Genomic DNA, 144,179 nt, shown 5'->3' on the forward strand with positions numbered 1-144,179 from the left:
CAACTCTCCTCACTTGTCCCATCAAACCCAAGAGGAAAACCATGAAGATAAAAACATTTGGTGGATATTTGGGGATTGTTTTTACTTTCTGTTGGCTTCAAATAATGTTACAATGAACATCCATTCATGACAAGTGCCTGTACTATGTATTATGTTGGGTTTTACTTCCACCTGTGCTTGCTAGATCATCTAGCTTTATAAATGACTTCATTTTCTTTTGTATGAAGATATATTTCTTATAAATCTAAATTTCTGACCCACAATTCGGAATATGTCTCCCTTGGATAATGGAAAGTATTTCTTCAAGATATGCCGTGGTTGAGAAATACAGTATTGTCTGATTTCAGAACTTGATCGTTCCAGGAGTGTTGCATGCCTTTAAACCCTTAAGGATCTAAGGCTGTAATTTAGTTTGCTCTACCCTATTTCAAAATACTAAGAAGGCTCAAGTGTATCAAATAAATCACAAAACAGAAATGATGCCAGAAACAGGAAATGTGTTAACTAACTAAATATTTTGATTTTGTCTCTCCTGTCTCTATGAAAGCACTTCATTGCAGGCCTTGATCTCTGTAAGTGACGGAAGGGCATGAGATGAAGCCAGCTTGCTAGAGTGCTTCTCTCATCTTCAAAGCATTGAGTTTGATTCCAAGCACTGAATAAACCAGGCATGGTGTTACATCATGTAACCCCCCCCCCCCACACACACACAGGATGGGAGAAAGCGAGATCAGGAGTTCATCTCCAAAGTCATCGTTGGTTATATGATTTCAGCCTGAGATATATGAGACCCTATCTAAAAAAGAGCAGCTATAGAAAACACTCTCACTTTCTTTAGGTCTCTATCACACAGAACTGTATTTAGAGGGCACGTGATTGACCACCAGCTTGAAACACAGTTCCTTTGTGACCTATTTTCTTGCCCAGTCTCTTGATTATCTCCTTTGCTATTTATTATGCATTTATTTACTTATGCTTGTCATTTCCTGGGACACTAAGAGGAATATCTTTGCTATATGAATGGAGGTGTTTCCAGTACCTAGAACAGATCCTAAAGGCTCAAAATCTTTGTTAAAGGAATGAGCAAATGGAAGAAGAATCCTCAGTTTCTGTACTGTGCTGGGAACTGTTGAGAAAATTTAAAAACTAAAATGTAATTGGATTGATTCCCACTTCTGTCCTCCCACCAACTCCTCCCATGTGTCTCCTTACTCCATCTCATATTAATAACTTCTCTCCTGCGTGCGCGTGCGCGCGTGTGTGTGTGTGTCATGGTGTGTATCTTAGTTACTTTTCTATTGCTGTGATAAAACACCATAATCAAGGCAAATTATGAAAGAAAGTATTTAATTAAGGGCTTTGATTTCAGAGAGTCAGAGTCCATGATGTAGAGCAAAGGCATGGTGGAAGAAAGAGCTGAAAGTTTACATCTAGATTTGTATGGGAATGGCACCGGTGTTTGAAAACTCAAAGGCCACCTCCAGTAGCACATTCCTCTAACAGAGTCAGACCTCCTACCCAAACAGTTCCATCAAATGGGGAGCCTGTATTCAAACATATGAGCCTAGAGGGGCATTTTATCCAAGCCACCACAATATATATGCATAAATGTTGGGATAATCTTTTTGTATACTGTGAAGATATATCTTTGCTAAGACACTTTCTGATTGGTTTAATAAAGAGCTGAATGGCCCATAAACAGGCATGAGAGGATAGGCAGAACTTACAAAAAGAGATAGGAACTCTGGAAGGAATCTGAGGCTTGGGATTCAACAGCAAGAGGTAGAGTAAGTGAGACATACGGTATGGAAGAGAGGTAGCGAGCCACGTGGAGGAACATAGATTAATATAAAAGGGTTAATTTAAGTTCTTAGACCTAGTTGGGAACAAACCTAAGCTAAAGCTAGGCTTTCATATTTAACAAGAAGTATCCATGTCATTATCTGTGAGCTGGCAGTCTAAAAAAGTCCAACTACATTTGGCACCCAATGTGGAATTTGAATATCCACATAGGGCCTGTGAAAGCTAAAAAAAAGAAATCCAAATATGGAGTTAGTTTCTTAGCAACCAATTTCTCAACAGACCTTATGCTCTTGACTTAAAAAAGCTTGGCTCCTTTAAGAGGTCCTGTTGTGGAGGCAAAATTTCATAGAAACACCTGCCTCAGTGCAGGCTCACCAACTTCTCAGTGCTGGGGTGGATAAATGCAGCTCCTTGTTGATGCCTGTAGGCATGAGGCTATGCTCTCATGGAAAGGTAAACAGCACTGCAGCCAAGAGCCAGTGTGGTAGCCTGCTGGACTGACTTTAGTGGGGATGGAGCCAGGCACCCATGCCATGTACCAAGCAGAACCATGCAATGGGTAGCCTGATCCTTTAAGGCTTAGTAACATGGTCAGAGAAGGCTACAGGCATGCAAAAAGCCAGGTTCAGACTGAGAAAACCTCTGAACAGACAAAGTATTCTTGAAATGTTCTTACATGCTGAGAAAAGGAAAGAAAATGGGTATAGACAGTCATAGAAAAAATAGTTTAAAAATAATAACGTGAAGTCTTTAAAGAAAAAGTAAAGTAATATAAAAAATAAGTCACATAAGGATGGGAAATGAACAAGGTGTCTGAAATCTTTATAGTGCTTTATGAACTTTAAATATTTTAATGCTAATGAGAAAAAACAAACACTGCTGGTAGACATTGGATTGTAGAAAAAACTGCTGAATTAAACCAGCATATATATTTTAAGGATGTCTTAACTTCAGAATTTAAGTCAGGAAGTGTGCTATGTTGGGGGATATGCCTTTGTTTCCACAGGAAACAAAAAGATATGGATTCTTTTAATATTAATAAAGGTTAGATTTGACCAGGGAAGAACTCCTGAAAGTCTTGACTACAGACATGAAGGAAGAAACCAAGAAAGTCTACAAAACATGTGATGTATGTGTTGAACCCTCTAATATGGAGACAGCTCTAAGGATGGATGAGACATGATAGATCTCGTTGGCTACAAGTCCTCATGACTTATTATTACATGCCATCCTTTTATATGGCAAGGATGGAGATTTATACTACAGTTTGGCTATGTAATCCAAACAGACTTATAAAGTTGACAGATGCCTTTTACCTGCTCAAACACAGAACAGAGAATCCTCTTTATCTGATTTATGAACACCACATATTCCATAGTGTTAATGCAGATACAAATGCTACCTTTAAAAGTTTATGTGTTTCCAGGGAAAAAAGACCAGATACCAATAAAGACAAGTAGCCCAGGTTATCAAGCCTCTCAGAATACCTCAGTTGCAACTTCCTCAAAAATCTATATCCAAAATTTCCAAGCTGCTAGTTGAGATGGTCCAGCCTCAAAGACTACTGCAGCCAGGACTTGAGATAAGTCCTGCACTTTCTCATCACACAGAGATGGGGCAACAAATGATACAGCTAGCTCTCCCAGGGCTTGACCATTATCCCCTAAAGATGACATTGCCCTCAGACATCAGAAAGTAATTTTAAGAACATGATGCCTATATTCCTGAGAGGTGGGGTGGGTGTTTTTGGTCATTCAGTGGTTTATGAATATCTGTAATAAGATGATTCCCTGTTCAGTGTTTGAGAAGATAAAAGATAATCTGTCAGCTTTAAACGTTTGTTTGGACTGACTAACCAAACTGTAATATAAATCTTCATCCTTATCATAGGAAAGGATGGCATGTAATGTTAGGGAGGTGGTGGCTGCAAGTTGTTATTGGTAACTGTCTGGGAGGAAACTGAACAAAGGAGGTTAGATTCAGGGATCTCTTTCTGAAAAAAAAAGAGGTAATACAGGAATGATATGATTAAAGGTTTGATTATTAACTCTACTTTTAGACTAAAAAGCAACTACTAGTCTGAAATAGTTTTACATTGGTGTGGATTTTTGCATATTGATAGAAATTTAAGGTTAGTTTTTGTTTAGAATGTACTCTACAAATGTTTCTACTCTTATTTAAGGGATTGTACCTATGTAGCTCATGTAAAAACGTGATATAAAGTTCTAGTCCTTGAAAGCTACCATTACAAACTATTTAGGATGATTAAGAAATGCAGGTTAGTAGATAGTCCTCTATAACAATCAAACTTGTAGTCATGTTGGGTATATTTTCAAGGTTAATCAGATATATTTTAGGAAGATAGCTGGACTTCAAACACTTCAGAGATCTGAAAAATATGGCATTTAAGATGTTTTAATAATACATAGCTTTCATGACAGTGAGATATGTTTGCTCCGGACAGCACCAAGCTATTTCAAAGAAGATGATGGGCATCAATGAACCTATGGAGTTGTCTTTCATTATGGCAAAGCTAGCCACTGGGCAAGAAACTGCCCTTGTTTCAAGTGCTGACAGTATGCTGTTCAAATTGGGCAATCAGGACACAAAGGAAATGACTGCTGAACTTTGACAAGACAAGGTAGGCCAATCCTTCAAAACTCCTGCTTCACAGAAAAGCCTGTCAGATAGTCTAGGTCTGTAGGGCAAAGATGGTTGCCATTTCTAGGAGACACAAGCAAACTTCTTGGTGGTGTAGACAAGTACCTGATCATTTTTTTTTTTTTTTTTTTGGTTTTTCGAGACAGGGTTTCCCTGTAGTTTCTAGAGCCTGTCCTGGAACTAGCTCTTGTAGACCAGGCTGGCCTCGAACTCAGAGATCCGCCTGCCTCTGCCTCCCAAGTGCTGGGATTAAAGGCGTGCGCCACCACCGCCCGGCTGTACCTGATCATTTGTGCAGGAGTGTTTTAAAAACTGAATCTTGGAGAGTCGGGAGGTGGCTCAGTGGATAAAAGTATTTGCTGTGAAAGTGTGAGGACTTGCATTAAAATTCCAAGCACCCCTGTAAGGAGCTGAGTATGGTCACATGTCTATAACTCCAGCACTGTAGATAGAAATAGGAAGATTATTGGGGCTTGTTAGTTAACCAGTCTAGCTCCAGATTCAGTGAGAATGAGGAAGAAAGTTCTCAAACAAAAAACAAGGTAGAGATTGATGTACCTGATATATTCATCTGAAAAACTCACATGTGTACAGACATGCCTATACCATACATCTATACCCCTATGCACACACATGCATGCACGTACCACACACATACACTTCCATGTCACACACAGATGCACGCATGCACACACCACGCATAACGCACACACCACTCATATACATGTGTGCACTCACACAAACCCTAATTTCCCTTTGGCAGACCCCATTTTTTTTAATCTCAACACTGTTCTTGATTTGTTTTCAAAATCTTAATTTCTCTTTTTTTCTCATTTGCCTCATTATTCTCTGGTTACTATTTAAATACAAAGGTTGATTTTGAATAGCATTAAGCAGAAAATGTATTTTTGTGTTATTTTTTATTTTCTCTCACATGATTTTCTTCATTTAGTTATCATGAGTAAAAATTAGTAAAGTCACTGCTATGCTAGACATTTCCAAGGCTATGAAAACACTGAAACTTTAGAAACAATTTCTGCTTCCAATATTTCACCATGTTAGTAGTCTCTATCCACACTGCAAACTTCTGATTTCAAACTTCTTAAAGTTTCCCTGTGGGATAAAACAGTTTGCATGTTGTTCATTGTATGAGAATTAAACTGACTTGAAAATTCACCTGAGATCTTTGTTTTCTCTCCTGCCTTTGTCTATATCCTGAGTTTTGGGGACACATGTTCCATTTTTGATATTTAATCTCTCCAAGAACTAAATTATAATTAAAAATATCTTAATTGCCATGAACTTCAATTTTTATAAACAGGTGATGCTTTGTTTCACAATATAGAGTAAGTGTTCAGTGAACCAAACAGAAGAGGATGTTATGTAGACAGATAAGGGCTGAAAAAAAGCAGAAACAAAGAACAAAGAGCTAATTGATAAAAGTTACTGCCCTTAAAAAGAGGGACGGAACAGTAGACAAATGACTGAGGTTACTTCAGGTTGTCTTGTAAGGATTAAGTCAGACAGCACTTCATTATCGTGCTGACCAAAACTGACTTCCTTGCGAAAATTGTTTTCTCTCTCCTGGTTCTGATAACACGTTAATATAAACTTGATGATATGTTCCAGTAGCCTAGGTGATATATTTTGATATTTAGACTTTTAAACTCCAAACAATGGCATAATAACAAAGCTAGGTTAAGATAGAATTTGCTCAACAAAATTGAGTTGGTTTTCTATATTCTGTGTTCTCCATCTGTGAATAGAAAATATTTAGAAAAAGTATCTGTTCTGAAGATGTAGATGTGTTCTTTTTTTGGATCATCATTGCTGATTTAATACAGTGTAATATCAATTTTCATAGCATTTACATGGTATTTGGTGTTATAAATAATTGAGGCGGTTTATAGTATAAGAAAAACACATAAAGGTTATTGGCTAGCACTGTGCTAATTATATACATTCAAAGATTTAAGTATCTCTGGGGTGATACTGTCTTTGTAAATCATATTTGTGCTAAGGGACTTGTATTTGTAATATATATAAAAAACTTTCTCAACTGAACAATTAAACCCCCAGTAATCCAACTTAGAAATGAATCAAGGGGCCTGCTAGAGCCAGGGGAGTTTTAGATCTTCCAGTTTCAACTCAGCACAAGCTGTGGCAGTAAATCACCCCATAAATATTTTTATATCTTATTTTTATATTATTTAATTCCCACTCTTCTATGTTTGTCTCATGAGGCTTTTGCATTTGGGTGTATATTACTTAGTTATATCTTAGAGTTACTGTGCATGTTCCTACATCTAAATTACTGTTAAAACATTCTTTTAAAAAGTATTTTATGTGTATGCATGTCTTTGTGTCTGTATGTCTGTGTATGTGTGTACAGGTGCTAAATGAGACCAGAAGAGACAGACCCATGGTACTGGACTTACAGGTGGTTATGAGTGACCTGATGTGGGAGCTGGAAACTGAACTCTGGCTCTGTGCAGGAGCAGAAAGGGCTCTTCATTGCTGAGCTATCTCTCTAACCCTCAAGAGTATTTTTACTAGACTTTTCCACCATACTTCATACAATTTTCATCTTATTCCTACATCTTTCTCTCATCCTTATGCCCTCCTCTTTTTATCTTGAAGAAGATATCAGAAAATGGAAAGCTCTCCCATGCTCCCGGATTAGTAAGATTAACACAGTAAAACTGGCCATCCTACAAAAATCAATCTGTAGATTCAACACAATCTCCATCAAAATCCCAACCCTTTTTTTCTACAGACCTTGAAAGAACAATTCTTAACTTCATATGGAACAACAACAAATCCCAGATAACTAAAGCAATCTTGAACAATAAAAGAACTGCTGGTCGTCTCATGCTATACTACAAAGCTGTAGTAATAAAAACAGCATGACATTGGCATAAAAAGACACATTGATTAATGGAACTGAGTTTAAGACTCAGAAATAAGCTCACACACCTATAGACAGGTGATTTTTGATAAAGCAGTCAGAACTACACACTGGAAAAAAAAGACAGCATCTTCAACAAATGGTGCTGGTCAAACTGGATGGCTGCATATAGAAAAATGCAAATAGATCCACACTTATCACCCTGTACAGAACTCAAGCCCAGGTGGATCAAAGACCTCAGTATAAAACCAGACACACTGAACATGGTAGAAGAGAAAGTAGGTAATAGCCTTGAATACATTGGCATAGGAGACAACTTTCTGAACAGAACACCAATAGCACAGACACTAAGATCAACTATTATCAAATGGGACTTCATGAAACTGAAAGCTGCTATAAGGCAAAAGACACTGCCAATCTGACAAAAAGGCACCGTATGGAATGGGAAATTATTTTCACCAATTCCACATTCAACTGAAGCTTAATATCCAAAATAAATAAGAATTTAATAAATAAATAAATGTCAAAAATACCCTAATAACTTGGTATCCTCACTGATAAAAGATACCAAGCTATGTGGCTAATACAGACAAGAATTATGGGCTAATATAAGTTATAAGAGTTAATAGGAAGCCTGAGATAATAGGCCAACCAGTTTATAGTTAATGTAGACCTCTGTGTGTTTCTTTGGGACTGAATGGCTGTGGGACTGGTCAGGACAGAAACCTCTGTCAACCTCTTATCATAAAGCATGATATTATTTCCTCTATTATACAAATATCACTAATGTCAGTTTTGTTTGCTTTAATGTTAGATGTTTACTATGTAAATTTGTTGTAATTTCATGGTTATGTTAGAGCCACCTAGTAAAAAGTCTACCTGAAAAAAAAATACCCTAATAAATCATTTAAAAATGGGGTATAGATATAAATGGAGAATTTTTTAGTAGAGGAAAATCAAATGGTTGAGGAGAACTTAAATTAATGTTCAATGTTCTTAGCCATCAGGAAAACATATATCAAAGCTACTTTGAAATTCCATCTTACACCTGCCAGCATGGCTAAGATCAATATCGCAAGTGACAGCTCATGTTGTCAAGGATTTGAAACAAGGGGAAGAGTCCCCCATTGCTTGTAGGAGTACAAACTTGTGTAGCCACTATGGAAATAAATATGGTTATTCCTCAAAAAATTGAGAATTGATCTACCTCAAGACCCTGCTATATCATTGCTAGGCATATACCCAAAGGACACTTTATTTTACCACAAGGACACTTGCTCAATCATGTCCATTGCAAGTATATTTATAATAGCCATAAACAGGAAACAATCTAGATGTCCTTCAACAAAAGAATGAATAAAGAGAATGTTTACATTTATAGAACGGAGTATTATTGAGATGTTAAAAACAATCACATCATAAAATTTTCAGGCAAATTGATGGAACTAGAAAAGATCATCCTGAGTGAGGTAACCCAGAGCCAGAAAGACAAATGTGGTATGTATTCACTTATAAGTGGATACTAGCTGTTATGCAAATGATAGCTACAATTCATAGAGTTACAGGGGTTAGGTAAAGAAGAAGGCTCTGGGGGATGCATGAGCCTCCCTGGGAAAGGGAAATAGAATAGATTTTGTGGGTGGACTGAAAGCAGGTGGGAATGGGAGCAGAAGGGACAGAGGGAGAAAGTACTGGAAGAGACAATTAGAATTGGGGATATTTGGGAGTCAATATAGAAACCCACTGCAGTGGAAACTTACCTATAATCTATGAGGGTGGCCCTTGGGAGGACTCCTAATAGCAGAGGATACAGAGTGTGAACTGGCTATCTTTTGTAGACAAGCAAGGTTTCCAGTGGTGGGACTGGATTCATTTGTTTAAGCTGTCAACCAAGGGGGTCCCATAGAGATCCCTAAGTAACCCAGTCCAATGCTAGGACAGAAGTCACTCTCTGAAAACTGATGAGAGGGCTTTACCAAGAACAACATCCATACAGTTCATTGAACATAGAGCGGTTGACCAGTGCCTTCATCGAACCTTCACCCCCATGTACTAGTCTCTCTGGTGCAAGAAGGTACTCTGCTGGCTACTGAAAGAGAAACCTGGACACCAACACAGCCACAAAACCATGACCTGTCCTGCCTGCAAGATGCGCTGGGGCAACGGTGACGCAGAACTTGTGGGAGTAGCCAACCAATGTTTGGTTTAACTTGAGAGGAAGCCCATGTCCTATATCACCTGAATGGGCAGAGTATAGTCAACCAGAGACTGTATAGCTCAGAGACCTAGGGTAGAGTCAAATACAACTGGAAAAAAAAGAAAAGGAAAGAAAAATCAATGTAATTGTCCTTGATATTCTGCTATACTCATAGATTGGTGTCTTGTCCAGTTGTCTTCATAGAGGCTTCCTAAAGCAGTGGATGGAAGAGGATACAGAAACCCACAGCTGGACATTATGTGCAGAGAGAGTCTAAATTGGAGGTCCCTATCGAGTCCCTCCCCTCAGAGCTAAGGGAAACTCACAGAAGTGGTGAGGGGGAGATTGTAGGAGTCAGAGGTGATGGAGGACACCAGGAGAACATGGACCACTGAATCAACTAAGCACGGCTAACATGGGTTTGAAAAAACTGAGTCAGTTAGTTCCAGGACAGGCTCTAGAAATTACAGGGAAACCCTGTCTCGAAAAACAAAAACAAAACAAACAAACAAAAAACCTGAGTCAGCAAGCATGGGGCCTGCATGGGTCTGCACCCTATCCTCTATGTATGTGTTATGGGTGTCAGTATTTTTGTGGGACACTTAACAGCGGGTGTCTCTGACTCTTTTGCCTGCTCTCAGGACTCTTTTCCTCCTGTTGAGCTGCCGTGTCCAGCCTCGATAAGAGGGTTGATTGTTGTTTTTTGGAAGCATTCTCTTTCTCTGAAGAGAAAGCAGGAGGAGTGGATCTGGAGAAGAGAGGAGGTGGAGGGAGCTGGGAGAAATGGAGGGAGGGAAAACTGTGGGCAGGACGTATTATGTGAGAGAAGAATCTATTTTCAAGAAAAACAAACAAATAAATAAAAGTATCATAGTTTAAACAGTTTCTAAAATCTGTGAACTCTAACAATGTTCTAACTACCCTGCTTCCGGCTACTTTACTCCATTTTTCTTCCTTTAAAAGACAATCTGTCAAAAAAAAAGACAATCTGTCATTCATGCTTATACTTACTCCCCAGTTTTCCCCAGAGCAAGCTACTTTATTCCATTTATTTTCTTTTAAAAGATAATCTGTCACTCATTTTTATCCTCCCTTACACTATTTCTCACCCAATGCTAATCTTATTAACTTAAATCTGTATATACTTCATACTGTCCTTGATGGTTTATCTTTGAGCAGTTATTGAAGTGAAAGAAGTCATTAATTGACTAGTATGACACATTTGCATAGTAGAAATATCTAGCAACTATATTGCTCTCATAATTAGAATTCTACTTGAGGAAAATATAAAGTTTGTACTTTTTATGTGCTTTATATGTGCTCCTGAATTATTTTCTGAACTGTGTACCTCAAATGTATCATTTTCAATAGAAAGATTATGATTGATTATTAAACAGAGAAATAACACCCAGATACATCAATCCCATTGAAGAAACACAAAAATCCAAAGCAATAACTCCTCCCAAAATTACTGATCCTATAGTAATGGAATCTAGCTACAGTGAAAAACCAGACTGATAATTCAAAGAATGATTATGAGTATTTTCAAATAAATGAAAGAAAAAAATAAATTCCCAATTATAACACAAACAGCTGAAGGAAATGAGGAAGGTAGGTGAGATATGAAAGAGAAATTCAGCAAACACACAGAAATCTGAAGAAAAACAAATCTTAACTGCTTGAAGTAAAAACAACGGCAAGTCAAATAAAGAAGCTCTGTGGAAAGTCTCTCCAGCAGAATGGATCAAGGAAAGTACCAAAGATCTGAAGATAAATTAGAGCAGCTGGAACTACCAAATAAGAACAGACGTAAGAAGGTCCTTTGGGCATTTCAAAATTTACATAGTACTCTGTAAGCAGCAAATGTTGAGAAAGTAGGCACAGAAGGATTATAATCTTGTTCTACAATAGTAGAAATCATTTTTAAAAAGAGTCGCAACAAAAAATTCCCCAGAGTTACAAAAACAGAAAGAGATTCACATGCAGGGAGCATTAAGACACCAAACAGGCAAAGCCAGGAAAGAACCTCCCACCACCACACTATAATTAAACATTAAACACACAGAACAAAGAAAATATATTGAAAGTGACAAAGAATAAATACCAAGTTATATAAAGACACGTCATCAGAATGACAGCAGACTTGTCAATAGAAACTTTAAAAGACTGCTATATATGCAAAACCATCAGTCATGATTAAATAAGAAATCAAAACTTTTCACCATGAAAATAGACTAAAGAAATTTCTGACCACCAAGCCATTATTACAGTTCTTCACAGGGAATCTTCAGACTGAAGAGAAAGACAAATTCAATCAAAACTTCAGACTGAAAAGAAAGCAAATACACCAGGAAGACATAAGAAAGAATAAACCACAATAGAATAATAGTCTATCAAGAGAGGAAGAGGGGAAACACCACAGAACTGACAAAATGACAGAAATAGATTCACATTTTCCAATAAAAATTATGAATATTAGTTTTCTCAATTTTACTAAAAGACACACATACTAGATTGGATCAATAACAATCTAGTGAATGTCTAATTGTTGCCTCCAATAAATGTACCTCAACATAAAAAATAAACACTACCTTAGGGTAAAAAGATGGAAATATGTATTCTAAGCAAACTGACCTAACAAACAAGCAGACTCTGTTCTAATATATTAAAAAAACAGATTTCAAATAAAATCTGGTTAGGAAGGATAGAGAAGGTCACTCTATACTGATCAAGACAATAATTCATCAAAAGGACATAGAATTCTAATAATATATACCAAGAACATAGGTGCACTGAACATTATAACACAGTTATTACTAGTTGTAAAGTCACAGATTAGCCAGAAAAATGTCAGTGGGTTCCTTCAGTATTCTGCTCTTACTAATTAATTGACCATCCCAACAAAAACTAAACAGAAATATCAAATCACATTATAGACCAAATGAACTTAACATCTACAGATAAGTCTATCCAAACATCACAGGATATACATTCCTCTCAGAAACCCATGTGACTTTCTATAAAATAGATGATATATTAGGACATAAAGCAATTCTCAGTAAATATATGAAAATTTAAATAATTTATTGAATTTTTTTTTATCACATGGAGTAAGACTAAAATCAACAGAAGGAGAAACCTGAGAAGATAGGCAAACCCAAAACAACTCACTGTTGGATTAGGAATGGGTCCTTGAAGCAATAAAGAAGGATTTTTGAAAAATTCTTAGAAACAAATGAAAGCACGACATACCAAAAATCTATACTATACAATGAAAACATTTCAAATAGGAAGGTTTATAGGTCCCTCTTTTAGGACATCAGAGCAATATCAGATAAATAATAATATACCTTGGTGCCATGGTAAAAGAAGTATAAGTAAAACCAAAATTCAGAGAATGAAAAGAAACCATTAAGATTAGGGCAAAAATCTGTACAATGAAAAAAAAAAGAGCAAAAATTAGTACAATGGAAACCATAGCAACTGAAACAAAATACAAAGATCTGTGAAACAGAGTTGGTTTTTTGACAAGAAAAGAAATGGTCGACAAACCCTTAACCAAAACAACCAAAAGAAAGAAAAAAGTGAAGACAAAAATTAATTTAATTAGGAATGAAAATGAAACCATTACAACACATACCAATGAAATTCAGAAAATCACTGGGTTCTGCCTTTGAAAATGTATATTCTTCTAAATTAGAACATCTAGGAGAAATGGATGGATTTCTAAATGACTAGGGCCTGTCAAAATTAAACCAAAATGAGATGAATACTTTAATCAGGTCTGTAATGAGCAGTGAACTTGAAGCAGTATTCAAAAATCTCACCACCACCACAATAAAAGAAAAAAATATTCAGGTCCAGAAGTATTCACTGATGGGAGTGGGAGTTTACCAGACTTCAAGAACTGATGCAGAACACATTAAATGGGGTGAACACAAATCAAATAATCCCAAGCTAACTCCGAACAGAGTATTCTAACGTTTTTCTTTATTAAAAGAAATATCACAGCAAGGAAATAGGAATGGGGTCCGACATCCAGGTGTGGCTCCCAGGAAGAAGAGTTCAAGTGTGGTAGGACCTCAGCTTTTTGGTATCCTAAGTCACACCCCAACCTGGTCCAGCCTGTTAAAGGCCACTGGCTGAAGGAGATTCTCTGTCACCTTCCCCTTTTGTCTAAATAAGAGAGTTCCAAACCCAATACAAAACTATTTACACTAAGAACAGATGTCAAGTATAAAAATTAGAATTACAACCCCTATAAACAATAGTAAGCAAGGAGCATATGCTAAATGTGTTAATAATCATTTTATCCTAAGAAGTCTAAGCCTTGTATTAGAAATGGCTTGGTTATATCATAACAGGAAAGTAACTATGACTATCTAATCTTCAACCTCATCAAAGGCCTGAGAATGGAGATAATATTACTTGAGTAGGTAGGAGGTGTAAGCAAGCAACTTCCAAAATGTGCAGTAGATGACAGAGACTATTGGCTACCTGGGTAATCAACCAAAGTCTCATTTGCAATGTTGAAGCAACCAACTTTGGCTAAGGCCTAGAGTAACTGACAGACTATTTTCAGAGACAGGAAAAATTTTCAAAATTGTCTTACCCTGTCTTGGCAAGGTTTGGTAGTCTTTTTTCTTGTATCCTCCTTGGACAGTCCAGACACCATGCACTTTGTCAGTGGTTGAGGTATTGGCAGTTCCTTGCCCAAAGGCCAGTTGTGCCACGAAGAAAACAAGCTCCAAGTAGAGTGTCTTTGGTGCTCAACATTCTCTCGGGAATAGATTGGTGCTGACAGGAGCAACTGTGTCTCATGTCAACAGATGGTGACACATTATTTAAATTTTTATTTAAATGTCATGTTCAACAGATCTTTGAAGTGGTTGAAGATTACCTATCTATGCAAAATACAATCTTTATGTACCTAAAGAACCTAATTAGTCTGACTATATGTATGACAAACATGAATGACTATTGACTATAATTTTTAATACCTATATAACTTAAAGACTAAGACTTTAATGTTCAGTTTCATATCAGAATATTAAGCAATTTCTAAACAACTGTGCAGCAAATGGAGACAATTACTTCAAAGTGTAAACCATGTATAAACATCTTGATTAGAGGTAGAAATATATAATGCAATATGATAAATATATTCTAAAATTGTATCAATATACAAGATGTCTTAAACAGATGTAGAAACATGCATGAATACAATCTGACAAAATAACTTTGCATTGGTGTACAACTATTGTAAACAGATATAGGAGCATATTCAATATAACAAAAATAATTTGAACTTGTATCAATATATAAGAATCTATACCAATATAAATTATCTATAAGCAATAACTCATAAGTATTTACTCTGTTACTCACTATAATTAGTAGTAGTATGAGTAAGCTCACACTAATCTACCTATTATCCCACCCAATTTTCCTTTTTTCCCAAGGAACTCTCCAGGCCTACATAATTTCCACTCCACACCTAACCCTGTACGAGTAATAACCAAGCCATAAATATGTCCCTAACCCTGAAGACAAACTTTGTTAGGAGAGGGGGGCACCATGTTCTAGAATTGCTTTCAGCTGTCATGGGGGTGATTTTCTTTCTATGGGATCCAGTAAAAGTAAAATGATAGTTAAGTTTCAAAACTATTGTCTGGTATAATTGCAAATGTTCTCTGAGTAGTTGATAGGGTTTTTCTGAAGTTCTTATTTGGAGTTTTGGACAGAATGTTGTAAGAAGTTGCACCATTTCAGCTAACCAAGTTGAAACCATCTTGAGCAGCTGGTATCCAAAACCAGTCTTATATCAGTGCTATCAGCATCATGATGTCATATCAACCAGGTGGAGTCATTGTTGTGGGCCCCATCTTCTTCCTGGAAACTTCAAAGATTACTGTATGAAAATCTATTGTTCATTGTAGAAAACTTAAGCATTATTCATATAGACACATATTCAACTAAAGATACAATATAGACAAAATAGGTTTGAAGAAAAGTAAAATTTTTGCTAAATTCTTTCTTCTTTCTGTCCCATACCAGATGGCTCCTGACATGAGACAGAAACTCTGAATTTTTCTTTTTTTTTTTTAAATGTTATAAGGAAACTTTATGTGATGCCTTTAAAAACTAAAACCATTATTTTGTGAACTTAAGTAACTTCATATTTACTTAATTTTTTTTTTTACTTTTTTTCTACTTTTTTTTCTCATGGTTTATTTTTTTTTATATTTAAAAATTTCCATCTCCTTCCCTCCTCCTCCCCCCTCCCTCCGCTCCTCCTCCCCCTTCCCTCCCCTCCTTCTCCTCCTTCCCTCCCCTTCCCTCCACCCAGGAGCAGAAGGAGAGAGAACATGAGAAAGAAAGTCAGGACTGTGAGGGAACCTCCAGCTGGCGACAGATGGGGAAGGTGACTGAGCCCCACATTGGAGCACTGGACTGAGCTCCCAAGGTCCTGATGAGGAGCAGAAGGAGCGAGAACATGAGGGAGAAAGTCAGGAACGTGAGGGGTGCGTTCACTCATGGAGACGGTGGGACAGAACTAAAGGGAGATCACCAACTCCAGTTGGAATGGGACTGATGGATCATGCGACCAAACCCGTCTCTCTGAGTGTGGCCAACAGCGGGGGCTGACTGAGAAGCAAAGGACAGTGGCGCTGGGCTCTGATTCTTCTGCATGGACGGGCTCTGTGTGAGCCTTCTCAGCTTGGTCGATCACCTTCCTGGACCTGGGGGGAGTTGGGAGGACCTTGGACTTAGCATAGAGTGGGGAACCCTGATGGCTCCTTGGACTTTTTTTTTTGTTTTGTTTTGTTTTTTGTTTTTTGTTTTTTCGAGACAGGGTTTCTCTGTAGCTTTGGAGCCTGTCCTGGAACTAGCTCTTGTAGACCAGGCTGGCCTTGAACTCACAGAGATCCGCCCACCTCTGCCTCCCAAGTGCTGGGATTAAAGGTGTGCGCCACCGCCGCCCGGCTGAATTTTTCTTTTAACAGCATGATTGGATTTAGAGGAGGACAGAGCCATTGTCCAACTCCAAGGCCAGCTTTGATTTTTAAGTGATTTTGTAACTCTATAGGAAGTTAGATATAAATATATAAATATTTAGAGAATGAATTTTTTACCCTCATATGGCCTGCCCTCATGAGTCATATTCCTCTTTTCTGGGTAGTTAATTTTTTCCCCTTTAGGCATCCGAATGTCCAAGGTCTCTTGACATTTTGAAGATGAATATTTTCCTGCAAAGACAAGAACAGAACCCTGCCCCAACCCTTATGAGGTTTCCTTACCACCTGTATGGTTGTTGCCTCTGTGGATGAGCCATCTTTCCTCTATCTCAAGAGGTTTCTCTTTTTCAAACTGAATCTTTATTAATTTCGATGGTATCCATATCCTTTCTTCTCTTGTGGAAACAGGAATGAAACTCCTTCCCCAACGTAGCACATCTTCTGGATTCCATTATGTGGTCAACACATCCTTGAAATACACCAATTTATTTAATTCAGAAGTTTTTTCTATTATTCAATGTCTTTCTGCTGGCGTTGTTCCTTTCTCCTTAGTGTTAAGAAAATTCAAGGTTAATAAAGTATTATGCAATCATTTCTGGGGGAATAATCCCTTTCTGTTTGTTTAGCATATCCTTTATAGTTCAAATTGATGTTTCTATAACTGCCTGACCTATAGGGTTATGTGGTATACCAGTAATATGGTTTATATTATAATAAGCAAAAAACCTTTCATTTTCTTAGAGACATATGCTGGAGCATTGTTTGTCTTTATTTGTTCAGGTATACCCATGATGGCTATAACTTCTAATAAATGTGTGATTACTGAATTAGCCTTTCCTGAGCTCAAGGCAGTTGCCCATTAAAAACCTGAATAAGTGTCAATGGAGTGGTGTACATATTTTAACTTTCCAAAATGTGCAAAGTGGAACACATCCATCTGCCAGATTTCATTCCTTTGAGTACCTTTTGGGTTACTCCCTGCAGGTAACAGTATTTGGTTATAGAAAGAGCAAGTAGAACATCTCCTTATAATCTCCTTAGCTTGTTGCCATGCATTTTTTAATAAAATTCTGAGGCCTTCAGCACATTTTCAATCAATAATCAGTCAATTTCTGCATTACCTTGTGCTAGAGGACCTGCCAGACCCATATGGGATCTGATGTGTGTTATGTATATGGGACAAAGCCTATTCCTGATTATATCTTGAACCTGAATGAATAATGAAGTCAATTCCATAACATCTGGTATAAATTCAGCAGTTTCAATATACAAGGCAACTCTTTCTGCATATTGCAAACCAATAACTATATTGAGAGTTATTTAAAATCCTTTAGTACCATGAAAATAGTATACAATTCTGCCTTTGGACAGAATTGTAAGGGCTTTGTTCCACCTTACTTAAATATTCTGATTTGTAACCCGCCTTTCCTGATTTATTTGCATCAGCATAGGATGTCCAGTTTCGTTCTGGTTCTGTGCTGTCTCCTACTTAAGATACTGATAAACATGTTTTGTTTAACAAATTAAGAGCAGTTATTAAGGACAATCAAAGTGATTCCGAGAGTTGGTGTTCAAAATAAGAAGAAAGCCCAAAGCTTTTAATCTCGAGACACAAAGTGTGTGCTTCGTGCTGAGGGAAGAAACACCGCAGGGATCCCTGGCTAGAGAAGCAGCCAGGAGGGAACATCAGGTTCCTTATCAGCAGCCGACGGGCTGCTAACAGGCAAGAAAACCTGCCCGGGCTGGAGAACTGGGAGGTTCCTGATAAGCGTGGACTTGTTCTCACGTAGGGTGCCCGATGATGCAAAGTGCATCAAATGGGGGAAACGCAAGTCAAATAATCCCAAAACACTTCGAATAGAGTATTCTAAGGTTTTTCTTTATTAAAAGAAAGCTCACAGATCACAGCGAGGAAATAAGAACTGGGTTCGACATCCAGGTGTGGCTCACAGGAAGAAGCGGCCGAGCGGGGCGGGAACATAACTTTTTGGTACCCTGAGTCATGCTCCAACCTGGTCCAGCCTGTTAAAGGCCATTTGCTGAAGGAGGTTCCTCTTTCAAGAACTACCACCAGTGCTTCTCAAAGTACTCCATAAAACCCAAAAGAAACATCACTAGATTCCGTGAAGCTAGTATTACACTAATATAAAAACTGATAATGTGTAATATAACTTAAATACAAAATTAGGAATCTTTCTATATATCAATGACAAATATATTGAGAAAGAAATCAAGGTAAGAATTTGGTGTGCTTTTGACTATCTTGACACAAGCCAGGGTCATCTGGGAATATAGAGGGTCAGTTTAGAAACTGACTTCATTAGATTAGTTTGGGGACAAGTCTGTGGGGGCATTTTCTTGATCAATGAGCAGAGGGCCTAGTATATTATAAGTGGATGGTATCCCCAGGCAAGTTGTCCTCTCAATTGTATAAGAAAGGTAGCCTGAGCAGTCCCAGAAGGAGAAAGCGATCAATCAATGTTCTCCTAAGACCTCTGCTTTCAGTTCCTGACCTGAGTTCTTGCTTTGGTTTCCCTCAGTTACATGGAAATCATTTGCTCCTCAAGTTTCTTTTGGTCATGATATTTTATTACAACAATAGAAACCCTAACTAAAATCATGAAGAAAGAAATTGAGGAGAACATAGAACTTTCTATGATCCTAGATTGGAAGAATCAATATTGTGAATATATCCATTCTATCAATGCAATACAAGTCTCATCAAAAATTCTAGGGATATTCAAAAATAGAAATACCAATCAAAAGTCCCCAGAAAGCCAATGCAATGTTGAGCATAAAAGAATATTGCTGGATTTACCACCATACCTGATTTTAAGTTGTCCTATAGAGCCATAGTAATAAAATCAGCATGGTGCTGGCACAACAATAAATGTGTTAATTAATATTAAAAGAACCAGATGCAAAGCCATGCAATTACAACTCCCTGATTTGGTAAAGATATCAACACATTGGAAAAAAAGACAGTAATTTCAACAAATGATGTGGGGAAATCGGTTATCTACATGTACAACAATTGAATTTGATCCTTATCTGTAACCCCGCACAAAAATCAACTCCAAATGGATCAAGAACTTCAGCATAAGACCTAAAATTCATTGTCAACTGTTAGAGGGGAAAAAAAGGAAGTACACTTTAAGATATAGACACAGGTAAGGCTTTTCTGAACAAGACTCTTATTACTCAGGAAATAAATTCAATAATCAACAAAGAGAACCTTGGAAAATTGGACTGCTTCTTTACAGCAAAGGAAATTGTCAATCGAGAGAGAAGGACATCTACAGAAAGGTAGAAAATTTGCTGGGAATCCAACAGAGGGTTAGAGCATACACAGAACTCAAAGAGCAAGCATCATGAAAGCAATACAATTAAAAAGAGGGGCCATGGGATTGAGCAGAGTTGTCAAAATAAATAAAGATACCTAGCAAACAATGTCCAAAGTGTTCAACATCATTAGCCATTTAGGAAATACAAATTAAAACTATTTTGAGATTCTACTCACCTTAATCAAAATGGTTATAGTCAAGAAAACAAATGTCAATAAATACTGGTAAGAATGTAAGGAATGAGCAAATCTTATCCATTGTTAGGAGAAGTGTAAATTGGTACAATTATCTTGGAAATCAGTATGTGCAGTGACATTTCAGTTGTATTTTAATAAATAAAGCTAACCTGAAGATCAGAGAGTAAAACAGCCCTACTGGTCAGTCGAATAGATCAGGCAGTGGTAACACACACCTTTAATCCCAACAGCTACACTGTTGCCATAGAAACTGGGCAGTGCATACCTTTAATATCAGTGGTGTATGCCTTTAATCCAAGAAGATTATAAAACGGGAGGAGACAGCTCTCAGTCACAGTCTCATTCTGAGACTCCTGGAGGCAGGATGGCCATTTTCAGACTGAGGTCAAGGTAAGAGCAAGTGGCTGGCTGCTTTGCTTTTCTGGTCTTCAGGTTGAACCTCAAGTTTTTATAACTATATTTTATTAATTTATTTAAAGTTTCCTCTCCCCAAGTTTTTATTAATTGTGCTTCAAGTATGGCAGTTTCTTACAATCTATAAGTAGAAATACCATTGACTTAGGTATATTACTCCAGGGCATATACTGAAAATATACCATATCCAGCTAGGTTGCATTTAAATCCAGCACCCACGAGGAAGAGGCAGGTGGGTTTTTGTGAGTTTATATCTATTCTGGTCTACAAAGTGAGTTCCAGGACTACAGGTCTGTAACACAGAGAAACCCTGTCTTGAACTCCCCCTTCCAAAATAGGTTTATCATATTTTACTACAGATACTTGCAATCCACGTTCAAGGTGGCTCTATTCACTACAACTTGGAAATGGACTAGGTCTAGATGCTTATCAGCAGATGAATGGATAACAATTATGCTACCCAGGCAGAAATGACTTTTATCAAGTTGTAAAGAAAATGATATTATGAAATATGAGGCAGATCTCCTTGTCTATAAACAAGTAGCCATTATTCTTGGTTGCCATCAATAACTATATATTAAGGCCCTATTGTTGAAAGCATAATGCATTTCAAGTGTAGGTAGGATACAGAGAAATCAAACTGGAATACTGACCTGGAGCCTTCTTGCTAGCCAGCTCTCGGTGTCAGACAGGGCTTTGGGAGAAAACAGTTCTTAATGGTACTAAGCAGGGGTGCAACCCACATGCTACAATCCTGGCTTGTGAGGCAGAGATTGCAGCATGAAACCGTTGCAACCATGGCATGATGGTTATGGGGCAACCAAGCATTTTCTGATTGGATTTGACGCTTGCTCTATGGAAGGGCATTTTTTTTTTGCCTGATATTGTAAACCTGGTCAAAACAGAGTTTTAGAGGTCATGGCCGTAGTGGGGAAGCTTACTACTGTTTTTTTGTTGTGGAATAATCTTTCAGTACACTGTGAACATGTATCACTCAGACTGGTTTTATAAAAAGCTGAACAGCAAATAGCTACGCAGGAATTTGGGGATACAGAGAATGCTGGAGAGATGAAGGGCGGAGTCAGAAGGAGACTGCAGAACTAAGAGGAAGCAGCATTAAGCAGTCCAGAGTGAAGGCAATACAGCCACGAGGCAGAAAGTAAATTAATAGAAATGGGTTAAGTTATAATAGCTAGTTAGAAACAAGACTAAGCTATTGGCTGAACTTTCATAATTAATGAAAAGTCTCCATGTCATATTTGGAACCGAGCTGGTGGGACACAGAAAAAGTCTGCCAACAGTTGTTTAGCTAAAATGAACATTTCAAACTTCTGTATTCTCTGTCTTTATGTTTATAGTGTTGATCTCAACCTTGGTTAGAAAAGCTTCTTTTTGCTGTGGGCAGCACTCAATACAGAAACTCATTTTAAAAAGGCCAAAGTGCTGAGAATAGTGACTGTTTGGTGCTCATCCCTAAATAGGTCATCAATATCAACCTTCCCCAAGACTCAGGAAACAGTATTAAAGAGAAAACAGAAAAAAGGTAATATCTGGGGGAAAAGAATATGTGTTAAGAATAATGTTGTTGTCTGGATATGACATGATCATTGCACCCATGAACTCCCAAATTTAGTAACCTGTCCAGTACGTACATTGTTAGCGTTCCATCATGGACAGGGGAGCAGCTCTTAAGGTCCCTCCCATACATGAGGAGCTATGGACAGTCACTGGCTGCTGAGAGAAGGACCTCACTTTTCTGGAGCATGCCCACTGGTAAGTTGCTCACACTGGGGTGGATTGCCCCACACCCATGTGGATAGTGGTTTCATTAATTAAACTGTTTGATATAAGAAATGACTGAAGAAGAGGTCATGAAGTGGGATAGGTTTATGGGTCCTGGGGGAGTTGGCATGTGAAGAACTGGTAGTGTATATGATCAAGATACATTATTTAAAATGTTCTTTTAAAAGATAAGTGTTTACAAGTTATAATATAATATGAAAGTTCCATGTGTATGGGATACTACAATATTGGCTTTCTTAATTTAGCATGTTTCAAGGTTTACCAGTGTCATATAATGTAACAAAATTTTATTTTTCCTTATTTTTCAATAATATTTTATTGTACGACTATATCAGCCATTCTTGTTTCATTCACCAGTATTTGGTCACATTTCTTTTTTGTTTTGACTTCAGTTTTGGTTTATTTTTGAGTCAGGGTCTCTATGTAGTCCTAGCTGGCCTGGAACTCACTAGGTATACCGCACAGCCTGGAACTCATGGGTAATCTCTCTACTTCTGCCTACTAAATGCCTCCTAGGATACAGCTATGTGCCACCACAATTGGCTCTATTTTTTATTTGTTTATTTATTTATCTGTTTGTGAAAGATCTCATGTAGACAAATCAGCTCAATTTTAATACTTAGCAAGGCTGTCTTTGAATTCCTTATCTTTCTGCTTCTAACCCCCAAGTCAACATGTCTGCCTGGAAACTTGTTTTTTAAAAAAGATTTTATTTATTTACTTTTGAACTGTGTGCATGCTATGTACCTCTGGAGGCCAAAATAGGGCACTGGATCCCATGGAACTGGAACTGCATATTGTTGTGAGCCACTATGTGGGTGCTAGAACCTCTGTAAGAATAACAAATGTTCTTAATCACTGAGCCATCTCTCCAGCTCTGCCTGATTACTTTTTGATGATTAAGGATTTATATGCATGTGTTTCTATGGGTGTGTTTTAATTTCTTGGATACATAGTTAGATTTGTTGAATGATAGGGTAACAACCTATGCAATACCTGTACTGTTTTCTGCTGTAATTGTATCACACACTTAGCCCTTCTCCAGAGGATACCAATAAAGTGTCCTATAATTTAATTTAATGCTGATATAGTATACCTATAGGTAGAATGAGATCAGACAGATTAAGATCTCATAAGATTGCACACCATTTCCCATGACAATCCAAGTAGTATCTTGTCATCTGTGAGGAGCAAAAGACCATCATCATTGAGGCAAAAATCTGGGAAATGTTTCCCCTTGGTAACCACGCAGAAACTGTGGTCCAGAGGGGCTTGCACTGCAAGCTGGAAGCAGAACTTAGTAATAGTAAGAGTCTCCCACATGTTACTGGTTTCACTCATAAAAATTACAGAGGTCATGGTTAGATGCCGAGGCTTGGCACCATGCAGCAAGATCAGAGTACTAAAGAAAGGCCAGAAGGCTCTCGGTTGTAATGAACACAGCATGTTGGAGCCACTAGCACCATGAGATGGCCACCAAGGATGGCAGCAGGTGTGGAACAGAACTGGTGTGAGCTTTTGAGACACAGTATGGGTGCTGTGGATGCCAGAACCGGGGTGGTGGAATTGCCCACTGGAACCCAAAAGGTTGTGAATCCCAGATTATAGGCATTGAATTATTTGCACTGTTGGAGTTTTGTTTTGATCTGATTTTAACTACATCTTGGCTTTTCCCCTTTGAAATAAGAAAATATAAAAGTTCTTTTGGTTTTACAGGAGCCCATACTTAAAGAGAATTTAAATTCTTAAAGATAACTTGGACTTTAAACTGTTGGAATTTTTTTTTAAACACTAGGGCTTTTAAAAGTTATGGTGTTTTATATTGTGATGTTAACTTGAAATCTTATGGCTAAGCAAGAAAATAAAGGTTATAGTTTTAATAGTGATGTGTTTGTGTGTCAAGGTGACAAAGGTTCGATTGCACTTTTTGTCAAGTTCACAAAAGATAGGGGTCATCTGTGAAGAAGGAACCTCAAGTTGAGAAAATATCTCTACTAGATTGGCTTGTAGGCGGGACTGTGGAGTGTTTTCTTGATTAATGATTGATAGGTTGCAGGTGACTCTGCTCAGACACCCCTTGGGAGAGGGGGTGAGAAGGCGCCAGGGTCAAAGATGCAACCAGGAATCAAGTGAGTAGCAGCGCTCACTGAAGACTTGTTTAATAAGGAAGCTGGGCCTGTTTATATACCTCTTTCCAAGGTCCCATTGGCTCGGGTGGCCGACTCTGCAGCGTTGTCCTGTCCTCGTTGATATCTCTAGTCAGGTGTCTCTGCATCAGCACTCACTGGATGTAGCGGCAAGCCTTAGGTTAGCCCAGGGAAAACGTACCTACGGCGCATGCTCATGCGGCTGACTTGAGCAGGGCAACTGTGGCTTGTGTAGACTGGGTGGCAGTTCCTCCTTCAATAGGAGAAAGTCCAGTTCACTGTGGGTGGTACTGTGACTTGGCTGGCAAACCTCATCTGTATACAAGCTAGGAAGATGTGTTCCTTCATGGTCTCTGTTTTGGTTCTTGCATTGTCTTGCCTTTCCTAAATGATGGATTGTAATATGTAAATGTAATAAATTCTTTCCTCCACAACTTGCTTTCTGTCAAGATATTTTATCACAACAGAAAGAAAACTATGACTGTGTGTGTGTGTGTGTGTGTACATGTATGATGCCATGTGTGGAGATCAGAGGACAAGTTACAAGCCTCTGTTCTTTCCACACAACGTGGGTCTAGAGTATTGGTTTTCAGCCTTCCTAATGGTGCAATCCTGTAGCGAGATATTTGATCACACTATGAACCCAGAGACTGCATTAATGAAATAAAATCAACTTTGGGTCAGAGCCAGCAACTAGTTGACAGGAAGTAGCCATAGAGTTGGAGGGACTATGGAAAATGGATAGAGAAACACATGGGAAGTAGTGAGGAAGGACTTTGAGTTTTACAGTCCTATTTGGTTTGGAATGATGGAAGGGAAACACTCTTTTTGAGATGCTGTCTAAGGAGGAATGTCAATTGGTTGCTTCTCTGCCTCTCTGGGCTAGGAGCCCACCCCACATTTGACTCCCAAGTCTTTATTGGTACAATCATAAGATTGAGATTTACAACACAACCCTTGAGTATGGTCCTCATGCTGTGGTGACTCCCACCACAAAATTATTTCATTGCTACTTTATAACTGTAATTTTGCTACTGTTATGAATTGAAATGTAAATACCTCACATGCAGGATATCTCCATCCCTGTTAAAAGGTCATTTGATCCTAAAGGGTCACAGCCCACAGGTTGAGAACCACTAGTCTAGAGGATTGATGTTATGTCATCAGTCTTGACAATAAGTGCCTTTACCCTCATCAGTCCAAGTTTTCATTTCTGATCCTCTTGCCCATTCCAGAACATTGGAATTACAGGTTTATGCTACCAAGACTAGTTTTATGTGCTACTGAGGATAAAACTCAGGGCCTTATGCATGATAGACAAGTCCTTTACCAACTGAGCAACGTTTTTAAAAATTTTAAATAGATTCATTAAATGGGACATAAACTGTGTCTTAACGAACTACTTAAAGGCCACACACACATATACACAAAAGTGATTGTGAGCCATCTGAAATGGGTGTTGGGATCTGACCTTAGACCTTCTATAAGAATAGCAGTTGTTCTTTACCATTGAGCCCTCTCTCCAGCCCCTAAGCCAGTGATTTTTGAAGTCAACTAAAAGGAAGTGAAACTATAAGGCTTATTTAGATTTCTGTTGAATATTGGGTTTCCTTTTAATACCTCTCTCCCTTCTGTTGTGTAACTTTTTCTGGGATTGAGGGCATGAACAAATGTTTATTCACCATAGATAAAGCACTGATAACAGATCAGAAAGATGTTCCACTTAAATTTAGCTTCATGAATACACTGGTACTCCTTACAGAAACAGCTCTGAGGCTAATTTATAGGAATATGAGCATCTTGAGCAATACTCAGAAAAGCCACACCATTGGAATTCCCCATATACCTTGCAGGCAGCTCTGCCAGAAAGTCTCATCTCCATAGCAACTTCTCATTGTTTATATGATCTTGTAGAGGGGTCTTTTGAGCTTTGTAACCTCCTGAGATCCTAATATATTTCACTAGTTTCCTGATCTTTTAATTAATTAACTGCAACTCAACTGTTGTTTCCCTTCCTTCCTCTCCTCCCAGTTGCACCCCCAAGTCCCCTCTGTGCTCCTCTCCCATTTACTCCTCCTCCACATTTATTCAGAGGAGAGCAGGCCTCCCATGGATATCAACCAAATATGGCATATCAAATTGAAGGCTAGACAAAGCAAGGCAGTATGGTGAAAAGAGTCCCAGAAACAGGCAAAATAGTCAGAGACAGATCTTGCTCCCACTGTTGAAACCTCACAAGATCAAGCTACAATACTGTCACATAAATGCATAAAGCCTAGGTCAGTCCCATGCAGAGTCTCTGGTTGTCGGTTCAGTCTCTTTGAGCACCTATGAGCCCAGGTTAGTTGATTCCGTGGGTTTTCTTATGGTGTCTTTGACCCCCCTGACTTCTACAATCCTTCCTCCCTCTCTTCTGGAGGATTCCTCAAGCTCTGCCTAATGTTTGACTGTGGGTCTGCATCTGTTTCCATCAGCTGCTAGATGAAGTTTCTTCAATGACAATTGGGTTAGACACCAATCTATGAGTATAGATTCCTATCATTAGGAATCCTTTCATTGATTCATTTTTGCCAGTTATGTTTGGTTCTATCCTAGGTTTCAGGGCTATCCAGCTTCTGGGTCCTGGTCCTCCAGGTAGTGCCAGGGGTGAGCTCCCTCTTGTGGCGTGGGTCTCAAGCTGAGCCAGTCATTGGTTGGACACTTTCACAATTTCTTCATCACCTATTTCTTAGCACATGTTGTAGGCAAGACAAATTATGGGTTTAGGTTATGTGGCTGGGTTGGTGTCCCTTTGTCTCCACTGGAAGTCTTGCCTGGTTACAGGAGAAGGCCAGTCCAGGCTCCGCATTGCCCTCTGCTGGTAGTCTTAGGCACCTTCATAAATTCCTGGGAGTTTTCACTGCTCTAGGTTTCTAGCTCATCCCCGAGATGCTCCCAATACCAGCTGAGATGCCCTCCAATTCCAGTTGTCGCTCCCATCACCTCTATCCATCCTCCCATTACCTAATCCCTCCTGTTTCCATCCCCCACCTCTCCACCCAAGATGTCCATTCTATTTCCCCTTCCCAGGGAAATGCATATGCTCCTCCCCTTGAGCTCTTCTTGTTACCTAGCTTCTCTGGATCTGTGGATGTTAGCATGGTTATCCTCTGCTTTACAGCTAATAATCACTTATAAGTGAGTACATTCCATGTTTGTCTTTCTGAGTCTGGGTTAACTCACACAGAATATTTTTTCTAGTTCCACCTATTTATCTGAATATTTTATGATGTCATTGTTTTTAATAGCTAAGTAATACTCTATTGTGTAAATGTGCCACCATTTACTTATCCCATCTTTTGTTGAGGGACATTTAGGTTGTTTCCAGTTTCTGCTATGAACATAGTTGACCAAGTGTCTTTGTAGTAGGATGGAGCATCCTTTGGGTATATGTCTAATATATAGCTAGGTCTTGAGATAGATCAATTCTCAATTTTCTGAAAAAATTGACATATCGAGTTCCAAAGTGGCTGCATGAGTTTGCACTCCCACCAAGAGTGGAGGAGTGTTCCACTTATTCCATATTTTCTCCAACATGAACTGACATTTGTGTTTTTAATCTTAGTCATTCTGTCAGGTTTAGGATGAAATCTCAAAGTAGTTTTGATTTGCATTTCCCTGATGGCTCAGGATGTTGAACATTTCTTTAATTTCTTCTTGGCCATTTGAGATTTTTCTGTTCAGAATTCCTTTTAGATTTGTACCCCTTTTAAAATTGGGTTAGTGTCTTCATAAAGAACTTAGAGAGATCTCAGACTAGCAACTTAACAGCGCACCTGAAAGCTCTAGAACAAAAGAAGCAAACACACCCAAGAGAAGTAGTCCTTTGATGGGCTGAAAACTAAATTTTGTTAAATTAATACATTATAGGTTTGCATCTGTTAGTCACAGAATGTTAAGTATAACACAGAGGTGAAAAAAAATCAATGGTTATTTATGGACTATAGACACCCCCACATAAACTGTAGTTAGATTCTGGAATAGCAGCATTATATACTCTCCACATCGCTGATGTCTAGTCAGTTAATAGTTAATCAGCCTTCACAGACTTTTTCTCAGGAATTCGTACTCACAGCTCCCCCTGCTGACCAAGCATCACACTTTGTATGTGCAGGAAGCCACATAATTGTTTTCATACAGCTAGGATTCTAATTCCTAGGAACTGATGTAGATGAGGCCGAGTAGAGGGCAGGACAGTGGCCTTCAGCAGAGAATAGCTGGTAAAGCCATTAAGAAAGAAAGTTCTGAATCAAATAAAATTATTAGCCATCATGATCTAGATCAGACTCCTCCCACTTGTACTCCCAATCTGACGTAACATTTACATGTGACATATAAGATCATTACAGTTAAAATTAAAATTTAAAAAGCTGGATTTGTTTCCACAAATTTATTTTTGTTCTATGAGCTATCATACTTACATTTGGGGTATTTTAGTAAATTCTTTTCCTCTCTCTCTCGCTCTCTCTCTCTCTCGCTCTCTCTCTCTCTCTCTCTGTCTCTCTCTGTCTCTCTCTCCCTCCCTCCCTCCCTCCCTCCCTCCCTCCCTCCCTCCCTCCCTCCCTCCCTCCTTTTCTCTTTTCTCTCTTCTCTTTCTCCCTCTCTCTCTTTAAGGATTTTTGTCTGGCTTGATCCTGTTGTCTAACTCAATGTGGGATGGTTAGCTGTAGCCCTAAGATTGACTGATCTTCAGTTTTTAAATTATCATAGCTCTTCTATGTGAATGCTGAGTTGATCTGATGTATTTTATTGATATTACTTAGTTTGGAAAAGTAAGTATGGAAAGCTATGCTGCAGAAAAGGTTAGATAACAATTCAGTATCTTTCTATACTTTCTTTTAACAGGATTGTCTTTTTACATGCCAAATATTGATAGTGGTAGAAACAGAAAATCAGATGAGCTAGGTATCAGAATTTGATACTCCTCATAGTTGTAAGCAAACATTACCTTTTGTTCTAATGGTTAGAGATGCAATGAGACTCTCGAAGGTTTCATTGTAGTAGTGCTCATTTCCTGTCTATTAGCAAAATCCAAGTGCTTTTCATCTGTTCTTTACAAATCCTGGCTTATTATACTACAGACACCATAGACACTAATTTAATCAAGAAATATCAGCACCTATAGTATAAGACATCATGAATGCTGTTGTTATTAGATATTGATGTCTTTTGTGTAATTTGATGAGAAGAGTTAATGTAAATCTTTGGGTATCTCTAACTACAGTAAACAGAAAGTTTGTTAAACATCTGAGTATATTAAAATGCCTTGCACAATGTTTAATTTGCTGTATAGTGATAAAATTTGGTCTGGCTCAGTACACATACACACACACATTTAAAATAGAAACAAATTTATTTTTGTTGGCTGTAAGATTTTGAATTTAAAATATAGGTACCCCAAATGGAGTTTCCTTTTGAAGATTTAAAGTAAGCTTTTGTCAATTTTAAAAACTAGTTATTATTGTCATGTCCAAAGGAAATTTAAAAATTTGAGTCTGTAATTATGATTTTTATAAAAAAAGAGAGGTTTAGTAGCCAGTGCTTATTATAATTGTTACCAACTCCACTTATTAAGGTTAAACTTTAAACTCTGAAGTCAACATTATATGCCTAATTGATGTGGGATTACCCTCTGTATGCCGTGGATGTACTTTGTTACCATTGATTAATGAATAAAGCTGCTTTGGCCTACGGAAGGACAGAATAGAGTAAGGTGGGAATTCCAAGCAGATAGAGGAAGAAAGAAGGCAGAGTCAGGGAGATGCCATGTAGCCACTGAAGGAAACAGATGCCCGGGAACCTTACTGGTAAACCGTGAGCCTTGTGGTAAAATACAAAATAATAGAAATGGGTTAATTTAAGATGTAAGAGTTAGTTAATAAGAAAATTAAGCTAAAAGACAAAGTAGTGTTGTAATTAATATAGTTTCTGTGGTATTATTTGGGTCTGGGTGGCTGGGAAACAAATGAGCAGTCTCCGCCTACAAATTGGACTGCGTGGTAGCTGCATTTTTTTTTCCAGAAGGGCTCTATTTGCTGGTTGCAAGCAGGGGTGCTGCAGCTCCTTTAAGAAAAAGCTTATTGGCCAGGGGCTGGTAGTGCATGCCTTTAATCCCAGCACTGGGCAGGCAGAGGCAGGCGGGTATATGTGAGTTCAAGGCCAGCCTGATCTACAAGAGCCAGTTCCAGGACAGACTCCAAAGCAACATAGAGCAACATGGTCTCAAAAAAAACCAACCAACCAACCAAGCAAAAAAATAAAAACAACAACAAAAAACCAAAAAGCAAAAACAAAACAAAACAAACAACAACAACAACAAAAACCAAAAAACCAAAAACCAAAACAGAAAGAAAAAAAATGGCATACTGACTCAGAATAAGAAACTGCAGCTTCCTGATTCATGTTGGCAGCACAAACTGTAGCTCTTTCAGGAGGCTGAGCACTTGAGTGGAGTTTGTGGGCAGCATGCTGCAAGCTACTTGGTTGCAGTATGAGTCAACTGCTTACCAGAGTTGAGGTGGTGAGCTCAATTCCCACTTACAGTCCCAAGCTAGTGTAGAATTACCTCTATCATGTAAAAAAGGCCGAGAGAGGCAGAACCAGTATCTAGGGTTGCTGTGACCACACTGCTTAGAATGTTCTTTGTCAGAAAAAGATTTCAGATACACTATAGGACAGATTCAGACATAAAAGACCTCTAAATAAGACACAGTATGTTTAATAAGTGTACATAAAAAAAATAAGTGTACATAGGATTAGGAGAGAAAGGAAAAAGAGTGCAGACAGTTATAATATAAAAGAGTATAGACAGAGATTAAAGGAGTAAAAATAATAAAATAAAGATTATACTTGTAAGAAAAGTAATAGAGTAAGAAAATAAGTCATGTAAAGATGAAATATACACAGAGAACCTGGATTATGTATATTATTGTATTTTCTTTAATTTTTTTGACTGTGAACGAGCTAAGTGCAGAGAGACATTTTATTGTATGGGCTGTAAGCTAAACCAACATATATATTTTAAAGGTATCTTGACTTCAAAATTTGGGTCTAAGGATATGTTGCTTTGGTTTTTTTTTTTTTTTTGGTTTTTCGAGACAGGGTTTCTCTGTAGCTTTGGAGCCTGTCCTGGAACTAGCTCTTGTAGACCAGGCTGGTCTCGAATTCACAGAGATCGATATGTTGCTTTGGATAAGAGGTTCTGCTTTTATTTCCACAGAGGATAAAAAGCTGTGGATTCCTTACTGGCTAATATAGTTTAATCAAAAAAGTCCCCCTGAAGCGATGACCCAGATGGTCCAACATTCATGACAGCTTCAGGACTACTGGCTGAGATGGACCTACCACACATGATACCCCATAAAAGACCCGATTAACAGTGCCCCAATCAACAGGAAGTAGTAGAGAGAACAATGATCCAATTCCCTGAATGACTGTTTATAAATGTTTGTTTACATTTAACGGGAGATATAATATAGAGATAAACACTTTGCATTTGTATGGATCTTAGTCTATTGATATAAATTTAAGATCAATTTTGTTAAATGTATATTTCTGCTGTTGTTTAAGGTATTGTGTTTGTGCAGCTCATTTAAAAATGTAATGTATAATAAAAAATTCAGGTTAATAGATAGTCATCTGTAATAGACAAACTTGTAGTTATGTTTGTTAGGTTTTCTAGATACATAAGATATATTTCAGACAGGTATTCTTCAAATTCTTCAAAGCTAACAGAATAAGGCATTTAATTTTTTTTAAGAACTTAGTTTTGAAAGCGACAGATGCAAAAAACAAACAAACAAACAAAAACTTAGGACTTTTCATGACAATGAGACACATCTGCTACTGGCAGCACCAATCTATTTCAAGAGGATGATGGGCATCAAAGAGGCTCCTTATGGAGTTGGTTAGTCATTTGGGCAAAAACTGCTCTTGCCTGGACTGCTTGATATGCTGTATGAACTGGACATACAGGACCCACAGAGAAATGACTGCTGAGGTTGCCTAAGAAGGTGAGACCGTCCTTCAGAGTTCCTGCTTCATGAGAGAACTGTCAGACATTTTCCAGGACACAGAAGAAAGCAACGGATGAACTTTGCCAGTACAAAGCATAAGAGATCTTTAAATTTCCTGTTTCATGGAAAAGTCTGCCAGATACTTTGGGCCTGTAGGCTGAAGATGGATGCTGTAATGATACAGAAGAACTCTGGGTGACTGTCCAGGCAGCGAGATGTCTCTGTTAGTTCTAAAGTTTTGGAAGTTGCTTACAATGCACTTCCTGTTAATTTAGGTAATATTATATCTTTCTGGTGTCTTTGATGGAGTTGAAGAAAAGATAGTTATAATTATAGTTTTCCTTACTTACGATAAAAGATAAGGTAGATATAAATATTGTAACTGTAATTCTTGATACCTGTTTTGTTACATGTAATTTTATTATGTTAAAGTTAAAGCCTTCCTTTATGTAGACAGAAAGGGGGAGGTGATGTGGGATTCCCCTCTGTATGCTGTGAATGTGCTTTGCTACCATTGGTTAATGAATAAAGCTGCTTTGGCTTATAACAGGGCAGAATAGAGAAAGGCAGAAATTCCAAACAGATAGAGGAGGAAAGAAGGCAGAGTCAGGGAGATGCCAGATGCCTGAGAACCTTACTGGTAAACCATGAGCCTTGTGGTAAAATACAAAATAATAGAAATGGGTTAATTTAAGATATAAGAGTTAGTTAATAAGAAGACTAAGCCAATAGGCCAATCAGTGTAATTAATATAGTTTCTTTGTTATTATTCAGGTCTGGGTGGCCAGGAAACAAACAAGCAGTCTCCGCCTACATTTAATGTTGAAGTATCATTTTTACAAACCTCGAATCACTTGCTAGACAACAGCACAGTAGCTTGAATTTGCTTTTACACTGAAACCGGTTTTGTGATTTTGTCTTTCTTAGCATGTAACCTGTAAGCCAGGTAAACCTGAGTTTGCCTTTTCTTAATGGGAGACTTAGTAGGGAGATCTAGTCTAGGCAAAGCAAGGTTTGATTTTTACATATGAAAACAAATTAGGCTGGTAGGTAATTAAGCCTCTACCACAAAGTCTTTTTTTAATTTAAGAGAGTCAAGTAATTTAAACTTTAAAATTATTTTAACCTGTATCATCAAGTAACATGCCTATAGTTTGCACCAAAACTTATTGTAAAACCAAATGTTTTCAAAGTTTAAAGCAGGCATTTTAGCTATGAATGGACTGACCTGGAAGAATAACCTCATGAGAGGGCCTGGTAGAGGTCATCTGGGTGCTACTAAACTGTCTGATAAGACTAGGGCCCTCCATCAAGGCCATCACAGAGATCTGAGAAGGATACATTTGACCAGGGGGTATAGACCAAGTGACCTCTGTACAGTGTTACCCACTACCTGGACAGCCAGTTTAAGACCCTCCATGGTAATCTCGATGGCTTTGTGGCAAGGGTGCAGAGGTCATCAGTCTTTGGCTGCTACAGAGGACAGTGTTAAGTTTTACTAAGACAATGGTCTTAGTAGATTTTTCAAGACCAGAGAGTAGAGAAAGCGCAGAGATTTTGAAGAGTGGAGAGTAGAGAAAGCCAAGAGATAAGTGATTTGGGGGATCATTTGCTTGTGCCGTGGCAGAAGTAGTGATCACCTGTGAGAATCTGGGGATTTGAGTAGGACATTTTGTGGCCATTGAGACTGATTGTCTAGTTTATACTGAGCTGTCTGCAGCCAACAGTGAGGCTTTGTGGGGTCTCTGAGAGCAAGGGGGGAGATTCAGAGGCAGGTGAAGAGTCAGTGAGTCTGATGAGAGCCAGTGGCTAGTGTAGGCACCAGTAGATGAGCAAGAGCTACAGAGCAAGCTCCAGGAGTGAGGTGAGAGAGAGGAGGGGAGAGAGCCAGGAGCAGAGCAAGAGTGAAACTTGGAGAGCTTTATGGAAAAAGATCACAAATAGGAACTCTGCCAGAGGGAGAATTCCAGTAGAGGGGGGGGGGTGAGTGCCTTAGCAGAGAGACGCCCTGAATCACAGTGGAGAAGTGTACAGAAGGTTCCAGGCTGCCCAGGAGAGGCAGAACCTTTCCAAGTGATAGATATCCGGGAGGGCAAGGTAGGCTCCAAGAGCCAGAGAGACTGAGGGGACACTTTCCCAGTGGGCAAGGAGAGATGAGTGGTTACAGCAGGTAGCTAAGTGGCTTGAGAGGTGAGCTCTAGAATTCTAAGTGAAATATGGTAGGTGGTAGAAGCCAGCAACAGCAAATGATTCACATCTCAGAAGGGTCAAATCAGTGGCTTGACTCAGTTATGATAGACGGGCCCCTTGCAAAGGCGGTGGGTTTTGTGCCTCCTCCCAGGTCTTCGGGACCAGATGTATGCAGAGGGAAGAGGGCAGGGGCAGGAAACTACCAAAATGACCACTCCACTGGGGGAAGGTTTTTATTGTGGGTAAGAGAGAGAAAACATCCAGAGTCCAGAGCAGAGAGAAAAAGCTACAGAGTGGACATGGCCAGGGATAGAGGAGCAGAAATGGCGAGGAAGAGCAAGAGTGGGGACAGCAGAAAATAGCCTGTTATATGGAGGAAGAATAAATAACCGAGGGGAGGGAAGCTTGTAAGCGGAAACAGGCCTGGGAGTGTACGGCAGAAGGGCTAGGACGTTGAAATGTAGACTGGGTACTCGTGGGCAGGGACTAGCCTGGAGTCATGAGGGGCTTTGATAGGCGAACACAGTGTGTGTCAATGAAGAACCACACGATCCTTCTGCCGGAGTCAAGGGAATGAGTTCTTTTGGCAGACAAAAACCATTTCACAATTTCCTGGGTAATGCTGGCTTTTCTCTAACTGCCGGCAATCCTTCTATAATCTGGCTCGAGCTGGACCAAGACTTTCATTTCTGGACATGTGTACTGCCTTTTGGATTTGGGGAATTGGAATTTCCTTTGGATATGACAATTCTTAAAATTCAAATTATACTGAATAATGAGAAACTTTTTTTATAGAGACAGTGGCAAAATTCGAGCCATTTAGACACTAGGCTCATGTAAGAAGGGAATTCTGAGTAACCAAACGACCACAGCAAATAAGATGATTATGAAAGGAGATAATTTCATTAAATTTATTAGCATTATTTAACCTCCTAAGAATAGATCAGGAGCTCTGTTCCCCCAGCCTCAGCCCCAGTTCTGCATCAGAACACCAGTGGGCACTTCCCTGACTCCCTGCTCCCATCTCCTGCAGATCCCAGAGATCTTCTTTCCCTTCTGACCTTCCTCACTCATCGCTTTTTACCAAAGGGCCTCTCCTCCCAGGGCAACAAGTGGGTTGAAGCTGGACCCACACCACACCACTCCTACTGCTCCTGAGATCCAGTCCCCCCTACCCCCGTCTCATCCCCCCTCTGTAGCAGGAACCAAGATGCAGTCTCCCTTTCCTTTCTGACCCTATCCTCAATCACAAAGATCTTTTCCCTTCACCTTCCCTTCCCCAACTCATCCCATTATCCTGGCCTCCAACACCAGCAAGCATTCCCTGTGAACACACCAGCTGAGCAGGCCAGGAAAAGAGGCAACAGCAGCTATCAGACTCTACGAAAACTCAGAAACCAAGGAACAAAACACTCACCTAACAATCTATAAATCGCCCCAAACCCAGATGCCTAGATGTCAGCATAAGAACACAATCAACAACAGCCAGGGCAATATGTCACCACCAGAGCCCAGCCATCCTGCCACAGCAGGCCCTGAGTGTCTCAACACAGCTGGAACACTAGAAAAGACCTTAAAACCAACTATTTGAAGATGATAAAAGTCCTTAAAGAGGAAGTTAGTAAACCCCTTATAGACATTCAGGAAAACACAAACCATATAAAGAAATAAATAAAACTGTTTAAGAGCTAAATTTGGAAATAGAGTCAGCAAAGAAAACACAAACTTCTGGGAATGAAATGAAAAAATTTAGGAACTCAGACAGGAACTACAGAAGCAAGCTTCACCAGTAGACTACAAGAGATATAAGATACAGGCGTTAAAGATACAATAGAAGAAATGGATATATCAGTCAGCAAAAATATTAAATCTAAAAAAAATCCCTAACACAAAACATGCAGAAAATCTGGGATACCATGAAAAGACCACACTTAAGAATAATAGGAAAAAGAAAGCAGAAAAATCCCAGCACAAAGGCCCAGAAAATGTTTTCAATAAGATCATAAAAGAAAAATTTCCTAACCTAAAGAAGGAGACTGCTATAAAGGTACAAGAATCGCACAGAACACTAAATAGGTTTGGACCAGAAAAAAGCACCCTTGCCACATAATAATCAAAACACTAAGCATACAGAACAAAGAAAGAATATTAAAAACTACATGGGGAAAAGATCAAGTAACATGTAAAGGCAGACCTATTAGAATTACACCTGATTTCTCAATGGAGACTCTAAGATCCAGAAGGGCATGGACAGATGTTCAGAATACTCAAAGAGATCACAGGCTCTAGTTCAGACTACTAAACCCAGGAAAACTTTCAATAACCACAGATGGAGAAAATTAGATATTCAATGATAAAAATCAAATTTAGACAACATCTATCTATAAACCCAGGCCTACAGAAGGTGCTTGATTGAAAATTCCAAACTAAGGTTAACTACAACCATTAAAACACAGGAAATAAATATTCCCAGACCTGCATTTCAAAAGACACACACACACACACACACACACACACACACACACACACACACACAATCTTTATTACCACCAACACCATCACCACCACCAAAAACAACAAAATAACAAGAACCAACAATTATTGGTCATTGATATCTCTCAGTATCAATGGACTCAATCCCCCCCCCGCCCAAAAAAAGTCACAGACAAACAGAATGGACACAAAACCAGGACATATTCTTTTGCTTGTAATAGGCTTTCCTTTGGGGCACCAACCAGCTCCTTAATCATGACATGGAGACTTCTTATTAGTTATAACAAGCATAGCCTTAGCTTATGCTTGTCCCACGAGCTCTTGTAACCTAACTTGTTTCTCTTCATCTACATTTTGCCTCGAAGCTTTTTACTTTTCTTTCCTTCTATATATCTTACTTTCACTGCTTCTCGTGCCTGGTTGGTGGCTGCCTTATTTCCGGTCCTGGTATGTCCCTCTCTTTCTCCCTCATTCTTTCCCACTCCTTCTCTCTCCAGCCTAGATTTCTCCTCCTACATATTATCTCTGCCCACCAGCCCTGCCTATCCCTCTCCTGCCTAGATATTGACTATTCAGCTTCTTATTAGACCAATCAGATGCCTTACGCAGGCAAGGCAAAACAAATGCAACATGTCTTTACACAATTAAATGCAGTACAAACAAATGTAATACATCTTTACATCATTAACAAAGGCAGCAGAAACAGATGTAACATACTTTCACACAGTTAAAGTAATATTCTGCAGCATAAACAAATGTAATACATCTTTTCCTAGTTAAAATAATATTCCACAACATTTGCTACATCCAAGAAACACACTCCAACATCAAAGAGACACATTAACTCAGGGGAAGTATTAGAAAAAGTATTCCGAGAAAATGGACCTAAGAAACAAGTTGGTGTAGTCATTTTAATGTCTATCAAAATAAACAACACAAAACTAACCAGAAGAGACAAGAAAGTCACTATATATCAAAAGACAAATCCACCAAGAGGATTCTGCAATTCTTAACATTTATTCCCCAAACACAAGGGCACCCACATTTGTAAAAGAAACACTACTACAGCTTAAATCAGGTATTCATCCTCATACATAGTGGGAGACTTCAATAATCTATTCTCACCAATAGACAAGTCACCCAGACAAAAACTAAACAGAGAAATGCTAGAGCTAACAGAGGTTATAAACCAAATGGACATAACAGTTATTTACAAGACATTTTGCTCAAACACAAAAGAATATACCCTCTTATCTGCATGGAACTTTTTCCAAAACTGATCACAAAGCAAGTCTCAACAGATACAGGATACTCTTGGGCATATATCCAAAGGATGCTCCATCCTACTACAGGGGCACTTGCTCAGGTATGTTCATTGCTGTTCTACTCATAATAGCCATAAATTGAAAACAACCTAGAAGTCCCTCATTAGAGAATGCATAGAGAAGATGTGGTCCATTTATACAATGAAGTATCAGTCAACTGTTAAAAAGTGACATCATGAAATTTTCAGACAAATGAACAGAATTTAAAAAAATCATCCTGAGTTAGGTAACCCAGACCCAGAAAGATAAATATGTATTCACTTATATCTGGATATTAGCTATTAAATAATGATAACCTAGCTATAATCTGTATACCTAGAGAGGTTTGGCATAGAGGAAGGGACTGGGGTGGGAGACACATAGATCTTCCTGGAATGGGGAAATAGACTAGATTTTATGGGTGGTCTGGAGGGGGTATGAGAATGGGAGAACCTGGTGGGAAGGAAAAAAGGTATGGGATTTAGCAGGGAAAATGAAGGGAGGGACAGCTAGAATTGAAAAGCATTTCAGGGGCAGTATGGAAACCTAGTTCAGTGGAAACTTCCTAAAATATATAAAGGTGATCCTAATGAAGTTTCTAAATAATGAGGGAGACAGAACACAAAACAGCATCTCTTGTCCCCAAAGGAAGCTTACAGTCTGGTGCTAAGTTTCATCCAATTGAATTTTTGGCTGAAAGGGTCCCTATGAAATTCCCAAACAACCCAGGTTGTTGCCAAGACTATAGGTTGCCTTTAACAAACTGATAGCAGGGGCTTCACTGCTGAAGAAAACACCCGCACAACTCATTGAACATAGAGAGGTTGAGCTGGTGCCTACATAAAACCTTCACCTCCATGTTCTAGTGTCTATGACATGGAAACACATTCTGAAGGCCACTAAAAGAGAAACATTAACAGCAACCCAGCCAAAAATCTGTCCTTCCTGAAAAATATGCCAGGGGGATGGTGGCACAAATTTTGTGGGAACAACTAACTGATGTTTGATTTGACTTAAGGCCTACTCCATACCTGAAACTGCTTAGGTGACCAAGCATCAGAATCTAGATAGCCCAGAGACCTAGGTTAAAACCAAATGCTACTTGTCTTGAAAAAAAAAGAGAATAAAGGTAACAATAAAATGACTCTTAATGAAATTCTGCTATACTCAGGTCAGTACCATATTCAGCCATCATCAGAAAGGCTTCATCCTGCAGCAGATGGGAACAAACACAGAGACTCACAGCCAGACATTATGGAGAGAGAGAGAGAGAGAGAGAGAGAGAGAGAGAGAGAGAGAGAGAGAGAGAGAGAGAGAGAGAGAGAGAGGAAGAAGGAGGAGGAGGAAGAGAAGGGAGGAAGGTAGGCAGGTAGACAGACAGACAGAACTTGGAATACACAGCTCTAAAGAAGGTATCTCCATTAATTTCCTCCCTTTAGAGCTCAGAGAACTCTACCGGAATCCTGCAGAAGAGAAGGCAGAAGGAGTTGGGGGACAGAGGGGATGGAGGACACAAGACCCTCTAAATCAACTGAGCAAAATTCACTTGAACTCACAGAGCAGCAAGACGAGAACCTACCTGGGTCTGTACCAGGTCCTCTGCATATGCACTATAGCTTTCAGTCTAGTGCTTTTACAGGACTCCCAAATGTGTGGGTGAGTGAGTGGGTGAGTGAGTGAGTGGGTGAGTGAGTGAGTGGGTGAGTGGGTGAGTGAGTGGGTGAGTGAGTGAGTGAGTGGGTGAGTGAGTGGGTGAGTGGGTGAGTGGGTGAGTGGGTGAGTGAGTGGGTGAGTGGGTGTGTGAGTGAGTGGGTGAGTGAGTGGGTGAGTGAGTGAGTGGGTGAGTGAGTGAGTGAGTGAGTGAGTGAGTGGGTGAGTGAGTGAGTGGGTGAGTGAGTGAGTGAGTGGGTGAGTGAGTGGGTGGGTCTCTGATTTTAGTGCCTTCTTTTGGGGCTCTTATTTTTCTGTTGACCTGGTTTGTAAAATTTTATTTTATTTTATTTTTCACCTTTATGTGGCTTTCTTTTGAACTCTATTTCTTTTATTTTTATTTTTAAATTTTTGGCTTTTTAATTGATTTTTATTGAGCTTCACATTTTTCTTTGCTCCCCTTCCTTCCTCTCCCCTCCGCTTCAATTCTCTCCCATGGTCCTAAGCTCCCAATTTGTTCAGGAGATCTTGTCTTTTTCTACTTCCCATGTAGATTAGATCTATGTATGTCTCTTTTAGGGTCCTCATTGTTGTCTAGGTTCTCTGGGACTGTGAATTATAGGCTGGTTTTCTTTGCTTTATGTCTAAAAACCACTTATGAGTGAGTACATATATTTGTCTTTCTGGGTCTGGGTTACATTACTCAAAATGATGTTTTCTAGCTCCATCCATTTGTCTGCAAATTTCAAGATGTTATTTTTCTCTGCTGAGTAGTACTTCATTGTGTAAATGTATCACATTTTCCTTATCATTTTTCAGTCGAGGAGTATTTAGGTTGTTTCCAGATTCTGGCTATGACAAACAATGCTGTTATGAACATAGTCGAGCACATATCTTTGTGGTACAATTGAGCATTCTTTGGATATATACCCAAAAGTGGTATTACTGGGTCTTGGGGAAGGTTGTTTCCTAATTTTCAGAGAAATCGCAACACTGATATCCAAAGCGGCTGGGTTTGTACAATTTTGATATGAAGGCTTTACTTCCTCTGTAGTTGAACCCCGCCCTCAGCCTTTGCAACTGGACTCAATTTTGCCTCTAAAGTTGGACTCAGGTGGGCAACAGCTTCTTCCTAGCAGCTTAGTCAGGGGTTCATTATTGCATTCCACAAGGTTTTACTGCGCTGGCATTCTCGGCTTCTTGGAAACTGCTTACCCTTTAACCCTTGTATGCCCTCCATGGTCTATATATTATAGATACATTTACCTTGTGGTATTTAATGTGTGAGCTGAAAAAAATCAAGACTGGAATAAAAGAACCTTAGCCAGGGTTGCCAAGGGAAACGGAATTTCTGAATGTCGGCTGCCACTGAAATTTCTATACCTTGTGAATTTGTCACTTAATAAATAGGTCACAAACCTAGCAATTTGCCCAGAGTAGAGGACTCAGAAGTGGCTTGATTATGGTGGAGATACTTTCTTTTTTCCTGTCTTCCCTGCTACCCAAACAGCCAGGTTTACTGCAGGGGGAAGCACGCTGGGCGGGGAGGAAGCGGTTAGTGGCACTAGACAAGAGGACACGCACACGAAAGAACCGTGACGTCAGAGATAAAGTAGCATTCCTGGGAGGAGTTAGGAAGCCCAGTCACTCGCATTTGGGAGCCCATTAGACTCCGTTGATGCGCCAGAGTCGCAGGTGGCTGGGCTGTGCAGAGATGTACTTCCGCTGGACTGCGGACTGTCCGGAGCCTCAGCGCTTGAAGGCGGGAGATGGCCGTGAGCTCTTGCAGGCAGCCAGTGGGGAGCGCCACTCTCTGCTACTGTTCAGCAACCACCGGGTGTACTCCTGTGGGGACAACAGCTTTGGCCAGCTGGGCCAGAAGAGAAGGCAGAATACCGAACGGCCAGGTGAGTACCCAGCCCAGGAGCTGGTGCCCGGACGGGACGGGATGGGATGTGGTCGCCTCGGTCGCTAGACCCGGGATACTTTGAAGCCGGTTTCCCCAAGGATACTTGAAAGCCGGTTTCCCTGCTTTGAGCTGCGCAAGTCAGTGGTTTCCGTTTCCCAGGACTCTAGAGTTAGTTTGCGTTTGTTTCAGTTTCCAATTCCTCTTCTTTGAGAAACGATGAGCCAATCAGAACTGCGTTCCTCTAGACAGAAAAAAGGTCCCTCCCCATTGACTTTTCAGACTTTCGGGGAGGGGGATGGGGTTGTCTTCCAGACTGAGTGGGTTGTACGCCTCTAACTAATTTAGCAATGCCCGGGAACACCTTTTCTCCTAATTTTAAGCAAAAATATAATATCACTTTTGGGCATTAAGACTGTTGTAGGAACCTAGAAAAAAAAAAGCCACCTGTAGGGTCTGGAGAGATCGCTCAGTGGTTAAGGGTTCGGTTCCTAGCACTTATGTGCCAGTTTACAATCACCTTGTAATTCCAGTTTCAGGGGATCTGATGCCTCCGTGGGCACCAGCACACATATATGCACACAGTATCACATATGCACATAAAAATAAATAAAAATATTTTTCAAAAGAAGCCACCTGTAATCACACCAAGAGCTCTAATAACAGGGCATAGTTCCTGCTTGTCTTATTTTCTGTGTATGTATTTGATCCTTATAGAATCATGTCGTTGTAAAGTATTGTATTTAAACAAATTGTGTTTTTACCAAAATATATTCATCTATTGGGGTTTTTAAATATATTATACTGATTAATATTCTTATAAATATGCATCTAACTAAAGTTTTAGGGTTTTTTGGTTTATTTGTCTGTCATTTTATATGCTAAGTGTCCACTCTACCATTGGGCTATATTTCATTCCCAGGCCTTGACCATATTTGATTATGTGTTTGGAAAAATTTGAATAACTGTGTGGAAAATGAAAAATAGCCCTCTGTCCTTTTAGATGCAGTTCCTGAAGGCTACAAATTTAGCAGGAAAAAACCCACAGGCAAAAAACAGCATTCAATTTTACCAGTCTTTTACCTAGAGAGTAATTTGTCTGCATGGGAATTCACAGAAAGAAAATAAAACCCAAAGAGGTGCTTAGATTCAGGAACTTGTGTACTCTATTTAACAAAAGAAAGGAGCCTGGGACTTTACTGGATAATAAATTGTGTGGGACCATCAAGAAATAGTAATAGAGCACTTGCTAGACAAGAATGAAGCCCTAGGGTCCCACCCTAGTATTGCAAAAAAGAACAGAACAGAAAAAGCAGAATGAAATAAAAAGATAACCTATGCACATTAATAGCCTAAAGTATTAATTGTAGCATTTGTTACTCATGAAGAGACCAGCACTAGAGTCTAAGGGCTCAGGCCACCCTGAGGGGTGTGAGCAGATTCCAGACAGAAATTTCCGCAAACTTATATAGAGCTTAAGGGAGCAAGACAAAATAATTCTCTTGCTTAAAGTGGTCAGAGCCTGGTTAAAGTTACTGGACAGCTTCTATTCTCTGTGTAGAGGTTAGCTGGGCGTGTTTCAGTTTCATTTCCCTGGGCTGTGACGTCATTAACAGCTGGGTTTCAGTTTGCTTATGTAGGAACTCAAGGTGATAAGCCCTGCCAGCCAAGTTGTGTCCAGGCAGTCTAAATAACACCGCTGTGTTTCCCCATATGTACTATGAACATATTGGGTTGTTTCCTCCCCGTGTTTAGTAGGTCTTTAGACTTTGGTTTAACAGACATTGAAGGAGACAAAGACTGAGTAAAGTCTTGCTTTTTGAAGGCAATTACTGTCTTAAACTCTAGAAGCTTATAACGTTATGGGAATTTTCTCTTCATTTTTGTTTCCAAAGAACAAATCCAGACATTGGCTACTCTGCACGTTGACCTCGTGAGCTGTGGGAAGGAGCACTCCATAGCCGTCTGCCACAAAGGAAGGGTCTTTGCATGGGGAGCAGGTTCGGAAGGGCAGCTGGGGATTGGAGTATGTAAGGAAATAAACTTAATGCCTATGTAAGTATTTTAATTCACTCCTTTCCCCAATAATTTTGAGTGCTAGGTACTCAAACACCAGGACACAAAGATGACCTTGCCTACGGTATCCCTAGCCTCAAGGGTTAAAATGCGGTAAGAGAAGTGGTCAGGAAACCATTTGCACAGCCCAGTGTTTAATTAGAGCCCATGAAGGAGAAAGTCAGAGTGAAATGATATGTGATTCTTGAGTCCTAACTTTATTTCTTGTAATATACATATGGGGATGCACTTGGACTCCTACAGTAAATAAAAAAAAATAAAAACAACTATTTTAAGAACAAACTATCACAAAACCAAGAATTCAGAATGAAATCTCACTTGATTCCCTTGCATCTGAGTAAAGCAGAGCCTGTCACATTACGCCACACCCTATGTGTTTCCCAAATATTCAATGAATGGAATTATGATGAAAAAGCCTAATGGAACATGCCTCTCTTCCACTGAAGCTCTAAGATACGTAGACCTTTACAGAGATAGAGACGGGAGTTCAAGGTCATCCTCAGTTGCTTAGGGAGTCGGAGACCAGCTAGATCTATGTGAGACCTTTTCTCACCCTCCTCTTCTTAAAGACTCCAAACACCCAAACGACACCAAACCAAACCAAACAAACCAACTGATGAAATGTGATTTTGGCTGTGTGCTGTACTTCGAAATGAAGAAATTCAATTAGGAAGGAGTGGACAGCAGGTCCTCCCAGGCAGTCAATGGCTTGTCACTTACTGATGCATGATCAAAGAATATGGCTAGATGAATGAGACGGCTGTGTCTCCCACACTGTCCAGGGAAATTATAACGGTGCGAGTGGCTTTAGAAGGGTCAGTGTGGGAAAGAATAGTCTGTCTGGCCTAATGAAGAGACCTAAAAGGTGCAAAATAAGTGGGGGAACCCCAAATGCTACCCCGTCCTCACAAGGGGACAGAGATGATCTGGAGTTCTTAGAGGCTGGGAGGGAAACCCGTCCCCCCAGTAGTTAAAATCACAAAAAGGAAGGAAAAAAAACAGTGTGGCTCTTTGAGATAATGGTATTACAGAAACACAAGAGGATAAAATATTTCTCTAAGATCTGATGTATTATCTAGAATACTTTTAAATGTCTGTAAGTTCTTTGCTACTTCTTCCTAAACAAGGTTTAACAGACTTTTGTGACTTTTTTTCATTATAGGAAAATAAAATTTCCGGGTGACATAAAAATAGTCCAAGTTTCCTGTGGACACTACCACTCCTTGGCATTATCGGAAGGTAAAGAATACTTTGGGAGCCTCTGAATGTCACTAGAAAAATATTTTAACTATAAATTATAACCATGGATTTTTAGTCCACCAGATCCACCAAGTTTCATTTGAATGCATTTAGAACTTTTTTCCTTCCTTCCTTCCTTCCTTCCTTCCTTCCTTCCTTCCTTCCTTCCTTCCCTCCCTCTCCCCTCCCCTCCCTCCCTCCCTCCCTCCCTCCCTCCCTCCCTCCCTCCCTCCCTCCCTCCCTCCCTCCCTCCCTCCCTCCTTTCTTTCTTTCTTTCTTTTCTTTCTTTCTTTCTTTTCTTTCTTTTCTTTCTTTCTTTCTTTCTTCTTTCTTTCTTCTTTCTTTCTTTCTTTCTTAGGCAGGGATTTTCTGTGTAGCTCTGACTATCCCGAAATGCAGTCTGTAAACCAGGCTGGCCTTGAACTCACAAAGTTCACTTGCCTATGTCTCCCCAGTACTGGGATTAAAGGCATGGGCATCTAGCTGCATTTAGAACATTTTAACTGTAGGTTTCATCAGAAATGGTGTTCTTTTCTTTTTCAAATGTCTCTGTTCTTATTCAAAGTAGTGTGTGTCTCACCGCAGTCCGGGCTCTCCCTTTCACATGAATGGCCAACTTTAGCTCTGCCTTTATGCCCAATGTCTCATCCTCATCAGTAAACTGAACCTTTAGATAAAAGAAAAGTCGTGATGTCAGATTCAGGACCGTATATTTTCCCAGTGATCTCTCTCATACCTCACCATCCTCATCCTCAGCTCAGATTTCTTGATGGGGCATAGTGAGGAGAAAATATGCTTTATCTTGTGAGTGTCATGGTGGCTTCAAATTAAATGAAAAATGATTAACATAAAAAGGCACCCAGTTATTGTTAGTGTTTTTATGTACAATAATTCACAGAAAAGAAATGAAACTAAAGCCGGGCGGTGGTGGTGCACGCCTTTAATCCAAGCACTCAGGAGGCAGAGACAGGCAGATCTTTGTGAGTTCGAGGCCAGCCTGGTCTACAGAGCAAGTTCCAGGACAGGCTCAAAGCTACAGAGAAACCCTATCTCAAAAAACCAAAAAAGAAAAAGAAACTAAAAGAAATACTTAGAACTTGTGACTTGCCTGTCACTTTAAGAAAGGAAAGAATTATGTTTCAGTGGATAGGTGACGAGAAATGGTTAAAAATTTTTTGAGGAAATAACTAAAGATAAAGGGGTTTTAGTAAGATTTGTTTGTGCAGATTTTTCTCAGAGCCAGCTCTAACTTTCGGTCTAAGCGTTGCTCTCCTTTCTCTGCTGTTTTTCACAGAAAACACATCTTGTCTTATACAAGGCAGAGGAAGGAGGGAAGGGGTCTTCTCACACCTGTTGATTCCCAGGTGCCTTGCTTAAAATAATTCTCACACTATGGTGACAGTGACATAGTTTGAGTTAGCGTCTGTTGATTCCCTTCAAGTGACAAATAGTATTGTCAAGTTCTTTCGGTGATATCTTTTTTTAAAAATATTTATTTATTTATTATGTATACAATATTCTCTCTGCATGTATGCCTGAAGGCCAGAGAGGGCACCAGACCTCATTACAGATGGTTGTGAGCCACCATGTGGTTGCTGGGAATTGAACTCAGAACCTTTGGAAGAGCAGGCAATGCTCTTAACCACTGAGCCATCTCTCCAGCCCCTTTCGGTGATATCTTATGTGCCGTTGCAACTGCATCTTTAACTGCTGAGCCTCAACTCTTTCTCATCTGTAGGAACATGATGCTTGATGTACAAGTTGTGTAAGAAAATTCAGTGAGAGAATGTATATAATGTGTCCTAAGGGCTGTTTACAGCATAGAGTGGGGTAGTCCACACCTTAGCCTCCACCCTCTCTCATCCTCTCTCTTAATGAGCGCACTAAGGATTAAGGTTTGTCGTGACATTTTTCAAACTGATTTGTTTTTGTTGATTCTCTTCCCTACTTCTTTCTCCTTTTCTTACCCCAGTGATCACACCTTGTACTCTCCGGCCACAGCAAGCTCCCTTCTTCTTTTGTGCCATAAGCCTTCAAACATTCTACTCTTTTCTTAGGTGTTGGCACGATGCAAATCATTTCTTACTGGTATCCACCCATCTTTACACTGCTCTGGAGTATTGTGGCTGTATGCAAGGCATTCCATACATTTGCTACAGTGAACTGTGTGTTTTTACAGACAGTTATAAGAACTTCAAATTTCATGATACGTCCTCAAGAGCTCTTCTCAGAGGACTAAACAACTTTAGAAGAGTTAAAAGTTTGCTATAAATAACAGAAAATGCTTAAGATGTGTTGGCCTTTATTTGTGTAATTAAACACTGGACATGTTTAGTTTTATATATTCTTCAATTACATCTTTATTGATTTTTGTTTTGTGTGTATGTATGTGGCCATGTGGGTGTCAGAGGACAGTTTTCAAGAACTGGTTCTCTCCTAACATGAGTCCCAAGGATTGAATTCAGGTCACCAGGCTTTGTGACAAGTGTCTTCATCCACTGAGCTTCTGACCAGCCCAGAAGAGCTAAGTTTCTCTCATGTAAATGATCTATCTCTGGTCAAATCCCGCATAGATGTCAATGAACCTCACATTAGTCATCCAGAAGTGTTTATCGAATGTCTGAAAGTTTAGACAAAGAAGACAAAACAGTGAACAATTCTAAGACCCCATTTTGGAGGAAATAGAGAAATGAACCAGGAAACACATGGCTATAGTGTTATGCAGAAAAACAGGAGGAAGGGATATGGTAAAAGTGGAACAAAACAGGCCTTTAGGGGATGGAGATTGAATATTGAAGTGGAAGGGAAAAGTCTTTCTACTTCTTAAAAGAAGTTCTTTTGTTTTTTGGGGTTTTTTTTTTTTTTTTTTTTTTTTTTGGTTTTTCGAGACAGGGTTTCCCTGTAGTTTCTAGAGCCTGTCCTGGAACTAGCTCTTGTAGACCAGGCTGGCCTCGAACTCAGAGATCCGCCTGCCTCTGCCTCCCAAGTGCTGGGATTAAAGGCGTGCGCCACCACCGCCCGGTTTAAAAGAAGTTCTTAATTCTAAGAATTGAACTACAAGACGTGCTAAGCAAGAACTCCTTCACAGAGATAGATATACACATATATGTATATATCTGTAAACTATATATTATTATAATTATGTTATATTTATAATTTTATTTAATTAAATATAATCATATTATTTCCTCCCTTCTCCTCCCTCTCTCAAACTCATGGCTTCTTAATCTTTAACTCTTATTGATACCCACACACAGTGTGTGTGTGTGTGTGTGTGTGTGTGTATGATGCTGATTTGATTTAGAGTTGCTTGTGTGTATATGATTCCAGAGCTAAGCACTTGACATTGGACAATACTTTTGGGACTCATCCCTGGTGAAGACTGGTTTTCCTTCTCTCAGCAGTCATTATTGCCTGTAGTTCCTCTTCTAGGGGAAGGCCTCTAAGAGATGTCTCCCTTTGATTGTGGCTTGTCAGCTGATATCATTGTTCAAGCCTTATACAACAGTCATATTGCAGTTTCTCTGCTTTATCTAGAAGATATACTCTCTAAGTAGATTTTCCGTCATCTGATGCTTACAGTATTTCTGCCTCTCTTCTTTAATGTTCCCTGAGCCATAAGAGTCAGGGTTGTGTTGTAGATCTATCATCAGTTGGGGCGGCGCACACAATAGTTAGATGTATTGTGCACTTTGACCTGTTGTTTATGAGATTCCACTTCTCAGTTGTTGATCTTAATTCCTGGGCAAATGGAGTCCTGTTCAGAAAGTCATTTCCAAACCATTGTACGGTACTGCCGATGTTTTCTCCAATCAGTTTTAGTGATTCAGGTTTGAAATCAAAACTTTAATCCATTTGGAGTTAATCTTTGGGCAGTATGGTAGATATGTATTCTTTGTGTGAACATCCAGTTTTCCTAGCACCATTTGTTGAAGGTGCTCCCTCTTCTCCAGGGTATGTTTTCAGCATCTTTGTAAAATATCAGATGGTTGTAATTATGTGTATTCATAGTAAGTATTCTATTTTGTTCCATTGATTTATATGTCTGTTTTTGTGCCAGTACCATGCTGTTTTTATTATTATATCTCTTTAACATATTTTGAGATTTAGAAAGATAATCACTCCAGTTATGTTTTTCTCTTTGTTTGTTTATTTGAACAGGCTTGCTTCTTGATTACTGAGGGTCTTTCTTGTTCCATGTGAGTTTTTGGATTTTTTTTTCTATTTCTATAAAGAATGTTGTGGAGGTTTTGATTAGGCTTGCACTGAATCTGTTCATTGCTTTTGGTAGGGTTGTCATTTTCACAATATTATCTCTACCTACTCATGAGCATGGGAATGTTTTGTTTTATTTTTGCCTTGTTTTGTTTCATTTTCTAACATCTCCTATCTTTTCATTCAGAGATTCAAAGTTTTCACTGTAGCGGTCCTTCACCTCCTTGGTTAGGTTCATTCCTAATATTTATTTTCTTTGAGGCTGTTGTGAAATTGGCATGAATTCATCATCTCTTTCTCAGACTATTTAATGTTGGTCTATTGATTTTCATGAGTTGATTTTTATATGTTGCCATTTTGCTAAAATTATTGATTCTTTCTAGAAGTTTTCTGAGAGAGTACTTGGGGTCTCTTATGTCTAATACCATGTTATCTGAAAACAAGGATAATTTACTCCCTCCCCTCACCATTTTAACTCTATTTGTTGCCTTATGGCTCCAGATAGTACTGGGAGCGCTATATTGAAAGGGAGTGAGGCCCAGAAACAGCTCTGCCTCATTCCTGATTTTAATGGGAATTATTCAACCTTTTCTCCATTTAGGATGTTTGTCATATGTAGCTTTTATTAATTTGAAGTTTGTTCCCTCCAGTCCTAGTCTCTCTAGGACTTTTATTTTGAAAGTCTGTTGGAGTCTATCAAAGAATTTTTCTGTATCTACTCAGATGAGCATGTGATTTGTTTCCTTACATCTAGTTACATTACTTGTTTATTGACTTACATATGTTGAGCCATCCTTACGTCTTTGGAATAAAGCCAACTTTGGTGATCTTTTTCACATATGCCACCACAGTTTAAAAGTATTTTATTGAGCATTTTTGTAACTATGTTCATAAAGGATATTGGTCTGTGATTTTGGTTTATTTGCCCTGTTCTTACCCAGTTATGGTATAGAGTGATAAGTGTTTTTTTCTGTTTCTTTCTTTTTGAATAATTTAAGAAGTAATGGTTATGCATCTTCTCTGAAAGTCCAGCAGAGTTTTGCTGTGAATTTATCTGGGCCTGGGATTGTTTTAGTTTGTAGGGTTTTTATTACAGTAACTATTTCCTTATTCCTTATGGGCCTATTCAGGTTGTTGATCACTTCTTGAATTAACTTTAGTGATTTGGATGAATCGCGAAATTAATCCATTTCTTTTAGATTTTCTTACCTAGTAGAGTTGATATTTTGTATTGTTGGTTTCTATTTCACTGATTTCTGTACTGATTTGTATTATAGCTTGCCATCTGCTGGTTTTGGAATTAGTTTGTTGTTCTTGTGTTTCCAATTCTTGGGTTGCAACATTAAGTCATTAATTTATAATCTTTCTAGTTTTCAGTATAAGAGCTCAGAGCTATACATTTCCCCCTGAGGATTGCTTTTAATGTATACTAGATGTTTGGGTGTGTTGTGTTCTTATTTTAATTTATTTCCAAAGTTGAGAACTATTTTTCTTGATTTCTCCGTTGGTCATTCATCTCCAAGGAATGAGCTGTTTTATCTCCGTGAGCTTGTATAATTGATAGAGAATTGTTTGTTGATGATTTCTTATTTCATTATGGTCAGATATGATACTAACTTATTTATTTTTTTGAATTTGTTGAGAATTGTTTTGTGTCATAGTATATGTTCTATCTTATAGGAGTTTTCATGGGATGCTGAGTGGAATGTATGTTCTTTTGTGTTGGGATGAATATTCTGAAGATAACTGTTAGGTTCATTTGAAGTATATCATGAAATTCTGATCTTTGTGTATGTTTTCTTCTCCAGATGGCCTGTAAACCTCTCTATACTTAGAGAAAGTTGGGTGGTAACATCATCTGCTATTACTGGGTTGGCATTAATCTGTGTCTTTAATTCTGATCCTATAGTTGCTATGAAGTTCTGTGCACTAGAGTTTGGTGCCTAGATGTTAAGGATTCTAATGTTTTATTGGTTAACTGGTCCCTTGATTAGAATGAATAGAAGAATTCTATTTATTCTGCTTATTTGAGTCTTGACTATCTCTTTGATTCATTCTGGTTTGAAGTCTATTTTGTCAAATATTAGGATGGCAATGTGTGCTTGCTTTCTGGCCCTATTTGTTAGGAATATTTTTTCTATCATTTTATTTTAGAGTAGTTTCTTTCCTTAAAACCACAATTATTTTCTTGTAATTAACAGAAATATGGGTTTTATTTTTTAAATTCAGCCTCTGTCTTTTAATTGGACAGTCAAGACCATTAATACTTAAAGTTACTGTTTAAAGGTGTGTGCTGATTGCAGTCTTGTTCTCTTTTTTTGTTGTCTGTGTTCTTATTCTTAGTTTGTGTTTTAGTAATTATATCTTCATTTCTTTTTCTTTCTGTGGTCTCTTAGATACGTTTATTCCTGTCTTCAGTCTGAAGTATTTCTTCCAATATTCCTTTCAGGTCTACTTTTATATGTATGAATTCTATTAGCATTCTTTTTTTCTATCTCGTATATGGCTAATAGTTTCAGTGGGTACAGATATTCAGTTTTGTATTTGTGGTCTTTTAGAACTTGGGTACATTGCTCCAAGCTCTTCTTGCTTTCAGAGTTTTCATTGAGAAATAAGATATTATTATGATGGGTTTTCTTTTATTTATTTATTTCTCTTGCAACTTTCAATAGCCTTTCTTCTGTACATTTTAATGTTTTAACTGTTGCATGCTATGAGGAATTTCTTCTCTGGTCTTGTCTATTTGGTATTCTGTGTGTTTCTTGTGTCTTTCTGGGTAGGTCTTTCTTTAGTTTGGGACTGTATCCTTCTATGATCACACTGAAGTTCTGGTTATGGCACTCACCTGGAATCTGTCTCCTTTATCTATGCCTTAGTGCCAAGATTTGGTCTTTTCCTATTTTCTCACAATTAATGTCTGTTCCCTTCCCATCTTTTAAAATAGTTTTCACATTCTTTTCTTTTGTTGTCTAATTTTTTATTTTGGTTTTGATATTACATCTTTTGCTTGATCAGTTTTACTTGTGAGCCTTTCCTCTGAGTTTTCTACCTGAGTTATCGAGCTTTGAAAGTGTTTTCTTTTTAATTCCATTTCCATTTCCATTTAAGTGCTCCTCAATATTTCTCTTTTTATTAGATTTGTATCTCAAATTCATATTGGCTTCATAATTTCTCTCTTGTTTGCTTTTTCTTGAATATGAGACAGGCATTTGTTCTCTATGTTCACTAAACTGTGTCCTTTTTTTTAATTCCTTGAATTCTTCAATGAAGTTTATGTTGTTCTTTTTAGGTTCTGTACCTCATTGCCCATCTGAGTAATTCTCATTGAAGAATCTTTTACAGGATGGGTGTATCTGGGGGTGTATATACTGTCTTGATCTTTCATGTTTTTTCTACAAGAAGACAAAGGCATGCAGACTTCTTTGGTTGGCTGTGTTTCTGATGTGGACAAGGCATGTCGTGACACTGGACTCTAGTACTGGATATGTGTACTCGGCTTGGACTGGAGAATGGATCTATCCCAGTCCACACAGGGTGACCAGAGTTAGGAAAGGTCATGCCAAAGCATGCAGAAGGGTTACCCGTGTCTCCTTATCACATGGACCAGCAGGAGGTCCTTAGTGGAAAGGAGCCTATTATAGGGCCAGTCCCAAAGAGAAGAATGGCTGGGGGTGGGGTAGGGTGCCAGGATCCCTGGAAGGCAGCTGCAGGATGACATGATTTGGGAACTGGAATTAAATTGTTACAGGTTCACTTTGACCACCCTTGGAAGAAAAGATTGTTGGAAGTGGGGGGTAGGGTGGGATGGGGTGGGTGGGTGAAATAGTCGTTTGAGGAGACTATAATTTCCCATGGTGACTTGGCTAAAATGGTAATAATTGAGAGATGAGAAATGGTTGTGTTCTGCATAGACTTGGCAGCAGGGAGGTGAGAGTTAGATTCTAGTTTGAATGCTATAGAAAACACAAGTCAAGGACAATTCCAAGTATTTGTCTTTGCAAAGGAAAAGAATTGAAGGGGCTCCTGAATATGAACTTGATGACATCCACGCCTTGCCTCTCATCAGATAATTTTAGTCTTGTTTCCTCCTTTATCCTTGTGCCTTTGCAACACCATGGGTGAACTTGTAGGATATTGTAGCAGTAACTTAAGCCAAACATAAAAAGACAACTACTACCTACCTCACTTACATGTAAAAATCAAAGAAAGCTGGACTCATAGAAACAGAGTAGAATGGTGGTTGCGAGGAACGAGAAGTGTTCACGTTTAGATAAAGGCAGTCTGGAAACCTGTTGTTCTGTAATGTACCTACCATTAACAATAATGCTTTATATACATGACCTTGACGAAGAATGCAGGGTTTTGTTTTCTTCCACTTTCCTGTTTGCTTATTTACTTGGCACTAGTCATTGAACCCAAGACCATGCTTAGTCTGAGCATGCTCTAGGTCTATACAGCCCCAGCCCTGCAAGCCGAATTTGCAAAAACACCACCACCAAAAGCCCTGTGTGAGGCAATTTAATCACTAATTCTGGCATTTATTAGAGCGTATATGGATATTAGAATATTACTTCAACATTTCAAATATATATGTTTCTTTTGTCAATTATACTTCAATAAAACAGGAAAAGAAGTGAGGAACTAAGGTGATAATTTTTTACTATTTTGGTAATTGGTGTGCAATTCTTAAATGTTCTTTATTTTTGTAGATGGCCAAGTGTTTTCATGGGGAAGTAACAGTCATGGTCAGCTGGGCCTGGGGAAGAACTGCAGTTCCCAAGCCAGCCCCAAGATAGTGAAGTCCCTGGAGGGAATCCCACTGGCTCAGGTGGCTGCAGGTGGCAATCACAGCTTTGCTCTGTCTCTCACGGGGACTTCATTTGGCTGGGGAAGCAACAGTGTTGGGCAGCTGGCCCTCAGTGGGGAAAAAGCCAAAGGTAAGGAAATAGTTCTTCCTCTGTAGCTGAAAGACTAGCCTGCTAAATGGCATATCACAGTAGTTTCCAAACCCTGCCACGTTAGCATCGCCTGGGAAACTATCAGTTTCCTATTGCTTTTGGAATAATACCACAGAACTTTTAGCTATATAAAACAATACACTTTTTAAGTAGTCAGTAGTTTGTTACCTGGTCTTAGGCAGCAGGGTTGCCTTGCTCCCTGAAGGTTCTGGGTGAGAATCCACTCTGTTGTCTTTTCTAGCTTCTATAGAACTCTAGCACGAACAGGATATTCCCTGTGTCTTCAAAGTCTGCGGTGGCAGATTACGTCTGTTTTAAGTCACGCCATTGTGACACTGGCTCTTTTGCATTCATTCTCTCAGTTAAAGGAATACCATTGGCCCACCTGGATCATCCAGGCTAATCTCACTACTTTATGGTCAACTGATTAGCATTTTTAATTAACTGATTTCCTTATTGTTCCTTTGCCAAGTAACTTATCATATTTGCAAAGCTCTGGGCTTGGGATGGAAACTATTTGTCTACCTTTAACGCTCTTAATGCCCAGGTTGAGCTCCATGCCCATTAGATCAGAATGTCTGTGAGTGACAGTCAGGCTTCAGCCATTCTGGGCTTGGGAATCACTGATCATATTACAGAAAATGACCAGTTCCTGTGTTAAGAAAAAAAAGTCTCTGAGCACCCGTCGCTCTAAAATCCAATTCATTAAGAAGTCTTCTCCAAGAACTCCATTCTCCTCTATTATCTCTTTGAATCTGGCTAATGTATATCAGCACCTTCTATATGCCAGTACTTTGGTGATCACTTACATCCCATCTAACTCTCTTAAGACGAGTTCTCTTATTCTCTGTGTCACTAACATACGTTCTTGCACCTACTATATAATAGAAATGAATACAAATTATGAAAGCATATTGGGAGCCTTGGTATGTTTGAGGTAAATTGCTTGATATTTTCTAGAATTTTTCACTTTTGAAATCCTGTTGAGCTATAAAACAGAGATGTAGATACTACAAAAGTTAAAGAGTTATAAAGAATTCTGAGCTGCCATACCACACACACACCAGAGTCTCACTTTGTAGCCCACTCTGGTCTCTGAGTCTTTCTCTTATATTTTAGAAAGTCTGCTTTCTTTCAGCTGTGAAAATCCACAAGCCTTATTCAATTGGTGCCCTGAAGAGTTTGGGTGTGGTTTATATCAGCTGTGGTTACGAGCACACTGCAGTGCTTACCCAGGTAATTCAAAACGTGCTTCTCCTGTTTAGATGTTGGAGAAATGGTAAAATAATACGTGTCCTGTCTAATGTTAAAAACAAGCGATCTGAGTCTGTCTAGGTTACTATAACAAAGCCCTATCAATTGGGATGCTCATAGACATACTTCTCACAGCTCTGGAAGCCAGGGAGGCCAAGATCAAGGCGCCAACAGACTTACATATGATGATGGGTACCCTTCTGATTTCTAGGTGTCAGTTGATATGTTCTCATGCGGTGGAAGGGGCCAGAGTATCCTCTCTCGAGTCTTCTTTTATAAAGAGAATAATTCCATCAATGAAGGATTTACCCTCATGGCTGAATCATCTACCAAAGGCCCCAGTCCACCTTCTAATAGAACTATAATAGGATTTAGGTTTTGTTTTAAAGATTTATTTTGTGGGTATGAATGTTTTGTCTGCCTGTATGTCTGAGCATCATATGCATACACAGTGTTCAAGGAGGCCAGAAGAGGGGGCCAGAGTCCTGGAACTGACATTACAGACAGTTGTTAGACTCTTTGTGGGTGCTGGGAACAGACCTTATGTCTTCTGCTGGGACATAAGTGTTCCTAACTGCTGAGTCATTCTCTCCAGCTCCCAGAAATTAGAATTTTAAATTTATAAATTTAAAAACACGAATGTCCAGATATGATATAAGATGGATTTCAACATCAAAATGTACCTACTTAATGTGCAAATGTCTAAAGAGGAAAACTGAACATAAACCAGGAACTTTCTCAAGATACCACAGTAGAAGCACATGCAGGAGCCATTTTAGGCCATTTGTCATGGTCAGTGTAGGTGCACAGAAAAATTTATTGTATTGTTTTCAGTAATCCACTACGCAGACAAGACCACACTTAGTCACATTCCTTACCTGATACAACAAGCCAGTTTGGTTAGTGTTTCCTCTGCCTCTTATCCTGGCTGTCCAGTCATCATAAGAAACAGGCTTGAAAATGATTTCTATAACTTAAATGCTTGTTTAAAGACTGCATTCTGCAGGACCAGGTAGAGCATCAGTGCTAGAATCCTTGACTTTTTGGAGCTGATTTTCAATGCCAAAAAAAAAAAAAAATCATTTTATATGCCAAATGATTTTTAAATTGTATTTTATTTATTTATTTGAAATGATTTACTTAATCCTTTCAAATGATTTTAAATTGTATTACTACTAACTACTATGATTTCAACAGATAAAATGAAGGACCATAAGAATTAAGATAAGTGCTCTACCGCTTAGCTATATTCCTAGTCCACCAAATTATTTTATTATCTTTGTTACTTGTTTTAAAACCATGACTTCAATTGTTCGAATCATACTAATCTTAGTTGACAAGAGAAACCTAGAAGTGTGTGTGTGTGTGTGTGTGTGTGTGTGTGTGTGTGTAAGGAGTGAAAGTGCCAGAGGCTTCAGATTCCCTGGGGCTAGAGTTCAGGAGGTGGTGAGCTGTCTGACATGGGGCAGGAGTCAAACTCTGCCTCTGCAGTACGTGATGCTAAGTGCTAAGCCACCTTTCCAGCCTCTCTCTTAGCATTTTAAATGTATACTATATTTCTAATGTTTTGTGCATAACTTTAAAGGAAATTTCATAGATAAATTTATAAATAACTTTTGGAATAATAAGATGGGTAATTTTGGAATAAGTTTTTGAACATTTATAAATGAATACAGATAGTTTTGGAATAAATTTACGGAAGTTTATAAATCAACTTATAAGATATACAAATCAGTTTCACATATTGCTTTCATCTTGTGATAGTTATATTTTAAAGCATGAAATTGATCTGATTCCTTATTTTTAAACAGGATGGGGAAGTGTTTACATTTGGAGACGATAGCTCTGGGCAGCTACAGCACAGCCCCCAAAGTGAGAGAAGAGGCCCACAGCTCGTGGAAGGAATTGGTGGCCCTGTTTCGATGATAGACTGTGGAAGGTATTGAGCTTTTAAAAAATGTTTTAACAGAAAGTATTAAGCTTATTACTTAGAAACACAAAAGCAAGCTGGACAATGGTGGCACACACCTTTAATGCCAGCACTCAGGAGACAGAGGCAGGCTAATCTTTGTGAGTTCAAGGCCAGCTTGATTACAGAGTCAGCTTCAGGACAGCTAAGGCTATTACACACAAAAATCCTGTCTCAAAATATCAAAAGAGAAAGAAAAAAGAAAGAAAGGAAGAAAGGGAGGGAGGAAGGGTGGAAGGAAGAAACCCAAAACATGTGGCTACACTTTTATCTATTTATTTATGTTTTTCAAGACAGGGTTTCTCTGTAGCTTTTGAAGCCTGTCCTGGAACTCATTCTGTAGACCAGGCTGGCTTTAAACTCACAAAGATTCACCTGCCTCTGCTTCCTGAGTGCTGGGATTAAAGGTGTGCACCACTGCCAACTGACTTTTTTTGAAAAATTGCTTCTTTTAAATATATTTTAATTTAAAATTTTCATTTATGCTAGTAATTTTGTAACTAATAAGCATTAGTATATATAAGTTTAGTATATATAGACCACCTTACTATGAGTAGAGGGTAGGAGACAGTTAAATAGCAAAGGTGGTAGTGTTTGCCTGCTTAAGTTGATAAAACAAATTAATCTCATGCATGCAGAACATGGTGACTATTTGAATATATTCGCGGTTTTAGATAGCTTAATTATGAGGATAATGTGGGTTTTTATGTTTATATCCCAGTATAAAAAAATTAAAATGCTTGAATTTAGAACACATGGAATAGAGATAAATTTACACAGATACAGATACCTACCACTTGACTGGGAAAAAACAGCAACAACAGCGTTGAAAAAATGGCTCTAGTAAAAGTGACTATCCACCTGAATAAAAATGAAATTAGATTTATTCCTCTCACCCTGCCCAAAAGTTAATTCAAAGTTAGTCTAGAAAGTAGCCCAGAGACTGAAGCACTCTCAGCACAAGCGTGAGGCCAGAGATCATATCCCCAGAACCCACGTAAAGGCCAGGGGCAGGTATGGCAGTCCACCTATCATTCCAGCCCTGGCAGGCGAAGACAAGGTACCCTCCCCCCCAGAGACTAGTCATCTTAGCAGTCTTTGCCTGGCCTCAGTAATAGATCCCCATCTTAATGAATAAGGAATAAATGTGATGGAGGAAGATTCCTGACATCAGCCTATGGCTCCCACAAACACACACATACATTTGCCCACACTCATGTGGGCTGCATACCTACATGCTTGGACACCGTCCATGTACAGATACAGGAGAAATAAAAACGTTAACTCAAGTGGATTACAGACCTTAATTTGAAACCTTAACCCCTGGAAGTGCTAGAGGGAGACAAGAGGAAAATCCTTCACGACTCAGGCATGGTAGAACTCTCTCCAATAGAACAAAAGCAGCTTCAAGAATTAACAAATTGAATTGCAAGGCATTTGGAAGCAAGGAGTCTACTTGCAGAGTGAACAGACAGCCAACAGAATGAAAGAAAATTCTTGCCAGCTACTTCAGACAAAGGGCTAGGATCTAGAACATAAGGAAAAAACCCAAACTGCTAAGAAATGGGCCATGAAATGAGCACATGGTTCTCTCCATAGGCAGCACAAATGACCTGTCAACATGTGTACCATCTTTAGCCTTTGAGATTCCACCTCACCCGTGTCAGAATGGCTGTTACCAAGGACAAAAGCACAAGGAATCTTGGTGAGGGTGGAAAAAAAATCCAGTGCTGGTGGGAGTTTAAACTGGTGCAGTCACCATGGAAATCAGCATGGAGGTTTCTCAAACACTTAAAAAGCAGGACTACCATCAGACCCAGCTGTAGCACTCTTGGGCACACACCCAAAGGAATCCACATCTTACCATGAATACTTACATACTATTTACAAAAGCAAGGAAGTTGTATCAGCCTAGACATCCCTTGATAGACGATTGGTAACAGAAATGTGATGCAAATATACAATAGAATTTTCTTCAGCTATCAAGAAAAATGGAGTGTGAAATTTTTAGGAAAGAGAATAGATCTGGAAATTACTATATTAAGGGGGGTGACTCAGACACAGACAAGCGCATGTTCTCTCTCAGGCAAATCTTAGCTTTTACTCCTTGTATGTGTACATGTGGGTGAAAGCGTGATATGTCATGAAACTATAAAGGGGACCAAAAAAGGGAGAGAAGACATACTGTGAAAGGAGAGCAACGGAGGGCTTGTGACATGAAGGCAGAAAGGGCGCCACAGGGGTGGGAGGGCAAGGGAGGAGGGACACAGGGAGGTGTGAGCACACCTGGCAAAGAGGAGCAACAGAAGAAAACATTTGAGAGCATCATGATGCAGCCTAATATTTTACATGCTATGTTTTTGTTTGTTTGTTTTTTTGAGACAGGCTTTCTCTGTAGCTTTGGAGTCTGTCCTGGAACTAACTCTTGTAGTTCTTGTGGTAGACTGGCCTTGAACTCACAGGGATCTGCCTGCCTTTGCCTCCCAAGTGCTGGGATTAAAGGTGAAGGTGTGCGCCATCACCACCCAGTTTACATGCTAAGTTTTAAAAATTAAGATAAGTACATAAAATATATGATACGTAGCTAAGCTGGTAGAGTCCTTGCTGGTAGAGTAAGGGTCCAGGAAAATGCTGAAGGAAGACCCCAGACTCAAATAGTATGCAAGAGCAGAGAGTGTTTATTCTGCAGAAACAGCCAGTGTATGTGGGGTCAGCCTCTTGTACAGAATGGCAACCATGGACAAAGGCACACAGGTCCTCTTACGCAGTTAGGGAGTTTCAGGGACAGCACTCATCTCATACATAACTGGTTAAGCAAGCAGCAGTTACTCTAGTATACTTTTAATTGGCTGAGCTTTAGTTTTACCATTTTTGGGCATTTGTACAAGCTTGGGCAAGTCCAGACCTGACTCGAAGTGGGCTGCTGGATTTGTCCTTGAGATATTGTGGCACTGACTAAGGCCTTGTATGTGCTCTTACCTTCATCTCTGAATGCAATGGCTCTTTGTCTTTGGAGAGGGGTGGAGTGGGGGTATGGGTGGAAGGGAGGGGAGGGAAGGAGGAAGAGGAGGGGAGGAGATGGAAATCTTGAATAAAAAAATGAGAAAAATAAAAAAAAAGAATGCTGTGGATAAATGGCCCCTTGCAGCTCTCAGAAACCCGAAACCTGGATTCAGTTGTGAGAGTGGAAGAATTTAACCCTTTCATTAGCACTCACCAAGTCCTGGAGTAGATCCCCACAACCACACACTCTAGATGTGGCAGTGGTACCAGGTGTGGAGGTGGTGAGCTATGCCTCTAAGCCCAGCACTGGGAAGATAAAGGCAGAAGGATCAGAAAGTGAAGATTATCTTGTGCAACATGGAGAGATAGTAGCAAGCCTGGTCTACATGAGACTCGATTTCAAATAAAAACAAAAAAGCCATATGATAGGAACTATAATAAATCCCCATCACTAATACTACTAGTAAGTTAATGGTACCTGTAGTGACGTCACCTAGTTTGTTGCAACACTAGCGCTGTAATGAGACAGCTGGGCTGCATGGTGAAAGTAAATCTATCATTTTGTTTTTCCTTGAACTCATGAGTGTCCGGTTCTTCGGAATATCATATCATTGTATTTGTACTTTATGTTGCAGCTATCACACTCTTGCGTATGTCTACACCACTGGTCAGGTGGTATCTGTAGGCTATGGACCAAATCTCACAAGCAACCCAACCCACCAGGAAGCCCCAGCAGAGAACTCTGGTGTCACCTGCCTGCTCTCTGCAAAAGGTACGAGTGTTCCTACCAGCACAGCTGGTTAACTAAAGAAGACATGCCATTCAGCCTTCTCCCGCAAGATCCCACTGAACTATGCTTATGGTTCTTAGTTCTTTAATTTTAAACTGCCACTTTTCCCCCGCTGGAGTAATGGGCAATCATTTCTAAAGACTTAACCAATAAAAAAGAAGATGTCAAGTTGGCTACTTAATAATCTTAACAACATCCTTTGATATTTTTAAGCAAATGCCTAAACATGTTAACCCCAACTCATTGTGGAAATGCCCAGAAACAAAAATGTTTATTGAGTGGATAAGTAACATTTGATTTGATCAAAATTAAATTTTTATGCTATTTGTAATAAAAAATTAGGAGAGTATAAATTTCTGACAAATGAATAATTTGACTTAGTTATGTATAGATTAATTTTTTTTCCAGTTAAAACTCTGAACATTTTGTTTTACCCTTTTAGACCTCGTGAATATTCAAGTCAAAGACATTTTTGCTGGAGCATATGCCAACTTTGCTACAACTCATCAGGTATCAGTAGGTGTTATTTCTTTTTAAACTTACTTTTTTCCTCTAGATTTCAGGAGTTATTTCTTTTTCTGGTGCTGGGAAGCCAAACCCAGAGCTTTGTATATGTCAGGCAAGCACTCTCCCCTGAGCGATGCACACCTTTCCCTTAATTTCAGGTTAGGGTTTGAGACGGTCTATTTTTTATGTTTTCATATTTCTCACTAGATTAATGTGTGCCTCTGCTAGAATGGTTTTGAACGTTAGAAGAGTGGGCAACTTAACAAGACCTTGTCTCAAATAATGAACAGAGGGCTTACCTGTTTGGGGATGGCACTACCCACATCAATTATTAATCAAGGAAATGGTCTAGAGATTAAAAAAATCACAGGCAATCTGATAGCATCAATTCAGTTGAGAATCCCTGAGCTTTATGTCAAGTTGACAACAACTATGATAAGCGCAGAACTGAGATGCCAGAGCAGAACTACGGTCTGCTGTGACAGCGAATGGGGGTTTGCTGGTGGTCAGTTATTGCTTGATGACCAAGGCGGATGTGAGCGTGAGAGAAGCAGGCTATGTGTGTAAGGGTGAAGGAAGATGTGCACTAGTGATTGTGGTTGGTCAGCACGCTGTGAAGCTGTCTTCAGTGGCGTTCGCCTTTTGGAAATTGACTTTGGAGTAATTCAGACTTGAACATCTGGAATTTCAGAGTATGATAAGGGAGGCATAAAGGAGCTGTGGGATGGTTATGTAGTGAAGCCTGGGAGCTAAGCGAGCTGAAGAGGACGATGATGATCACAGAGTGCATGAAAAATGCTGGCCTCCGGGCTTCATCTTAAGGAAATGAATCAAGAAAATGTTTTGCAATGGGCAGAAAGACTGTTGCAAATGGAGCAATTCTTTTTTCTTTTCTTTTCTTTTTTTTTTTTTTTTTTTTTTTTTTTTTTTTTTTTTTTTTTGGTTTTTCGAGACAGGGTTTCCCTGTAGTTTCTAGAGCTTGTCCTGGAGCTAGCTCTTGTAGACCAGGCTGGCCTCGAACTCAGAGATCCGCCTGCCTCTGCCTCCCGAGTGCTGGGATTAAAGGCGTGTGCCACCACCGCCCGGCCAATGGAGCAATTCTTAATGATAGTCCAATTGATGCCCTGGAAATAAAGTGGCGCCTTTCAAGTAAGTGCGATTAAGCATCCCTACAATCATTTGGAGGACTCCGCAGACATTGTAGGTTGGTACCCTGACGAGGACTGCTACTGGTATCTAGTGGATAGGGGCTAGGAACAGTAAGGATTAAACATCCCACTAGTGCGGGAGCCCTCACAACAAAGAATCTCTATCCCCAGTGTCAATCATTTCACTTTAGAAAGCTTATCCAGGTCTTGACTAGCTAAAAGGAGGAGAGGAAGGAGTGGAGGTGAGATTGGGAGCTGAGATATTGGAGTAAAAGATGGCATTCATCAACTTTGAAGCTGCCAAGAGTGAGGACAGGAAGCATGGTGAGAAGGGTAGTGGTGAACACACAAGTGACAGGGACCGATGAAGTGTCCAAGAAAGGAGGGGCAGAGGGCACAGTCCGATGTCATGTATACAGAGAAGCTAAGGACTTTGAAGAAAATAAATGACACATAAGTGCCAGTAGGGGGGTGCCACATTGTCCTGAGATCCTTGGATGTAAGAGAAAATAAATCTTGCTTTTGATAAACTACAAACTCACCAGGATTTAGGTCAAGGTAGGGTGTGGAGGTGTGGGTCACTGGCACCTCTGCTTATGTGAACAAGGTCCTGGCTCAGACCCCATTACCAGTACGGGGTGGAGGACTTGAAGCATGGTGGTTACACATATTGTTCAAGAGGATTTTATTTGATTCTTGAAAAACAAAACTGACCAGGTCAGTAGAGCCGGAGGCATACTTTACAACAGAATACTAATGCCACTCCCTGTTCTTCATCTTTTCGTACAAGATCTCAATATGTACCTAGTCTGAGCTGGCACTAGGATCCTCTTACAACAGCCTTCCGAGTGCAGAGATGATAGGCATGTGCCCCTGAGTCCAACCACTTTAATTTTTATTCTTTTAAAAATATATAAAACACATCAAGTGTTTGAGATGATGAGTAGGAGGATTTCAAGTTTCAGGCTAGTCTGGGTTGTATAGTGAGGCTCTATCTGAAATTACATATATGATGTGTATATATGGTACTGGTTACCATTTAAAGCACATTGCCTACAGTATTCTGTGGCATGAATTGCATCCATAATGCCATCAACTATTGTCACTACCTCTCAAACCTTTTAATCACCCCAAACAGACACCTGATATCTATTAAATAATAATTCCTCATTCCCCACCTCCTCAGTCCTAGGCAATTTCTGCTTTTTCTGCAAAGTTGGTATATGGACATCCTTTTTACATGTGGAATCACATAATGCCTTCTGTTTTGATTTGATTTTTTGAACTTAGCATATTTTAGGATATATCCATCTTATATTAGTATATCAATTTTTCAATGCTAAATAATTTTTATTGCATATTATATATTTATCATATTGAAATTGCATTCACCTACTGATTGGCATGTGTTATTTTCATCTTGTGGCCATGTGAATAATGGTAAGATGAATTTTGATCTACAAGCACTGATTTCAGTCTCTGTTTTCAATGTTTCTTGTGTTATTACACTTTTTAAAATTCAGATCAAGCAAAATGGCCCAAGTTAGCAAGCCAAATGTTCAGGCTATCCTGACGTCAAAGCTCAAGTGACCAAACATCTGACAAAGAAGGCAGGACTCATGTGTGCCAGGTGCTTTATTGATTGTTACTCAATACATGTGGCATTTTCCTGGTCATTTTTGCCTTTATTTTCTTCCTTGAAGGATCCTAGGTCTACAAGTGTTCCCATGAAAATTCTGCCAAAAATTAATCAAATCAACCAGTCACAGGTACAGAAGTGGATAGCAGCAAGAAGAAATAAAGAGCGTGAAGAAGCCAAAAGGTGAGCCAGCTTGATGACCTACAGCCACTCCCATGTTTCTCAAATGTTGATCATGTTGTCCTAGCTGTAAGAAAAAAGGTTTGGCTTTGTCATGGCAGGATTTTTATTTTGGGTGTGATTCTCTTTTACTGCTTCTTGGTTGGATCAGCCATTGATGTGCATAGCACTTAGTCTTTTATTTAGTATACAAGAGCTACGAGAGAACATATCCCCACATACCTTTCTAAGGAAGGCAGATGTAGGAATGAATCTTAACAGTAAGCTGCATTGTCTGCAGGTTTTCACAGCTGACTCACTAGTATTTAATAATTTAGGCCTTCAGTGTGGTGGATTTTATTCATATGTCTAGAAAAATCAACTATGAAGCATTTTAGTGAGACTAAGTAGAAATCACCACAAGTAATATATTCATAACTGGATATTAATAATGAATGTGGAGCTCTATTTTTTATTCAGACATAACATAAAGGAGGCTTTAAGAGTATCTAGCCTGCAGTGTCCAGGCCACATGAATCCTAGGCTGGCTATAAGTACCACACAGCACATGTGTATATGACAGCAGTTCTCCGCCTTCCTAATGCTGCAACCCTTTAATACAGTTCCTCATAATGTAGTGACTCACAGCCATAAAATTATTTTCTTTGCAACAGCATAATTGTAATTTTGCTATTGTTGTGAATCATAATGGAAATATCTGAATAATTCCGATGGTCATGATCCACAGGTTGAGAACCAGGTATATGATAATGTTACCTCACAATTTCAGAAGATTGGACACTGTCCAGTTGTGACTTTGCCTTTTTTATTATATTTACAGAGAAATCGGTACTATATTTTCATCTTCTGCTTGTTTGACTGCAAGCTTTTTGAAGAAAAGGTAAAACTTCAATGGGAATTACCTTAATTTAAAATACTGGGGGTATTTAAAATGAAAATTTTAGTACCAGGTTGAGTGTGAATTTTGTCAGCACACAGAGTCCAACATAGAGAATTCTCTGGTTGACAAAGGGTTCTTTCGTTTTATAAACTGACTCCTCCATGGTTTTCCTTTGTTGTCTTATTGGAGGGAATGGTGTTTTATTCATGCTATTATATCTACAGATAATCAGCTATGCCTGATATTTCTTTACTGTTTACAAACTAAAAGTTCGTTTTACAGTTCCGGCTGAGTCGAATCAATAAAGAAATGAGACCTTGTTCATTTTGTTTTCCACATATCGCAAAAGTTTAATTTCTCTCTCATTTGGTTTAATAGTAGGTCTGATTCTGAGAGTTGGTTAGTTAGTCAATTTGTTTTGGAATTTTAGGACAGACTTAGTAGTCCATGTAGTACTCTTGTAATCCAGCTAATCTTGATCTTGTGTGTAGGTGAGGAGAATCCTGAATATCTGATCCTCCTGCCCCCACCTCCCAAGTGCTGACATTACCGAATAGCATGGCTAATTATTTAAGGGTAGTTGTAATGAATACCTGCCATCCTATACTCACTCTGCCATCTCTTTCCCATTTGCCCCTTCTAGTTTGGAAGGGAAAGACTCTCTGGCACATGATGTTCCCTTCCTTTATGCTAGCCTCAGACTCCCCTATTGCATGAAGGCGAATCTTCCATGCGAATAGTTCAGGAGTTAAGATCATACAAACTCAAAATATGCAAAATCCGTACATTGATTATTTCCAGCTGAAATCACCTAAGGCATGATGTAACAGATTTTTCTTTGGGCTGCCAGCTCACAGAAGACAACGTGGAGGTTTATTAATTATGAAAGTTTGACCTAGAGCTTAGTCTTGTCCCACTAGCTCTTAGAATTTAAATTAACCCACTATATTAATCTATGTTTTACCCCATGGCTTTTTACCCCTCTTCCATCTTGCGCCTCCTGTTTCCTCTCCATTTCCTCTGGCATCTCTCTCATGCACCTAAATTCTTCCTCCTACTTCCTCTCTCTGCTGGAAGTCCCGCCTATACTTCCTACCTAGCTATTGGCTGTTCAGCTTTTTATTACGGCAATCACAGAAATATACCTGTGTACAAATACCCCACAACAGTGTGACAACTACTGAACAGATTATCTGACCTATTTCTTTCTACATGCAGCAAGCAATCAACATTTAAGGGCCAAGGGAAAGGTGTCACCCTATATCAAAGTAAGAAAGTCGAATGGTAAGGGGAGTTGTAAGGAACACATATGGATACTCAGTGGAGTAACCCTCATATACGTATGTGTATGTGCACACTCGCACGCACACACGCACTTGCACACACACACACACACACACACACACACACACATGCACACTCTTCCTCCAGTCATATCCTTAAGAGTTACTGCCTAAGTCTACCCACCCATTCATCTTATCATTCCTTCAAAAACACATTGTTTTTGGTTTAAAAGTATAGAGCACCATGCTTTAGTCATTTCTTCAGACTTACCTTGTCCCTATGTACATGTAATTGTAATATAACTTGTATTGTTTCTCTTGATAATCTTCCTCATACTAATTGATATTTTAGACCTACCCAAAGAGTTCCCAGGGCCAAGAGCAAGGCAGAAGTGTCCTCTTCCTCTTCTACAATACCGTCTTTTTAGAGAAGAAACATATCCATGACTACTTTCTGGGAATTTTAAACTTCTAGGCAAAGATTGCAAAGGAGAAAGAATTTTGGAGAGAAATTTACAGCTAGAGCTTGTATAAGCATTCTAATATCAATAATGATAGTTAATTCAGCAAGCACAAACTATTTTATTATTTTTTAAGCTGTTAGACTTGCTGGATACTGGTCTTGAAATGTGACCCAGTCAAGCTGCTAACTAGACAAGATTTGGGCATTATTTCAGTGTAGAAAGGGGTGGGGTTGAGAAGACTTGAGTAAGAATCCTGGGCTGGTGGAAATAGCAAGGGCAGGGCTTTGAGGTAGGAGATTCAGAGACTCCCAATGCACAAGCTGTGTGTTAATGTTTTCTGTTAATGAGTTAATGCGTCTTTCAAAAAGTTTCTAAAATGAACTATCAAACCTCTGTGCTGACAAGGCACAATAAAACCACTATTATTGCATCATTCCACCTCTAATGTAACCATGGAAATATAAAGCTTAAGTAGAAATTGTGGCTAGACATAACGGTGCACACCTGTAATCCTAGCACTTAGAAGCTGAGGTGGGAAGATCACAAGTTCAAGACCAGCCTGGTCAGAGTGAGACTTTGTTTCAAAAAGTAATAAATAAATGTGTAAATAAGCAAGGAAACAAACAAACAGAAATAACCATATATGGAGAAGAGGCAATTCAGTCTGTGGAATAAACTGACAGTCTGAGTTGATGGCTTCTTGGATTTAGAATATAGCACCTTGCTAGGGCTCAAGTTGTAACTTTGTGTATATGTTGTACCATATGGAAGGCCCTCGGTCCAATATTGAGCCCTGTGCTCAATCCTGGAACCATAAAATAGAATAAATGAAAATGACATAAAACAAAATCCTGCTGAAATTGCAGCCCATACTTGATGTTATTGACACAGAAATAACAAGCTGTTGTTTTCCTCCCTTTTAACAAGAGCACATTGAACAATTTTCGTGTCACTCTAGTCTGTCATTTTGAAAAGAGGAAAGCTTTAAATAAATATTTTGTTCATGGTAAGATAAAAACCAAATAATATCATGCTCTTCTTTTTTCATCTGTTTATGTGTTTTCAACATTTATCGTGTTTACAGAGATGCTGGAGAGGAGAATTTCATTGACGTGGACTTAAACATGGCAAGGGATGTCTTCAAGAAGTTATCAGAAGTGCCTTGGATTTCTTCCTTGGTAATAGCCACTATTTATTTGACTTACTTGAGAAACAGCATAATCACACCTTTTTTATAGGAATAATATAATAGCAGCTTAGTTTTGGTAGGAGGTAGGTGAACGAGACTGAACAGGGGGCTAGACTCCTTTATGAAGGTACTATAATCCAGACATTGTGATAGGTGGTGGCATTTATTTCTTTTTAAACCGCTAAATGCACAATGGACTTAGTCTTTTTGTTTTCAGTATGAGGAAAGCAATAGTCAGACATAAAGCATCTATCTACCAATGCACATGAAAAGAACTGTGGTTTAGGAAGCAGGAGACCCTCTGGTGAGTGGTTTTAAAAGACCAATGTCTGTTTTGAGATGAATCTTGGGCGTATTTCTGGTGAATCACTGCTACCGATTCATCCCGTCCCTTCTTTGGGTAATGTTTTCTTGACCTATGATTTTAAGTTTGTCTTTAAAGTCTGTGGTTCTGGACTGTGTAGAAAGGAAACTACAAGTTTATGTTGTGATTACAGGAAGCTGCAAATTAACAATAGACATCTATCAAGATGTCTTGGCACATTGGGATTGTCACAACATAGTATAGTATGGGTGTCTTATAAACAACATAGTATAGTATGGGTGTCTTATAGCTTTGGAGCTGGGATATTTGGAAGATCTAAGATTAAGATGCCACCATAACCAGTATCTGATAAGGGGGAAATTGATAAAAGACTGTGTCTTCATTGTGTTTTCATGTAGTAGAAAGAAAGGGCTAGGGGTTTTACTTAAAGGACCACTAATCCCATTGATGAGGACTCTATTTTTATGACCAAATCATCAGCAAAAATTTTTGTCTTAATTTTTCACTGCATTGAAGGATAGGATTTCAACATATGGACTTTGGGGAGACACAGACAGTATGTTGAAAGGAAGACAGGCTGTATTCACTTGCACTGAAAGCGAAGGACAGCTTATGTACTAACTTACTAGGGTAAAGAAAGGGAGAGAGAGGACATCTATGGGCAGAACAAATGGGTTTCTACATAGACAGATAGAAAAAAATGTTCACCTGTGATGTTCCTTATACAGTTCTTTATTCAGGTGTATGTGGTCTGAACGCTTAGATTCCTTCTTAGTAACAGAGCTACCTCAAAGGGGTTTATCACAGCTTTGCTCCCAGGAGTCTCTAATTGAATCAGATGTAAGAGGAGCTCCAAAATGACTGTTTTTGCTGAAGCTATATCTCAGTTGACCTCCGTTTAAAGTAATCTTCAGTAATAGTGCACTTGTTTATATGAGTCATAATTTAGTCCTCATTACCATACACTCATATATACATATGGTTATTTCCCATGCCATTTAAAGGGATCCAAGCACATTCTACATTTGGAAGAGAATGAGGGACCTTTAGGTTGCTATGTAATAAATATTATATTTACATTTTCAAAATAAAGGATAGTAGATATTCAGTACATTTGGGCCAAAAATTTATTTAGATGATGGGGGGGGGAATAGCTCCGGGTGCTCTTCTCCATGTATTTCTGAGAAGTGTTTGCATCATGGGAAGTTCATGGAAGGGGGTTCTTAATGAAATCCCTTGGGAAATAATGCTGCACATTGTTGTGAATTATCATGCACATTATTAAATCCAAGACTCCTTGATGTCATATACAGAAAGAAGTCTAACTTTATTATTTACTTTTCTTGGAGTTATTGACATTGTGATGAGTTTTCTATTTAACACCTACTAGCAATCCACAGAAATTATCATTGATTTGCTCCCCAGAACCCATTAAAAACAGGACACACCTGTAATTATAGCAGTCCAGAAGTAGAGTCAGGAAATTCAAAGAATTTAAGCTCATTGTCAGCCTTGTAACAAGTGTGAGGCTAGTCTGCAGTACATGAGATCCTGTCTTCAAAATAAAATAAACTCAATTATTTAAAATTAAAGAATTCTGTTAGACCTGAAAAGAACAAACTGTAAGAGGGTTAAATGTAATAAAATAACATGGAGAATTTCACACTTCAATGCTGCATATATTATCTCCTTTAGCTCTATGTCATCTACAGGCATACAGTATAGTAAATAAAGCAAGGATCCACTCGATGGGCAATTTTAATGCTAGCTGCTCTGGCAGACAACTTCTGAATCTCAAGGATCTAATATGATAAAGATTTAATCCTCTCACTAAAGTCCAATGAGGGATGGAGGAGACTTTCTCATAGTTTTTTTCCTTTGCTTGGGCTCCATTCCAGTGTCTCAAGACTCTAAGACTATACTGTAGAAGGAGCAGAGGGCTGCATTCCCGCCCAGCTCCCACACAGCTAACTTTATATCCAAAATAACAACACACAAATTGCATTCTTTTAAACACTGCCTGGCCCATTAGTTTCAGCCTCTTATTGGCTAATTCTCATATCTTGCTTTAACTCATATTTAGTAATCTGCGTAGCACCACAAGGTGGTGTCTTACTGGGAAGGATTTTAACCTGCATCCATCTCGGAGAGGAGAGCTATGGCATCTGCCTGAGGCGTCTGCCTGACTCTGCTTTCTTTCTCCCACAATTCTGTTCTGTCTACTCCGCCTACCTAATTTTCTGTCCTATTAAAGGGCCAAGGCAGTTTTCTTTATTAACCAATGAAAGTAACACATAGATAGAGGACCCTCCTCCATCACTATACAATCTTTCATTGGCTCTCCTGAGTTTGGTCACATGAGAGGCCATAGAGGCCATAACGGAAAGGGTGGCATATCACCTTCACATTCAGAAGTTAGGACTTGGTCACAAGGCTCCGCTCAGCTCCAGGGGACACTGAGAAATGCCATCTGACGGAACACTAGAAGGAAAATGAAAGAAGATAGGATGAAACGTTTTTCTTCAAGGCTGATTTGGGGCCAGATAGATGGGTATTTGAGCTATCTTTTTTTTTTTAGACATAAAGCTTTATTAAAGGAGAGAGGGAGAGGGGGAGAGAGAGAGAGGGAGAGGGAGAGGGAGAGGGAGGGAGAGAGAGAGAGAGAGAGAGAGAGAGAGAGAGAGAGAGAGAGAGAGGAGGGAGAGAGAGAGGGGGGAGAGGGGGAGAGAGAGAGAGAAGCAGAGAAGTGGGGAGAAAGGGAGAAGCGAAGCTGCCTCTCTGAGAGGAAGATGGAAAAGAGCGTATTTGAGCTATCTTAAATTGAGTGGCTTTCTCTCTCTATTGTCTTTTAATTGAGTCTCCTCCTCTTCATCTGTACTGGGGGAAGGTTAGAAAAAAAAAGCAAAAACTACTTCACATAATTATTAGAATAATTCACACGTGATCTCTTGACATGTGATCCATACTCAATAAATGTTTACACAAATATAAAGACTACCATATAGACAGTCATAGTGGCCCATGCCTGTAATCCTAGTGCTTGAGAGGCGAGGCAAAGATGCTTAAGGGCTCAAGAGTTCCAGGTCACCCTGAATTACACAGAAAGACTCCTTACTTTTCCAAATAAAATTTATTTTCCAAAATAAAATACAAACCACCACCATCAAACCTCCAATTATTCCTACTGTTATTTTTTATATATGTTGTATCTTAAAAGTCTATCCCAGAGTAAAATAAGTATCAATTCAGAGCTACATAGACTGTGAAAAAAAAAAAGGACAAAAGTGGGTTTTGTATGTGTCTGTGTGTGAGGGAGGGTAACAGCCTTTTCTTCCCATTTCTTCTTTTCTCTTTCTGAGACATGGTTGCCGTATCACAGATGGGCCTCTATCTTTTTGGGGTGGCCTTGAACGTTTGATCCATTTTCCCATCTCTGAGTGTTGCACACCCATACCTGGTTTATATGGTGCTATGAGTCAAAACCAGGGCTTAAGACACAGTAGGCAAGCCCTCGCTCAACTTGGGTTTTAATTTGTGAGCTCAAGCAATCCCCCACCTCAGCCTTCTGAGTAATGGACTCCACCTGTGTGCCCCCGCGATTAGCTTACAGAATTGTTTCTGGGGGCCTTTGCATTCATGTCAAACCAACTATTTACTGTGTACATCCATTTCTGTGTGATTTCACTTTATTTCCTTCAAGTACCCTAAAATGAAATGGGAAGCAGGTTCAAATGAGTTCTACCTCAAAGGTACATGGAATGTGACTTACATGAACTTCCTAACTGGAAGACAACTGAGTAAAACCTGCAGTCATAACTTGTATTCGCTCGTAATAATGTGTCTTGTATAACTCCAGCCTTGTTCCTTGCCCCCCCTTTTGTCCACAGATAATCACATGTCTTCGGGATAAGATTATCAAAGATCTTCCATACAATTCTTCACATCAAGATGCCCTATTGGTCTTTCTTTTGCTCCCGGAATGTCCCATGATGCAGGATCCTAGGAACTTTTGGGAGAGCCTGACGGTTGAATTTGCAAAGGCTATTTATAAAATGAATACAGAATCATTTGAATTCTTGAGTAAGTTTTATATCATTCTACAAATATATTCAGTAGAATCACATTTGAAGTAGAAATTGTAGCAAACATTGGATACATTTCATAATACCTATTCGAGTACATGGTATGTGAAGTTTTGCGAAGATCAACCAAAAGCCACCACTCTCACCACAGAGCAAGTGTTGTTCTCCCATGTGGCTAGGACTTTAGCATTAGAGTTCGTTAATCATACAGTGTCTAAACATGGTAAATCAGACTACAATTTTTGCTCACTTTTTAAAAACTTCAAACATTTAATAAAGAGTGATAAGAAGCAAGGTTAAACTTATCACTGTTATTCAAAATCATGGTATTTTCATAATTTTGAGTGAATGTTGAAGGTTTGATGCTTAAAAAATACAAAAGTTTATATGCGTGAACTATAAATGATCCTAGAAGCATCTTAGAAAAAGGTTACAGACTCTAAGTTCTGTGTGTGAACATCAAAACTCCCTGTTTTGGTCCTTGGGAAGATGGCTAAGTGGGTGAGTGCACACGTTCCAATCCTCAGCCCCCACAGGAAAAGCTGGCATGGCTGCAGGTACCTGTAACCCCAGGGCTGTGAGGAACAGAGAAAGGAGAAGAGCTGAGGCTTGTGGGCAACTAGACCAGCTCCAGATTCAGGGAAAGAACCTCTCTCAAAGGAATAGGTGTAGAATGATTAATCAAGACACTGGACCTCCTGCTCTGCCCTCTGTGCTGGTGCATGTGCGCATGCGTGTTCACACGCACTTTTATAACAACCCTCTCTCAAGAGAGAGACCAGGTGTTGCTTAAGGACTATGCCAAACCAATTTTTAAAGTTTCCATCACCTTCACGTTGCCAGTGCTATCCGGTGCTTCCATTCTTCTGCTGCTATAGTAGCGAGGACGTGTATTCCTTGGATGGACATAAACTTAGACATGCAAGAAAAAGGCAAATGCCAAGCACAGTTACAGAATTAAATTATTAAATGGTATGTGCATTTGTATTGATTGAATGAGCAGTGTATTTTTAATTAAATATATAAATAAATATAAATTATATATGTTATATATATAAATAATATTTGTGTGTGTACACTTTAAGTAAATTTATGTGCATCATACGTGTACCAGAGCTGGTGGAGGCATGGAGAAAATATTGGATGCCCTGGAAGTGGAGTTACAAACAGTTGTGAACCATCGTGTGGCTGCTGGGAACTGAACCTGGGTTCAGTTGCCTCTTAACCATGGAGTCATCTCTCTAGCTCCAGCATTTGTGTTTTTTTTTTTTTCAAGAGATTTTTCTGGGTGCGGGAGTGAACATTTGTAATTCCAGCATTTGGGAGGTAGAGGAAGAAGACCAGGAAGGAGTTCAGGACAGCCTTGGCTAAACAGTGAAGCCTGGGTTATATGAAACATTGTCTCAAAAAAATGCTTTTCTTTTCTAGATCTAGGAGGTACATTTCAAAAGGCCTGTCTCACTCTTAAATTAAAAAAAAAGTTCCCAAGTTCCCACCATAATTTTTGAATGTTTGTCTGTCTGTCTGTCTGTCTGTCTGTATGTATGTATGTATGTAGCTGGGGACTAAACCTGGCACTTTGCGTATGTTACTGAGCTATTTTCCCAATCATTCGTACTACCATTTTATTTATTTTTAAAGATTTCGTTATTGTTTTTATTGAGCTATACATTTTTCTCCACTCCCCTCCCTAATAGTAATTTTACATATTTGTGGAATACAGTATGACATTTTTATATTCGATTTTTTTATGTGCCCAAGTGCTTTGTCTACATGTATCTCTGTGCTCCACATTTATGCCTGTGGCCAAGGAAGCCAGAAGACAATGTTGGATCCCCTAGAACTAGAGTTAGAGGTGGTTGTGAGTCGCCATGTGGGTGCTGCAAATCAAACTCAGTCATCCATAAGAGTAGCTAGTACTCTTAACTGCTGAGCCATCTCTTCAGGCCCAGTATGATATTTTTACAGTAACTGACATATATATTACCTCAAACATTTATTGTTTCTTTATGTTGGGAACATTTGAATTTTTCTCTACTGGCTGTTTTTAAACAATTTATTATTATTATTATTATTATTATTATTATTATTAGCCTTACGATGTTGGGATGTTGGGAGTCCTTCCAACAGCCCACTTGTACCAGTCAGTTATCCTCCTTTCCATGGTCACTGTTCCTTTTACCTTTATGAGATCAACGTTTTTAGTATACACTCAGGAAAACATCCCATGTTCCTGGATTATTTAACAAGTTCTTGAGTTTACCCATGTTTCTAAAATGTCAGAATTTCTTTCCTATTATAATTTTTATTTTTACATCTTTAACCCATATGGTTTATGGAGGTTAGATTTTATTTCTTTCTGACAAGTTTTCAATTTCCCCTTTACCCTTGTTAAGTGATAAGTTTTATTTTCGGAATATGCAGTGTGCTAAATGTCTTGTGTACTCGAGTCCATGGTCTGCATGGTAAGCATCTCAGTAATATCATTTAATTGTATTAGCTTGGTAATTTATTTTAACATTTTTGGTTGTTTTCTTTTTTTGAGATTGGAGTCTCTTGTAACCCAGGATGGCCATCTTCCTGCCAATGCCTTCTGAGAACTTGGATTTTAATAATTACTTAAGTTATTGTCTGAGAACTCTTATTTAAAAGTACCAAAATCCAGTTTAATCTCAGTAATGTGAAAAGTGAGGTATCTGCTGTTTAAAGTAAGTGTATATGTATGCTACAGTTCCTTATGAAATCTGAAAACAGGCATAATGTCAATAATATTGATTGTATAGTCATCTGAATAGTTTTAGATTTTTGCAGCTGTTTGACAAAATTGCTAGTTTGAATGTAAAGAAATCTACACTAAAATGATGAGGGGAGAAGCCTGGCAGAAAGTTCAAGGCCAGCCTGGGCTACATAACAATACCCTATCTCAGAAACATCAGGTCAAATAAAATCAATAAACACAAAGAAAACCATAGTCAACCAACTAATCATGAGTTATTAACAAGGTTATTCAAATCCTGAGTTTGAGTTCTTTAATTTTAATGATTTTTTTTTTCAGAATAAAGCTTTTGCCTATATCTGTTTAGTAGTGTGTTGTCTGTGATAATATCCATAGAGGAGTTTTCTTATGGTTATGATGGTAGATATGTCATAAATAACCCAACAAAAACTTCAGGATTTAAGGGCTGAGAGGAGGAACAAATTTATCATATTTGATTTTTACACCCTCAGAAAAGTGCTGGAAATCTTTGGAAGTTTCTTCTCTGAGTGCACTGGTCCAGATGCTAAAGACCACTATCATCATCGTCATCTCTCAGCTGCGGAATCCAGGTTTAATGATGCAGAATCAACGTAGTCTCAAAGTTCTTTTAGAAGTGATGAAACGTGTGCATAAGGTAAGGGTCCTCTAAAGGAATGCATACACCAATTTATTAAATAATAATTCTGTAGGTCTAAGACAGTTAAACACCTTAAAATATATTTTTTAAAGATTTATAATGTATAGTGTTCTGCCTGCATATATGCCTGTAGGTCAGAAGAGGGTACTAGATCTCATTACAGATATTTGTGAGTCACCATGTGGTTGCTGGGAATCAAACTCAGGACCTCTGGAGGAGCAGCTCATTTTAACTTCTGAGCTATCTCTCCAGCCCATGCTTTAAAAATATTTTAAATTAGGAGAGAATTATATCATTTTCCCCTTCCCTTTCTTCCCTGCAACCTGTAGCACAAATTCTAGAATTGGTATTAATAATAAATACCCAGCCGGGCGGTGGTGGCGCACGCCTTTAATCCCAGCACTCGGGAAGCAGAGGCAGGTGGATCTCTGTGAGTTCGAGGCCAGCCTGGTCTACAAGAGCTAGTTCCAGGACAGGCTCTAAAGAAGCTACAGAGAAACCCTGTCTCGAAAAACCAAAAAAAAATAATAAATACCCAGAGTCAGATATAGGGGTTAATGCTGAAGATCAGAGAAACAAGGTGTTCAGCCACTAGTGTGGCTCACACCTCTACCAATGCTCACACCAAAGGGGCAATCCTGTCCTCAGACTGCACTGCTCCTCAGACTGCATCGAGCTTCTGTCGCCTCCTGTTTTATATTCTTCTCTGCCCAGCCATATCACTCCTGTCTCCACCTCCCTAGTGCTAAAATTAAAGGTGTGTGACTCCTTAATACTGGAATTAAAGGTATGTGACACCACTGCCTGGCCTCTAGTGTCTAGCTCTGCATTCTGATCTTCAGGCAAGCTTTATTTGTTAAAATAAAATAAAATATCACTAGAGCAACCCCTCCTATGTCTCCCCACATCTCTCCCTCTCAAATTCATGGACTCTTTAATTATTTTTGTTACATATGTGTAGAAATGCATATATGTATGAAGTCAACATGTTGAGTTCATTTTATGCTGCATCTATGGACACGATTCCAGGGCTAGCCATTTAGTGTTAGATACCCAATTAGGGGTATCATCCCTGAAGATGACTAACTCTCCCTCTCAGCAGTTATTGGGCTGACTGTGGTCCTTTGTGTAGGGAGGAGCACTGTGACATTTCCACCTTCCACAATAGCATATCTATCAGTACTGTCATTGCTCAGAGATCATTTAGGCAACCTTATTATTGAGGCATCATGGGTGCAGCTTTCCCATCATTTCTAGGAAACACAACCATACAACAAGGCTTCCTGCTCCTCTATCTGTTATAGTCTCTCCACCCCCTCTTTCACAGTGTTCTATGAAACTCAGATATAGGTATCGTAGATGTATCCATTGCGTCTGAACAACACAAGATCAGTTGTTCTCTGAACTTTGATAAGTTGTAGTTTGCTGTAGCTGTAATGAACCACATCTGCTACAAAGAGAAGCATCCCTGATGAGGGGTAAGAGCTACAATTATAGTGGCTATAAGAATAGGTATTTAGAATGCTTTGGGGAATAATATTGGTTTAGTAAAGTTGTAGTTGTAGGTTGTCCTTTAAGATCCTGACCTCGCTCTCCCTGGATAGTAGTTTAGGTTTCCAGTACCCGGCATGATTTCCCTCCTGTTGAATGGGCCTTAAGTTCAATTTGTTAGCTGCTGGTTACTACCAAGGTTTCTGTACTATAGAGATATTTTGCCATATTTGGCACTGCCATGAATCATAAGCATCACAGCTGGGTAAGTCTTGGTTGCCTCCCTCCCTTGGCATCTTTCAAAAATATGTTCTGAGACTAAAACCTAGACTCCCTGGAGGAGGCTTTCAGGTCAGATCCATATCTAATGTTGTTAGTCCTTTTTCTGAAGTGCGTTGTGTTTTCAGCCTCTGGAAAGTAATCAAAGGCAGCAGCAATATCCTATAATGTTTTGGGAGTCTCTTCAACTGCCCTGACCAATAACTCTAAAAAAGATTTCTTAAATATGGTACTGGAGTTCTTGTTAGATAGCCTGTGGTCTTTATGGGGAGCAATGTCATCTCAAGTGGCATAAATTCATTATATGTGTGTCTGTGTTGTGTATATGTGTATGTATGTATGTACACACACATAAATATAAATATGCAATTTTAGGTTAGTATAAAATAAAATGATTCTTATGGCTTTTTTCAAACATCCTTAATGTCATTTTCACCTGCTCTCTGACTTCCTTTCTGCACTGACCCCTCCACTGCTCCCCAGTTGTAGTCTCCCTAATTTTCCCACTTCCCCGTTCATATCACTTGTATCCTACTATTCCCTTTCAAGCATTCCTTCTCTCTCACTCTCTCCCTGTCTTAGTCAGGGTTTCTATTGCTGCAATCAAACACCATGACCAAAAAGCAAGTTGGAGAGGAAAGGGTTTATTTGGCTTGCACTTCCAGATCATAGTCCATTGGAGGAAGTCAAAACAGAACTCAAGCAGAGCAAGAACCTGGAGGCAGGAGTTGATGCAGAGGACATGGAGGGGAGCTGCTTACTGGCTTGCGTCCTAAGGCTGGCTCATTCTGTTTTTTTCTTTTTTTTTTCTTTTCTTTTTTTTTTTTTTTTTTTTTTGGTTTTTCGAGACAGGGTTTCTCTGCAGCTTTTTTAGAGCCTGTCCTGGAACTAGCTCTTGTAGACCAGGCTGGCCTCAAACCCACAGAGATCCGCCTGCCTCTGCCTCCCGAGTGCTGGGATTAAAGGCGTGTGCCACCACCGCCCAGCTTCATTCTGTTTTTTAATAGAACTCAGAACCACCAGCCCAGGGATGGCACCACCTACAGTGGGCTGGGCCCTCCCCCACTGATCACTAATTGAGAAAATGCCTTACAGCTGGATCTCATAGAGGCATTTCCTCAACTGAAGTGCCTTCTTCTTGATGATTCTAGCTTGTGTCAAGTTGACAAGCAAAGCCAGCTAATACAATCCCCATAGTCCCTTTTTTACTATGCTGGTTTCTGTGCTTTCTCTATGTTTTATAGAGCTCTTCCTTTCATTTTCTAAACATGCCATATTTTTATCTTTTCAGCAACTGATGAATATATGGGTTATTCCAATGTCTTGATCATTTACAGTTGTGTACAAGCTCTTGTGTAAATAAATGTTTTCATTTCTTTTGGACATATAGCTAAGAGTAGAATTGTTGAACCATACAAAAGCTCCATCCTGTGAAACCCTATTAGTTTATTTTCCAAAGACCAGCATAATTTGGCCACCTATCGAGAAAGTAGGAAAGTTATATTTTTCTTGTACTTCTCAACTACTTATTTTTATATTTTTATTTTATTATTATTATTACAAATTTTCACCTCCTCCCCTTCTCCCATTTCCCTTCCCTTCCCCCCCATTTCTCCTCCCCTCCCCTCCAGTTCAAAGAGCAGTCAGGGTTTCCTGCCCTGTGGGAAGTCCAAGGCTCTCCCTGCTCCATCCAGGTCTAGGAAGGTGAGGATCCAAACAGACTAGGTTCCCACAAAGCCAGTACATGCAGTAGAATCAAAACCCAGTGCCATTGTCCTTGGCTTCTCAGTCAGCCCTCCTTGTCAGCCATGTTCAGAGAGTCTGGTTTGATCCCATGCTTTTTAAGTTCAAGTCCAGCTGGCCTTGGTGAGTTCCCATTAGATCAGTCCTTCCGTCACAGTAGGTGGGCGCACCCCTCGCAGCCCTGACTTCCTTGCTTATGTTCTCTCTCCTGCTCCTCATCTGGACCTTGGGAGCTCAGTCCAGTGCTCCAATGTGGCTCTCTGTCTCTATCTCCATCCAACGCCAGATGAAGGTTCTATGGTGATATGCAAGATATTCACCAGTATGGCTATAGTATAGGGCAAGTTAAGGCACCCTCTCCTCAGCTGCTCAAGGAACAAGCTGGGGACATCTCCTTGGACACCTGGGAACCCATCTAGAGTCCAGTCTCTTGCCAACTCTCAGATGGCTCCCTTAATTAAGATATATACTTCCCTGCTCCCATATCCACTCCTCCTCCATCCCAACTGTCCCATTCCCCCAAGCTCTCCCCATCCTCCCCTTCTCACTTCTCTCTCCACATCTTCCCTTACCCTCATCCCCAAGCTCTCAATTTTTGCCTGGCAATCTTGTCTACTTCCAATATCCAGGAGGATAACTACATGTTTTTTCTTTGGGTTCACCTTCCTATTTAGCTTCTCTAGGATCATGAATTATAGGCTCAATGTCCTTTATTTATGGCTAGAATCCACTAATGAGTGAGTACATACCACATTCATCTTTTTGGGTCTGGGTTACCTCACTCAAGATAATGTTTTCTATTTCCATCCATTTGCATGCAAAATTCAAGATGTCATTGTTTTTTTTACCACTGAGTAGTACTCTAATGCATATATATTCCACACTTTCTTTATCCATTCTTCCATTGAGAGGCATCTAGGTTGTTTCCAGGTTCTAGCTATTACAAATAATGCTGCTATGAACATAGTTGAACAAATGCTTTTGTAGTATGATAGGGCATCTCTTGGGTATATTCCCAGGAGTGATATTGCTGGATCCTGGGGTAGGTTGATCCTGAATTTCCTGAGAAACAGCCACACTGATTTACAAAGTGGTTGCACAAGTTTGCATTCCCACTAACAATGGATGAGTGTTCCCCTTACTCCACATCCTCGCAAGCATAGGCTATCATTGGTGTTTTTGATTATAGCCATTCTGACATGTGTAAGATGGTATCTCAAAGTTGTTTTGACTTTCATTTCCCTGATCGCTAAGGAGGTTGAGCACAACCTTAAGTGTCTTTTGGCCATTTGGACTTCTTCAGTTGAGCATTCTCTGTTCAAATCAGTACCCCATTTTTTAATTGGGTTAATTAGCATTTTAAAGTCTAGTTTCTTGAGTTCTTTATATATTTTGGAGATCAGACCTTTGTCTGTTGCGGGGTTGGTGAAGATCTTCTCCCAATCAGTAGGTTGCCTTTTTGTCTTATTGACAGTGTCCTTTGCTTTACAGAAGCTTCTCAGTTTCAGGAGGTCCCATTTATTCAATGTTGCCTTTATTGTCTGTGCTACTGGGGTTATGCGTAGGAAGCAGTCTCCTGTGCCCATATGTTGTAGAGTACTTCCCACTTTCTCCTCTAACAGGTTCAGTGTGTTCAGATTAATATTGAGGTCTTTAATGCATTTGGACTTGATTTTTGTGCATGGTGATAGATATGGATCTACTTTCATTCTTCTACAGGTTGACGTCCAGTTATGCCAGCACCATTTGTTGAAGATACTTTCTTTCTTCTATTGTATACTTTTAGCTCCTTTGTCAAAAATCAGGTGTTCATAGGTTTGTGGGTTGATATCTGGGTCTTCTATTTGATTCCATTGGTTGACTTCTCTGTTTTTATGCCAGAACCAAGCTGTTTTCATTACTGTAGCTCTGTAATAGAGTTTGAAGTCAAGGATGGTAATGCCTCCAGAAGTTCCTTTATTATATAAGATTGTCTTGGCTTTCCTGGATTTTTATTTTTCCATATAAAGTTGATTATTGTTCTCTCAAGGTCTGTGAAGAATTTTGTTGGGACTTTAATGGGGATTGCATTGAATTTATAGATTGCCTTTGGTAGAATTGCCATTTTTAGTATGTTGATCCTACCCATCCAAGAGCATGGGAGATCTTTCAATTTTCTGGTGTCCTCTTCAATTTCTTTCTTCAATGCCTTAAAGTTTTTGTCAAATAGATCTTTCTCTTCCTTGGTTAGAGTTACCCCAAGATACTTTATGCTATTTGTGGCTATTGTAAAAGGTTAAGTTTCTCTGAATTTCCTCTCTGCTTTCTATCCTTTGTGTATAGGACTACTGATTTTTTTGAGTTGATCTTGTATCCCGCCACTTCACTGACGTTATTTATTAGCTGTAGGAGTTCTTTGGTAGAGGTTTGTGGGTCACTAATGTACACTATCATATCATCTGCAAATAACGAAAGTTTGACTTCTTTCTTTCTGATTCGAATCCCCTTGATCTCCTGATGTTGTCGTATTGCTATTGCCAGAACTTCAAGAACTATATTGAAGAGATATGGTGAGAGTGGACAGCCTTGTCTTGTTCCTGATTTTAGTGAAATGGCTTTGAGTTTCTCTCCATTTAATTTGATATTAGCTGTTGGCTTCTTATATATTGCTTTTTATTATATTTAGGTATGATACTTGTATCCCTAACCTCTCCAAAACCTTTATCCTAAGAAATGATCATATGTTTTTTTCCTTCAGTTTGTTTATATGATGGATTACATTGATAGATTTTCATATGTTGAACCAGCCCTGTATCTCTGGGATGAAGCCTACTTGATCGTAATGGATAATTTTTTTGATGTGTTCTTGGAATCTGTTTGCCAGAATTTTATTGAGAATTTTTGCATCGGTGTTCATGAGTGAAATTGGTCTGTAATTCTTTTTTTTTGGTTAGATCTTTGTGTGGTTTTGGAATCAGGGTGACTGTAGCTTCATAAAAAGAGTTTGGTAATGACTCTTCTGTTTCTATTATGTGAAACACATTAAGGAGTATAGGTATCAGCTCTTCTTGGAAGTTCTGATAAAATTCTGCTTTAAAACCATCAGGTCCTGGGTTTTGTTTTGGTTTTTTTTTTTTTTTTTTTTTTTTTTTGGATGGGAGGTTTTTTTTTTTTTTTTTTTTTTTTAATGACAGCTTCTATTTCCTCACGACTTATAGGTCTATTTATCTTGTTCACCTGGTCTTGATTTAATTTTGGTAAATGGTACTTATTTAAAAACAAGTCCATTTTTTTACATTTTCCAACTTTATGGCATATAAGCTTTTGTAGTAGGACCTAATGATTCTCTGAATTTCCTCAGTGTCTGTTGTTATATCCCCCTTTTCATTTCTGATCTTGTTAATTTGCATGTTCTCTCTTTGCCTTTTGATTAGTTTGGATAAAGGTTTGTCAATCTTGTTGACTTTCTCAAAGAACCAGCTCTTTGTTTCATTGATTCTTTGGATTGTTTTCTGTGTTTCTATTTTGTTGATTTCAGCCTTCAGTTTGATTATTTCCAATCTTTTACTCCTCCTGAGTGAGTCTGCTTCTTTTTTTTCTAGAACTTTCAGTTGTGCTGTTAAGTCTCTAATGTGAGCTTTCTCCGTTTTTTTTAAATGTGGGCACTTAGAGCTATGAACTTTCCTCTTAGCACTGCTTTCATAGTGTCCCATAGATTTGGGTATGTTGTGTCTTTATTTTCATTGAATTCAAGGAAGACTTTAATTTCTTTTTTTATTTCTTCCCTGACCCAGGGGTGGTTCAGCTTCCAAGAGTTTGTAGGCTTTCTGGGGGTAAAATTATTGTTAAATTCTAACCTTATTCCATGGTGATCCAATAAGACACAGGTGGTTACTAATTTTTTTTGTATCTGTGGAAGTTTGCTTTGTTACCGAGTATGTGGTCAATTTTTGAGAAGGTTCCATGAGCTGCAGAGAAGAAGGTATTTTCTTTCCTATTTGGGTGAAATGTTCTATAGATGTCTGTTAAGTCCATTTGATTCATTACCTCCATTAATTCTCTTATTTCTCTGTTAGGTTTCTGTCTGATTGATCTGTCCATTGGTGGTGAGAGAGGAGTGTTGAAGTCTCCAACTATTAGTGTGTGTGGTTTGGTGTCTGCCTTGAGTTCTAGTAATGTTTCTTTTACATAAGTGGGTGCTTTTATATTAGGGGCATAGATATTCAGGATTGAGACTTCATCCTGATGAATTGTTCCTGTTATGAATATAAAATGTCCCTCTCCATCTCTTCTGATTGATTTTAGTTTGAAGTCAATTTTGTTAGAAATTAGTATGGCCACACCTGCTTGTTTCTTAGGTCCATTTGCTTGATAAACCTTTTCCCAACTTTTTACTCTGAGTAGATGTCTGTCTTTGTGGTTGAGGTGTGTTTCTTGTAAACAGCAGAATGTTGGATCCTGTTTTCATATCCAATCTCTTAGCCTGTGCCTTTTTATAGGTGAATTGAGTCCATTGATATTAAGTGATATTAATGACCAGGGGTTGTTAACTCCAGTTATTAATTTTTTGGTAGTAGAGTTTGTTTCCCTTCTTCTAGTTGTGCTGGTGAAGGGTCGCTAGATATCTGAGTTATTGTGGACGTTGTTGGACTCCTTGGTTTGTGATTTTCCTTCTATTACTTTCTGTTATGCTGGATTTGTGGCTATGTATTGTTTAAATTCGTTTTTATCCTGGAATATTTTGTTTTCTCCATTGATAGTGAATGAAAGCTTGGCTGGGTATAGTAGTCTAGGCTTGTATCCATGGTCTCTTAGTCTCTGCAGTACATCTATCCAGGACCTTCTGGCTTTCATGGTTTCCATAGAGAAGTCTTGTGTAAGTCTGATAGATTTACCTTTATAAGTTACTTGACCTTTTTCCTTTGCAGCTCTTAATATTCTTTCTTTATTCTGTATGTTTTGTGTTTTGATTATTATATGGTGAGGGGATGTTTTTTTTTTTTTTTTTGATCCAGTCTATTCGGTGTTCTGTATGCTTCTTGAACCTTCATAGGAATATATTTCTTTAGGTTGGGAAAGTTTTCTTCTATAATTTTATTGAATATATTTTCTGGGCCTTTGAGCTGCAATTCTCCTTCATCTCTACCTCTATTATTCTTAGGTTTGGTCTTTTTATTGTGTGCCAGATTTCCTGAGTGTTTTGGGATGAGAATTTGTTGGATTTGCTGTTTTCTTTGATCAGTGCGTTTATTTTCTCTATGGTGTCTTCAGAATCTGAGATTCTTTCTTCTATCTCTTGTATTCTGTTGGTTATGCTTGTTTCTGTAGTCTCTGTTTGTTTACCTAGATTTTCCATATCCAGCTGGCCCTTGGGTTGTGTTTTCTTCCTTGCCTCCATTTGTTTCCATTATCTGTTTGGTTCTTTTTTCTTGGTTTCCTAGGATATCATTTATGGATTTACTCATTTCTTCAAACTTTTTGTTATTCTTCTCATCCATTTCTTTAAGGGAGTTTTTCACCTCCTGTTTAAGGGACTCTATCTCTTTTATAAAGTCAATTTTTTCTACTTCTTCTGGATTAGGGTGTTCAAGCCCTCCTGTTGTAAGTTTGCTGGGTTCTGGTGTTTTCATGTTGTTTTTCAGATTGTTGGAGGAATTCTTGCATTGGCGCCTGCCCATCTCTTCCTCCAAATGTTCCCCCGATAGATCTTCTGGTACAGGATCAGGTCCCCTTGCAGGTCAGGGACCTCGCAGACAATAGGCCTACCTTGCTGCATTCAGGATATCGAAACAAAGAAACTCCTGCCCGGTTGCACTCACCACCCTGTCCCAGCACCCAAACAGGCTGAGCTGGGGGATCTTATGGCCTCAAAGAAGGGAGGAACAAGGGAGGGGTCGCCCGGGTGCAAGCTGGGATGGGATAGGAAAAGAGAGGCAGTAGCGGGGAGAGTAACCCCACAGAATGACCAGGAAGTATAGGGGGTTGAGGAATATCTGTGCTCCGTCTCCCAGGCTTCTGACATGGGTCAGGAACTCACCCCTCTGATGGATCTTCTGGTACAGGATCAGAGCCCCTAGCTGGCCAGGGACCTCACAGACAAAAGGCCTACCTTGCTGCAGGCAGGCTGTTGAAACAAAGGAGCTCCTGCCCTGTTGTGCTCACCACCCTGTCCCAGTGCCCAAACAGGCTGAGCTGGGGGATCTTATCTCAACTACTTATTACCTGCTGTTTTGATTATGCTCCCATGTGGCTGATAAATGGTATCTCATGACTGTTTTCATTTGCATTTTCCTGTTGACTAAAAGTTGATAAGCTTGAACATTCTTTGATGTAGTTGTTGGTTAATATATATTATTTGAAGATTTGTTTGCTTATTTTAAAGATAATCTACCTTTGTTTTTATTATGAGTTACAGTTATGTATGTGTGTACGTATGTGCATATAGTTAGATATATGCAGTCTTTGTCATTTGATCATCCTTTTCTTTTTTTTTTTTTTCTTTTTTCTTTTTTTGGTTTTTCAAGACAGGGTTTCTCTGCAGCTTTTGTTTTAGAGCCTGTCCTGGAACTAGCTCTTGTAGACCAGGCTGGCCTCGAACTCACAGAGATCCGCCTGCCTCTGCCTCCCGAGTGCTGGGATTAAAGGCGTGCGCCACCACCGCCCGGCGATCATCCTTTTCTTTTACTCTATGCATGTGTTTCACTTTCTCAGTGGTCTTCCTTCCTTCCTTCCTTCCTTACTCTCTCTCTTTCTCTCTCTTTCATGGTACTGGAGGTACAGCCTAGGGCCTCCCAGATGCTAGGTAAGCATGGGGTCAGGATTTTGCTATCTAGTTAAGGCTGGCCCAGAACACTTGGTCTTCCTGACTTTGCCTCCAAAGTGCTAAGATTCTAGTCATTTGCCTCGATGCATATTTCACAGATTATAATTTTGATAAAATAGCTCTCTTTCTGTCTCTCTGTGGTCTTCCTCTTGCTCTGTCAGGAACTCATGTTTCCTTGGCTGGCCTCAAGTTCACTATATAATTGAACATGACCTTGAACTTACGTTGCTTCTGTCTCCATCTCCCATGAGCTGAGAGTATTGGCGTGTTACACCTCTCGTTTGTATGTGGTACTGAGGGCTGACTCTAGGGCTTCATCCGTGCTCACTAAGCAAGCACTATAAGCTATAGCCTTCAGCCTTACCTCTTCTTCTGAAACTTACATTTCTAACCATTTGTCACTAGTTTGTAGAAATGTTTCTAATTTTACCCGTTGATACTAATCTTTTGATCCACCTTTGTGTTTCTGTGCATATAATCCTAATGTTAGAATAGCACATTTTACTGTATTTTTTGTATGTAGTACAAGTAATCTCTGAATGCATGCTTACTGAAATTATTGATATTTGAGCATTATTTCTTCTGGAAACCCTTGTTGTACCCTTACATCGTAGCTAATCAGAAAACATTTCTTAGATGTGTGATTGCTTTCTGATTACATCCAAGTGGGCAATCCATACCTGCAGACAACTTCTTGGCTTTGCAAATAAGCTTTTATGTTTAATTTATGAGTATGGGTGTTTTGCTTGCATGTATCTTCATGCTCCACTTGTGTGCCAGTATCTATGGAGGCCAGAAGAGGGTGCCTGGTCCCTCAGAACTGTAGTTACAGATGGTTGTAAGCCATCATGTGGTGCTGGGAATCAAACTCAATACCTTCAGGTCCTCCAGAGGAGCAGCCATCTCTCCAGCCCTCTGCAGAGAAAACTTTAACAGAACCTTTATTCTTCTTGGCTTGCTTTTGTATTGCCTGTGGCTTCTTTGATTCTAAGTGACACCAGAGGTTTTTCTGTCACCAAAGACCTCTTTCAGAGCACTTGCATCAACTTCTTTGAGGTCCATCCCTAACATTCCCTACTGGAAAGAGCTCCTCACCACTGTGTTCCTACCATGGCCTACACTACTTCCATCATTACTCTGACATGGAATTTAGTCCCACTCAAGATTATTTTTTATTTTAATTGAGTTTATTGAGATCTTTGTAAAATGCCTACAAGTGTCTTATATAAATTTATTTTCAAATATATAAAGGATTTCCTCAAGCACTATCTATCTATCTATCTATCTATCTATCTATCTATCTATCTATCTATCTATCTATCGATCTATCTATCTGTAAAATTGAAAATGCAAGAAAAACACGCACATACAAATTGACATACAGCTAGCATTTGTAGTATAAGTAAAGGAAAGAATTCAACTGTCCTGCAAATATACAGAGGGATTGGCATTAGAAACACCATGGATAAGCCAGAAATTTTTTTTAATGACTGATAGATACCTTGTGAAAAACTCTTGACTTTTCGGTGAAATATGCTGAATGAAGCTTATCCCATCGAACTCAACTTGTGTAAAACACCCATATTCCATCATTGTTAAATGCATATTCAGTTACACATGTAAATGTAGGTGTCACACATTACATCATTTATTAGTAGAAAGTGAAATTCCAGGCCATGTTCTCTTTAAGGTTAACCATCGACTGCCAGCAAGTACTTTCATCATAAATGAGCTTTCTGACATCTTATACTTCTTTGTGGAGGAAACCAAACTGTTCTACAAGTATAGCAATCAGGTAAGTATGACATATTCCCTTATGAGAATGCTCATGACATAAGGCAGGACATGTTAGCAACTGTGCATTAAAAATGTCTTTATTATAATACTAAATTGGCTAAATCGCATGGTCATTGAAAATTTAAACATTTTTGCCCACAAAACAAATTATTGACCTATAAATGTGCCTCCAAGGGCTAGGGCTGTAGCTTAGATGGGAGTGTCGGCTTAGCATGCATTGAGGCCTGAATTCTTGATTCCCAGTACTGCATAAATCAGGTGTAGCAGTGCGTGCCTGTGATCTCTACACTGCAGTGGAGAAACAAGGATCAGAAATGTGAGGGCAGGAGAGGAGAGATAACTCACTGGTTAAGAGAACTGGATGCTCGTCCAGAGGACCTGAGTTCTGCTCCTAGCACCCATATGGTGGCTCACAACTGTCTGCAACTCCTTTTCAAGGGGATAGAGGCCCTCTTCTAGCATTTTTAGACACTGCAGACACTGCACATATCTGGGGTACAGACATACATGCAACAATAGAATACCCAAACACTTAAAAGAATAAAGTAATTTAAATTTTGAAAAATAGTTTAAATTTTGAAAAAACAAGAAGTGCAAGGTCGTTCTTTGGTATGTAGTGAGGTTGAGGTCAAACTGGGATTTATGACATTTGTCTTAAAAACAAACAAGGAAAGACAGATAGGCAGAGAGAGGAACAAAAGGAAGGAGTGCTTCTTGCTAATTAGATTCTTAAAAATAGATTCAAAAAATCCTAGCAGTATATAAGGTGATAAAATTAAGGAAAGGATTGAATGTTGTTTTTATTTTCATTGTCGAATTTGTTGTTTGCTTATTTTTCTTTCCATTTTTTTTTTCTTAGTTACCTTCAGAATCCTCTGGTCTTGTTGTTTTAAGTGATTTTCTATTTAGCTTCAATTTGCCATCCAAACTTATGTTAATGCAATGGGACTTATGTGCAAAATTGAGGGTATGTATGTTTTTGTTTCCATGACAACATAACTGAGGCTGTATACTTTATAAAGTGATTTTTTAACTTGTAGTTTTAGAAGTTTATCAGTGTGATGTAGGAATTCTGATGTGTCTATCCTCACCTCTTCACTACCCTATCTCTCATCACCAGCATTAAAATAGGAGAAGCACTAAAGGATTTTGCCTTGTATTGAAGGGGCCAATTGTGTTGTTTGGCCTCACTTTATAACAACCTGATCTGATAAGGAATAACCTCTGTGAGGCTAATAGGAATCCCTTCTGAGGGTAGTGTCCCATAACCTAAATGTCTTCCAGAAGTCCAATTTAGAAGTTAATTATCACCACACTGAAGACAAAGATTCACAGGATTCTTTGGAGACATAGTCAACTGATATTCAAGCCAATATGGGTTACCATTTTTGATCATAAAAATTCAAACATATATAAAATAAGAATAGTGGCACTCATTACCAAGGTCAAAAGGCATAAACATTTTACGACATGTGTTGGTTTACTACTTTAGTTAATTTTGCAGTCACTACTAGTTTTCTGAAGTATTTTAAGAAAAATGCCAGCTCAAATTTCTTTCCAGCATTTAATCCTTTAATCTTATAATTCCAATTACCTCATTTTTGTGTACGCTGACTTTATTATTTAAGGAGTCACCTCATGCTTCTTCCATTTTAGAATTTCTTACCAACCTTTAACACTTTTGCACAGATAGAAAAATTACCTAATAATTTTATTTCATCTCTTACTTTTGTTAAGGCCTCAATAGAGCAGTATTTCTGATCCTACCATATCTAAGTCATTATTTAGAATTCTGAAAAAAGTTTCTTGGTTAATCCAGGCTATTTGATTACTCACATAACAAAGCAGTTCAACGTTTAACTTTTTCTTTTTAATTATTAAATGTTGCTAGAGTAAACCTTGTATTTATTTTGCCAATCTTTGTTCCCACCAACAATGTATAAAGTCCTTCTTTCAGTCTTTCACCAAAGCAGAATGCTAATGACCTTGTGACCTGTACCAGTCTGACCAGTCAATCATGATTTGGTTTAATTTGAGTTTCTCATTTTGCATTCCAGTCCTCACTGTCTGTACGTGACATCATTTCCCGAATAAGCTATTCTTTTCCTCTCCTCATTTTATCTGATTTTAACTATTGCTATGATCTTAGTGTCAGTCTTCAGAGTTTTTTTAGTTCATTGGAGCTTGACTTATAAGCATCAATATTTAATACTATTTTATTAATTCTTTGATAATTTCATATATACTATATTTTCATCATATTAACGTCTCATCAAACCCCTCCAGATTCATTCTCACTTCTCTACCCACCCAACTTCATGTTTTTTCTCTCCACCCATGCCCGCCCCCTTTTTAAACCCTAGTCCAATTTGTGTTGCTCAAATCCTCTTGGGTGTCGAGCCCACCAGCAGTCACATCCCTCTGAACAGTTATCACAAGCCAGTATCTCTTCAGCAAGGAGTGGAGGGCTTGTACTCATCTCTTCCCATGACTCCACGCTGGGATTTGTCTGGGTTGAATCTGCTCAATTGTTGTGCATGCTGTCCCAATCACTATGAGTTCATATGGGCAACTGCCCTACTGTGTTCTGAAAACACTTCCCTTGTGTTTGCCTTGTGTGTACTGCCTCTGAGTTTTACAATTTTCCCACGCTCTCTTCTGTGAAAGTCCCTGAGCCTGTAGGGAAGGGGTAGGCTATGGACCCTATCACTGAAGATGTTGAGTACTTGACTCATAGAACATGGAGAAATCAAGAAGTAGATTTGGAAGCTTCATTCCTACTGACTAGTTTTCATGGTGCTGGAAAGTGCTATGTACACTGCCTCAGGAGCAAAATAATCATCAATCTCACTCATTTGTGGATCCTGCAAGCTATAATAGTGACTGTCCTGGCAAGATATGCCCTGTGGTGCAACAGTGGTATGAATGTTATGGAAATAACCAGGTCTTGCGGGAGAATTATCTGTATTCTGTCAATCATGTATTTTAATAAAACACTGATTGGCCAGGCAGGAAGTATAGGCAGGTCAACCAGACAGGAAGTAGAGGCGGGATGATGAGAACAGGAGAATGCTGGAAAGGAGGAAGCCCATTCCTCTCATTCCTGCCCAGACCACCAAAAAGCAAGATGTAATCTACCCGGCTGAGAAAGGTACTGAGCCATATGGCTAATGTAGATAAGAACAATGGGTTAATATAAACTACAAGAGTTAACAAGAAGCCTGAGCTAATGGGCCAATCAGTTTTATAACTTATGGAGATCTCTGTGTGATTTTCTCTGGGACTAAACAGCTGGGGACTGGGCAGGACAGAAACCCCAACAAACAAGAAGGCCCCTTCATGTTACAACCAGCTGTTTTCTGGTTCAATTTAAAGCCCGCTCTGGGATTAAACCAATACCTGGCACCATTATGGCACCATTATGAGGGCCAAGGAACCTGGGTTTAGGTCTTTTGGAGAACCCACTACTATTATTCTGCTAAATGGACATGGCATGAAAACAACCACTAAAATCTTTTTGTTATATCCATAGATTATTAGTGAATTTCTTAAACTTCATCAAAGAAATAGCTTCTTATAGCACATGACAATTAACACAGAAACCCAAAACTGCTCAACATGCAAAGAATAAAAACCTGTAGAGTAAATGGGATAATTATATCCTATATCCAACATATATTTTCTGATTTTGAGAAGATGGCTGGTTTGGTCACAGAACTTTTTTTTCACTCTGACCATTTTGTTCCTCTCTCACAACTGTATTATTACTACACAATATTTACATGTTTTCTTTCTGAGTTTCTTGTTAGATATATAATGTTCTTTCTCTAGACAGTGTATTAACAGTTTTTAAAACATTTTTTGATTGGTAAGTCTTGTTTTCTAGGTCATTTCTCAGGAAAGGTTTATATTGATTTATGGTATTTAGATTTTAATGATTCATTGGAATCCAAAATCATAAACTTTATTGTTTTATTATAAATTTAAACATCATGACCATCTCTATAAAACCAATAAGTCTAGGACACACGTTCACAAAAGAAGCCATTTCAACAATAAAATATTTACTTTTATATTCTATTAATTACATATGACTTTTGCCAATGTACTATGCCATAAATTCCAGGTTTTTACAATAAGCAAGCAAGAGACAAGGAACATCCTAGTACTATCGGTCCAAAACTAAGGGCTCCCCCTCTGCTGTTAGTAGCTCTTGTAATCACTGTCATTAGTCAGTTCAATCAAGTCTTTCCTGTTTTCACCTCCTTGACACTCTGGTAAAGGGAAACAGTGAAGTCTTTCCTTCCCAATCTTAACCTCCCCATAAAACTCCTTCAAACAATTCCTTCCACATATAGTATTTTCTCTACAGAAGTGTATGGAGAACAAGTGGAGATAATTTGGACCATAAGGTCAGATGGAGAGTCTCCATTCAGGTCTTCACTAGGCAAGAGAAATTACAGGTATTTCTGCCTGCTGCAGTCAGTGGTCTGTGCATCCCTCAGAGCTGTGGACAATGTGGTCTAGCAGTCAAGTCAGTATAGCTGAAGCATCTCAGATATACAGACTCCTGAACACAGAAGTCAATAAAGAACTGGGGAAAGGAGAATAACAGACCAATCTAGTAGAACTGTATAAATGTCTCAGTATGTGGTGGCTGCAGAGATCTGCAGTAGGAGCTCCCCAGTCCAGAGTCACACACATCCTTACCTAAGATGACAGAAAACTTATAAGGGCAGTCATAGCTAATCTAGAAACTTGTTGTCCATTAATCAAACTATCACTACTATAAGGCAGACCCCAAGGGAACTGTCTTGTCTCATGATTTCTAAATATTGATTTATTGTCCATGAGGTAGACCTGAAGGCTCCAAGGTGTGTTGAAGGTTAAATCAAGGTTAGCCAAGGCCATTGTTAAACTTCCAATACCAAGGAATTTGACAGAAGCAAGACCAAGGCCTATGGTAGGGAAGAAGTATGGATGATTTAGGAGGCTCAAGGCACTCCTGTTTAGAATGGTCAGAACAGTGCTCCAAAACAGCGTGACTCCTGGTGGCACAGTTTTAGAGACTTCCAACATGGATGGTTATGATTTGTAGAGCGCATCCTCTCAGAGAACGTCATCCCTTTGTCTTCTTCCTATTGCTGACAGTTTCCCTTGTCTCATCCACAGCCCTTAGAGTCATTTCTGAGGCTTAGGTGCTAACACTGGGCTTCTGAAGGCTCATGGCAGATTGTTCACTTAGCATGTTTGATGCTACAGTTTTAATAACTTGACTGTTCATGCCCAGTCACTAATTTTTGTACATAAACACAAGATGTCACAGCTTGTTTGATCCCGTAATTGCATTATCTTACACTGTAAAGGTTTAATAGGATGAGACAAGGGGAGCCTTCCTTAAATTATAAATGTATAGAGTGTTGGTAGTAAGATATAAAAGATATTTTATTAGAAATATTAGATGTAAATCAAGCCCTGTGCTTTGTGCCCTCAGGAGGTTTATGGAGGGGTGTATTATGAATTCAAGGAAGTTTGGCTGCCTGGTGAGACCTTCAAGAGAAAAACCAAAGGAGCAAAACAACAACAAAAAAAGCTAGGATTATTTTTTGTAAAAAAGTGGGGAATCAGGTAGACCAGGCTGGCCTTGAATTTTAACCTGGTATATAATCAAGGCAGTCTTTAATTTCTTTCTAAAACATGTTTACATTTATGTGCTGTTTGTGTATATGCTGCCATCCACATATGGAGTTCAGAGGACAGCTTGCTTGGGTCCGTTCTCTCCTTCTACCATATAGGTTCCCGAGAGGGCGCTGTGGTCAGGAGGATTGGCAGCAAGCTCCTTCGCCTTCTAAGCTAGCTCACCAGCCCCAGATCTTGAATGTTTGATCCTCTAGTTTCCACTCACAGAGACCGAAGGCCTGTTTCACCATTCACTTTTATCCCTGATAGCCTTAAAGGTCCAAAGGATAACTAACTGAAAATTGTTTTTTTCTAAAAGTGTGACACCATGGCACCTCAAGGAAGCATGAGACCAGAACTCTTAACACTGAGAGTCAGACGAAGTCACCTGGTTGAAGATGCCTTGCGTCAGTTAGGACAAGCTGAAAACTCTGACCTTAGGAAACCACTAACGGTAAAGAAAAAGGTCTTGCTGGCCTTTTTTATTGTGGGAGGGGACATTCATAATTAAGAAGTTGCATCCACAACTATGGTGTGATTAAGGTCTTAAGGTTTCTAGAAGCTCCCCCTTTCCATTAAGAGAATGGATGTGGTAAGCTTCCAAAGAAAACAAAGCCTGGAGGATAACACTCAGACCAGAGAGGGTGATTTCTCAAATAGAAAACAAAACAGTTTGATTTTAGAAATCAGACACCCTTTGTATCTAGTTTTCTTATACTTTCTGGGAATATCGATAGAACATTCTTTCCTCTAGAAAATGACTGTCCTTAAGAAGAAATATGTTAGCTTCAAGACAGAAACGAAATAGACCAAGCATAACAAGACTGTCCTTCCTAATCCTTGCCCTCACTATGAGTCCTGACCAGGCCAAAGAGCTTGATCAAAGACCAGCAGAAAAGCTTTCTCAGATAGAGTAGAAGATGAGCGAACACTGGAGGAATGAAGCTTAAGGATGCTCATATTCAAACAGCAGGGCTAGGGAGTGGCAGAGTGCTTGCCTAGCCTGCCTGGGGGTTGAATTCAATCTCCAGCACCATATATTCGATATATAAATGAATGAAAGAAATGGAATTAGCCAGAAAAGGAATTGCCAGAGCAGGCAGAGTAAAATGAAGTCAGTACTGGGTCATGAAATCCAGATGCAGGAGCTGGTTAATCTGTGTGTTTCCTGGGTGCTATGGCAACAAACTTACTGCAAAGGTGCTTAGCTCACACTCACTAAGAGGACTGCTTACCAGAGGTAGAGGCTGGTGAAACCAAAAGGCTGACCATTAGAGACAAGTCTGCACAGTCTGAAAGCTAATATGAAGACAGACAATAAGATTAAATAACTGGAAAGTGTCATGGCTCAGGGGTTTGAAGCATATCAAAATTCATAACAAGATACTGTTCCTTCTTCCAGTGGTGAGTGTGTCATTCTAATGGATCCATGTACTCACGGTCTTAACAACCTGAGAATCAGTGGCCTCCTGGCTTTCACTGCTTGGCAACAAACTAAAGGAAAATAGGGTATGAGAAGGTAAAGCAGTGTGTGGGTCTGGCAGTTCTAGAGAATTCGAGGAATGGTCAGGATAGGCCCGAGATTTTTCTATTAAGGGCAAAGAGCTATATTTTGACTAAGAGCCTTGAAATAAATTTTCTTCCTATAGGTTGAATTTATTAACGAAGTCAGTGCTAAGAGTGCAGGGGTGAGTTCAGAGTTCTTCCACTATATATTTGAAGAGATGACAGACCCCAAACATGGGATGTTTGTGTATCCTGAAAAGAGCTCCAACATGTGGTTTCCGGTCCATGTAAGTTATGTCTTTCTCATAAAACATAGTAAATGCTGCAATATGCAGACCACAGATAGCAGTGTAAAATTAGGACTGTACAACCTGGCTTCCCCATGTTGAGTAGAACTACCTCACCCACGGAGCAGTAGCTGTGGCATGGCATGATCTGGCAGCACGTAGAACACCAGGCTTATCTAGGTGTGGTATTGCATACTTAACCCCAGTGTTCAAGGCACATGTTCAGGGGCAAACCTTGAGGTCGCTTGAACTGGTGAGCTCAGGAAAACAAAACAAAACAAAACAAAAAACCCATCACTCTGGCCCTACTCAAGATCTACAGAATCAGAACTCATGACTCATATAAAATCCCCTCAGTGATTGCTATACATATTAGATTTTAGCATTAACGAGGTGTCATTGAAATATAACAGACAACACAGAAAATACCCAATTTGATGATATACTTACACACCAGTGAAATAACAAACGTATACATCATTGCCAAAGACTCTCTCACACTCCTTCCTCATCCACCCTTCCTAAACAACCACTGCTCTGCTTCCTGTCACTGTAGAGTGAACCATATTTTTATATAAATGAAATTAAATATGGTCAAATTTAGTATCTGTCTTTTTAAAGTGAATATAGTTACTTTGAGATGCATCCATGCCATGGCATGTGCTCATAATTCATTTCTTATTTTTTCAACTGTGGAGTGATATTCTATTGCATGGATATCCTAAAATTGATTATGTAATCTCTAAGGAGTGGTTATTTTTCCTTAATTTTGAGAGTTATAGAATGTTTCAAATTAGTAGAAACTGTTGATAGAATACTAGAGGTAACTGTTGTTAATTTGACTACAATTTTTTTCATTTTTGTCTTTTTATACATTTTATTATACGGTGTCTAACTATGTATGCCAAGCTAGCCTTGAACTCACAATCTTCCTGCCTCTATCTTCTGAGTACTTGAATTAGGCATGCACCACATTCATCAAAGCCCTCACTTTTAAGCATATTAATACTGTTCTGCTCAGTAGAAAACAGACACACACACATACCCCCAGTTTAAAAAAAAGTATATGGCTTGATAAAAGAGCAAAGTTTCACCAGAGTACGTGTTACAAATTAAGGGACAGAAAACAGACTGGGTTAGGAGAGGCCTTTCGAGATTGTACTCTACTTTTTACTCATTTCAAAATTCTATCTGAGGAGTTACTAAGTCAAGGAAAGTGGGGAGAACGATCACTCTGTGAGTTACTGACCCCCACAGACCGCTAACAGCAAGAATGGCACTGGAGTAAGAATCCTCGAATGTCACTCTAGTGATACTTCCTCCCCTGGGCTGCAGTTTGGTCCTGGAAAGTTTTGTTTTGGTTTGGTTTTCTACCCAGGACTACCGGAGAGGAAAAGTAAAGGCAGCTGCATTAGCCGGCTTTTCTTGTTGTCATTTTAATGAGCCACCTGAGTTCTTTGTTTAGCAGCCTATGCAGCTCAGAGCTCTAGAAGTCCAAGGGCATAGTGCTGACTTTCGTTGGCTCTCGCGAGGACTCTGGGCACAGGGTATCATGACAGGATCTTCTGCAGGCTAAGAGAAGCCACGGTAAGACAGGATGCCAGAGTGAGAAAGGGGCCCTTGAGAGCTACTCCAATGGTCAACCTCCACGTGGGGCTGCATTTATTGCTGAGTGTGCATTCACTTCACACTCATCTGGTATTTGTTCTGCTAACTTGAAGCATCAATGCAGAGCCACCTTCCTTCCTCACGGTTGTTTTTCTTCGTGAATCGGAAGGCCAGGACCTTAAAGTTACAAAGGAAAACTTTGTAATTACACCTGAGCGTTTGTTTCTACATTTCAGATACGCTATCAGTAACAAAAGTCCATTTACTTAATGTTCTGTATTATTAATTTATATTAAAAATTGTGCAAGAAGCTGGGCATGCTGGCACATGGCCATAATCCCACATTGGGGAGGTTCAGGCAAGGTCACCCTCACCTATACAGTGAGTTTTGAGAACATCCTGTATGTCTCAAGCAAACAAACATAAACAACAGAAAGAACGTTATTGAAGGTATTTAAATTTCATTATAACTTAAAAAGAGTATGAAATGCTTATTCTTTTTAAACCCAGTTTGTGTCTAACTTGTGATGTTAATTAGAAAGGGGAGGTAATATTTGTTCTTCACTAGTCTAATTGTGTCTTTGTATAGTTATTTATAATACATTAGGATTTTTTCTATTTTATTTTCCAGCCCACATTTGAGAAGAAGAGATATTTTCTCTTTGGGATCTTGTGTGGACTCTCCCTGTCCAATTTAAAGACTGTCAAACTTCCTTTCCCACTGGCTTTGTATAAAAAACTTCTGAAAAAAAAGACAACTTTGGAAGATTTAAAAGAACTCAGTGTTCCATTGGGGAAGTAAGTAGATATGTTGCTTGTCAAGAACGGTATTAAGGTCAGCTGCTGAAGAATAAATTGTATCACACACAAGGAAGGTCTTCACTTGTAATGCTGTGTGCCCTTTAGATGAGCATTAGCATGACTTGTCAGCCTTCAAAGCAAAGAAAAGTCAGATGTTCCTCTGATCACTACTAACACAATGAAAAGAGTTTGGACCTGGGCTGTTTTTCAAGGTGGAAAGTGCTCAGGACAGTTCTCAGAATGTACATCAGCTATCGTTTGTATTCTATAAATACATAGTGTGCTATAAGTGCACATACATGTATAGATATGCCTGATAAATATATGCAGTGTAAAAGTGCATATGTATATGGTTGATAAGTAGATATAGTACTAGGTATGTTCATATGCATATATACATGTAGTTTATAAATAAAGATAGTGCTATAAGTGGATAGATGTATAGATTAGTTTTATACATAGGTGCAGTGGTGTACAAGTACATATGAATAGAAGTGGTTTGTAGATTCAGTGCTTTACGTTTGGGTGTGTACAGAAATATGATTTACAAATGGAATGTGAAAAGTGCACTATATTAATAAATGTTGTTTATAAATATATACACAGTGCTATTAGTATGTGTATACCAAGATATTATTTATAAGGAGATATAGCGCTATAAGTTTATGTAGATAGATGTGGTTTACAAATATAGTGCTTTGTGTATATATATATATATATATATATATATATATATGTGTGTGTGTGGTTTATAAATTAACCTACCATAAGTGCATATACATATGGTTTTTTAAATATAGTGCCATAAATGCAAATATATGGTTATAAGTAGATATAGTCCCATAAGTACACACACACACACACACACACACACACACACATATATATATATGGTTTATCAAAAAATGAAAGCATGCTTAGGGTCACTAGTAACTGAATGAGTTTACATGAAATATCCTTTTTTTGCCAACAAGTTTTTCTTAACGTGTTGACTAAAGATTGAGAGAAATGACTCTTTTTCATGGACTATTAGTTGTAGATTTTATTAAAGCAGAGTTTTTCAAGATTGGCAATTTTGACATTTTTAGCTTTTCTACTATTAATGTGTTTGATTGGGGTCTAAACCTCGGGCCTCCTCCCTCTTGGACAAGAACATCTACTGTGCTATAACCTCAGACATCTGGTTGTTTGAATTCTCTTTGTGGGACATTGTTCTGGGCAGTGCCATAGGTTTAAAAGTGTCTGAGAACACTACTCACTAGATGACAGCCCTTAACTATGACAACCAAAGACATCTCCAGACTTTGCAAAATAAATTCTCCCCACGTTAGAGGTAAGGGCTTCTCTGTGTAATCATTTCACAATACGCAACAGTATCAACAAGGTAGAGTAGACTAACAAATCAAATTTTAAATCAAGATAATCCTAGGAAGATGAGTGGGAAAGAGTAGGAGAGAAAATTTACACTGAATTTTGTACATGTCGATATTACTTAATTTTTCCCCATTGAATGATTATTACTTTAAAATTTTACAATACCAAATATGTAATTTTAAACTAATTTTTCAATAGGAATTTGCAAGAAGTTCTCAATTGTGAGGCTGGTGATGTCGAAGAACTTTACATGTATTTTTCCGTGAGTAACAGAAAAACCTAGGTTATAGGTTGGCTTTAATCTGCTTTTTGGGTTTTTTGTTTGTTTTGTTTCATTTTGTTTTGTTTTGTTTTGGTGAGGAGTTGCTGGAGATTGAACCCATGCCAAGAAATATATGCTACACAGCCATTTTATTATAGAACCTTTAACATGGAATATACACATTTTTAAAGATAATTTATTTCTGTAAAAATTTTCTCTTACCTGGTTTTCATTTTGTATATCTTATATCTACAGACTTTTTATATATGAATATAGCAAACATTCATTTGATTCAAACAATGTCCTCAACTAAACAGGGTAATTTGTGCTTGGAATATACAAATATAACATGTATTAAGAAAGGTTTAAATTTTTTTTATATGGCAGGGCATGGTAGCTCCTGCCTTTATTTCCAGCAGCTGAGAGGCAGAGGCAAGGAATCTCTTTGTGTTCAAGGCTGGCCTGGTCTATATAGCAAGCTGCAGGTTAGCTAGGATTACATAGAGAGACCCTGTCTCAAAAATCTCAAGAAACTAAATGTGTGTGTGTGTGTGTGTGTGTGTGTGTGTGTGTGTGTGTGTGTTTAAAAGTCTGGAGTTGAATGTGGTGGTGCATCCTAGGAGGTACAGGAGACAATAGCAATCTTGAGGCAAGCTTGGGGTACATATACAGAGTCTGTTGCAACAAACAAAAGACTGAACTGAAAAATGGTTATCTCCAGTCATTTTAAATCTTATAGGGAAAATGCACTGACAGTAACAGTGGACTTATGTTTGTGTTTATCAGTCGATTGCACTTTGGTTTTAGATACACTGGGATCAAAGAGATGTTGAGTTAATTCCAAATGGGATCTCTGTACCTGTGGACCAAACCAACAGGTAAGAGCTAAGAACTAAAATATCCACTTTGAACAGGAATAACATGTTTGTATTAATACCATTCAAAATATATTTGAACTTCTCAGATGTTCATTTTAGTTCCTTGTCTTTTAAAATAATAAACAAGTAGGAGAAGAGAAGAAATGGTCAGGAATAAATATTTCTGTCATCTAAGAGACTTTTAGGCCCTATTCTATGCTAACCTATATTCCAGATCCTAGTGATAGAGTTGTGAGAAAAGACAAAATGTGTAACTTATATCAGAGTGGGTAGAAAGCAGATACCCAAATAGACCACCTTGTAATGTATCAAATAAACCAGCTAGTATGAGCTTATGGAATCTGATTGCAAATTTTTCATCAATGTTCAAAGGTTATTATTTAAAGTATTAGTAACTTGATGTCAGTCATGGCAAGAATAATTAGAAAAATTGGCAAATGTTACAAATGAGGTTTTCCTTTCTGTCCTTTCTGTTTTCCCTCCCTCTGTCTTTTTATATCCTACTCTCCCCCACCTTCCTTTTGGAAAATGGCTGTTAACCATTCAGCAGTATGACTGGTTATGGGGAGGACAGGAGGAGGTGGTTTAAACAAGTTAGTTCACAAAGGCAGTTTAAGGGGTAGATGGGGGTGTCTGTGAGTAGCGCCACTTAGCCTACTTTCCATCACTATAATGGAACATCAAACACTGGGTAACTTTATAAAGAACATATTTTTATTTGTCCCATAGTTCTGGAAATCTAAGAAGTACATCTGTCATGGCCTTCTTGCTGGCACCATCTTGAGTGTGAGCGGACAGCACCTGACACGACCTAAGGAGCATGAACACGTGTCCCTTTTGGTCTTTCTCACTCACTTTAGAAGGCGACCAGAGTTCAATCACAGGGCTCTATGTGGCAATTTTGTGTTACTTGAATCTTTCTCCAAGGCCCCACCATAAACTCCACAGTCAGATCAAGTTTCTATCTTCATAATACCCAACAATGGGAGAAATAAATGTCAACACATAAATCTTTGTGGGACAGAGTCAAACCACATTCACACTGTGTTGCTTGCTACCAAGATATCACACTGAGGAAAGCACATTCTGCCTAAGACAGACCTTTCAGAACTTGTTTCCACAAATTAGTTGTTGCTCGAAGAGAGACTGGGGCAGAAAAGAAGTGCCTGCCCTAAGAACGTTACTTTCATATGACAATCTGATGACCGGATAGGAGTTCCCAGGTAAAGAGGAAGCATGCCATGCTGAAGAGAATGTTTACACTGCATGGTTCCCTGCAAACAAGAGGCAGCAAGATGACAGTGGCAGAGACGAATGTAGAAAGGGGAAGAAGTAAGGGTCAGATGGTTGGACTTATGCCCACCCCCATTTTCTTGTGATGTGAAAGCACGTGACATCCCATAGTTAGCATCCTCCAGAGTTTGGGTTCTTGACGATTCTCTCAGCTAGTTACATGAAGTGCAATGCTTCCTCATAATGCTGGAGAGCAGCCAGTGAGGGAAAGTGGCTAAGCTATAATGTTTAGTAGGTTAGCTCTACTAAATGCGTTTTCCATGTTTAATGAGCTCATTGGGATATATCCCTATTGAAAGTCAAGGAGTGCTTATGTTCAGATTGGAATTATAAATCAGAGCATACCAAAGTCTGAACCCTTCTCTTATAGTCTCTAAGGACCTTTCTTCTAGTTGGCCAGGTTTTCATCTTCTGGTGTTGTATAGACTTGTATAGTACTACATGGAAGAAATATACTTTTCTTTCTCAATAGAGTAAAAAAGCAAAATAGATAATATTGTAGTCACTAATAAAGTATGCCATTTTTTATTTTTCTTCCCTCAAGGCAAAAGTACGTTTCTAAGTGTGTTGATTACATTTTTAATACTTCTGTAAAACCCATTTATGAGGAATTTCATAGAGGATTTTACACAGTGTGTAACCAGGATATAATTAGGCAGTTCCATCCTGGAGAACTAATGAAAGCAATACTTGGAAATCCTGATTGTGACTGGAAACAATTTGAAAATGTAAGTGATAACCTGAGTTTTTTAAGTTTACTGATATATATGCCCCCTAAAACCTTCTCTGACTTTTCCAAATTACCACTACATGTCCCCCCTAAAACTCTCTTTTGTTCTTGTGTTCTCAAGAATTCACTCTATGAAGGAGAATATCACAAAGCACATCCAACTATTCTACTCTTTTGGAAGGCTTTCCATGAATTAACTTCCGATGAAAAGAAAAAATTCCTCTGTAAGTGTTGTAATAGGTATTCATTTTTTAATATAATAGATCATTCTGTTTTAATTTTAAATTTTTAAATTAATTTTACATACCAACTACAGTTTCCCCTCCCTCTCTCCTTCCTTCTCCCCCCACCTCCCCTCTTTACTCCTCCCCTTCCATCCACTCCTCAGAAAAGGGAAGGCCTCCATAGGGAGTCAACAAGGCCTGGCACATTAAGTTGAGGCAGGACTGAATCCCTCCCCACTGCATCAAGGCTGAGCAAGGCATCCCACTCCAAAAAGCCAGCTCCTGAACCAGGCATTGATCATGGTCCCACTGCCAGGAACCCCACAAAAAGACCAAGCCACACAATTGTTATTCACATTTAAAGGGTCTATTTCAGTCTTATTATGTAGGCTCCCCAACTGACTGTCCGGAGTCCATGAGTTCCCAGGAGCTCTGGTCAGCTGTCTGGGTGGCTTTCTCATCATGGTCTTGACCCTTCTTGTTCAGATAATCCCTCCTCGCTCTCTTCGATTGAACTCCCAGAGCTCAGCCCAGTGCTTGCCTGTGGATCACTGCATCTGCTTCCATCAGTTACTGGATGAAGGTTCTATGATTACAGTTAGAGTATTCGCCAATCTGATTACAGGGGAAGGCCAGCTTAGGCACCCTTTCCACTATTACTAGGAGTCTTAACTGGGGTCATCCTTGTGAATTCCTAGGAATTTCCCTAGCACCAGGTTTCTCCCTAAACCCTCTATCAACATATTTCTTTCATTGCACTCCCACTCTGTCCCTCCCACAACTCAACCATCCCACTCCCTCATGTTCTCATCCCTCTAGGGATGAGATAACATATACCAATAGCATGAATTTGTAGAGGACAAAACCCAAATTTCATGACTTTTCCAGTCTTTACCTGCCCCTGTGCAGTACAAAAAGTGTACTCAATATTTATTAAATATAATCGTTAATTTCTTCTTATTTATCTTGAGTTTTTTTTTAAGATGCAATACCTTAACAAAACTGTCCCTTTCTAGTGTTTCTTACAGGATGCGATAGGTTTCACATAGAAGGCCTACAGTTTCATGGAATAAGATTTCGTTGTCCTCAAACTTTCAGTGAAGAGGATAACCCAAGATCATTGACGTGTCACAGTATTCTAGACCTGCCTAAATATTCTACAATGGAAAGGATGAAGGAAGCACTTCAAGTGATAATCAACAATAACAAGGGCTTTGCCTCATGGACCTGATGCTGAAATAGTCCACTCCGAGCATTCTCATCACCAGCCTTAGGAATTAGGTCTTTGATTTCTGGACTCTCCTGTCTTTCCTTAATCTAATTGGTTAAAAGATTTTATTTAGAATTAGTTGGACAGTTTTTTGAGATAAAGAAGTTATAAATTAATACTTATAGTGAAATAAAATTCTGTAAAACTTTTGGTATATTCCTAAACTTGCTATTAGAATGCTTGTTTTGACTGAAATATTTTTGAACAACAATTATTATTTAATAATATGCTAAATATTTAAAATATTCAGTATTGGGGCTAGAGAGAGAACTCCGTGGTTAAGAGCATTGGCAGCTCTTCCAGAGGACCAGGGTTCAAATCCCAGCACCTACGTGACTGGTCACATCCCACCAGTAACTCCAGTCCTAGAAGATTTAATACCCTCTTCTGGCCTCCAGGGCACTGCCTGGATGTGGTACAAAGACATACATGCAGAAAAAAATTCATACATGTAAATTAAAAATAAATAAAATAATATTTATTTAAAATGTTGTTGTACCAATAGTAAACTATTGATTTGAAAGAATATGTAACTCTGAAGATTTAGCAAAAGTATACACTGCTTTCAACGTGGTTTTGAGATATATAGATGTATATTTTGTATTAAGGAATATATTTTGAGATTTTGAACTTAGTAATTGCTAAATAATTTATTTTCAAAATCTAAGTGTTGAGGTTTATGCTTCTTTGAACATATTTATATTTATATTTATTACAGCATTCCTGAAGTCATTTTAAATGTGGGTACTGTTATTCTGGTAAAATACTGAGCCCAATCAGAAACTCATACCTATATGTCATTAGAAAAATGTGAAGAAGCTGAAATATGTCTTTTTGATGATGTTATAAAATAAATAAAGCAATGTAACTACTATGGGAAATGGCTAGCACATCTTGCATACTGGTTTTACATGTTAAAATGGGAAGTGCATTACATAGCTTTGAAATGATTTCACAGACGCCTGTGGTTTGTCCTGAGAGTGGCATGCATGCTATCGTGACAGGTCCTATTCATGAAAGCTCCTTTCCTGTAAGGATGTTGCATATCAGACTTAACAGACTTCACATGTGAGTTGTTCGCGGCACTCCAAAGCAACCAAATGAATTAATAAATATAGAAGATTATAAAATGATTGTTATTGACAGCAACAACAGAAACAAACAAATCACTAGGAGAAGGAACACTTCAGGTAATTCTCTTATCCCAGCATTGCTCCAGCATTGGACAAAGATGCATTTTTCTGATGTCTCTGGGCACCAACCATACATGTGGGACACATACATGCAGACAAAACACTCATACACATAAAATAATAAGTCTTAAAAAATAAATTTCCTTCTCACTCCCTGCCTCTTTATCCTTAGTTGTCTAGTCTATTTCCATGTATTCTATTTCCATGGTAGAGCGGATGTGCTACTTGCCTTTGCAAGGCTGGTTCATTTCATTTAGCATCACCATGAGATTTGGTTATCATTTGTCATTTCTCTGCTGTCTTCTGGCCCTTTACACAGTATACTGAGTCTTTAAACAAATCTGTGAAGGTCTTGAATGATGCTTGTTAAACGAGACTGCTTGTTTGTCCCGGCAGCCCAGAACCAAAATAATCACACAGAAACTATATTATTTAAATTATTGCTTGACCCATTAGCTCTAGCTTCTTATTGGCTAACCCTTACATCTTAATTTAACCCATTTTTGGTGATCTGTGTATTGCCACGTGGCTGTGGCTTACTGGCCAAAGTTCCAGTGTCTATCTCTAGTGGGTACATGGCTTTTCTCTGACTCTGCCCCCTTTCTCCCAGTATTCAGTTTAGTTTTCTCCACCTACCTAAGTTCTGCCCTATGAACAGGCCAAGGCAGTTTCTTTATTCTGTATTCACAGCATACATAGGAAAATCCCATAACAGATACTTTCTGCAAAAGGACAGCAGGTCACAGTAGGAAAGAGGGTTATTTGGTACCACCTACTGAGGGGAGTTGCAGCCTTTAAGGCTAAGTTCATTCCAGTGCATCCCACATCTCACCTGCGGCTTTCCTGTGTGACTCAATGATTTTTCTCAGCTTCCTTCTCTGAATTCTTACCTTTGAGAAGCAGTTATTTTCATTTTCTTATTTTTATGAATCATATGTATGTTGGAAGATACTCAGACTTATATGGAACCCTCCTTGAGGGCCCGGACTATTTCTGAACTCTTAGACATCTGGTAGGTCTTCTTGAAGTGTTGCATTCTCTCTATTCTATAGCACATTTATACATTTATTTCTTCCATGTCTGTCTTAAACCTTACTTCTTTTCAATCTTTTTCTACACAAGAATTAAACACAGAAGAGTTCTTTCACCTTCCACTGTTTCACTTAATGTATAGTCTACCCATAATACAATAAATATTAAACAGAAGCAAACATCTCATACATTTTAACATTCTAAGTAATATGATGAAATCATGTTCCATATTAACCTGTTTCACCAAGATATAATCCATCTTCTAGTGTTCCACATTGGCAGGGAGGTACCATAGTGCTTGTGTCGAAGTAACTGCCACAATATGAGTAGTGATGTGGGAAATTTTGATATACCGAAGTCATAAAGCACTTCCTTGAAGTAAACATTTAAATGTTTATAAAAATGTGTGCATGCCTAGGAAAACATAAAACAACCTATATACAGTTTCAGACTATTGACATTCTGGTGCCTCCATGCCTTTGAAAATAGTTCCCTATAGATGAAGGGTGCTACAATATCCCAGACCAGACTTGAAGCTGCTTGAAAGCATGAAGGCAATGGCAGTGTCAGAGTCTTATCTTCATATAGTCCCGGTGTAATATTTATTGTAGATTTTGCATGTGAGCCCTCAAGAAAGTATTTTCAGTGAATAGATTTCACTCTTTAAGAGGAAATGGGAGTATATCATCCAGTTTTATTTTTTCCTTTTAGTGTTTCATACGGCATCTGACAGGTCACAGTGTAAGATTTAAAGAATATGAGGATAACATGTGGCTGTCCAGATGCTAAGCATTTGAATCAAAAGTGGGGAGGAAGACCAACAACAACATAGCAGAAATCAATAAACAGTTCTCATTGTTATCTCTCAGCATTGATGGCCTCAATTCCCCAATAAAAATACACAAACTACCCAATTGGACTAGAAAACAGGATCCATCTTTTTATCCCATCCAAGAAACACCCTAGCATCAAATACAGACATCCTCAGTATAAAAGAATGGAAAAAGATATTCCAAACAAATGGACCCAAGAAGCAAGCAGGTATAGCTATCTTAACATCTGACCGAAACCGAAACAAAACAACTTCAAACCAAAACTAATCAAAAGGATAGGGAAGGACACTACACAGTCACCAAAGAAAGAATTCACTGAGAACATACACATTGCAATCCTAACTATTATGCACCCAAGTTAATAAAAGAAACACTACTACAACTAAAATCACATATTGACCCTCATACAGTGATATTGGGTGATCTAATCATCCCACACCCACCAATAGACAGATCCTACAGACAAAAACTAAACAGAGAAATCCTGGCGTGAAATAACATCATAAAACAAATGAACCTATCAGATGGCTACAGAACATTCGGGCTAAACACAAAAGAAGATACACTCATCACAGCAGCTCAGGGGACTTTCCCTACAACTGACCACATGCTTGGACATGAAATAATACTCAACAGATTTAAGAAAACAGAGATAATACCTCACATGTTATTTGACCATAATGAATCAGCTATCAAATGTCAACAGCAACAACAACAAAAACAAACAACAGAAAGCTTACAAATTCATGAAGAGAGCAACTCACAACTGAATGAAAAATGGGTCAAGACACAAATTAAGGGGGAAGTAGAAAAACTTTTTAGAGCTGAGTAAAAATGAATACATAACATACTGAAATGAATGGGATACAATGATGGCAGCTCTAAGAGTCAAGTACGTAGATAAGAACCCACATCAAAAAATGGAGAGATATCATATTAGTGACTTATATTTCACATTAGTAACACCTAAAGGCACTATAAAAACAAAAGGAAATAATGCTCCAAATGACTAGATGGAAAGAAATAATCAAACTCAGGACTGAGATCAATGAAATGGAGGGAGGTGGTGTGGGGGGGGGGGCAAATCTGTGAAACAAAGAATTGGTTCTTTGAGAAAATTAGCAAGTTTGATGAACCCTAGTCAAACTGATTAAAAGACAGAGAGATATTAGCCAAATTAATAAAATTTGAAATGAAGGGGGTGTGTTACAACAGATACTGAGGAAATCCAGAGAACCTTAAGGACATACTTTAAAAACCTATACTTCACCAAAATAGAAAGTCTGAAAGATGGGGTTAGATAGCTTCATATATGTGAGATACTGAAATTAAACCAAGATCAGATAAGCAATTTCAACAGAACCATAACCACTAGTACAATAGAAACAGTTATTAAAAGTCTCCAAATTAAAAAAAAAAGGTACAGGGAATAATACATTCAGTGCAGAATTCTTCCAGACCTTCAAAGAAGAATTAATACCAAAACACCTCAGAATTATCCTGCAAAATGAGACTAAAGGAACATTTCATAATTTTCATAATTATTCTTACAAGGCCACAATTATTCTGACACCAGAACCACTCTAACTCACACACAAAAAAGGAAATTATATGTAGACAGAAGTTTCTGTCCCACCTGGTTGCACAGCCATTCAGTCCCAAAGAAACACACAGAGGCTTGTATTAATTATAAACTGCTTGGTCTATTAGCTCAGGCTTACTATTAACTAAATCTTACAACTTAAGTTAACCCATAATTCTTGTCTATGTTTAGCCACATGGCTTGGTACCTTTTATCAGTAAAGTATTCTCATCTTGCTTCCTCTGCATCTGGTTGGTAACTGACTCTTTGCCTTTCTTCTTCCCAGAATTCTCTTAATCTGGTTTTCCTGCCTATATTTCCTGCCTGGCTACTGGCCAATATGAGTGACAAATACTTAGAGTGTACAAAAGCATTATCCCCTAGCAATTATGGGCCTATATTGGTTCTCTAGAGAAACAGAAAATCCCTCACAGGCATGCCCAGTCATTCAGGTTTTAGTATATACAGATGTAGTCAAGTTTATAACCAGTAATAGCCACCATGCCTTATGAATATACATGGAAAGTTTCTTAATAAAATACTTGTAAACCAAATCCAAGAACACATCAAAAAGATCATCTACCACAATCAAGTAGGCTTCATGTAAGAGATTCAGGGATGGTTCAACAACTCAAATAAATAAACTAACCCATCACATATAAGGACTGAAAGATAAAAACCCACATGGTTATTTCATTAGATGGAAAAAAGACCTTAGATGAAATCCTATCTTTTATCCTTTCATGATAAATGTTCTGGAGAGACTAGGAACTACAAGGAACATACTTCAACATGACAACATAATAAAGGCAATTTACAGCAATTCCACACCAACCTAGAAGAGAAGAAACTCAAAGCATTTTCACTAACCTCAAGAACAAGACAAGAATGGCCAATCTCTCCATATCTAACCAATATAATACTTGAAGTCTTAATTAGAACAATTGTCGGGTCCAGCACACTGGTTCACATGTTCCAGGGGAGGTACATGTGGATTAGAACATTAGACAGAACAGAGACACAAAGGAAATAGACAGAGGCTCAGAACAGAGTCAGAAGAGCAACCCAATGGATACTGAATTTGAACAGGCTTATTTTTTATATGCTTATATACCACAATTCAAAAGGGGGAAAGAAGGTAAAATACTGATTTACCATGATACAAAGAACATACAGAACAATTACCCCTTCAATACCTGAAACATCAAGTAACTATATCCTGCGTTAAGTATTCTGATGTTTAGTCAGGATATGCAATGACCACATATTTGGTGGAGCATCCTGTAATCAGCTACACCCTGGGTCAAACCCCTAGTCAACACTTGAAAGAGCAAGAATAGGCCTGAATTCTCCAACTTTTGGTCAAGGTGGAATGGATCCACATCCATGGGACCTGAAAAAAAATAAGACAAATGAAAGACATTGAGGAGATACAAATGGGGGAGGAAGAAGTCAAAAAATCTTTATTTACAAGTGATACAATTTTATACATAAAAGACCCTAAAACTTCCACCAGGAAACCTGTATGGTTGATAAGCACTTTCAACAAAGTGGTAGGATACAAAAATCAACACAAAAAAATCAGTAACCAATCTATATACAAATGACAAATTCACAGAGAAATCAGGGAAACAATACATTTCACTATAGCATCAAAATAAAATAAATTATCTTGAAGTAACTCTTACAAAGAAAATAAAAGACATGTATAATAAAAACATTAAGACATTGAAGAGTGGTGTGTATTGACTCACGCATTTAATATAAAGTACTTTGGAGGCAGAGGCAAGTGGATATCTGTAACATTAAGGCCATCCTTCTCTATATGGTAAATTCCAGAACAACCAGAGCTACATAGTGAGCTCTTGTCTTAAAGAAAAAAAAAGAAAAAAAGACAATGAAGAAAGAAATTGAAGGCAATATTACAACAAATTGGTGTGCCAACATGGCCAACTAAATCAGCTTAAAACCTGAGAGAATTTGAAAAAGAATTCTAGACACACAAAAAATAGAGTTTAATACAGTTTTTTTTTTTTCTGTTTGCTGGTGGCATGCAACACCTCTTTTAAGAGAGGTCTTCCTGATTCAGTGGTAGCAGGAAAAAATGTGCATTTTTGAAACTGCAGCTTCCTGGGCCGTGCTGCTAGCACAAACTCTGACTCTTTCCAGAGACCTGTCTATGGAACATTTAAATGGGTTTCATGAGCATAGTGCTAAAACTTGTTAATAGCAACACAGACCTATTGCAACCTGTCTCTGGATCTGGGATGGATAGAATGACTCTCAGAGGCAACTCATGGACCTCCTTCAACATGTTGGACTGGGCAGAGTCAAAAGGCAAGGCAGCCTTAGTTGTAGTAATGTCTCTCAGCATTTTAAGAAGCCATCCTTGTCAGAAAAAAATTACAAATGCACAATAAGGACAGTTTCAGACATAAAAGATCTCTAAATGAGATACAAAGCGTTTAAAAAATGTATGTAGGCTTGGGAGAGAGAAGAAAAAGAATAAAGAGACAGTAAATGTAATATGAAAGAGTACAGACAGTCATAGATTAAAGGAGTAAAGTTAATAAAATAAATATTAAACTTGTAGAAAAATAATAGAGTAAGAAAAATAAGTTCTGTAAAGATGGAAAATACACAGTGAGTCTGGATTATATATATTATTGTGTTTTCTTTGAATTTTTTCACTGTGAAGGAGCTAAGCACAGAGAGACATTTCATATTACAGGCTGCTAAGATAAACCAACATAAGGTCAATTTTTGTTATATGTCTACTTTGGCTCTTGATTAAGGTATTGTGTTTGTATATCTCGTTTAAAAATGCAATGTATAATTAAGAAATATAGGTTAATAGATAGTCATCTATAGTAGTCAAGCTTATAGTCATGTTAGTTAGGTTTTCTAGATACATAGAGATATATTTTAGTTAGATAATTTCAAACCTTTCAAAGACCTATGGAATATGGCATTTAAAATGTTTTAAGAACTTAGGACTTTTTGTGACATGAGACACATATGCTCCTGGCAGCACCAATTACTTCAAGAGGAAGATGGGCACCAAAAGAGGCTCCGTATGGAATTTGTTAACCATTTGCACAAGAAACTGCCCTTGCCTGGACTGCTTGATGGTATGCTGTATGAACTGGGCATACAGAACCTACAGAGAGATGATAGCTGAACTTGCCTGAAGGTGAAATGGTCCTTTGGGGTTCCTGGTTCATGAAAGAGTCTGCCAGACATTCTGCAGGACACAGAAAAAAGTTATTGACAAACTGCCAATATAGGTGGAACTGTCTTTGAAATTTCTTGCTTTGTGGAAAAGTCTGCTAGATACTATGGGCCTATATGCTGAAGATGAATGCTCCAATGATACAGAAGAACTTTGGGTGACTGTTCAGGTAGCAAGATACCTCAGTAATTTCTAGAGTTTTTGCAGTTACTTATAATGCACTTCCTGTTTACTTAGGTACTATTATATCCTTCTGGATTCTTTGATGGAGTTGAAGAATATACAGTTATAGTTATAGTTTTCCTTAGATACGATAAAAGGTAAAGTAGATATAAATATTGTAACTATAATTATTGCTTGATATCTATTTTACTATATGTAATTTACTATGTTAAAATTAAAACCTTCCTTTTTATTTAAACAGAAAAGGGGAAGTGATGTGGGATTCCCCTCTGTATGCTGTGAATACCATTGGTTAATAACAAAATCTGCCTTGGTCTGTGATAGGGTAGAGTAGAGCTAGGTGGGGGAAACTAAACATGAATGCTGGGAAAAGGAAGGTGGAGTAAGAGAGAAGCCTTGTAGCCCCACTGGAGACAGATGCTGGGACTTTACTCAGTAAGCCACAGCCTCGTGACGATATACAGATTAATGGAAATGGGTTAAATTAAGATGTAAGAGTTAGCCAATAGAAACTAGAGCTAATGGGCCAGCAGTGATTTAATTAATATAGTTTCTGTGTGGTTATTTCAGGAATCTGAGCAGCCAGGAAAAAACATCAGCCTCCTACAACATCCTACCAGAAGCAATCAACTGATCCAGTGTAATCCCCATAAAAATCCCAAAATAATTCTTCACAGAAATTGGAAACACAATTTTCAGCATCATATATAAATACAAAAACTCCATGATGGTCCAAACAATAATGCCCTTAATAATGAAAGAACTGCTGGAAATATTACTCAATTGTACTAAAGAACTGGAATAATAAAAACACTATGGTATTGGCATAAAAATAGACACATTGATCAATGGAATCTGTTTGAAGACCTAGACATAAATCCACACATCTATTGACACATGAACTTTGACAACAAAGTCAAAAATACACACTGGAGTAAAGATAGAATCAAATGGGCTGTCAAACTGGATATCTGTAGATAGAAGAATTTAATTAGATACATATTTATTACACACACACTCACACACACACACACACACACATAATTCAACTCTAAGTGGATTGATGACCTCAGCATAAGACCAGATATCCTGAATCTGATAGAAGTGAAGTGGTAAATAGTCTTGAACTCATTGGAACAGGAAAGGAGTCTGAACAAAATACCAATAGCACAGCCACCAAGAACAACCATTAATAAATGGGACCTCATGAAACTGCAAAGCTCTTGTGTGGCAATGGACACCATCAGTCAGGCAAAGTGACAGCTTAAAGACTGAGGAAAGATTGTTTATTTAATAGAGGGTTGGTTTCTAAAATATATAAAATATGTAATGAACTAAAAATTCTGAACATCAAAAAAACAATCAAATTAGAAAATGGTACAGAAGTAAGCTGAGTTTAAAAAATGAAACACAGATGGCTGAAAAACACTTAAAGAAACATTCAAAATTCTTATCCATCAGGAAATGAAAGTTAAAAACTATTTTGAGATTTTATCTGTATCTGTCAGAATGACCAAATCAATAAGACAAATGATAGCACATACTTGTGAGAATTTTAGATAAGGGGAATACTTATTCATTGTTGGCGATAGTGTGAACTTGTATGGCCACTATGGAAGTCAGTGTGGTGGTTCCTCGGGAAACAGGAAATAGATCTGGCTAAAGATCTAGTTATGCCACTCTTAGGCATATACCCAAAGGACTCTATATCCTACTACAGAGACACTTGCTCAACCATGTTCATTGCTGCTCTATTCATAAGAGCCAGAAATTGAAAACAACCTAGTCATCAATTGTTTAATAATTAATGCAAATATGGTATGTTTACACAATGGAATTTTTAAAATTTAAGTCATGTAAAAAAGAAAAGAAAAGAAACAACAAAATCCTGAAATTTTTAGGTAAATGTATGGAGCTAGAAAAAAATTATACTTGGTGAGATAACTCAGATCCAAAAAGACAAAAATGTTGTATGTTTTCTCGTATACATGGATGTTAGCTTTTAAGCTTTCAATATGTGTGCTACAATTTGAATATCCACAGAGCTTAGGTACCATGTAAGGGATTGGGGGAAGGAGAGATCTTCTAAGGGAGAGTAAGAAGCATATACTGTTATGGAGAGAGACAAAAGGGAAACTGGAATAGCAGGATTAAATTGGGAGGGAGATGGGAAAGATGCATAAAAGAGGGAATGTGGGGAGGGACAACTAACACTAACGGCCAATTTAAAAACCATATGGAAACCTGTTACTAGAGAAGCATTGTAAAATGTATACATATTAGAAATATAATCGGAGTCACCAAATAATAGGAAGACAATGCCACAATTAAGCATCTTAGGGCACCAAGTAAAATCTCCAGTGCCAGGAATAGGTTAGATCTTGCTGAGTCATTGGTTAAAACAAATGTATTAGGAACCACTCCGCACAGCAGTTTGAATGAGAACAGCCCCCCATAGACTCACATATTTGAATACTGAGGTCCTATTTAGTGGAACTTCCCATTCTTTGGGAAGGATTAGGAAGTATGGCCTTGTTAGAGACAGGATGGCCTTTGGATTGTGTCCCTGGAAGTAGGCTTTGAGGTTTCAAAATTTGTGCCAGATCCAGCCTCACTCACTCTCACTCTGCCTACAACTTATAGATCAGATGTGAGCTCCTGGCTACTGCCCCAGTGCCATGCCTGCTTGCCGCCACACTCCCCACCATTATGATCATGGACTTACCTCTGACACTATGAACAAGGCCCCAGTTAAATGATTTCTTTTATAAGTTGCTTTGGACATAGTCTCTCCTCACAGCAACAGAACAGTAACCAAGACACCCTCAAACATCACAGGCTCTTGGTTGCTGTCTATAACTTGACAGTAAGGTCCTATTTATGAAAACACATCACTGAACACAGAGATGTTGAGCTGGTGTCTAACTAGAAGCTTCACCCCTAGTGACTAATGTTCATGACACTGGAAGGTACTCTGTGTACCTGGAATAATCATGGACAACTCTCCACTACAAACCCTGCAGTCTACAACCACCTGCCTGCAAGATATGCTGGTGCAACAGTGGCACAAATATCATGGGAGAGACCAACTGCTTTCTGATTAGATTTAGGACCCACTCCATAAGTTGGAATTCATACCTGACACTACTAAAGTAGTCAAAAACCTGAGACTAGACAGGACATGGGCTTATGGGAAAGCTTAATACTATTATTCTGCTATAGGAACATAGCCATTAAAAAAAACTCCTAATGACATACTGCTATACCCATAGATGAGTGCCTCATTCTGGTCACATCAGAGAAGCTTCTTCTTTCAGAAGATAAGAACTAATAAAGAAACTCAAGTCTGGACAGCATGCAGTGAGTCAGATACTTTGGAGTACTTGGTCCTAAATGGGATACCTTCATCAAAGTCCTCCCTCGGGCTCGGGGATCTATGCAGAAAATGAGTGGATCTATTTATACAAACCAGTGGTGATGAACGACTCCAAGGAAACAGTGACTTCCAGGTGCAACAGGTCTAATGCACATATGAACTCACAGAGTCTGTGACAGCATGCGTAATACCTGCACAAGTTCATGCCAGAAAGGGTCCCAGCACTGACTGGAAAGTAGGCACAGCTGCTATCTGTAGCACAACGCAGAAGCTATCTGTATTGATATCCAGAAGCAAAGGAAAAGTCAGGTTTTCTTTCCAAGCAAGTCTCACTGGGTATATTAACCAAATTTTAGGGCAAGCCCCATACCCAGCAGTAGACAGTCAGCACAAAATTAATTCAGTGGTATTTTTGTAAAGTTTTTGTTTTGTCTTCTTTGTGCATCTATCCATCATCCATCTATCTATCTATCTATCTATCTATCTATCTATCTATCTATCTATCATCTATCTATCATCTATCTTTCTATCTATCGATCTATTTATTTATTTATTTTCTTATTGATCCCTTGCTTGTTTGTTTAGATTTACGCTTTGGTGTTTTTTAAGTTTTTTTTTTAAATCAAGTGTGTTTATAGAATTGAATACATTAATGCTATGGCTCCAATTCTCTTCTGTGCCACTGTGAACTCGTTACCATCTGTTATCATTTGCTTGATCTAATTACAGCTTTGTTCACACCTACTCCCCACATGGTTAATAGCAGGACTGCTATGTTATAGCCTCCCAAAAGAGTTATGTATAATTTTCATAAATTTATTTATTTATTTTACATCTCAACTGCAGTCCCCCAACTCCTTCCAGTACCCTCCCCCTACCCCACTCTGTTCCCACTCCCTAATCCATTCCTCTGTTTCTGTTCAGGAAAGGGCAGGTATCCCGCAGATGCCAACAAAACAGGGCATATCAAATTACAGGAATACTAAGCACCTCCCCCTATAATAAGGCTGGGCGAGGTGCCCTGTAAAGAGGAGTAGGGTCCCAAAGCCAGTAAGAGAGCCAGAGACAGCCCCTGTTCCCACTGTTAGGAGTGTTCCACTTGAGGACCAAGCTACACAACTGTAACATATATGCAGAGTGCCTGGGTCAGTCCCTTACAGGATCCCTCATTGTCAGCTTAGTCTCTGTGAGCCCCTATGAGCTCAGATTAGATACAATCCTTCCTCCCTCTCTTCTGCAGGATTCACCAAGCTCCACCTAATGTCTGACTGTGAGTCTCTGCATCTGTTTCCATCAGTTGCTAGATGAAGCCTCTCTGATGGTAATTGGGCTAGTCACCAATCTATGAGTATAGCAGAATACTGTTAGGCATCATTACATTGGTTTGGTTCTATAGTAGATCTCTGGGTCATGCAGCCTGTGGGTACTGGTGATTCAGGCAGTGTGTTTATGTGGCGGGGAGTACTAGTCTCCTGGCATAGGTTTTAGGCTAGAGCAATCTGGCCAATCCCTCAATCTCTAGGCATCCCTTATCCCAGCATATCCCATATGGTAGGAAGACTGTAAGTTGAATGTGGTTGGCTTGGTTTCCCAATCCCTTCACTTAAAGTCTTGCTTAGTCAGAGGAGATGGCCAGTTCAGGCTCTGTACCAACTATTGTTAGGAGTCATATCTGGGGTCGTCCTTGCAGATTCCTGGGAGATTTCCTTGCACCAGGATCTTACCTGGCTCCAAAATGCACTCCCCACTTTCCAGTAGTCTCTTTTAGTACTCTACCCCTTCATTCTCCCTACAACTTGGTCCCTCATATTCCTATACTCACCCTTCCCCAGTCCACTCAGGAACTCTCTTCTATTTCCCCTTACCAGGGCAATCCGCGGTCCCTCTTGAGCCCTATTTGTTACCTAGTCTCTCTGGGTCTGTGGATTGCAGCATAGTCATCCTGTATTTTACAGCTAATATCCACTTATGCATGAGTACATACCATGTTTGTCTGTCTGGGTCTGGGTTATCTCCCTCACTTTCTAATTCCATACATTTGCCTTCAAATTTTTTGATGTCATTGTTTTTAACAGCCCAGTGATACTCCATTGTATAAATGTATCACAATTTCTTTATCCATTCCTTGGTTGGGGGAACTTTCACATATAAATTTCAAGTTGTTCTTCAGAATTTTTAAGGACTTTATTTTGTGTATGTCATGTACGTATTTGTGTGTGGACACCCAGGTGTGCCTGGGTGCATCTACACGGAGGCTGAGGCCATTGTGTGGCCCATTCTGTCACTGTCTCAGTCCATTGAGGAAGTCTCCTCTGAATCTGGTGTTAGGCTACCAGGCAGTAAGGGCCAGCTATCCTCCTGCCTCTGCACTCTGAAGTGTTGGGGCTATAGAGGGGTAGGTAACTATACCCATGTTTTAAATGTGGGCTTTAAGCATTTGAAATAAGGTCCTCATGCTTGAGAAAGTACTTTGCCCACAATTCACTCCCCCCAACCTCATAACTTTATATAAGCAGAAGGTTTTCTAGCTCTTAAAGTGAGCGTGAGATGTTAACTGGGCTGAAATGATAAGACACACTGGTAAGTTCCCCATGCTTTCTCATCAGTGGTAATTGAATTCAGAGGATTGTTAAAAAAGGATGTGAAGATAGGAGGGCCCTGCATTGGGGAGAAATTGGGGGTAAATGTGATCGATGTTTTATTTTTATATATATATGTATGTATATTATATATATAATATATATATGTACATATATATAGTTCATATATATGAAATTGTCTAAGAATAAATAAAAACACTAAAAATTAGCAAGGCTTGTCTGAGTCATGTATTTGTTCAGGAAGTAACTGCCTGCTTTGTACTAAGTTATTTTAGCAATGTCGTGACAGCCAGGCGTGATGGCTCATGTCTTCAATCCCAGCACCCAGGAGGCAGGAGGAGTTAGAGGAGCTTCAGCCTGAGCTTCTACACCTTGTCTTAAGCAAACAAGAGGGTAGGAGAGATACCTCAGGAGTTGAGAGCACTTATGGCACTGTCTATGATCAGAGATCACAATATCTACACATTTGGTGGTTCACACATACTCGAAACTCCAGGTCCAAGAGATCCACTGCCCCTTTTGAGCCTCCATGTCACCTGCACATACATACATGTGAGTACATACACACAGACATACACAAATCTTTAAAAAATAAACAAATAAAAATGCTGTAATGATAATCTACCATACACAAGGCAATGGAGTTCATTTGAAACACTCAAAGGAAAGCAAAATCTTGGAACCAGAATTTACTGTCTAGACCAGTAGTTCTAATCTGTGGGTCACGATCCCCTTGGGAGATAGGACAACCCTTTAACAGGGGTCACCTAAGACCTTCTGAAAACCCAGATGATTATATTACGATTCACGATAGTAGTAAAAGTATGGTTACAGAGTAGCAACAAAAATAATTTTATGGTTGGGGGTCACCACAACATGAGAAATTGTATTAAAAGGTCAAAACATTAGGAGTGTTGAGAATCACTGGTCTAGACTGAAAACAGAAAACAGGCAATCATAATACAATGTATAATACTAAAATAGAGTGCCTTTTAAATTGATACAAAATTCCACATACTTAGGGGCATGATTATGTATACACTGTATGATGATCAAATAAGGAAACTAATTTCTGTCTCCATGAACATTTTGTTGTTAGAGATATTCCTTGTACTTTATAAAATGCCATGAAGTTTAGTCACCTTATTGTGTTACAGAACATTATTATTTATAGATCATAACTGAAAAATATGGTACTTCAAAGAGTAAAACTCTCAGCCTAAGGAATTAGAATTTTGTGCATTTTGGTTCCTGCTGTGTGTTTGTTTTGTAAACAGATATTTGGTCAAAATGAAGAGGGATGTTAGACATTAATAAAGAAAACTAAGGCCAACTTTCTGGATTGTTGCATTTTAGTTTAATGAGTAGATGCTATTAAATTATTTTATTTCCAATTAAAAAAATTTAGTGGTACAAAAAATAGTATCCTGATAGAAGGAAAAAAGGCAAGCAATATTTTTGGATCTCCAGTTTTAGTCATGTATCCATGCTACTTGAAATCATTCATGTTTCTTCCCTTGAGAGCAAGCCGTAATAACACCCAGAAACCTGAGTGAAGCATCCTTTGTGTGCTCCTTGTCATGAAATGTAAGAGGGATCCTGAACTTTGGACCAGATTGGAAGGTAGAAAAGACAGGACAAATTAGAGTTCCATGTTAATGCTGATACCAAACACCTGGTAATTACAGTGGTTCCCAGCCTTCCTAATGCTGCAACCCTTTAAAACAGTGCTTCAGGCTGTGGTGACCCCAAGTGTAAAACTACTTCATTGCTACTTTATAACTGTTATTTTGGGTACTAATATGAATCATAATGTAAATATCTGATATGAAGGATATCTGATCTTTGAACCCCAAAAGGTTGAGACCCACAGGAAAAGATTGAACAGTGAACATATTAGCTTCCATGTGGCAACACAGGCACTTAAGCAGACGTGCTGTCCTGATGACTGTCATTCTGCAAAACGTTATTTTCCCACACTGAATCCCCTGTGGATATATGCAGAATGTTTGTGAGAATGTAAATCTATCTCTTACACTGAGAATTGTGAAGCAATAAGACTCTCATCAAACGCTCAAGAATGACCATTAACGAGACAGCAGTCACACTTTCTAGAGTTACCGCAGAGAACGATCTCCCGATGGACACGTGCAGAACTCCAAGTACTTTTGTAGGTTGTGAGGGCAGAAATCCACCTCCCCTGCTTATCACTTCATCATGTCTTTTGTTTTACAGGGGGCTCATTATTTAAGATTACCCGCAAGGACTCTCACAGCCCGCCCAGAGCAATGAGAAATGTTCTCTCCCTTTCCAGTGGGTATGTGTACTTGCATTAGATTTTAGTTCTAGTGACATTTTTGTTTTAGCAATACTTCTAAAGTATTGTCTAAAATGGTGAAAAATAAAACCTTTCATGATCATCAAGAAACAAAAATCATGTGCTCACACATGGTATATGTTTGATGTGTTCTTTTGAGTCAGGGGTCATTGAGGTCGTGTCAAACAATGGCCTTGGGTGGGTATCCTAGGTTCCTGACAACCCCAGATGTCTGCCTATAAAGGAGCCTGAATATCACTGATGAGAAGAGCTAGTCTCAGTTTGGAGATTTGGTAAGGAAGCCCCAACTATTTCCTTGTAGATTCAGAGAACATGAAAGAATAGAATATTCAGGATTTCTAGTTCATTGGTTACATTGTTTATCACTTACCTCTTCTTAGTCATCTTTTACAACTTTTGAATAAAATATTAAAAATAATCTTAAACCACTTACAGTAGGAGCAATAAAACCATTTAAAAATCATCTTAGTATTATTTAGAAAATTTATTGATTTGAACCCTGATGTCGATGATGTAAAATATTTTTGTCACTTGAACATGAAAGATAACATGCTACTCTGTGGCTATTAATGGCCTAGTCATTACCTTAATTAGGTTAGCTTGAATCTTTTTTTTTTTTTCTTGGAGAAGGGTCTTGCTTTCTTATGAGTTTATCCAGATTCACAGAAAACAATAAAAGGTAGGTAGATTTCTATGTCTGGTTTTACCCTGTGCTGGATAGTTTTATGTTAACTTGACACAAGCTAAAGTTATCTGAGGGGAGGGAACTTCAATTAAGAAAATGTCTCTATAAGATTGGGCTGTAGGCAAGTCAATAAGACATCCTTCTTCATTAGTGATTGATGGGGGAAGGCCCAGTCCATTGTGACTAATTCCATCCCTGGACTGGTGGTCCTGGTTCTGTAAGAAAGCAGGCTGAACAAGCCATAAGAACAACCCAGTCGTCAGCGCCCCTCCATGACCTCTGCATCAGTTCCTGCCTCCAGACTCCTACCCTGTTGGAGCTCCTGGCTTCCTTTGATGATATACAGTGACGCGGAAGTGCAAGTTAGAGATCCCCTTTCCTCCCTGTCTTAGTCAATGCTCTATCGCAGTGACAAGACACCATGTCTGCGACAGCACTTATGAAAGAGCACGTTCAAGTGAGGCCTGCTTAAAATTTCAGAGTTTAATCCATTATCCTCATGGCGGATAAGCGTGGTGGCATGCAGGCAGACACGGTAGCTCATGATTCTATGTCTGGATAGAAGGCAGAGGAGCCTGGGATTGGCTTGGCCTTTTGAAACCTCAAAGCCCACCCCTACCCCCAGTGACACACTTCCTTCAACAAGGCCACACCTCTTAATCCTTTCAAATAGTGCCACTTTCTGGTGACTGGGAATTCCAATATATGACCCAAAGGGGGCCGTTCTTACTCAAACCACGACACTCCCAACTTGCTGTTTGGTCAGGGTATTTCATCATAGCCATAGAGCCCTAAGTTGGAACCAGAATTGCGGGGTACTACTGTGACAGATATGACCATGTTGGTTTTGGGTGTGGGGGGATTGTAGAAAGACTTTGGGACTTGGCTAAGAAGAGCCATTGAGTATTCATCCAACACTTGGTGAACTATTTTGTAGCTTGGAAGAGAAGAATGTTGAGGGCAATGCAGATGATAGAGGCCTGACCTGTGTGTCTCAGGGGGAAGTTTAAAGACCCTATCAGGGTCATTTGTTATTTTGAATTAAGATCCTATGGTTCTGGTTAGCTGGGGCTGAAGAATCAGTTGTAATTGACAAGAAACCAGAACTACTGAAGTGAAATCTTTGCTTTGCTGGGATGCTTGATGCTGGTTGGTTGGAGCCAAGAAGTTAGCGGTGATTAGGAAGAGACCAGCATGATTGAGGCAAAATCTTTGGGGAAGTGTTTCCTGAGAGAGTCAGCACACAGAAGCTGTTCCAGAGGCAGCAAAGACTGTACCTCACAGTGGCAGCTGAAGTTAGTACTGTGAGAAGCACCCAGGTGGTGCTGGTCCTGACGTCATGAAGGAGTCATGGGAAGTAACTGAGGTCTGGCACTCTGAAAGGCCAGGTGAGGTCACTGGTGAAGGTCAGTTGAACGTCCAGTAGGACCATGCAGTGAAGTTGAGGCTTGGTTCCATGAAGACAGCCTATGAGAGGCTATTGGTGAGAGAGCAGCCCAGTTGCTACAGAAGACCCCAGAGTTTTGGAGACACAAGTACCATGGACAACCACTAAGAACAGCAACAGTTGTAGAGTGGAGCCAACCGGAGCCTAGAAGTCAAGCTGTGAGTGGTGCAGAGTGGTCAGAGAGGAGACCCAAAACCTCTGGAGGAGTACAAGACTGTGCATGAATCCCAGACATTGAACACTGGGTTTTCACTTTGATTTGATTGTAACTGTGTCCTGGCTCTTCCCCCTTGAAGTAAGAAAGCATTTACTTTTTATTTTATAGCAGTCCGGAGCTGAGACTTTGAATTTTAAAAGATGTTGGTTTTAAGAGACTGACCATTTAAAAGAGGTTGAACTTTTAAATGTTTAAACTTGGAAAGAGTGGGGATTTTTAGTTGTTTCTATTTTTAATGTGCGATCTTGTGGATGAATGAGGAAAGAAGGGTTGTGGCTTAACTGTGCTGTGTTTGCGAGTCAAGCTGGCAAGGGGTCAATTGTACTGGATAGTTTATTGTCACTTGACACAGCTGAAGCCATCTGGAAGGCTGGAGCCTCAATGGAGAAAATGCCTCCATAAGATTGCGCTGTAGGGAGGCCTGAAGGACGTTTTCTTAATTAGTGATTGACGAAGGGCCCAGCCTGTGGTGGATAGTGCTAGCCCTTGCTGGTGGTCCTAGATTCTATAAGCAGGCTGAGCAAGCCTTGAGAACAAGCCAGTAATCAGCGCCCCTCCAGGGCCTCTGCATCTGCTCCTGCCTCCAGGTCCCTGCCTTGCTTGAGTTCCTGTTCTGATTTACTCCGCTAATGACCAGTGATGTGGAAGTGTGAGCCAAATAAACCCCTTCCTCCCCAAATTGCTTTTGGTCATGGTGTTTCATGGCAGCAATAGAAACCCCAACCTAGACACACTTACCAACAATTATTTTCTGAATACTTAGTAGTACATATTAATTATGCAAAATGAATTTCATATTTTCATCCATGTATATAATATATTTTGATCATGTTTATGCCAGTGCCCTCTTAACCCTCTCCCACTGACCCATTTCCTCTTCCCCATTCTCTTCTACTTACTTGTCCTCTTTAGTGACCCATGAGCTTAATTAGGGTTTTGATAAAGGGTTTTTTAGTTCAAGTTGTTGATTGAATTCCTGATCTTACTGCACTTCTCAAGTGCTAGGTTTCAGAGGGACTCCCTGACTCGGGTCAGTATTGATATTCTTGTTTGTGCATCCGTAAAATGGTGCTGTTAATGCCTCTCTAGATTCTGAGATTAAAGACTGTGTACTATGACAATAACCACACCTAGGTTGATTTGTACGAGCAGATTCTATAGTGAGAGACAGGAGGTAAACACTGAGCTCCCCCAGAGACAACTTGTCAGCTTCCTAACATGATTACGTCCAACAGCTGCACCTGATTTGTGAGATTAACACTAGCTTCACCAGCAAAACTGTTCATTGGCCAGTTTCCAGTTGGTTAAATGTGAAACTCAGGGTTAAAAACTCCACTTCAGGGACCGAGATGCTATACAGCTCACTAGTTCAGTTCTGTGTTGCCACTGGGTAATTAAAGAAAGTGACTTAAAAACCAGGCGGTGGTGGCGCACACCTTTAATACCAACTTAGGAGGCAGAGGCAGACGAATCTCTGTGAGTTCGAGACCAGCCTGGTCTACAAGAGCTAGTTCCAGGACAGGCTCCAAAGCTACAGAGAAACCATGTCTCAAAAAACAAAAACAGCACCACCAACAAAACCCAAACAAAAAAATAATGTGACTTCTACTTCACTATATTGACAATACAATAGGAAACATATATGACAGGTTGTAGTTTTCTCTTGACAGGAAGAATCATTGTAAATCTTTTATCAAACTACTTTAGGATGCTGGTTCGTAAGAACCAATTTGGGGGCCAGTGAAATGATTCAGATAAAAGTATCCTCCAAGCTTGACTACCTGAGTTGAAGCCCCAACATCCACATGGTGCAAGGAGAGAATCAACTCCACAAAGCTGTCCCGTGACTACTCCATGCTATGCCCCACCCCATATAAGCAAAAGGTAGATTCATAAGTTAGGCGTGGACTATTTCTGTGGCTGCACACTTGCCTAGCATGCACAAGGCCCTGGGCTAGGGTGTGTGTAACCAATTACATATAACTCTTAATTTTTTTTTTTTTTTTTTTTTTTTTTTTTTTTTTGGTTTTTTCGAGACAGGGTTTCTCTGTAGCTTTTGGAGCCTGTCCTGGAACTAGCTCTTGTAGACCAGGCTGGTCTCGAACTCACAGAGATCCGCCTGCCTCTGCCTCCCGAGTGCTGGGATTAAAGGCGTGCGCCACCACCGCCCGGCAATTCTTAAGTTTCTTTAAGGTAAGGATTGAATCATTCTGCTTCTAAAGCAGATACTGCCTTGCTTGCCTCAATTCTGTTCCAATTCTAGAAAACCAAAGCTCAAGCCTTTAGGGCTTACCAAATTTCCCAAGGCAGAAATAACTAAGTGTAACTTGAAAGGTATCTCTAAACTTAAACGGACATAATAGGCTTCCCATTCCTGACCTTACCTACTGGAAGTATCTCGCTTCTCTGAGAAATTCAACTACTTTGAATATTAAGTGCCTCCAAAAATAAAATGTAGTTACACAAGATATTTCAACATTTTCTCTTACGACCAGACTCTTGAGACAAAAACATTCATTCAGACAGACACCCTTCCACCCCAGCAAACTGAGTTTTGTGGTAAACTGTCAACATTTTATTTTATTATTGATGTAAGCATGTGATGTCAAAGTAATGGAGGAAATTTTATACACCCAGAATTTTCTAAGTACTTAAAGCTTACTACTGACCTTGAAATAAACAAACATTCTGAATGACTACTCTTTAAATGAATGGGAGAAGCAGGCCGCAGGCAATGACTTCAGCTGTCAATCTATAATTGTAGCTGTCAATGCGATATTTTGCTGAAATTCTGATACAGCAGTTTTAAGTGTGAATCTAAAACACTGAGAACAGTACATGCATGAAAAGCTTCCCCAGCCTGTCTCATGGATCTAGCCTGACAGAAGCAAGACAAGTCTTTTTCTAAGTTTACATGCAGTTTCCACAGATGCTGCCTTAGACCTCTTACTAATGTACACGTCATCCTGACTCTGGTTGCATGTACTATGCTTTAGAGCCATCTAGGTCCGCAGGTGGAAGAACACACACACACATACTGGCATGGCAGTTGGCAAGAGCAGACTGTAAAAGCAAAGCCCGGCTGTGCTGGTGCAGCCCTGTGGGAAATTCTCCCCCAGAAAGCAGATCAGAAAAAACCCGCTAAGGAGAGCAGTGGAAGAAGAGTCAAGCAGGCAGAAGTGAACCACTGTTCTTCCCCGGTTGCCCTTCCTTGTTTTAAAGGTATACAGTATTACGAGAACTCAGTAGTCACGCTTTTAACAATCATGGTCTAATGTTGCTCCGCTCCTTCTTGCTTCTTATTTTGACGTATTGTCCTTGCTGCCTGTGGTATCATGTTAGGGATCCCATCAATGATTGGATATGCTATTCCCAACTCTTCATTAATCAATTCATTTGTCGATGCTTCATATCTGAGGGAGAAAAAGAACACAATGAACTGTGAGAAATCAAAGGTCAGAAGAGCTTGATAATCAATAGACCATCTGTCCAGGTCTTGATAGCTACTCCTCCAGCAGTTTTCGTTTTACGTGCACTAAGCCAACCCAACCATTTCTCTTAGAAAACCAAGTTACAATCTGTAGTTATTCCCACTAGAATCAGTATTTCTCCTATTATCTTTTATAAACTTCATTCCCAAGTTATGCCTTAACCTTTCATACTACTTAAAAAAGATGTCTACATTTCAGGCCAGTATTTCTTCCTTGCTATGGTCAATCCCAAATCACTCCAAAAGAAAAGAAACAAAAACAGAACAAAAACTTCCTCTGTTGATGTAAATGCTAAAGAGACTTTTATGAGACAACAGAAGGAAGTCACTGAGAATCAATGCATACAAATAAAAACCTGGATGGCAAGAGGGCACAAAGGAAGGAAGTCTGGAAAGCAGCAAGTCCGCAGTGAGCTAGCCACACAGGTAGACAGTAAAGCAAATGGTGATTTCAAGATTTAAGGAAACCGAACAAGTTCTTCACTACAAAGGGACCAATCTAGAAGGTGAAAATGATGATAAAAAACACTAGTAACATGCAACCCGAAGATAACCACGTTTTATCATTTATGCATTTTGTTAGTGCTGTCCATTATTCTGTTTCTGGAGTCTGGAACTGTGGGTGTATTTCCTCCCCAAACCAGCTGGAAGTTAATGAAAACCTGCTAGGCCACAACTAGAAGCATGGGACAATGCACAGTCAGATCAAGAGTGCCGGGCATCAGGTGTACAGGCACAGCACAAGTCTCTGGAAGATATTTTATATATATATATATTTTATATTATATATATTTTTATATATAGTATTAAATAGTATATATATATATATATATATATATATATATATATATATATATAGTATTAAATAGTGAATAGTTCTGGATTTATCCCGAGTCTCTATGCGTGGCCGAACACTGAAAACAAGAAATGGGGTGGGGAGGGGAGGGGCGCTCACTCCTGTAATCTCCTGCTCTCAGGGAGCTGAGGTAGGAAAAGTACCACAACTTGCTAGCCTGGGCTACATAAAGAGTTTCAGGAAGGGCAATACAAAATATCCAAACCTGTCTCAAAACAAACAAACAAACAAACAACAACAAAAAGCAAAGATGAAGAAAAAGGCTGGGAAGATGTAGGTAGGTCAATAAAGTATTTGCCCTGAAAACGCATGGAACTAAGTTCTGATCCTCAGTAAGTATGTAAGCTTATTCAGTGATGTGAAGCCCCAGCTCAATTCGTCCTAGGTTCTGAGATCCCTTCCTAAAATAAATTGGGGAAAGACTGAAGACAACGAATGCACGGTGACCTTTGGCTTCTGACGCGCGTGAACTCTCACACACTGCAAAAAGGAGACGTGGCGGGGGCAAGGGGAGAGAGGAAATGGGGGAAGAGAGTGAGAAAAAAAGAAAGGAAGAAAGGTCCAGACGCTGGCCCTGATATTCTGCTTCAACAGGCTCTGGAGACGCCAGTATGAGAAACCCTGTCTTTCCTGTGGGTCCAGGACTGACGGTAAGGAGCAGCCACTGCAGAGCCGGAGAAACGCCCGGCTCCCGTCATGGGCGGGACTGACCCCAGCAGCCAGGGAGTGGGCTCTGGACCTGCTGGCTGTGGCCGCTGGGCTACCACCCTTCCTCGGAGGACAGGCGGCCGGCAACTCTCACCTAAGCGGCTTCTTGGAAAGCGGACACACGAGGAACTGCAGCAGCGCGGGGTGGAAGGTGCGGGGCTCCTCCGTCTTGTCGTTCCGGTCAGCAAAGGACCTGACCCCAGGCGCCAGAAGATACCTCCCGGCGACCGCAGACGGTGCGCGCGACCCCCACAGCGCCGGGTTGAGCCTGCAGCACGCGGTGATCAGCATGACCGCGCCGAACTCCTACGCAGCTCGCTTCCCCCGCACCGACCCGCCGGGTCACCCTGGCCAGGCCCCGCCCCCTTTGCGCTCTGCCGAATGCAGCCCCAGCACAGCCAGCACTGCCGCTGTGGTTCCGGGAGCAGGACTGACGTTCCGGTGTCAGTGGCTGCGCCTTCGCTTTTACGAAACTGTGAACAAAACCACTGCTCATTCGGGTGTCCAACTTTTCCGTAAGGCTCATCACAGATGCCAAGGGCCGGACTCCGGTCACACAGTGCTAGGCTTCGACTCGCGTGATTATCTTCAGAGTCTTCAAGCACAGGCGTACTGTGTTAAAAGCAACAGCTTGTTTAATGTTTATCTTTTTTCGGTTTCCGTCCCCATTCAAAAATTTAAGAACCTGAAAACAATGGCTTTGTTCTCTTACTCTGTAAGCCGTTGATGCTTTTAAAACCTAGGTTTGTTAACTGTGACTACTGTGATAAAGCACAGCTAATTCATTCCTGTAAGCCGACTGTTCTTAACCTGTGAGAGGAGACCCTGTGGTCCAGTGACTTGTTCGCAGGGGTTGCCTAAGACTGTTGGAAAATACATATTTACATGACGATTCATAGAAAAATTACAGTTTTGAAGTAGAAATGAAAATAATTTTGTTTGCGGGGAGGGGGGCGTCACCACAACATAAAGAACTGTGTTAAAAGGTCACAGTATTAGGAAAGTTGAGACCCACTGCTGCAAGTGAACCTGAAGGCTGTCTGGGAAAGGAAGCAGATTTATTTCCCTTGGTCAAAGGGTCCACTAGCTTGGGTTTTGACTCCAACTTTGCATGGGTGTGATGCCTGTTTGATTTTCCTTATACAGTTTTGAGGTAGGCAAGAACTTGGGCCCAGACAGTTCCACATTTCTAAGCCAGACAACTCAATTTCCTTATTGGTATAATAAAATAATTCAGTTTCCTTATAGGTATAGTAAGATCAATAACTATCCTGACTATGAACTGAAGTTGGGGTGAGCATGGGGGGAACCTTCTCTATTTAAAATTCTATAAGATTCTGTAAGACTAGCCTGCCATGGTGGCGTACACATTTAATCCCAGAACACAGGAAGCAGAGGAACCCAGGTCTCTGAGTTTAAGAGTGTGAGGCTAGCCTAAGCAACACAGAGAAACCCTGTCTCCAATGAAAAGAGAAAGATTCTACAAAGCTGGTGGACAGATTAGAACTCTCCATGATTGTGGAGAATTGGACTGTTCCAGGCCCTGAGCCAGATTCTCTTCGGCTGTCTTTAGATGCCTTCTTAGCCATTCACTGCCTACCTCTGCATCTGACCTAACATTCCTTTGGGAGTGTACTACCAGGCCACTGTCAGCTAATGTGAAAGAGAATCCCCGGAAGGAAGCAGTGCCTGCACAGACTGGCTGACTGATTAGAGCTTCCGTGATGGGAAGAAGCTGGAAGGCCTCAAGTCTAGAGCCAACGTGTATTGGAAGCATCTTTAGCCCCCTTAGGAGCCACTTATTACTCTCTTTTGTACATGACCTGACACCTTTGTGGCCAAAAGAATATATGAACAGAGCCCTAGTTTCCACCCATCAGAAGGATCTGTCAGACAACAGCTAGGGTCTATCACAGTTTTCCTTGCTTGGCTGTAGCCCACCTGCCTGATGTACCCACTAATGTATTTTATGTGTTATTTTATGACATTTTAAAAAACTAATAATAAAAGTTCATAAAATTGCTACTGAGAGAGAATTAGAGGGACATAGGTAGGCAGGAAAAGTGAAAATGGCTCCCTAAGATGGTGGCTTCGTGTTCCCAGACAAAAGTAGACTGGGCGGTAGTGGCGCACACCTTTAATCCCAGTACTTGGGAGGCAGAGGCAGGTGGATCTCTGTGAGTTTGAAGCTGGTCTGGTCTACAAGAGCTGGTTCCAGGACAGATTCCAAAAACTACAGAGAAATACTGTCTCAAAAAAAGAAATAAAAAAAGAACAGCATAAGGATATGTATTTAAACAGGACCAGTAGAGGAAATGGGAGAACCCAAGGGCCTCATAAAATACCCGATTGAGGGTTTAGCACATTCCCAGCTTCCGGGCTTCTCCATCCCAAAGGGAACTCTTTGCAATAAAGCTGTCACTTTTGCTTTCTCCACAGCTCTGTCTTGTCTTTCCCTGAATTCAACTCTTTGTCATCCCATAGAATGCACTCAGAGACCTCCTAAATGACTACCAGCACCCCATTACATCTCTTGGAGGTTTGTCTGTGATTTGAGAAGACCTCTACTCAAGACAGCTATACCTTACTAAAAATTACAATGGACTCAGAAGTGGTCATGATCGTCTGGCAATCCAAGGGCCTCTTTGGAGTGAAGGAACACTGTGACCATGATTGACATGGTTTGAACCCCAGGTCAACCCCCACCTCTACTGGGAGTAAGGAGAGTAGGGGGATCTGGCTCTGCTACAACGGCACGCTTTGATCTCAGATGACTAAATGGAGTCTTCTCCTTCAAAAACTAGGGTGGGACTATCGGAACTCAAGAGACATTGCAAACTGGACCCTGAGAAAACAAGCATGTTTCCAGAAAGGAAAGAGGGCAGATTTCTCACTTGAAAAGGTCCATGGGGGAAGTAATTTCTCGATTGATCCCCTGGCTTTTGAGCCCCCGAGAATGCCTGGACGAGGGTAGGCCCCTGGGGATAGGCTGTCTGGGGGAAGGAGCAACTCATTTAGTTCTCTGTTTTTCGAGCTGCTCTAGCACATACTGAGTCCTGAAGATTTCTGATGTACTGAAAAGAAAGTGATGGCCAGCGTGCCTTGGAGGTGGGTCGTGCCTGGAATCCAAGTGGGGGCGGCTAAGAGTGAGCTACTGTGTAGGAAATCTTTTCTGGCTGCTGACACTCCTGAGGGGCCTTAGCTGCTGTGGCGAACCCATATGGCTACTGAAAACTTGTCTTTGCTCTTCCTTAGAGCGCTCAAAAAGTATAAATGTTTCCACTTAAAGCGTTGTCACTATATGTGACATGTGAAGGAAAGGACATGGGTGTCAGGACGAGGGCTTCCCTTAGCTAGATAGTCTGGCAAATGACAACTCTGACCTTATAACTATCCCCCCTCTGCACAAATCCTTTCTTCAGCCTGGGCTCCCCTGTGTATCTGAGTGTGTGCAAAGCTCTCTGCTGTCTTTGCAAAAGACACTGGGCTCAGGAGGTCCCCCAGCTGATGTGGGAGTGTGGAAGAAAATGGCAAGGAGTGTTACCAGTAAGGGTGGGATGCAGCAGAAGGCTGATGATCCTTAAGACTCTGGCCACTGTCCTCTCAATTAGATACTCCCTACTATACAGGTCTTTCCCTGTTCAGGATCCAACCTCTCTGTAACTGATATGCTTCTTACAAGAAATTAAATGTCAAGTTAAGAGCTTTGAGGGTTGGTAGCATCAAAATTATCTTGGATGTAGAGGTATAGGTGACCTAAACTTGAATCAGGGACAAGAGAGTAATATGCCCTGAATAAAAACCAAAAAAAGAAAAAAGAAAAGAAAAAGAAAGCTGGGATGTGACAGGAGACTGAGCCATGGGTTGGTGTGGAAATCCCACACCCTGCTTGCCTTACCCTGGATGAGACTGCACCCATTGTCCCTTGGTAGCAGGTGGTCTAGGTAGGGAAAGAACAACCTTGACCCAAGACCTCTCTATCTTTCCTCCTCCATCTCCTTGTAGATGGGACAGACTGGTTCCAAGATTCCTCCAATGTCTCCACTCAGCACCCTTGTCCAACAAAGCTCAGAATTAGACCCTCAAACCAAAATCTCTGCCTTTCTTTTGTCAGAAGATATAGCTCTTAGCTGATGGCAAATAAATAAATAAATAAATAAATAAATAAATAAAATGGCCACTTCAATGAACCCTCAGTTATAACATTATCCTTCAAATGGATCAATAATGCAAAAGAGAGAGAAAATAGGCCCAGGTCCCCTTTGTTAAACTTTTCTCTTTTCTTCAAGACTACCCAAAAGTGAGTCACAATTATCAGCTCGATTCCACTATTTCGATGGTCTATGTTTCTACTTCTCTACCTGAAATAAGGCGATCACAGACATGCCCATATATCTCTGCCACCTGAGTCATCGCTCCCTGGCTCCTACAAAAGTCATATATTACCATCTGACCCACCCTGGCTCTCCTGGAGCCCTATCCACCATACATTGAAGGTCCTAGAAGAGACCAAACCTTACTTCCAGAGGCCCCTGGAATGCTTTCTTTGAAGGAGTTGGTGAGAAAATTCACACCCTCCTATGGTAACAGTGCCTTCTATTAGCAGAGCTTAAATAACACAAGGATGCACTTACCAAGCCCTGCTCTGGAAGTGCCCACCAGCTCTGATTTTCCCTCTACATCACTAAGAGAAAGGAACTTCCCTGAGAATTCTGATCTAGCTGATAAGGACCCATGCCACAAGCAGTCAGATAAGTTAGCAAGAACTTGAACTAGCGGCTAAGGGATAGCCAGGATGCCTAAGGGAAATCAAAGTCACAGTATTCCTGGCCCCTGGAGCACATAAAGTAACCCTGGGAAGTCAACTCATTGCATATACCCTCCCCAACATTGGGAACATACTTAACTCAAAAGGACAACAGAATTGTGAAATATCAAGCTTGTCTACCGGAAGGACCAGAGATGCCATTTAAGGTCTGTCCCTCCCTCAGTCCTGCTATTTACCTTCCTGATAGGTGAAAATCTTGAGCATGTAAGCCAGGAGGTCTTGCTATAAACCATGACCTTAAAGACAAATCTATAGAAAACTCCATCCTTCCACTGTTTGCTGATGGGAGTTCATCCATTCAGAAGAGAATTAATAAGGCAGGAAGTGACTGTTGGAATAGAATACTAGACTCTTGAATCCCAAACCCTCCATATCAATACTGCTTTTGCTGTTCAGAGTTAAAAGCCCATATTCCTCCAAAACCCAACATGGTCTGGTTCCTCACAGCAATGGTAACACCAACTTCTACAGTAGTTACTTGTATATTGCTATGGTAAATCACTATAATTTATGGGAGGGGAATTTTGTGGGGCTTACAGTTCCAGGGGGGATAAGGTTCCTATGGTAGGGCAGCAAGCTAATAAGCAGCTTTCCTCTGTGGTTTCTGTTTCTACGCTCTCATCTCCCTTTATGGTGGACTGTGATCAGGATGTGTAGCCAAATGAACCCTTTCCTCTCCGGGTTGGTTTTGGTCATGGTGGTTATCACAGAAATGGAAAGCAAACTGATATTTATGCTTATCTGGTACTGTACACTCATAAAGCTATCTGGAAGGAAACAGATATCATTAACAATCCTTATGAACCTCATAAAATATTCCACGAAAATTCTAAATCTACTACAGGCAGTTCTGCTGCAGGCTCCTAGCCAAAAATATGGGACCCCCCCAAGACTTCTTTTACCAGAAAGCAATTTATCATGTTGTCAGACTTCTAGCAGATTATTATCCAAATTCCAGAGCTGGGATAATTACAGGCATGAGGTTTTCACACATTTTTTGCTTCTTTGTCTTCTGTAGATGGCTGCATACATTCTTACTGAACATTTTACAGTCCTTGGCTAGAGTGAACTAGGAAGAGAACTGCAGGAGCGATGTGACCAGTCCACTTAGGGAAACTGACCAATCTGAGCATGGACACTGACCAGCTTACAGGGCTGTTTCCTGTTTCTTTCCACTTAGTCCTCAAACACCCTCTTTTCCCCCTACCACATCCCCCCTCTGTTGATGCTTAATCTTAGTATCAATAACATCATTTTGGTTTGAATTTTAATAGCATCATAATAGGTGACCATGCACCCCCCCCGCCCCTGACCTCTATAAGGCTGGAGAGAAACCTTTGTCTAAGGAAACAATGTAAGGTAAAATCAAGTATCCTTCCAGAATCAAAAGCATAACAGAAAGATTTTAAATCCCCCAAAAGTTGAAAACCATTTTCTAAATAAACTGTATGGGTTTTAGCCATTTTCGCTTTGGACTGCTATGTGGACCACTTTCCCTTAGCTTGTGATCTCTTCTATGATCTTTTAATCATTTATTTGGACCAGTAGTTGTTTAGATGTCATTTATAGCTCTGCATCTATCAAAAGATAATATCCGTTGTCTTAATTAACAATTTGAGTTGAGGGTATGACCTCCCTTCTTCCTATGCATCCTCTAGACTGCTTGATATTTTATTTGAGGGGGTATTGTGGGTCAAAACATATGTATTTTTATCCTTTGGTGTTGATACAGAATACATGATTTTATTATGCCTACTAATTTTAGAACTCTTTCCTCATAAGACAAAAGAGTACGGTAATATCCTGTCCTAGCAGAGTGATGGTATGTATGAATAATAGAATTACAGAAGGAAAACACGTTGTCCACAAGCCACCATTGCTGGATAAGTTACCTCCTCCTTTCCCCATACTTTTCCATCCCAGCTCCCAGCCAATAGCATACTCACAAGCCTAGCTCCAGCCCCCAGGCCTGTGAGCCCTCTTGGATCGTGAGTCACCTTTTCCAGGCAAATCACTTCTTCTCTTTCCTATAGTCCCTATCATGTGACTATTTCCACACCCACATGCTTAACTCCAGGCCCAGAGCCCACAAACCACGTCTGTTCACAAGCTGCCTTTGCCTGGTAAGTCGTTTCTTCCCTTCTTCCTCGATCACTTCACCTGCTGCCATTTCCATACCCACGTGCTTAGTTCAAGATTATTGTATCACCTCATCAGAATAGACAATTATATTCCTTTGGGGGAATGGTACGTCCTGCAAGGCGTTGGTGTTCTGGAACACAAAACAATGACTTATCTTTATGCTTCCAATCTTTGAGTGGGGTGAGCTAGGCTAGACAGGGGCAACAGCAGGATACCTGAGAGGATTTTGGTGAGGGTCCAGTGATGATGGTGTACCAGAGGCCTTGAACCAGACCAGAGAATCTCTGCAATGAGAACTTTGCGGGTGGAACTCACTGGACAAAACGGTACACTGTGTGACTCATTGCAGCTCCTGGTGCCACAAGGATGAATAAATAGGTGTTGGAAAGATGAACAGGTGAGGTGGTTTTGGTGTTTGTTTTGAATTGATTTTTTTTGTGGGTGTGGTTTCTTTTGGGGGCATGCTTCAGAGGTGAGAGGAGGATATGAATGGACAGGGAGGTGAGTGGGACTGGGGTGCATGATGTGAAATTCCCAAGGAATCAATAAAGAATTATGTTGTAAAAAATATAAAACAACAACAAAACCCACATGAATTAAGGAGGGAAAGTTATAGGGGAGGGACTGGAGGAAAGAAAGGGGGGATATGCACCTTTATGTTGAAGGACAAACTATCCATTTGTGAGACTCCCATGGGTATAGTCTAATGATGACATATTTAATCCTGTTCTCCCAAATTAATCAAATTGTGATTCTCTAATCTCATATCCTATATACATGTTATAAGTAATGATAAAAATTAAACACAATTAACAGTAAAGCATGAAAACTGGGACTAGACAATAACGAGGAAAAATATCTCAATCACCACCTGTAAGCTCTGGGGTGTGACATGGTCATCAGATACCTAGACAGTGCTAGACAAAATAATGACAATTAGGGATATTTATATCTAAACGGCAACCACAAAAGCTAATGGGGTCTTTTTAATATTGAAGTAAGCCCATGCTTTACTTCAATATTATTTGGAAAACAAACCCCAGATGTAATAACAGTGTAAACTACACGCAGCCTGAGGACTTTCCCCATGAGTCACAAAATAGAAGGCCGAAACCTGGTGCCAGGCAGAATTGTCTCCCAGTGATTCCATTTGCCAGACCACCTCTGAAGACAGAGATACGGGCACTATGGTGGGCCGGACCACATCCGGACCTGGGCTGCTTACCTTCTAAGCCTGGGTCAGGATCTGAATAGTTGGGTATGTGTGCGCGTACGCGCGCGCACATGCACGCGCCTGTCTGAGTCTGTCACTGGTTCTCTTTGCCCCTCTTTTCCACTTTTGACTCTTGTCTCTTGGTTGGACATCGAGGCTGGTGGCAGAGCCTAGCTAGCTAGGGCTGCCAGGGTACAGGGGCTAACTCCTACAACTCTGATCTAAACTTTCACGACAATAGAGGGGAGGATTACACACATGACAAAGGACGGACATGAAGACCTAAACCCTCCACTTTACTCCATTCTGAGGCCAAAGGTGCGAATGCCTGAAAGTGACTGAAATATCTGCTTCTTAGTTTTCCATCTCGTCACCTTTGGCATTATATTAATATGTACCTTGCTTGGACTCAGGGTATTACACAATTAGGCTGCTCAATGATTCGTGTGTGTGTGTGTGTGTTTCACCAGGTGGAAGAAACATTTTGACACCAAGTACCAATGTTTGTTACATGAAAGAAAACTGAAATAACATATTTCCTTTTAAGAGAAATCATTACACAGATTTGGTTCTGGGTAAACAGTGCAAAAAACACAGAACCAATAAAGGCTGTGGTTCTGCATTATACATTGTGAATATAGAAATGCGAAGATCTATTTGCTTGGGACCTCTTTGACATCCATGTTATTCTGCGGGTTAATTATGTTAATTACGTGACCATGGAATTCTCTGGTCTATAAAATATTTATATGATTAATAAGCATTCTTCCATATTAATTCTCATTACCAAAGATGTGCATTTACTCAAAACAAAGAGCATGAAAATAAAACATAACAAAACAAAACCAAGGCCTGTGGCTCCTCCTCCAGGCAACCCCCCTCCCGGTGGTGATGAATGGGAGGGACTGTATGCCCCCTCCCTCGGGAGGCTATCCTTTCACTGTTTTAGGCCGTTTTGAAATTCTTTCTTTAGAAGAGATATTTTTTAAAATCAAACAAAGCAGCTGCTGTTCCTGTGAGTGGCACACGACAAGGAGCCGAGGACACGGACGGGCGGCAAGGCTGGGCTGGTGAAAATGCAGTCCGTTTGATGGAGTGTCTGAAGATGCGCTTTTCCCCGGTCTGAGAACCGCTCACACTTTGAATGAACCCATCCATCTTTACAGGCTTTCCCTACCGGAACGGGAGCTTCGCGAGCGAGCGCTTTTTCTCTAGAACCTCTCGGAAGGACATAGCCACCGGAGAGACGACGGTAACTGGAAGACTTTGCGGGTCTGCGGGGCGGTCGGGCAGGCTGCGAGCGGCTGCTGGGAGAGCGTGACGGGCGAAGGCTGGAGGTTCGCGCCGGCTGCCCGCATCCAGATGTGCAAGCCAGCCGCCGCCAGGGAGGCTTCGCCGCGCAGCCCCGGCCTAAACGCCTTGCAGGAGGTTTGTCCCAGCCTGCGCGCCGTGCCCTGAGCTCTTAAGCAGGGAAAGCGCGCGGACATGGGCGAGACCATGTCAAAGAGACTCAAGTTGCACCTCGGAGAGGCGGAGATGGAGGAGCGGGCGTTCCCCAATCCCTTCCCAGACTATGAGGCCGCCGTCTCCGCCGCGGGGCTCGCCGCTGGAGCTGCGGAGGAAACGGGCCGTGCTTGCCCTCTCCCCACCACAGACGACCCGGGCCTGCCTTTCCACCCCAACGGGAAGGTGAGTTGGCCGCTGGGTCCGCACCAGCGGTTGGGAGGGTGAGGCCACCTCCGCCAATGGTAGCGTCCGGCGGCCACGCCCTGGGGTGCGATGACGTCATCGGCGTGCGTCCCGTCTGGTGTCTGTCCACCAGAAGAGGCTGGGAAAAGGCGGCTGGGTGATGGGTTCGAGATCTGATAGACATTACTTGGATCTTTTTGCCACTGAAACATTCTGATGGAACACTTTGATGTTTCTTGGGACTAAAAAGTGAATTTGTTGTTGGTTTTAGTAGATTTTATCACACCTGTCTGTGGGCACGCCCTTACTTGGAGAAAGGCTAAAGTCACACCTTATTCAATCTTTCTCTCTCTCTCTCTCTCTCTCTCTCTCTCTCTCTCTCTCTCTCTCTCTTTCCTTCTGTCTGTCTGTCTTTCTTTAGAATATTTTTAATTTTTTATTATTATTAAAAAATTTCCGCCTCCTCCCCGCCTCCCATTTCCCTCCCTCTTCCCCCACACCCCTCCCCCCTCCCTCTCCAGACCAAAGAGCAGTCAGGGTTCGCTGCCCTGTGGGAAGTTCAAGGTCCTCCCCCCTCCATCCAGGTCTAGGAAGGTGAGCATACAACCAGGCTAGGCACCCACAAAGCCAGTATATGCAATAGGATCAAAACCCAGGGCCATTGTCCTTGGCTTCTCAGGAGCCCTCATTGTCCACCATGTTCAGAGAGTCCGGTTTTATCCCATGTTTTTTCAGTCCCAGTCCAGCTGGCCTTGGTGAGCTCCCATTAGATCAGCCCCACCATCTCAGTGGGTGGGTGCACCCCTTACGGTCCTGACTTTCTTGCTCATGTTCTCTCTCCTTCTGCTCCTCATTTGGACCTTAGGAGCTCAGTCCGGAGCTCCAATGTGGGTCTCTGTCTCTATCTCCATCCATCTCCAGATGAAGCTTCTATGGTGATATGCAAGATATTCATCTTTATGGCTGTAGGATCGGGCCATTTCAGGCTCCCTCTCCTCAGCTGTCCAAGGAACTAGCTGGGGACATCTCCCTGGACACCTGGGAATCCCTCTAGAGTCAAGTCTTACCAACCCTAAAATGGCTCCCTTAATTAAGATATATACTTCCCTGCTCCCATATCCACCCTTCCTTTATCCCAACCATCCCATTCCCCCAAGCTCTCCCCATCCTCCCCTTCTCACTTTTCTCTCCCCACTTCACCTTACCCCCATCCCACCCCACCTCCAAGTTCCCAATTTTTGCCTGGCAATCTTGTGTACTTCCATTATCCAGGAGGATAACTATATGTTTTTCTTTGGGTTCACCTTCCTATTTAGCCTCTCTAGGAACATGAATTATAGGCTCAATGTCCTTTATTTATGATTAGAAACCAATTATGAGTGAGTACATCCCATGTTCATCTTTCTGTGTCTGGGTTACCTCTCTCAGGATAGTATTTTCTATTTCCATCCATTTGCATGCAAAATTCAAAATATTGTTTTTTACCACCGAGTAGTACTCTAATATGTATATATTCCACAGTTTCTTCATACATTCTTCCACTGAAGGGCATCTAGGTTGTTTCCAGGTTCTGGCTATTACAAATAATGCTGCTATGAACATAGTTGGACAAATGCTTTTGTAATATGATAGGGCATCTTTTGGGTATATTCCCAAGAGTGGGATTGCTGGGACCTGGGGTAGGTTGATCCCGAATTTCCTGAGAAACCGCCACACTGATTTACAAAATGGTTGCACAAGTTTGCATTCCCACCAGCAATGGATGAGTGTACCCCTTACTCCGCAACCTCTCCAGCAAAGGCTATCATTGGTGTTTTTGATTATAGCCATTCTGACAGGTGTAAAATGGTATCTCAAAGTTGTTTTGATTGCATTTCCCTGATCACTAGGGAGGATGAACATGCCCTTAAGTGTCTTTTGGCCATTTGAACTTCCTCTGTTGAGAAGTCTCTGTTCATTTCAGCACCCCATTTTTTAATTGGGTTAATTAGCATTTTAAAGTCTAGTCTCTTTAGTTCCTTATATATTATGGAGATCAGACCTTTGTCTGTTGGAAGGTTGGTGAAGATCTTTTCCCAGTCAGTAGGCTGACTTTTTGTCTTAGTGACAGTGTCCTTTGCTTTACAGAAGCTGCTCAGCTTCAGGAGGTCCCATTTATTCAATGTTGCCCTTAATGTCTGTGCAGCTGGGGCTATACGTAGGAAGTGGTCTCCTGTGCCCAAATGTTGTAGAGTACTTCCCACTTTCTCCTCTAACAGGTTCAGTGTGTTCAGATTGATATTGAGGTCTTTAATCCATTTGGACTTGATTTTTGTGCATGGTGATAGATATGGATCTACTTTCATTCTTCTACAGGTTGACATCCAGTTATGCCAGCACCATTTGTTGAAGATGTTTTCTTTCTTCCATTGTGTGCTTTTAGCTCCTTTATCGAAAATCAGGTGTTCATAGGTTTGTGGGTTAAGATCCGGGTCTTCTATTCGATTCCATTGGTCGACTTCTCTGTTTTTATGCCAATACCACGCTGTTTTCAGTACTGTAGCTCTGTAATAGAGTTTGAAGTCAGAGATGGTAATGCCTCCAGAAGTACCTTTATTGTATAAGATTGTTTTGGCTATCCTGGGTTTCTTGTTTTTCCATATAAAGTTGATTATTTTTCTCTCAAGGTCTGTGAAGAATTTTGATGGGATTTTGATGGGGATTGCATTGAATCTATAGATTGCTTTTGGTAGAATTGCCATTTTTACTGTGTTGATCCTCCCAATCCAAGAGCAAGGGAGATCCTTCCATTTTCTGGTATCCTCTTCAATTTCTTTCTTCAAAGACTTAAATTTCTTGTCAAATAGATCTTTCACTTCCTTGGTTAGAGTTACCCCAAGATATTTTATGCTGTTTGTGGCTATCATGAAATGTGATGCTTCTCTGATTTCCCTCTTTGCTTCCTTATCCTTTGTGTATAGGAGGGCAACTGATTTTTTGGAGTTGATCTTGTATCCTGCCACATTACCAAAGGTGTTTATCAGCTGTAGGAGTTCTTTGGTAGAGTTTTTGGGCTCGCTTATGTACACTATCATATCATCTGCAAATAATGAAAGTTTAACTTCTTCCTTTCCAATTTGAATCCCCTTGATACCCTTATGTTGTCTTATTGCTATTGCTAGAACTTCAAGCACTATATTGAAGAGATAAGGAGAGAGTGGACAGCCTTGTCATGTTCCTGATTTTAGTGGGATGGCTTTGAGTTTAACTTCATTTAATTTGATGTTAGCTGTTGGCTTGCTGTAAATAGCTTTTATTATATTTAGGAATGACCCTTGTATCCTTAATGTCTCCAAGACCTTTATCATAAAGGGGTCTTGAATTTTGTCAAATGCTTTCTCAGCATCTAATGAAATTACCATATGATTTTTTTCTTTCAGTTTATTTATATGATGGATTACATTGATAGATTTTCGTATGTTGAACCAGTCCTGCATCTCTGGGATGAAGCCTACTTGATCATAATAGATAATTTTTCTAATATGTTCTTGGATTCGGTTTGCCAGTATTTCATTGAGAACTTTTGCATCAATGTTCATGAGTGAGATTGGCCTGTAATTCTCTTTCTTGGTTGAGTCTTTGTGTGGTTTTGGTATCAGGGTAACTGTAGCTTCATAAAAGGAATTTGGCAATGACTCTTCTGTTTTTATATTGTGAAATACATTAAGGAGTAGGTTTTAGATCTTCTTGGAAGTTCTGATAGAATTCTGCAATGAAACCATCAGGTCCTGGGCTTTTTTTTTGGTAGTGAGGGTTTTGATAACAGCTTCTAATTCTTTGCGACTAACAGGTTTATTGATTGTTCACCTGGTCCTGGTTTAACTTTGGTATATGGTACTTATCTAAAAAATGTCCATTTCTTTTACATTTTCCAATTTTGTGGCATACAGGCTTTTGTAGTAAGATCTAATGATTCTCTGAATTTCCTCTGTGTCTGTGGTTATGTCCCCCTGTATTCAATCTTTCTAATTAATTTTGTTCTCCTCCTCCTCCTCCTCCTTCTCCTCCTCCTCCTCCTCCTCCTCCTCTTCTTCTTTTTCTTTTTGAGACCGGTTTACTCTGTAACAGCCCAATCTGTCTTGCAACTAGTTCTTGTAGACCACGCTGGCCTCGAACTAACAGAGATCTACCTGTCTCTGCCTCCCGAGTGCTGGGATTAAAGGCGTGCGCCACCACCACCCAGCCTTAATTTTGTTTTTTTAACAATTTCATAAATGTATGTAATCCATTCTGGTTGTTCCCACCCCATTGTCGGCTCCTTCCCCCCTCCAAAGCTACCTCCCCTACTAATCACTTCCTCCATATTTACATATTGTTTATTTGTTTGAGTCTCCAGTCAGCCTGGACTTGACCGTCTGTGTGAATTATCCGTTGGAACCGGGTGAATTCTCTAGGTTACACAACTGAAGACAATGGCTACTCCTCTTCCAGTCAGCCTGATATTTCGACATGACTGGCTGTTGGGAGGGCCCTTCTTGTGCACGTCCAGTGCAAATAATTAGCAATTCAGAGCTCATGGTTACATTGGCTGTGTCCTACCTTAAAGGCTAGCATTTCCTTGTTCTTCCCTATCTTCTGGCTCTTGCATTTTTTTCTGACCATTCTTCCTCAATGGTCCCACATCTTAGAGGGTGTAGTACAAATGGCTTGTTTAGGGCCAAACTTTCATCTGTTACTTATAGCACCCAAAAGTGCTATGACTGTCTTAAGCATTATTTATTTATTTTTGATGCAGAATCTCTCTGTGTAGCTGCTAGGTGGCCTGGAACTCCCAGATATCCACGGCCTCTGCCTCCCAAGTGCTGGGATTAAAGACAGGCCCCATCGTGCTCAGCACATGATGTTTCTAACTTTTGAGGAACCTCTGGGTTGATTTTCAAATTTGCTGCATCAGATAACACTCTCCCCAACATTGTAAAAGGATCCCTTTCTCCACAACCGTGCTAACACTTGTTATTTGTATTGGTGATAGGCATTCTGATTGGGGTAAAATGGAATTCTAAGGCAATTTTAATCTGCATGTCACTCTGTGTCATTCATTGTGGAGGCTGTTGAACCCTTTTTAAAAATGTTTACAGTTTGTAGTACTTGTTTTGAGAACTTTTTTTTTTAGAAGTTGCATAGGCACCTCTACCTTTTAAAAAAGTCAGTTTGTGGGAGTGTTTTTTCTGCATGTGTACCATGCACATGCCTAGTACTGAAGAAGTCAGATGAGGGTGCGGGTTCCTCTGCAGTGCAATTTTGGACACTTGTGAGCAACTGTGTGGGTGCTAGGACCAAACCTGGATCCTCTGCAAGAGCAGCAAATACTCTTCCAATCCTACATAGCTCTTTAAAAAAATGTTGTGTGTTTTCTTAGGGTGATTTTTTTTTAAGTTTGTTTTGCTTTTTAGGTCTTTGAATGTTCCAAACACTAGACACTAATAATCTTTTTGAATGTATAGCTGGAAAAGATTCCATGGGCTGTCACTGAGATCCATCCCATTTGTTGATTGTGGTCATAATGCCTATGCTGCTGGAGTCCTATTTGAAAAGTCCTTACCTGTACCTGCACATTGAAATATACTCCCTACTTTTTCCTCTGATAGTTTTAGAGTGTCAAGTCTTATGTTGAGGTGGTTTTGTGCAGGAGACAGGTGAAGATCTAATTTCTTTCTTTTGAAATTTGATACCCAAGATTCCCAGCACTGCCATGACCTGCACAGCTTTGGGACTGACTTTGTGGGGCAATGGGGGGTGGAAAAACAACAGACATATTACAGAAAAGGTGATATCTGGAGAGCTGA

The 144,179-nt window shown here is 39.6% G+C and overlaps 3 protein-coding genes across 4 annotated transcripts in view; 2 read left to right on the plus strand and 1 right to left on the minus strand.

The window, feature by feature from the left end:
- Nucleotides 1-41,820: 41,820 nt before the first annotated feature.
- Herc6 (HECT and RLD domain containing E3 ubiquitin protein ligase family member 6) lies at nucleotides 41,821-105,026 on the plus strand. 2 transcript variants are annotated; one of them, XM_038320886.1, is made up of 23 exons: nucleotides 41,821-42,091; nucleotides 43,986-44,145; nucleotides 45,329-45,405; nucleotides 54,330-54,557; nucleotides 55,717-55,814; nucleotides 57,644-57,771; nucleotides 61,440-61,576; nucleotides 62,037-62,110; nucleotides 64,953-65,071; nucleotides 65,889-65,948; nucleotides 68,780-68,873; nucleotides 73,097-73,289; nucleotides 76,520-76,683; nucleotides 88,692-88,796; nucleotides 89,658-89,765; nucleotides 94,797-94,931; nucleotides 96,127-96,270; nucleotides 98,510-98,676; nucleotides 100,252-100,315; nucleotides 101,123-101,193; nucleotides 103,031-103,214; nucleotides 103,338-103,440; nucleotides 104,457-105,026. In XM_038320886.1, the coding sequence occupies exons 1-23, from the start codon at nucleotides 41,863-41,865 to the stop codon at nucleotides 104,669-104,671; spliced, it is 3,057 nt and encodes a 1,018-aa protein (XP_038176814.1). In that variant the 5' UTR covers nucleotides 41,821-41,862; the 3' UTR covers nucleotides 104,672-105,026. The 2 variants fall into 2 exon arrangements, with proteins under 2 accessions (XP_038176814.1, XP_038176815.1); XM_038320887.1 differs by having other exon boundaries at nucleotides 62,037-62,104.
- Nucleotides 105,027-125,988: 20,962 nt separating this feature from the next.
- Nucleotides 125,989-128,859, minus strand: Pyurf (PIGY upstream open reading frame). The gene is made up of 2 exons (XM_038319469.2): nucleotides 128,577-128,859; nucleotides 125,989-126,841 (listed from the first exon to the last, which is right to left on the minus strand). The coding sequence occupies exons 1-2, from the start codon at nucleotides 128,771-128,773 to the stop codon at nucleotides 126,700-126,702; spliced, it is 339 nt and encodes a 112-aa protein (XP_038175397.1). The 5' UTR covers nucleotides 128,774-128,859; the 3' UTR covers nucleotides 125,989-126,699.
- Nucleotides 128,860-137,755: 8,896 nt separating this feature from the next.
- Lancl2 (LanC like 2) overlaps nucleotides 137,756-144,179 on the plus strand; it is a 48,328-nt gene continuing 41,904 nt past the window's right edge. The window contains exon 1 of the mRNA XM_038319145.1: nucleotides 137,756-138,354. Within this exon, the coding sequence (XP_038175073.1) occupies nucleotides 138,151-138,354 (204 nt within the window). The 5' untranslated portion in view covers nucleotides 137,756-138,150. The remainder of the gene's footprint in view (nucleotides 138,355-144,179) is intronic.

This window comes from Arvicola amphibius, chromosome 2, assembly GCF_903992535.2.
Source record: "Arvicola amphibius chromosome 2, mArvAmp1.2, whole genome shotgun sequence".
Lineage (NCBI taxonomy): Eukaryota > Metazoa > Chordata > Mammalia > Rodentia > Cricetidae > Arvicola > Arvicola amphibius.

Bases quoted from the DNA above. Each gene is read 5' to 3' on its own strand.
- Herc6 (XM_038320886.1), top strand. From the start codon at position 41,863: ATGCGCCAGAGTCGCAGGTGGCTGGGCTGTGCAGAGATGTACTTCCGC. The intron at 101,194-103,030 runs GTAAGAGCTAAG...TCTTCCCTCAAG, and splicing joins CCTGTGGACCAAACCAACAG to GCAAAAGTACGTTTCTAAGT. The intron at 103,441-104,456 runs GTAAGTGTTGTA...GTCCCTTTCTAG, and splicing joins TGAAAAGAAAAAATTCCTCT to TGTTTCTTACAGGATGCGAT.
- Pyurf (XM_038319469.2), bottom strand. From the start codon at position 128,773: ATGCTGATCACCGCGTGCTGCAGGCTCAACCCGGCGCTGTGGGGGTCG. The intron at 126,842-128,576 runs GTGAGAGTTGCC...TTTCTCCCTCAG, and splicing joins CTTTCCAAGAAGCCGCTTAG to ATATGAAGCATCGACAAATG.